Source organism: Oncorhynchus masou, chromosome 13 (assembly GCF_036934945.1).
Source record: "Oncorhynchus masou masou isolate Uvic2021 chromosome 13, UVic_Omas_1.1, whole genome shotgun sequence".
Lineage (NCBI taxonomy): Eukaryota > Metazoa > Chordata > Actinopteri > Salmoniformes > Salmonidae > Oncorhynchus > Oncorhynchus masou.
Genome location: NC_088224.1, coordinates 46,045,804 through 46,189,982, shown reverse-complemented (window position 1 = coordinate 46,189,982; position 144,179 = coordinate 46,045,804). Strand labels below are relative to the sequence as shown.

At 43.8% G+C, this 144,179-nt stretch overlaps 2 protein-coding genes across 2 annotated transcripts; one reads left to right on the top strand and one right to left on the bottom strand.

Moving 5' to 3' along the window:
* Window positions 1-580: 580 nt before the first annotated feature.
* On the bottom strand, window positions 581-2,180 carry LOC135551455 (uncharacterized). The gene is made up of 2 exons (XM_064982668.1): window positions 1,852-2,180; window positions 581-1,749 (listed from the first exon to the last, which is right to left on the bottom strand). The coding sequence occupies exon 2, from the start codon at window positions 1,385-1,387 to the stop codon at window positions 638-640; it is 750 nt and encodes a 249-aa protein (XP_064838740.1). The 5' UTR covers window positions 1,388-1,749; window positions 1,852-2,180; the 3' UTR covers window positions 581-637.
* A 23,150-nt stretch (window positions 2,181-25,330) lies between these two features.
* LOC135552430 (ephrin-A3-like) lies at window positions 25,331-125,884 on the top strand. Its single transcript, XM_064984030.1, has 5 exons — window positions 25,331-26,139; window positions 117,621-117,931; window positions 118,536-118,601; window positions 120,824-120,898; window positions 123,206-125,884. The coding sequence occupies exons 1-5, from the start codon at window positions 26,030-26,032 to the stop codon at window positions 123,322-123,324; spliced, it is 681 nt and encodes a 226-aa protein (XP_064840102.1). The 5' UTR covers window positions 25,331-26,029; the 3' UTR covers window positions 123,325-125,884.
* Window positions 125,885-144,179: the final 18,295 nt, after the last annotated feature.

Below are 144,179 nucleotides of genomic sequence, written 5' to 3'. Positions count from 1 at the left end.
CAATTTTAACCATCTTCCCTGTCCCTGCTGAAGAAAAGCAGGCCCAAACCATGATGCTGCCACCACCATGTTTGACAGTGTGGCTGGTGTGTTCAGAGTGATGAGCTGTGTTGCTTTTACGCCAAACATAACGTTTTGCATTGTTGCCAAAAAGTTCAATTTTGGTTTCATCTGACCAGAGCACCTTCTTCCACATATTTGGTGTGTCTCCCAGGTGGCTTGTGGCAAACTTTAAACAACACTTTTTATGGATATCTTTAAGAAATGGCTTTCTTCTTGCCACTCTTCCATAAAGGCCAGATTTGTGCAATATACGACTGATTGTTGTCCTATGGACAGAGTCTCCCACCTCAGCTGTAGATCTCTGCAGTTCATCCAGAGTGATCATGGGCCTCTTGGCTGCATCTCTGATCAGTCTTCTCCTTGTATGAGCTGAAAGTTTAGAGGGACGGCCAGGTCTTGGTAGATTTGCAGTGGTCTGATACATTTACATTTACATTTAAGTCATTTAGCAGACGCTCTTATCCAGAGCGACTTACAAATTGGTGAATTCACCTTCTGACATCCAGTGGAACAGCCACTTTACAATAGTGCATCTAAATCATTAAGGGGGGGGTGGTGAGAAGGATTACTTATCCTATCCTAGGTATTCCTTGAAGAGGTGGGGTTTCAGGTGTCTCCGGAAGGTGGTGATTGACTCCGCTGTCCTGGCGTCGTGAGGGAGTTTGTTCCACCATTGGGGGGCCAGAGCAGCGAACAGTTTTGACTGGGCTGAGCGGGAACTGTACTTCCTCAATGGTAGGGAGGCGAGCAGGCCAGAGGTGGATGAACGCAGTGCCCTTGCTTGGGTGTAGGGCCTGATCAGAGCCTGGAGGTACCGCGGTGCCGTTCCCCTCACAGCTCCGTAGGCAAGCACCATGGTCTTGTAGCGGATGCGAGCTTCAACTGGAAGCCAGTGGAGAGAGCGGAGGAGCGGGGTGACGTGAGAGAACTTGGGAAGGTTGAACACCAGACGGGCTGCGGCGTTCTGGATGAGTTGTAGGGGTTTAATGGCACAGGCAGGGAGCCCAGCCAACAGCGAGTTGCAGTAATCCAGACGGGAGATGACAAGTGCCTGGATTAGGACCTGCGCCGCTTCCTGTGTGAGGCAGGGTCGTACTCTGCGGATGTTGTAGAGCATGAACCTACAGGAACGGGCCACCGCCATGATGTTGGTTGAGAACGACAGGGTGTTGTCCAGGATCACGCCAAGGTTCTTAGCGCTCTGGGAGGAGGACACAATGGAGTTGTCAACCGTGATGGCGAGATCATGGAACGGGCAGTCCTTCCCCGGGAGGAAGAGCAGCTCCGTCTTGCCGAGGTTCAGCTTGAGGTGGTGATCCGTCATCCACACTGATATGTCTGCCAGACATGCAGAGATGCGATTCGCCACCTGGTCATCAGAAGGGGGAAAGGAGAAGATTAATTGTGTGTCGTCTGCATAGCAATGATAGGAGAGACCATGTGAGGTTATGACAGAGCCAAGTGACTTGGTGTATAGCGAGAATAGGAGAGGGCCTAGAACAGAGCCCTGGGGGACACCAGTGGTGAGAGCGCGTGGCGAGGAGACAGATTCTCGCCACGCCACCTGGTAGGAGCGACCTGTCAGGTAGGACGCAATCCAAGCGTGGGCCGCGCCGGAGATGCCCAACTCGGAGAGGGTGGAGAGGAGGATCTGATGGTTCACAGTATCGAAGGCAGCCGATAGGTCTAGAAGGATGAGAGCAGAGGAGAGAGAGTTAGCTTTAGCAGTGCGGAGCGCCTCCGTGATGCAGAGAAGAGCAGTCTCAGTTGAATGACTAGTCTTGTAACCTGACTGATTTGGATCAAGAAGGTCATTCTGAGAGAGATAGCGGGAGAGCTGGCCAAGGACGACACGTTCAAGAGTTTTGGAGAGAAAAGAAAGAAGGGATACTGGTCTGTAGTTGTTGACATCGGAGGGATCGAGTGTAGGTTTTTTCAGAAGGGGTGCAACTCTCGCTCTCTTGAAGACGGAAGGGACGTAGCCAGCGGTCAGGGATGAGTTGATGAGCGAGGTGAGGTAAGGGAGAAGGTCCCCGGAAATGGTCTGGAGAAGAGAGGAGGGGATAGGGTCAAGCGGGCAGGTTGTTGGGCGGCCGGCCGTCACAAGAAGCGAGATTTCATCTGGAGAGAGAGGGAGAAAGAGGTCAGAGCACAGGGTAGGGCAGTGTGAGCAGAACCAGCGGTGTCGTTTGACTTAGCAAACGAGGATCGGATGTCGTCGACCTTCTTTTCAAAATGGTTGACGAAGTCATCTGCAGAGAGGGAGGAGGGGGGAGGGGGAGGAGGATTCAGGAGGGAGGAGAAGGTGGCAAAGAGCTTCCTAGGGTTAGAGGCAGATGCTTGGAATTTAGAGTGGTAGAAAGTGGCTTTAGCAGCAGAGACAGAGGAGGAAAATGTAGAGAGGAAGGAGTGAAAGGATGCCAGGTCCGCAGGGAGGCGAGTTTTCCTCCATTTCCGCTCGGCTGCCCGGAGCTCTGTTCTGTGAGCTCGCAATGAGTCATCGAGCCACGGAGCGGGAGGGGAGGACCGAGCCGGCTTGGAGGATAGGGGACATAGAGAGTCAAAGGATGCAGAAAGGGAAGAGAGGAGGGTTGAGGAGGCAGAATCAGGAGAAAGGTTGGAGAAGGTATGAGCAGAGGGAAGAGATGATAGGATGGAAGAGGAGAGAGTAGCGGGGGAGAGAGAGCGAAGGTTGGGACGGCGCGATACCATCCGAGTAGGGGCAGTGTGGGAAGTGTTGGATGAGAGCGAGAGGGAAAAGGATACAAGGTAGTGGTCGGAGACTTGGAGGGGAGTTGCAGTGAGGTTAGTGGAAGAACAGCATCTAGTAAAGATGAGGTCGAGCGTATTGCCTGCCTTGTGAGTAGGGGGGAAGGTGAGAGGGTGAGGTCAAAAGAGGAGAGGAGTGGAAAGAAGGAGGCAGAGAGGAATGAGTCAAAGGTAGACGTGGGGAGGTTAAAGTCGCCCAGGACTGTGAGAGGTGTAGCCGTCCTCAGGAAAGGAGCTTATCAAGGCATCAAGCTCATTGATGAACTCTCCGAGGGAACCTGGAGGGCGATAAATGATAAGAATGTTAAGCTTGAAAGGGCTGGTAACTGTGACAGCATGGAATTCAAAGGAGGCGATAGATAGATGGGTAAGGGGAGAGAGAGAATGACCACTTGGGAGAGATGAGGATCCCGGTGCCACCACCCCGCTGACCAGAAGCTCTCGGGGTGTGCAAGAACACGTGGGCGGACGAAGAGAGAGCAGTAGGAGTAGCAGTGTTATCTGTGGTGATCCATGTTTCCGTCAGTGCCAGGAAGTCGAGGGACTGGAGGGAGGCATAGGCTGAGATGAACTCTGCCTTGTTGGCCGCAGATCGGCAGTTCCAGAGGCTACCGGAGACCAGGAACTCCACGTGGGTCGTGCGCGCTGGGACCACCAGATTAGGGTGGCCGCGGCCACGCGGTGTGGAGCGTTTGTATGGTCTGTGCAGAGAGGAGAGAACAGGGATAGATAGACACATAGTTGACAGGGTACAGAAGAGGCTACGCTAATGCAAAGGAGATTGGAATGACAAGTGGACTACACGTCTCGAATGTTCAGAAAGTTAAGCTTACGTAGCAAGAATCTTATTGACTAAAAATGATTGAAATGATACAGTACTGCTGGAGTAGGCTAGCTGATACTCCTTCCATTTCAATATTATCGCTTGCACAGTGCTCCTTGGGATGTTTAAAGCTTGGGAAATCTTTTTGTATCCAAATCCGGCTTTAAACTTCTTCACAACAGTATCTCGGACCTGCCTGGTGTGTTCCTTGTTCTTCATGATGCTCTCTGCGCTTTTAACGGACCTCTGAGACTATCACAGTGCAGGTGCATTTATACGGAGACTTGATTACACACAGGTGGATTGTATTTATCATCATTAGTCATTGAGGTCAACATTGGATCATTCAGAGATCCTCACTGAACTTCTGGAGAGAGTTTGCTGCACTGAAAGTAAAAGGGGCTGAATAATTTTGCACGCCCAATTTTTCAGTTTTTGATTTGTTAAAAAAGTTTGAAATATCCAATAAATGTCATTCCACTTCATGATTGTGTCCCACTTGTTGTTGATTCATCACAAAAAAATACAGTTTTATATCTTTATGTTTGAAGCCTGAAATGTGGCAAAAGGTCGCAAAGTTCAAGGGGGCCGAATACTTTCGCAAGGCACTGTATATCAATTGTCATTTTAGACACTCCCATTCTGGACAAGCTCACGGAGACACAGTGACTGGCACACAGACATTGTTGAGCCAAGAGATAATTGGTTTCCCCTCAATCATCCATTCACATGGTTTAAAATATATGTTTACATATGAAGACAATCTTGACCTCTCCCCTCTCTGCGGCCCAAGTAACTGAACCCTGACAGAGAACAGATAACTGCAACCGGACAACAGTATTATCCAAAAATAGACATTCTAATGACATATCTCACATAAGCATGCAATAAAAATAAAACATCTTATCTATGTTACCCAACTATTCTGATTAATCCCCAACACCTGCTCCACTACTGCCCAGTCCATGAGAATGCTAGCATGCGCGACCCTCCTTTTCCTGTAATCCACAATCATCTCCTCCTCTTGATTACCTTGAGGGAGAGTTTGTTGTCCTGGCACCACACGGTCAGGTCTCTGACCTCCTCCCTATATCCTGTCTCGTCATTGTTGGTGATCAGGACTACCACTGTTGGGTCATCTGCAAACTTAATGACAGTGTTGGAGTCATGTCTGGCCGTGCAGTCATGAGTGAACAGGTAATACAGGAGGGGACTGAGCATGCACCCCTGAGGATCAGCATGAAGGATGTGTTGTTACCTACCCTTATCACCTGGGGGCGGCCCGTCAGGAAGTCCAGGATCCAGTTGCAGAGGGAGGAGTTTGTCCCAGTGTCCTTAGGATAGTGATGAGCTTTGATGGCATATGTTGTTGAACGCTGAGCTGTAGTCAATGAATAGCATTCTCACATATGTGTTCCTTTTGTCCAGGTGTGAAAGTGCAGCGTTGAGTGCAATAGAGCTTGCGTCATCTGTGGATCTGTTGGGGCGGCATGCAAATTCGAGTGAGTCTAGGGTTTGTCAGTGAAGACACTTGCCAGTTGGTCCGCGCATGCGTGGAGTACACGTCCTGGTAATCTGTCTTGCCATAAATTTTGACCTGTTTAAAGTTCTTACTCACATCGGCTGTGGAGAGAATTATCACACAGTCGTCCGGAACAGCTGATGCTCTCATGCATGTTTCAGTGTCAGTGTTACTTGCCTCGAAGCAAGCATTGAAGTAAATTTGCTCGTCTGGTAGGCTTGTGTCACTGGGCAGCTATTGGCTGTTTCCCTTTGAAGTCTGTAATAGCTTGCAAGCCCTGCCACATCCGACGAGCATCGGAGCCAGTATAGTACGTTTCGATCTTCGTCCTGTATTGATGCTTTGCCTGTTTGATGATTCGTCGGCGGGCATAGCGGGATTTCTTATAAGCTTCCGGGTTAGAGTCCCACTCCTTGAAAGCGGTAGTTCTACCCTTTAGCTCAGTGTGGATTGCCTGTAATCTTAGCTCAGTGTGGATTGCCTGTAATCCATGGCTTCTGGTTGGGGAATGTACAGTATGTACAGTCACTGTGGGGACAACTTCATTGATGCACTTATTGATGAAGCCAGTGACTGATTTGGTGTTACTCCTCAATGCCACCGAAAGAATACCGGTTACATATTCCAGTCTGTGCTAGAAAAACCATCCTGTAGTTTAGCATTTGCATCATCTGACCAGTTTTTCATTGAACGAGTCACTGTTGCTTCCTGCCTAAATTTTTAGCTTGAAACCAGGAATCAGAAGGATATAATTATGGTCAGATTTGCCAAATGGAGGGCGAGGGAGAGCTTTGCACGCATCTCTGTGTGTGGAGTAAAGGTTGTCGAGAGTTTTTTCCCCCTGGTTGCACATTTAACATGCTGGTAGAAATGAGGTAAAACGGATATGTTTCCCCGGCCACTAGGAGCGCCACCTCTGGATGAACATTTTCCTGTTTGCTTATGGAGGTATACAGCTCATTGAGTACGGTCTTAATGCCAGTATCGGTCTGTGGTGGTATGTAGACAGCTATGAAAAATACAGATGAAAACTCTTTAGATAGATAGTGATGTCTTCACCTTATCATGAGATGATCTACCTCAGGCGAGCAAAACCTCAAGACTTCCTAAGATATTGTGCACCAGCTGTTGTTTACAAATATAAACTCAGCAAAAAAAGAAATGTCCTCTCACTGTCAACTGCATTTATTTTCAGCAAACTTAACATGTGTAAATATTTTTATAAACATAACAAGATTCAACAACTGAGACATAAACTGAACAAGTTCCACAGACATGTGACTAACATAAATGGAATAATGTATCCCTGAACAAAAGGGGGGGGTCAAAATCAAAGTGTGGCCACCAGCTGCACTAACCTTCCTGGCGCAGGCGTTCCACTAGCGACCCACCTCGACAACATCCAGTGAAATTGCAGAGCGCAAAATTAAAATGACAGAAATAGAAATATTTAACATTCATGAAAATACAAGTGTAATACATCAGAATAAAGCTTAACTTCTTGTTAATCCAGCCGCTGTGTCAGATTTCAAAAGGTTTTACGGCGAAAGCACACCATGCAATTAGCGATATAATAAATGCCTTACCTTTGAAGATCTTCTTCTGTTGGCACTCCAAAAGGTCACAGCTACATCACAAATGGTCCTTCTGTTAGATAAAGTCCTTGTTTATTTCCCCCAAAACTCAGTTTAGCTGGCGCACTTCATTAAATAATCCACCGGTTTCCCTCCTTCAAAATGCATACAAAATTAATCCCAAACGTTACCAAGAAACTTCTACAAACAAGTCAAACAACTTTTATAATCAAACCTCAGGTACCCTAATATGTAAATAAACGATAAAATTACATTTTGTCTTTACCGGAGATAAACAACAAAGAACGCGCTCTCATCTACGCGCATGAAAACACTACAGCCTGAAACTCTTTCTAAAGACTGTTGACATCTAGTGGAAGCCCTAGGAACTGCAATCTGGGAGGATTTCGCCTCATAATAAACATGACAGCCATTGGAAGCAGTGTTAGGCTGAAAATAGTTTTTTTTTAATGGTTTGTCCTCGGGGTTTCGCCTGCCATATCAGGTCTGTTATAATCACAGACATTATTTTAACAGTTTTAGAAGCTTTAGAGTGTTTTATATCGAAATCTACCAATTATATGCATATCCTAGCTTCTGGGCAGTTTACTTTGGTCACACTTTTCATCCGGGCGTCAAAATACTGCCCCATAGCCCAAAGAGTTTTAAGTACTGCAGTGCATCTCCTCAGGGACTGCACAGGATTTGCCAGTTATTGCTGTGAGATGTTACCCAACTCTTCCACCAAGGCACCTGCAAGTTCCCAGACATTTCTGTGAGGAATGGCCCTAGCCCTCACCCTCCAATCCAACAGGTCCCAGATGTGCTCAATGGGATTGAGATCCGGTCTCTTCGCTGGCCATGGCAGAACACTGACATTCCTGTCTTGTAGGAAATCATGCACAGAACGAGCAGAATGGCTGGTGGCATTGTCATGCTGGAGGGTCATGTCATGATGAGCCTGCAGGAAGGGTACCACATGAGGGAGGAAGATGTCTTCCCTGTAACGCACAGCGTTGAGATTGCCTGCAATGAAAACAAGCTCAGTCCATGGTCTGGGGCTGTGACACACGCCCCAGACCATGACGGACCCTCCACCTCCAAATCGATCCCGCTCCAGAGTACAGGCCTCGGTGTAACGCTCATTCCTTCGATGATAAACGTGAATCCGACCATCACCCCTGGTGAGACAAAACCGCGACTCATCAGTGGAGAGCACTTTTTCTCAGTCTTGTGGTCTAGCGACGGTGGGTTTGTGCCCATAGGCAATGTCGTCTGGTGAGGACCTGCCTCACAACAGGCCTACAAGACCTCAGTCCAGCATCTCTCAGGCTACTGCTGACAGTCTGAACACTGATGGAGGGATTGTGCGTTCCTGGTGTAACTCGGGCAGTTGTTGCCATCTTGTACCTGTCCCGCAGGTATGATGTTTGGATGCACCGATCCTGTGCAGAGTGGTGTTACATGTGGTCTGCCACTGCGAGGACGATCAGCTGTCCATCCTGTCTCCCTGTAGCGCTGTCTTAAGCGTCTCACAGTACGGACATTGCAATTTATTGCCCTGGCCACATCTGCAGTCCACATGTTTTATTTTTTATTTTATTTTTTTAACCTTTATTTAACTAAGCAAGTTAGTTCAATCATGGCCTAGGAACAGTGAGTTAACTGCCTTGTTCACGGGCAGAACGACAGATTTTTACCTTGTCAGATCGGGGATTCGATCTTGCAACCTTTCAGTTACAAGTCCAATTCTCTCACCACTAGGCTACCTGCCTCCTTGCAGCATGCTTAAGGCACGTTCACACAGATGAGCAGGGACCCTGGGCATCTTTCTTTTAGTGTTTTTCAGAGTCAGTAGAAAGTCCTCTTTTAGTGGCCTAAGTTTTCATATATTTGACCTTAATTGCCTACCGTCTGTAAGCTGTTAGTGTCTTTTAACAACCGTTCCACAGGTGCATGTTCATTAATTGTTTATGGTTCATTGAACAAGCATAGAAAACAGTGTTTAAACCCTTGGTAATGAAGATCTTTGAAGTTATTTGGATTTTTACGAATTATCTTTGAAAGACTGGGTCTTGAAAAAAGGATGAAAAAAGGATGTTTCTTTTTTACACAGACCAGCATCCCTTACCAGAGGCTTCTGTTCTATCCTGCCGATACAGTGTTTAACCAGGCAGCTGTATGTTATTCATTTCATCATTCAGCCACAACTTTTTTAAGGGCCCATAAAACGGCAGCCATCCCTTCTGACGCTATCTCAACATCTTTCCTACTCGTAGGGTTGCGATATTGCCATAGGAGGGGAGTCAGACCATAATTAAACAGAATTCAGAGTTTCATGGCTGTATCTCATGCTATAGACAGGCCTTTGCAATAGAGATAGAGAGGCTCTCTTTTGACTTCAAACCTCAAGTAAAATGTCACCGTGATTTGCTACCTAGTGCCTAGTACAGCAGGACAGATTTTGGGCAACATACTAAACACTCCTTCTGTTGCTTAGTCTCTCTCTCTCGCTCTCTTTCTGTCAGTCTCTCACTCCAAGCCATATTGGCATGGCAGAAAAGGCTCGGCTGAAGCCAAAGCTAGTTAGATGATACAGAACAAGACAGTGGGATGCGTTGCCGTGACATCGATGACACGATGTGTGTCATTCCTCTGCTGTCTTACTGCCATTTAGCGGCATGTCTCTCGCTCGCTGTGTGGGGCCTAGCTCCGTTCCTTCTGGGGACTTAACTTCACGGAGACGCAGCAATATATAAGAATTCACTTGGTGGCAATCCTAATATGATTTGTGTGCCGACTCATAAAACCATGCCAAGCGTAACTTTTAAGAATTAAATGGAAATCTATGGTGTTGATACCCTTGTCGCATTGCAGGGCTTGATAATGTATTCAGCATGGTTATGATGACAGTGACTACAATTTTGATATGGATGGATATGTGGCAATGGTACAATTTCTTCATAGTATTGGTTGCTGTGGTAGTGAGTATATATATTTTTTGCAATGCTAAATTCTAATCTGGTTCATTTCTCCAGTCGGAGTCTGTGTGCCATGTCATTAGAGACCAGCATGGAGTTTCATTATCCCTAATTCCCCTCCCTATATCTACAAAAAATAAATAATAAACACATTTAATTAAAACGAAAATGCTCCACATTTTTGTGTTAATCCTAATTTTTGCGCCTTAATTGAGCCTCTATTTGCTTTGCCAAAGGCTGGCTGGCAGAAGTGTTAATAAATAAACCATTGTGTAGACGCCATGATCCATTTAACTGAGCAATACCTAACGTACTACTTCACCTGCCTCATCAAACTCTACAATGTCATGCAATAACTTCTGCCTGCTCTTCACACATGTCCACACAAGAGACACTCTCCACACACACTGTATCACTGCATAATTAGATCCTTTTCATATCAAAGCACTCACTATTACATTCTTCGTAAACAGTATAATGTAATCATATGAAACTGTGCTAGTGTACAGCATAATGTGTTTTGATAATATTTCTTAACTACTCATTTATCTTTTTTACACACCAAACAGGCTGTTGGTCCATCTATTTTTCTCGGTGTTCCTCTGTTCTCTAGCTTTGCTCATTAGTGTCATTTGATAAAAGGATATCTCTCTGATGATTCGCTTTCTTCCTCCCTCTCCCTCCCCTTCATTCTCTTATGCTAAATGAGGAAAATATATATTTCTCTAATGGGCTCTTTGAATAATCTGGCTGTATGTTAGGGAATTTAATTGCACATTAACATTTTCCCACTGTTTTCCAGCCTCAACCAATCCTCTGCAAACAACTGTGGATCCATAAATGTTACATTTGAGTCATTTAGCAGACATTCTTATGGAGAGCAACTTACAGGAGAAATTAGGCTTGAGTATCTTGCTCAATGGCACATTGACAGATTTTTCATCAAGTCAGCGATTCAAACTAGCGACCTTGCATTTACTGGCCTAACGCTGTTATCTGATAGGTTACCTGCCTCTCAGAACTGAGATCTAATGTTAACCCTATTTGGTCTTTTTTCTCTCTCCCCATTACTCTGTCAGTTTCTGTTTTTCCCTCTCCCCTGCAATGATACCTTTTATATTTTCTGTATGTATACAGTACTGCAGATATGGCTGTGCATACATTATAGTGCGCCTCTGTGTGCACTTTACTTTCTTTTGCTGTCTCTCTCTCCCCCTCTGTCTCCCTCCCTCCCTCCAGAGTCCTGTTGGGAAATGAGGAATCCGTTTGGGAGAGTGGGGGATTCAGAGAGCGTGAAAGGGAGGTGGAACAAGGGCAACACTCTCTTCCATCCCCCCCCCCCCCCACCCAAGTATAGTGCACAAACATATGAAAGCATAATGGAGTATCTGGTTGCTGTCGAAGTCTTGATGGCCAAAATGTGTCCATTGTGACTACTGATGATACATCTAATCGTGAGTGCACTGCTGGATGTTTTTTTTTTTCATGCAAGTACCATGTCTTTCTGGTGGTATAGTCAATATATAGTGGTGTATAATGTCTCTGGCGTCATGGGCCTTCTCCATTTGGCCTGAGGCGAAGCATCTGTACACATCTGCAATGGTGGAGTATCCCCCATCGCCTCATTATCTGAGCTGGAGCAGCTTAGTGATTTATTTACCTGCTCGTCGTTTGACGCTCAGGCAAAAGGACAAAGAGATGGAGAAAACTGAGGGAGAGAGCGACAGAGAGGGGGGGGACAGGGAGAGCGAGGTCAGTAGAGGGCGATGGAGGGAGAGAGAAAGGGACTTTGAGAGTGAGGTGAGAAGAGGGTTATGAGAGAGAAGAGAGGTGTCCAAGCGAAAATAACGTGCTGGTAATGAGTGTAATAGATGGAAACATTATGTTCAGATTTACAGATCGAAACAGAAGCAAAGAGGGAGGGGAAATGAATGTCAACCAAGAGTGAATGTGCTCATTCACATTTGTGTGTTGAGCCTAGTTAGAATCGAGACAAGATTTAATCATACAGTGTAAGGAAAATCACTCTCGAGACAAAAGAATTACAGTCCACATTATTCTGACTCACTCCATCCATACACAACAAAGCTTACAACAAAACACTTCTTAGCAACCAGAAAATGTGACTATTCCATATCTATAACATCTTTAAAACAAGTTGACAGGGTGACTGCCAGCAGGAGTTTGTCAAGGTCAACCCAGGGGTACTTAGAGATATCAGAGCCTCGGAGCCATCGCTTTTATCCTCAGCCAGTGCAATGCGGGTCCCAGGGGCGGTCCCTCATTCCCCAAACCACCCCGTATGTCCCTCTGGATCTCCAGGCTTAGCTAACTCATCCGTGTAAGCACATCTCTCCCGACTGTTGGAACCTGCCTCCGTGGGGTCCCCGAGTCGGCTTTGCCACACAGCGCACAACGAGCGAGGAGGCATGCACCGCCGATTTCACTGGAAGGGAGACAAGCGCTTAGAGAGACATCCCCCCCAGCATCACAACCACTACTACCCTCCATGCGCCTCTCTCTCTACCCTCGCGGTTCGGTGCCAGTCAGCTGGGTCACAGCCAAGTCCTGCTGCAGTCTGGAGGCATATGATGGTTGCATCCCAAATGGCACCCTCTAGTTGCTTCCCAAATGGCACCCTATTCACTACATAGTACACTACTTTTGTTTGACCAGATCCCTATGGGCCCTAGTGAGCCCTGTTGGCCCTGGTCAAAAGTTGTGCACTATATAGGGAATAGGGGGACATTTGGGATGCAGATTCTCTCTCTAACACATTTCCACTGTTGGCTGTGTATGAATCCATGAGGTTTCAGTGTAAAGGCCCTTGTTCAGAGCGATCAGTGTTTTCCAGTTGAAGTGCTAAATGACCCTTTTAATGTCACCAGCGAGAAGAACGAGCCATCTCTCAATTTGGCGGGAGCCCTTCCGTGGCAGCCGGGCAGAGTTTGATAGAGTCTGGAGGTTCTAACCAGCAGGAAACCTGGTGACCTTTCCCTGTTTTTGACGCGCTGACTCGCTTGCCCTTTCGAAAATGCTAATATCTAATAGTTTGCCATAAAACGGGCCCTCCTAGAGGCCCTCGGCAACTAAAAAAAAGGGCTCTAGAGTATAATTTTCCAGAAGTCAAGTTTGGGGTCATGGCTCTAACTGATACTGAACAAAGTGTGTTCAATGTCCTAAACAGTGTCGCATATAGCATCCTATTCCCTATATAGTATACTACTTTTGACCAGGGCCCATATGGCACCATAGGGTGATACTCAGATTAGTTTCTGAGTTTAAAATATGTAACCTTTATTTAACTACGCAAGTCAGTTAATTAAGAACAAATTCTTATTTACAATAACGTCCTACCCCGGCCAAACACAGATTACGTTAGAACAATTGTGTGTCGCCCTATGGGACTCCCAATCACAGCCGAATGTGATGCAGCCTGGATTCAAACCAGGGACTGCAGTGATGCCTCTTGCTCTGAGATGCAATGCCTTAGAGCGCTGTGCCACTCAGGGGCCCTAATTTTTTGGGGCAAGTTACAAAATCTATCTATTACAATCTAGTAAACCCTGAGCTAGGCACGTAGTTGCTTAACTTCATGAGCTGTCTCAGCAACAACAACAAAAATGACCTAATTATCTGTAATTTTATTCATTCAAACGACCACAAAGGTGTGCAGAATGTGATAGAGAGTGTAATTGTCTTAATGAAAGACTGCGATGTGGCCTAGTTAACACAAGCACCTCTTCACAGCCAAATCAATAGAAGACAGCTGATCTGCCCAGGGCTCAGAAGTAGATCACCTTCAACTCAACTATCATCAAGGGCTGATGATGGTAATAAGCTGCTTCAGTGTGATTTACAACACCTTGAATAATGAGAAACCTTCAATCAGAGAAAAAGACAAACGACAACCTTTATCTTTCAGAAACGATTGACAGTAAAGACGCTAAACAAGTATATCTCCTAGAATATCTTTCCATCTGTTATGAACTTGAGTGAAGACCCAAAAGCGGTTTTAACAGAAAACAGAGTTCTTTAATGAAAATACAGGAATGGCATAAATCCTCTTCCAACGTTGTCAGCGGAACAAAAAGAACGTTAGTATAGTGCAGGATGCTCCTGCCAGGCAGACTCCGACAGGACAGGACAAGGTGGAAGCAAACGAGACGACAGCTTGCTTCTGGCATCAAAAAACACAAACAAGAATCAGACACTGAAAGTAGCAGGAACAGAGAGAGAAATAGAGACCTAATCAGAGGGGGAAGAGAGAACAGGTGGGGAAGAGTGAAAGAGCTAGTTAGGGCAGATGTAGAACAGCTGAGGAATGAGAGACAGAGAAGGTAACCTAAAAAGACCAGCAGAGAGAGAGAATGAAGAGAAAGGACAGGAACAGACATAACAAGACATGACACCATCCTACATCTTACCCTCTTTATTAATCTATCTCTTTTCCCATCCTCCTCCCTCTTTCACCTTCCCCTCTTTCAAAACCTTAATTAGCATTAGCAAACTCATCACATTATTCGCGACTCAATTTGACACAACAATAAAGTGAAAAAGAACAATAAAATCTGAAGGGCTTTACGGTAATGAAGTGGTGCTCTTGCAGATATTAGTTATTTAGAGGAGAAGCCATGCTCACCCAAGATGTCTGTTATTGTTTTAAGTATTCTGCATCCCAAATGGCACCCTATTCCCTTTATAATGCTCTGGTCAAAAGTAGTGCACTACATAGCAAAAAGGGTGCCATTTGGGATGTATCCTATTTTTCTATCTAGCCCTGCAGATGTTTCAATACTACTGAAGTCATTGGCAATGGTGTGCCTGATAGGGCATACCAGCTGTGTCACTGGTGAACACATAACCCCTCTGTTAGCCTCATTGCAATACACCACTGGGCTACTGCCTAATAATGCTCCTCCGTGGCATTGGACTTGGCCCTTTTACAAGTGCTTACAATTGAGAGGTCCCTGTCCCCTGCCGAAAATAGCTCTCCGGGCATCGGCTCGGCTATCCTCCCTGCCGTTCACCCTGACCGGCACAATAGAACAGCATGGGGAAGTGGTTCTGGAAGTGGTAGATGAAAGGAGTTTAAATAGAGGCAGATATTGCACTGTGGCTTTCAGCCGTCTGGCCCACAGACAGTCAATAGGGTCAATATCTCCTGTCGGAGAGGAGAGGAGGAGAGGATAGGAGAGGCTGAGAGGCCATCTATCCATCAGACAGGGACCATACAGACCAGGCAGCACAAAATACACGAGACATCATTACAGTGGACCAGTGTCCGTCCGCCTTCGCCGCTCATCGACCAGTCGGCTGAGCAATGAGCAAAACTGATAGGGGAGGGCTGCAAACTCCTCATATCAGTCAGGCCATCGACCACCCATCCTTGGCTGACACACCACCCGCACCCAGCCCCCACCCCGTTCGACCGACCTCACGCCAGCCTGTCTGCAATTATTCAGACAGTTAATTAGGTCAGTCAGCTCCTCCAGCAACACAGGAGGAATGATGTGCAAGATGTCCGAGACTGACCTACTGACTCTCCTCTGGTGGAGTGTCTGAACATCGCAGGCTATGATCGGTCCAACTCTAAGGGATGGTAGACCTAACTGTCAGTAGAATTCATGATTAAACTGCTGATCCTCCACTGTACTGTAGACCTGCCAGCCCCCGCCAGTCCACCCTGTGATGTTCCCAGGCATATGATGTGGTACGATCATGGGTCATGTGAAGGATTGGATTGTGTTTCATTTTTCTAGATAGCATGCAGACATCTGATTGAGGGGAATGGATTGATCTAGAGCAGGGTTTTAAAGGCCATGGATTCCACAGGCTTTTGTGATAGATATTCACAGCAACCTTACCTAACCACTAATATGTAGATAGTAACTTACTATAAGCTACATATTTTACATACTGAGTATAACTGTATTATACCTTGCATATCAAACCTGATTAGCAGCTCTGACAAGGTTAATGCATTAAGCCGTGATGGAGATGAAAGTGAACTGCTGCCCTACAAGACATGTCTCTTCAAATCATGATTTAGAGGTTGGATCTAAAAACCTGCTGTGTCATGTTCTTGTATAATCAGGCCCTCTTTCTCTCTTACTGAAGCCCAATGAGCTGTTACTTTTCCTAATGTGAGGACATAATTCCGGCAGCATTCTCCTTCCAAAAGCACACAGGGAAAGGTTGATGTCCATGCCAAGCCCCCAGTCTGATAGTGATTGTGACATTTCCTCTCCTCCCTGAGGGCCTCACTTTGCCTCACCCCCTCCGACATCCAAAATGCTCCAATTCCTAAGGAGCAATATCTCTTCCTCACAGAGAAAAAGGTCACATGCTCCATTATGTCAAACTGAACTTTTGACCTAACATTTACAGAGAGAGGAGGCGAAAAATAGCCCTCGATGTGACACTGGAGTTCGGTCGGCATGTTGTTGTTAGAATGGATGCTACAGGAATATCATTATTTGATATTAGGGGTAGAAATGGGTAGAAACTGTTTAAGTTCCATGTAGAACACAGAGGGTTCTACATGAAACCCAAAAGAGTTCTACCTGGAACAAAAGTTTTTTTTACCTGGAACCAAAAAGGGTTCCCCTATGGGGACAGCCATAGAACCCTTTTGGATCCCTTTTCTCTAAGAGTGCAGGTTGCGAATGGATGACAAAAATATCTCAAATTATTACCAGAGAGTAATCTACATTTAGGAAACGACTTCTATTCTGTTTCTATTCTTGTTTGATGCTGTCCTATCTTTATACATCAGCGTGCAAGGGAGTTAGACAAGGTTGCAGTCGGGCCCTAAGGCTGTGATGCCGAAGACTAACATTGCCTTTGACTCTGATTCACTCTGCGAGTGAGTTCACTCTGCCAGCTTAGTTTTCTGCTCATAGATTCTCATTAGTGTTGGGTGGTAAAACAATGTGAGAGGACGTAGAGTGCAACTCAGCCAATGCAAAATGTACTGTATCAACCATCAACCCCTCAGGACAATGAGAAGCACACCAAATTCACTGACGATTCTCACTATCAGGCTATTAGAGTACATTTATACACAACAGTTATCGATTGACGTAAAGCGAGAATTTAAAAGAGAAAGAGAGAGAGAGAGAGAAATGGGGAAGATACAGCGATAGGAAGAAAGAGTGAGATAGGAGGTGAAAAAGAAAGAGAAATATCTATGGATTCATTGAGAACCTTACTTAATTGCTTCCGCAATCGATTGTCGTCCCGTGGCATGGGATGCATCCCAAATGGCACCCTTACACTTTATAGTGCACTACTTTTGAACAGGGCCCTTCGGGCTCAGTAGTGCACTATGAAGGGAGTAGGGTGCCATTTGCTACGCAGACTTGGTCATTTGAGACTGCTGATTTGGGAGGAGCTGGATATCGACCCTGTTGTTGATTGTGCATTTTGCTTTGTCTTACAAAACCAATCCTTGGAGGCTTAATAAAATAAATACTTGCTCGGCTCCACCAAATACTTGATGTAAGGTGCCGTCAACTATCATCTCTTAAGTTGTTTTGATTACCCTACAGTTTTGCCAAGTAAAAATGATGGCTTCCAGGCTACAGCCTGTCATCATGTTTGTCAACATTTGTTCTTGTACCTGTCCAGTGTTGTTATACATACCTTATGTAAGCATCGTCATATTTTGAAGGTAGTGCTCCATTACGTTTCCATGTTGCAATGAGATGTTATATTACTTTGGTTGATTTATAGTCAATGGGGAGACAGCGCAAAGACTTTCCCCAACACCCTCAAACATCCCCCCTCTTATCTCCCTCCTTTCTCTTCCCTCCTTTCTCCTTTAATACTCCATGCGTCACTCATGCTAATAACCACACTCCTCATTTTGTCTTCTCATCAGACACATGCTGCTCTCCCATCTCTTGTTTTCTCTTCTCCTCTCTTCAATATTTCATGCCAATGAAAGTGCATCTATTCTCAGCGTTTCCCCATGTCCTACCACCTCCTGACTGTCAAAACATAATTTTCTATCATTCGACATCCCTCTCCCTGACTCTTCCTACCCCCTTGCTTCTCAATCATCTCCGTTGGGACCATCATGTATTGGTGATGATGACCCTCGGTGCAGTGATTGCCTTCCTTTATTTAATTTCTCCTCATGTTTGTATGCCATTGTTCCATTATTGTCGCTACCCCAATTTTGCAAACACACTACACCCATTTTGCACACACACACACACAACACACACACACACACACACACAAAAGTAAATCACCTATTGTCAGGGTTGGGTAGGTTACTTTCTAAAAGTAATCCATTACAGAAACAAATGACCTATCCAAAATTGTAATCAATAACGTAACTTTTAGATTACCTAAACTCAGTAACATAATCTGATTACCTTCAGTTACTTTTAGATTACTTTCCCCTTTAAGAGGCATTAGAAAAATTGAACGACATCTATTGCAGGATAAATCAATGTTAAGGTTTACATATAGCTGGCCGTATACGACTGTTAAATGTAACTTTGTGGGTTGGTTATGTAGTCTTCTTCTAGCCCATCACTTTCTACTACATATAATAATAAGATTAAAATATATCTTTACATTAAAAACCTAAAAAGTCTATCAGAATTCCAGTCATTCCAATAAATGTTATACACCTTGATCTTCAAGAATAGGACTTGGAAATATGGAAGTATAGATTAGCCAAATTGTTTTACCTGAGCATAACCCCAAAACTAAGGACTTATTAGCCAGTCCTACCCTGTTGTTTATGATTTTGTTGTCATGGAGGACAGATTTGTCTCATTGATTCGAGTTGAAAAATAAATGCTGCCCTCATGGAATGGCATGCTTTGAGAGATACTGAGAAGTGCTATTTACATGTGAAAACTTAATTTCATATGCTACGTTTGCTATAGGCCTATTGTTTACCTTTTTGTTGGTGACACTTTGATATTTTGATAATATGCAGCTGTATAAAGAGCAAATCCACAGTTGAAACAATAACAACAAAACAAACAAAAAAACGCTGAGGGATGGGAGTATTGTAACTACTCTCAGATGAATAGACAGAGCTATGGATACAAGGACTGACCAGTCATGATATCAAACATATTGTTGTAACCATGTTATGAGGCTATACGGTGTTTGTTTACATATACAATGTTTACAAACATTTTTGGGTTCTCATGGAGTGAGACAGTTGAACTACGCTCATGAGGCATTTATAAGTTATATTCTTCAAAAATCAATGGATATACACTACCGGTCAAATTTTTGGGAAAACCTACTCATTCAACCAAAAAAAGTGTTAAACAAATCAAAACATATTTTATATTTGAGATTCTTCAAATAGCTATCCTTTGCCTTGATGACAGCTTTGAACACTCTTGGAATTCTCTCAACCAGCTTCATGAGGTAGTCGCCTGGAATTAATTTCAATTAACAGGTGTGCCTTCTTAAAAGTTTATTTGTGGAATTTCTTTCCTTCTTAATGTGTTTGAGCCAATCAGTTGTGTTGTGACAAGATAGGGGGGTAAACAGAAGAAAGCCCTATTTAGTAAAAGACCAAGTCCATATTATGGCAAGAACACATCAAATAATCAAAGAGAAATGACAGTCCATCATTACTTTACGACATGAAGGTCAGTTAATATGGAATGTTTCAAGAACTTTCTTCAAGTTCAGTCGCAAAAACCATCAAGCGCTATGATGAAACTGGCTTTCATTGAGGACCGCCACAGAGGATAAATTCATTAGAGTTTCCAGCCTCAGAAATTTCACACCAAATAAATGCTTCACAGAGTTCAAGTAACAATAAATGTTCAGCGGAGAATCAGGCCTTTATGGTCGAATTGCTGCAAAGAAACCACTACTAAAGGACACCAATACTAAGAAGACACTTGCGTGGGCCAACAAACACGAGCAATGGACATTAGACCAGTGTAAATTTGTCCTTTGCTCTGGAGTGCAAATTCGAGATTTTTGGTTCCAGCCGCCGTGTCTTTGTGTTACATGGTGTGGGTGAACAGATGATCTCTGAATCTGTATATCCCACCGTAAAGCATGGAGGAAGAAGTGTGATGGTGTGGGGGTGCTTTGCTGGTGACACTGTCAGTGATTTATTTAGAATTCAAGGCACACTTAACCAGCATGGCTACCACAGCATTCTGCAGCGATACGCAGCGATCTGGTTTGGGCTTAGTGGGACTATCATTTGTTTTTTAACAGGACAATGACCCAACACACCTCCAGGCTGTGTAAGAGCTATTTGACCAAGAATGAGAGTGATGGAGTGCTGCATCAGATGACCTGGCCTCTGCAATCCCCCAACCTCATCCAAATTGAGATGGTCTGGGATGAGTCAGACTGCAGAGTGAAGGAAAAGCAGCCAACAAGTGCTCAGCATATGTGTGAACTCCTCCAAGACTGTTAGAACAACATTCCAGGTGAAGCTGGTTGAGAGAATGCCAATACTGTGCAAAGCTGTCATCAAGGCAAAGGGTGGCTATTTGAAGAATCTCCAATATAAAGTATATTTTGATTTGTTTAACACTTTTTTGGTTACTACATGATTCCTTATGTGTTTCATAGTTTCAATGTCTTCACTATTGTTCCCAGATGTAGAAAATAGTAAAAATAAAGAAAAACCCTTGAATGAGTAGGTGTTCTCAAACTTTTGACTGTTACTGTATATATATATATTTACAAATCCAAAAATGATGTAGCAACTACAGATTGCTCCTTTAAGTTTATCAAAAGTGTATGAGTTTGATCATGTCTCCATTATGCCTATGGATTTTTTTTTTATCAGCATGAATTAGATTGAGCAGTAAAAGTCTCACTTTTATTCCATAGGCTGGAATCCATGCTATGCAGCTATTGCAAGAGTACATTTTTCACTGGCTGTCCACTGGTTTAAAAAACAATGATTGATAGGCACCTTAAACTTCTTGAATTTAACCTTCATTGGTTTCAAATACATATTTATATTTGTGAACAGCCATCCACAACAACCACAATCCGTAAGGTGAAAATAGCAAAATGAGAGAGCAGCAGTGTGATTCACATCAATGACCTATGTACTGTAGATATCAATAATAAGTGATATCTGTATTTCCGTAGACCACACCACTGCTGTCATCCTCCAAGCGTTTGTTCAAGTTGGATAATCTTTGGAATGCCGACAGCAGTCGCACCATTGGAAGGCATTCAGTGAGCACCATAATTCATTGGACAGTGATAATTTTTTGTTATTTTGGTTCTGTACTATAGCACTTTGAGTTTGAAAGGATACAATGACAATGAGGGTGAAGTGCAGACTGTCAGCTTTAATTTGAGGGTATTTTCATACATATCTGATGAACCGTTTAGAAATGACAGCACCTTTTGTACATGGGTCCCCCCATTTTAAGGTACTAGAAGTATTGGTTGAATTGACTTCACAGATGTGTGTCGTTAGGCAGGTGTATTCATTTGTGTTTTTAGTGAATGCAGGAGAGCTGTTGATGAATAGAATTGATTCTAGACTTTGCTATTGCCTTTGGAGGTTGTTGTTTGGGTGTGACAACATGAGGAAGACAGCAGTGTCGGTGCAAATGAAGCTGGCCTTCATAAGGCTCAGAAATGAAAATCAATCAATCAGGAACATTGCAAAAACCCTGGGCATGCCCAAGTCAGCAGTTTGGTTCATCATTAACAAGAAAAAAACCTGACAACAGCCCAACAGATCGAAAACACTCTCCTGGATGCAGGTGTAGTTGTGTCAAAGTCTACCATTCGTAGAAGACTACACCAGCAGGACTACAGAGGAAACACTACAAGATGCAAACCACTGATAAGCCTGAGGAACAGAAAGGCCAGATTACAGTTTGCTAAAAAGCACCTAAAAGAGCCCCAAGAGTTCTGGAAAAAAAGTATTGTGGACAGATGAGACAAAGATGAACATGTACCAGAGTGATGGAAATAGGAAAGTGTGAAGAGAAAAAAAGACATGCCCATGATCCAAAGCATACCACCTCATCCGTGAAACATGATGGTGGTGGTGGGGGGGGGGGGGTGTTATGGCTTGGGCCTGTATGGCTGCCAGTGGAACAGGCTCACTTGTCTTCATCGATGATGTGACAGCAGACAGAAGTAGAACAATTAAATATTTTATCTGCTCAGATAAAACCAAATGCCTCCAAACTCATTGGACGGCACTTCATCATGCAACAAGAAAATGATCCTCAACATACTGCTAGAGCAACGAATGGGTTTTTGATGGCCAAAAAGTGGAAAATCCTTGACTGGCCGCGTCAATCACCGGATCTGAATCCAATTGAACATGCATTTTACATGCTGAAGAGGAGACTGAAGGCAATAAATCCCTGAAACAAGCAGGAACTGAAGATGGCTGCAGTACAGGCCTGGCAGAGCATCACCAGGGAAGATATCCAGCGTCTGGTGATGTCCATGCATCGCAGACTTCAAGCAGTCATTGCATGCAAAGGATATGCGACCAAATATTAACAATGATTACTTTATTCTACATTATGTTAAACTGTCCAATGTTTTTTGATACCCGAAAATGGAGAGGACTATGTACAAAAGCTTCTATAATTTCTAAACGGTTAATCCGATATGTATGAAAATACCCTCAAATTAAAGCTGACAGTCTGCACTTCACATTTATTGTCATTGTATCCTTTCAAACTCAAAGTGCTAGAGAACAGGGCCAAAAATAACAAAAAAATGTTAACTGTCCAATGAATTATGGTGCTCACTATAGCTTGGACTGTAGCCTACAAAAGCTTATTCCTGCTCTTTTCCCGCGATCCATCAAACACATTTGATGTGTCTTCATAGTGGTCTCTGACTTATGGTCAGACTCACCCACGTTGAACAAATTTAAACTTGTGCCTGTTTTCAATGCTGATTGGAATGTCATTGAGAAAACAGAGAAGTGTTACATGCAATCCGTTACACCCCAACCCTGCCTACTGTACATGTGTCTCACATCTGTTATGATGTCTGTCATCACTCTTCATACATATAGCACGCCCCCATCTCCCTTCTCCCCTCTTTTTCATTCGCCACGATCATTTACCAGTACCCAGCTCATTCCCCGAAGTTTCACCTCTTATCCACTCGTTAACTTTCTCTCTCACTTTTCATCATGTCCTGACATTGCAGAACATTGTTCTTGATTGCTTGGCAGATGCCATTATCCCGGGCCTATATCTTCCCAATCTCATTAGCCATTTGTACAGCTGGGTACTTGCTGGAGCGAATCAGGTTAAGTACCACGCTCAAGGGTACACACATCAGTAAGGCCCACCTGGAGTTCATACCTGCCATCCTCCTGATCGCCAATAACCATAACAGACACGCTATGGTGTCCTTCGTCTTTATCTCTCCCCCTCCCTAAACTTTCTCTCTTTTCAATTTCTCTCTCTCTCTCTTCCTTTCTCACCATAGTCTCCTAGGCTCTCACTTGGTCTCTCTCGCCATCTCACTTGTTTTTGGCACAGTGGGGTTAGGTAAACAGAGGAATTGAAAATTCATGTCGGGCAGTAGGGGTGAGAAAGGGAGAGGACAGGGAAGACTTGGGAGGTGGGTGTGATGGTCATGCCATTGTGGTTTACTAACACAACGCTGAACATGGGGAGAGGGACGGGGACATAGATGGCAAGATTTGAAACTGTACACATCATTGTTAGGTGTTTCTTCGTGACCAAATATTGTTGTTTTTCTTATTATTTAATAATGGTTGGTTACACTCACTAAATGTTTTTATTTGGGATCATTCTCATACCCAGAATTCTCTGAACACTTCATTCAAAGTAGGTCTTTGGTGTTTGAATTTAAAATGTGATTATTATTAAGTGAGAAAAGAAGAGTGATAAAAAGAAACAGGAGAAAATGTATGATGCAGAAGAGAAATAGAGCAGAACATTTATAAAAAATATTTCTCTGTTAATGAATTTTGTTAGTAAATCATTATCAGGAAAGCAAGGATATATGAAGACAAGGAGGTCGATTGATGATAATATATGATCTAAATAATCAATATGTCCATACCGGTAACAATCATGGATGAATCACTGTGCGTGTAGAGTAAACAAGGTAACTTCTCTATAGTGTAAGGCTACACATGTTTACCATGCAGTGCCCAACAACGGCAAAAGAACAACATGCACATCCGCAACACGTCCCAAAACATCAAATTAAAACACATTTGATTATTGATGACATGAAGCAATCCACTAGACCATGCTTCCCTCTCATATACTATGTTTGTACAAAGCCCATATTGAGACACTCACAGTCTAACACTCATACATAGGCCAACCATTCCCATACACATGCATAAGGCCTACTACATGGTTCATGTTACTCAAATAGGAATATGTGAATATTAAACATGTCAATCTCAATATTTTCTGATCTTCGTTGACAGTATTTTCAGTATGAGTTGTAGGTTATAAAAAAGAGAGGGTTTGTGAAGTGATGGCTGGGATATGCCATGGAGACGCAATGCATTCCTCTTGAGTGAGAGGTGACAAAGGGATGACAAATGCTAGTAGCAAGTGATCTGGCATAGTAAGAACAGGCAGAGGAAAGGGAGAGTTGGGGGGAAAGTGTTGGTAGGCTACTCTCTCTTTCTCTTTCATCCCCCCTTCCCTGTCACCACGGCAACATGTCTGGAAGGCATTCAAAAGAGGGGTCATCACTGACAAAAACAACAGAGAGGGAGAGTGAGTGAAGGGAATCGAGATCAAAATAGACCGTGTGTGTGTGTGTGTGTGTGTGTGTGTGTGTGTGTGTGTGTGTGTGTGTGTGTGTGTGTGTGTGTGTGTGTGTGTGTGTGTGTGTGTGTGTGTGTGTGTGTGTGTGTGTGTGTGTGTGTGTGTGTGTTAGAGCGTGTGTGCATGAGAGAAGGCGTAGACCTACTGTGGTTTAGGAAGAATATATATAGCATTTCCTCCAATGAATTTGAACTTTACTGAGAACTAATCACAAGATGCAAAACATTTAGTATTCCCAATGACAGATTATAGAAACTCACATTAGGGAGACTTAAATCCCCACTCACATCACCAAAACCACTTGTGAAAATTACACCCAAGATATGATAATAACCGTTATAATAGGCCTATAGAATTTGCATAGTTAATCAAACACAGTAATGCCTAAAACAGTGAAATTAATAGTGTTTAAACCCACCATCGAAATTAGACAAGTTAATTAAAATCTCTCTGAATATTGGAAATTAAACACACGCCCGCATCAAACACATGCCCGCATCTCTCTCTCTCTCACACACACACACACACACACACACACACACACACACACACACACACACACACACACACACACACACACACACACACACACACACACACACACACACACACACACACACACACACCACCCCAGAAACCTGTCCCTCTCTTCCTATTCTTCACACACACACACAGTGGTGGCGGGGTTGGGCAGAGTGAGCGCATCTTGTCCATCAGAGGGCGGGATTGTAGGAAACTGGCGCGCAGTGCGTGGGTGGTTCTGAAGAGGCGGCGGATAGAAACTAGCCACTAAATTCTTCCGCTGCTCTGTCGTTCGCTGCATACTTTACGTATATACTTTCATTGCGGAGATTAAACTAACGTCCGTGGGCGTGGCGTTTGGCTGGAGCAAGGAGTCTGGGTAGCAAGGCAAGGTAGACACCTCAAAGTCTCAACTGACAGTCTGATCTGAGACTCATTTAAAATGACAAAGTAGATGATCGTCAAAACGAAACGGGAACACAATACCAACAGAAGGATAATTTGAACACATTTTGTAAAATTTCAATGCCAGCTGTGCTTGACCAACCAAGACGAAAAGATAGTATTGAGATATGTTGAGGAGAATTGCAGCATCTTCTCGGCTCAATATGGGACTACAGTTGTCAGTTGTGGCAGCCTAATTTGCCTTATCACTTATTCGTATTACACTACTGTTTTCGGTCAGTGGAGAGGAATAGGGAACATAAAAGTAATAGCATACTCAAAGCACGGTGACTTCAACGTGCGCAGCAGGCAAAGTAAGTACAAATAGGGTTGGGGAGAATGCCCAAAAGGGATTCTTCGCACAATGGAATTAGAGTTGAAAAACACGTAAACCAAGCCAAGTACGCATATTTGTCCTTCCCAAAGGTTGCTGGAAACTATTCAACTGCGTTGTTTTTGACCGCCGGGATGTTGTGAGAGACCCACTGTTTGGGACGGCGGAAACTGAGAGCGAAGAAGGTAGCCTAAAAAGAACGAGGAACAGTGGGATTATGGCTCTCGCAACAGTTTCTCTCTGTCTAATAGCGCTCGCCTTTACAAATTTGCACCTGACGCGAGCCAACGACCGACATGCCGTCTATTGGAACAGCTCAAATTTACAGTAAGTAGGCTACAAGTATAATACAGTACACTATTATCTTTGTTTTCTTTGTTGCTATGGACCTAAACCGACGACAGGTGTCAGTATGAGAAATTGATCATCCCCTAACTAAATGTTACTAGTTTAGAGAATACAGGTGAATGTATGCATAAATCATTGTTAAGTGTGTGATGAATGCTGTATTCCCCCATCCCGAAAATGTGCATTGCAGAATTTGCCTATTTCCAATATACACGCACACGCACACGCACACACACGCACACACACACTATAGCAAATACCAGGCAATTGTGTTGCCTTAATGTTCCTTTCCACCATGTAAGCAGGTACCTGGTGTTCTATATGAATATTTAATTAATGTGGATTACTCAGTTGTCACTGTCCATCTCTTACTCCACAATGACTCATATCTGCCATCTATGACCCCTTTCCCTCTCTCACTCTCTCACAAACACTCAATCCTCTCCATCTGGCTGCAATCCATTCTGATGTTGTCTGCTTTCTTTGTCCCCCCCCCCATAGGTGGTGCATCCATAAGGCTAGGGAAAGCTATTTCATATTGAATTAAGTTGCCAAAATGATGTAGCCTAATTATCCTAATGTCTATACATAAATAAATAAAATCATTCAAAATAGGCTACTACACCAGAAAGCATGATTTGGTCACAGAGGATCATTAGTTTTTGAAGAAAAACGCTGTGGGTTGTTTTAAATCACAGCCTACAGTCAAAAGGGCCCGCAATTTGGGCAGCGGGCTCGGCATTTATCAAATAGATGATACTTGAGTTGGAACTGTCAATGAAAAGCAGAGAGACCCAGCCAAGCATTTTGCAATATTTCTAAATACAATCGCAGAATAACATAGTTTGGAAAGTAAATGGCTATTACTATAAATTGAAGACAGTGGAAAGACTCTAATCTGTCTTTAGTTATCAAAATGCTCAACTTATCTTATTGGCACCAGTGGAGAGTATCAGCCATTTCCCCGGTAGTGCTGAGCGATTAGTGCTTTTTGAGGTTGGTTCGTTTTCGGTTAGATTATGAAAAAAATGTCGGTTTCGCAATTTTTTTAGACATTAAATGCACTATGATTTATGTGGGTTGAATGCTGTAACAATTCATACATTGACTAGAAGTCCCATGATGGTAGTGACTGCTCATTACTGCATATCACTTATTTAACTATCATTTATTCACATTACTTACTTTAATAAAATATTTGTTTTATTTGATTGCTTCATTATTTAATTCAAAGTCAGACTGGACTAAGGTAAGTGGGTGCGCAATGGATTATGGTCATTGTAGTTAATTACCATGTTTTCAGTGCTAAAATATGTAGAATATTGGCCTGTTTGAAACTACAACATAACACAGTTCAGGCTTGATCTGATTTATCTCTACAGAAACTGCACATCGAGATCACAGAAAAAAAAATGTACAAAATGGAATTCAAATAATTGAAACTGACGTCTTGTCAAATGGTTGTTTAAAAAATGAAAAATGACCGACTTTTCCGTTAATCGCTTAGCACTAATCCCAGGTGAGTGTGTGTATTCACTGTCTTTATTATTGGGTCAGGGACACTTGAAAATTTATTTTTTTAACAATAATTTACTCCTCCAGGTTAGATGTACGTCATATTGTATTTGCGTCTCTCTTTTTGTTAGGCCTTTTAAATGGTTGAAGAAAACATTGTTTTTATTGATCTGTTTGTCAGTGTCAGCAGAGTAGGCTACCCTGTCATTTTTGTCATATTAAAAAAAGATTCTGCTAATGTCTCCAGTAATATGAAGTGTAGTAGAATTACATGTAATGTGTTTATTAAAGGCCACATTTTGCACCTGCAAAGAAACAAAAGGCTATCTGATATAGCCTATAGTCTAGCCTACTCTACGGCACTACGCGCTGCATTTTTTTTGCGAACAGTGATTGAGTTATATTATTAGCCTAAATTATGACTAGCCAATCTAATCATCACAAATAGGAATAGTAGGCTATCTGACATAAGACCGCAAATGTGAGGATGCATGGAATTCTTTGTGTTAAAGGTGCATTTCTATGGTGAAAATTTGCTTCCCCAAACTTGAAACCTTGAAACAAAACACACACACACACACACACACACACACACACACACACACACACACACACACACACACACACACACACACACACACACACACACACACACACACACACACACACACACACACACACACACACACACACACACACACACACACACACACACACACACACACACACACACACACACACACACACACACACCCCAGAAACCTGCCCCTCTCTTCCTATTCTTCTTCTATCTCTCCTTGGTCTAAGCAATCCTACTACAGTAGGTAACTATACAGTAGGTAAACATCTCCAGACCTCTAACTCAATACCTCTGCAGCAGAGATCGATGGGGTATCTGGTGCCTTTGTCCACTCATTAGTTATCCATCTTTCTCACATTCTTTTATCTTCTCCCCTCACCCCGCTGTTGCTCACTCTCTCTCTCTCTCTCTCTCTCTCTCTCTCTCTCCCTCCCACTCTCTCTCTCTCTCCCTCTCTCTCTATTTTTCTCTTTCTATCTGTTTTCCACCTTTTCGTTTTGTCCATTTATATTCACCTCAGACACTGGCCTATCTCCTGTATCTCCTCTCTCTAGCTCATACTTGGTTATTTACCTCCCTCTTTCCCTTATTTTTCTACTCTCTCATGGCCAGCCTGTCCCCATCAATTTCTTTTTTGTTGTTGTGTGCATCTCATTACCCCCCCCCATCTGCTCTTGTTTCCTCATTCACCTCCAAAACCCAGGTTGAGTCCCAAATTGCATCCTATTACCTAGTGCATTACCTAGTGCACTACAGGGCTCTGGTGAAAAGTACACTATATATAGGGAATAGGGTGCCATTTGGGACATATACTCAGATGGAAAGATAATATCAAAGATAATTACATATGTACAATAGAGTTATTTGACTGCATCTGAATGATAATTCTGAACTATTTAATATAACTCAGTCTGGGTATGTGAGGCTTGAGTTCTGGGCATGTGAGGCTTGAGATACTCAAGGTATCTCAATCACCTCTGGTGTACCGAACCAACAGTGCAAACGAACACCTAGTCAAATTCCTACTAGCCCTGGTTGTGATAGCAATTATGTATGCCAGTTTGAATCTCAATAGAGGAGGCATATTTAAAGAGAATCATTAGCAGTACCAGCACATGTTGAAAGTGTTGTGAGGGTTTTGCAGGTTTGTGCGTGTCACATTCTGTATTAGGATTATCTATCATTGTTAATTATTCATTTGGTGTGTGTTCTATGACTTGCACAGCGTGAGGAGTACGCCCAGGCATTGTACGGGATAATCATTAATTCATTCATAATTCATTCAAGTCTTGGCACATCAGCACCTTAATATAACACTTACATGAATATATTTTCATTTTAATATATTCTAATGATAATACGTGTATCTGTGTGGGGCGATGTGTGTGTTTGTAAAAAAAAAAAAAATCCCCTCCACATTGAGATAAGAATCTGTAAAATAATGCAAAAATTGACCCAGTTTGCAGGTAGCAGACAAATCCACAGAGGCTATGGCAGGAATACTGATAAGCGATCAAGCCTTATAGGCCGTAGGCTTTAGGCCACTTCAGCATCATTGGTTCATCTCAAATGGCACCCTATTCCTTATATAGTACACTACTTGTAAACAAAGCACTATGGACCCTGGTCAAAAGTTGTGCACTATATAGGGAATAAGGTGCTATTTGGGATGCAACCTCTGTCCACATCCTTCTGCAGGCCTCACTTACCCACCTCAGAATTAGATACTACCTCAGGGGGAACAGGGAGGAGCCGAGGCCAGGGCAGAGGGCAAGGGACTAGGGGCTTTCAGGGCTGAACTCTGGGTGATGAGGCCTCGTTGTTGGTTGTACCCTTGAGTGAAGCATTCAGCCCAGATGGCCACAGAAAAAAATCCAGCTGTGAAAAATGGGATCACATGAAAACCAAGCTGTTTGTGCTAAGGCCATGAAAACAGCTTGCTATGGGTTTTATTCGGATGAAAAATTCACATTTACCTCTTATTTGACCAGGTAAGCTGACTGAAAATACATTCTCATTTACAGCGATGACCTGGGGAATAGTTACTGGGGAGAGGAGGGGGGATGAATGAGCCAATTGGAAGCTGGGGATGATTAGGTGGTCATGATGGTCATAATTTAGCAAGGACACGGGTTTACCCCTCTACTCTTACAATAAGTTCCATGGTATCTTTATTGTCAACAAAGAGGCAAGACACCCGTTTAAAGTCCCATCCGAAAGACGGCACCCTACACAGAGCAATGTACCCAATCACTGCCCTGGGGAATTGGGATATATACAGTACCAGTCGAAAGCTTGGACACACCTTCACATTCAAGGGTTTTTCTATATTTTAAACTATTTTCTTCATCGAAGAATAATAGTGAAGACATCAAAACTATGAAATAACACATATTGAATCATGTAGTACACCAAAAAAGTGTTAAACAAATCAAAGTATATCTTATATTTGAGATTCTTCAAAGTAGCCACCCTTTACCTTGATAACAGCTTTGCACACTCTTGGCATTCTCTCAACCAGCTCATCCCAAACTTTCGCAATTGGGTTGAGATCGGGTGATTGTGGAGGCCAGGTCATCTAATGCAGCACTCTATCACTCTCCTTGGTCAAATAGCCCTCATCAGGTGTGTTTTGGGTCATTGTCCTGTTGAAAAACAAATGATAGTCCCACTAAGTGTAAACCAGATGGGATGGCGCATTGCTGCAGAATGCTATGGTTGCCATGCTGGTGAAGTGTGCCATGAATTCTAAATAAATCACTGACAGTGTCACCAGCAAAGCACACAATCACACCTCCTCCATGCTTCACGGTGGGAACCACACATGCAGAGATAATCCGTTCATCTACTTTGTGTCTCACAAAGACAAGGCGGGTGAAACCATAAATCTCAATTTTGGACTCATCATCTAATGTCCAAACTTCCTGAATACTTACAAGGCCCTCCTCCACCTCCTTTCAGCAAATCTGACCATGACTCCATCTAGCTCCTCCCGTCCTATAGGCAGAAACTCAAACAGAAGTTACTCGTGCTTCAAAGTATTCAACGCTGGTCTGCCCAATCGGAATCCAAACTTCAGGATTGTTTTGATCACGTGGACTGGGACCTGTTCTGGGTAGCTTGCGAAAATAATCTAGATGCATACACGGATACAGTGACTGAGTTCATAAGGAAGTGTATAGGAGATGTAGTACCCACTGTGACTATTAAAATCTACCCTGTTAGCAGTTGATGTTACTCTTCAATAACACAGACCCCAAAGCAAATCAGGGGGAGAAAAATAGTTTTATTCAAAGAGGAGCTATTATGCTGAGAGTCAGATGTTCATTCTCCCCTGTCCTCAGTGATTCTCTCCTGTGATTCTTTCCACAGAACAAAGGTATAGGATGTACTTCAAAACCCAGCCCTAGCCTGTGGTTGACCAATTCGTTTTCCTTGCAATAAAACTGGGCCAATGGCCAAATAAGAAGTATCAGATTTCAGGTTCAATGTATAAACAATTTGGACGAATGAGAACTTGCCAGAATGAAATTCCTCCCATGTCTCTGACCCATTGATCATTAATCCCTTATTACAGAAAAAAGAAAAAACACTATTTCCATTGATCATTCCCTATTGACCGTTATGTAACGGCATTCCTCCTCCTCTTCTGAGGAGGAGTAGCGAGAAGGATCGGAGGACCAATGCGCAGCGTGGTAAGTGTTCATAACGTTTATTTTAAGATAAAAACAGAACACTATGAAATACAAAACAATAACCATGAACATGAATGAAAACCGAAACAGTACCGTGTGGTAGCAAACACTCACACGGAAACAAACGCACACAAACCAACCGTGAAACCCAGGCTACCTAAGTATGATTCTCAATCAGAGACAACTAACGACACCTGCCTCTGATTGAGAACCATACTAGGCCGAAACAGAAACCAAACATAGAAAAACAAACATAGACTGCCCACCCCAACTCACGCCCTGAACATACTTAATAAAGACAAAACAAAGGAAATAAAGGTCAGAACGTGACACGTTAGTACACTATTGACTTCTTGTCCTCTGCGTTGTGTTCTTATCTTCAACATATTCTTACAGACCATTTAAAAATAAATATACTTAAATGTATTTTTAGAAAACAATAAAAAGCATGAAAAAATAGAATAAGTATAAAAACATTAGCAGTAAGCATAAAATTATTCACATTAAACACCTTGCATTTCTATAAAACACGAAGGGCATATTTTACTTGCTGTTGCAATAAGAAATAGATTTCAAACAAAGTTATAGAAAATAAGTATTAACAGGTGTAATAATGATGTCCCTTACGATTCCTACCACATCCTGTATTAGGAGGAAACTCACACAAAAAATAATTGTCTACAAGACAACAATATTCAATCGTCCTCTTGGCAAGTTAATCATTCACCAAGTCCTTTGAAAGTGACCAGCTCTTCCACACTGGTATCAGTCCCACATAGATAACTATTTCAAACTATGTTCTGACAGTCTGCCAGTAGTGAGGAATTATTCTTCCGTTCCACTGGTTGATAAGGACTTCTCTAATGACACTTCACTGGTGATCTTATATAATTTCAAGTACAATCCTTGGGTCAAGGAATATAGCTTCTGCTTCAGATGGTAGGTTCGCATAACCTGTAACGAAGGAATAAAAAAATTGAAAGTAACATGTCCTGGTTTCAAGATAAATTAATATTTCACATAGATTTTTTTGTGATTTTCAGGAAAACGTTGGACATTTCACCTAGATATCCCTGCGGTGTACAACATAGAAGTTTATCAGGTTCTGATCATCTTACTATGCTTCTTCACCCGAGATTGACCCCGGATTGCTAACCAATTAGTTCTTTATTCTCCAGGCTCCGCTTTGCCATCAAAATGGACAACCTTGCAATGAGTGACATGTATCCATCGTGATTTTCACTGGACTTTCACTGCTGACCTCATTATGAGCAAAACTTGATAAGGACCTTCCCACTTTGGCCTTAATGTGTCTGTTACATATTTTTTTTTTACCATCACCCACTGTCCTGGAACTACGTCATGTCCCCCCTCGGGAGTTATTCCCCTCGCCTCTTTTACTTGTCTGTCTGCTTCCCCTACTATTGTAGTATTGTAGTAACTGCCCAGCGTGCCTTCCCCACACCCCCCTCCGCAATGCTTGAACCATATGTGTATAGGATAAACTTAGGGTTTTCCAACAGATGAGTCTTAGTAAACCCATCAGAGAGCTGATCCAAAACCAACTCAAAACAGTCATGTTCAAGTAATGTGGTATCTGGAGGAAGCATCAGAGTAGCTGGATTACATGGTATGATGATGTTAGGAGCCTCCAACACTGCTGACCATTTGTTCCAATGAGCAGCTGTGACCTGTGCAGCTCCATTCATTGTCAAAAGAGTATGAGAAGCATGTCGGCAGAATCTTTAATCACTACTGTAGTAGCATCCATAGCTTCCTTGCTAATGGGATATTGTTTTGTAAAAAACATTATTTCCATTGATCATTCCCTACTGATCGTAAATACTCTATTGACTTCTCGTCCTCTGCGTTGTGTATTTCTCTTCAAAATATTCTTACATCCCTAATCAGAAACCGTAGATAGACGGTAGCATTTGTACGAAACTGAAAGCGCGAACCACCGCATTTAACCATGGCAAGGTGACTGGGAACATGGAAGAATATAAACAGTGTAGTTACTCACTCTGCAATGCAATCAAAGAAGCTAAACGGCTCAGACACACAACGTATGTGGCAGGGACTGCAGATAATCACGGACTACAAAAGGAAAACCAGCCACGTCACCGAGACCAACGTCTTGCTTCCGGACAGGCAAAATATATTCTTCGCACACTTTGAGGATAACACAGTGCCACCGATGCGGCCCGCTACCAAGGACTGTGGGCTCTCCTTCTCTGTGGCGGACATGAGTAAAACATTTAAACGTCTTAACCCTCTCAAGGCTGCCAGCCCAGACAGCATCCCTAGCCACAATCCTCAGAGCATGCACAGACCAGCTGCCTGGTGTGTTTACGGGCATATTCAATCTCCCTATCCCAGTCTGCTGTCCCCACATGCTTCAAGATGGCCACCATTGTTCCTGTACCTAAGAAGATTAAGGTAACTGAACTTAATGACTATCACCCGTAGCACTCGCCTCTGTCATCATGAAGTGCTTTGAGAGACTAGTCAAGGCTCATATCACATCTACCTTACCTGCCACCCTACACCCACTTCAATTTAGTTACCACCCCAATAGATCCACAGACGATGCAATCGCCATCACTCTGCATACTGCCCTATCCCATCTAGACAAGAAGAATACCTATGTAAGAATGCTGTTTATTGACTATAGCTCAGCATTCAACACCATAGTACCCTCCAAGCTCATCATTAAGCTTGAAGCCCTGGGTCTGAATCCCACCCTGTGCAACTAGGTCCTGGACTTCCTGACGGACAGACCCCAGCTGGTGAAGGTAGGAATCATTGTGTCCACTCTGCTGATCCCCAACACTGGGGCCCCATAAGGGTGCATGCACAGCCCCCTCCTGTACTCCCTGTTCACCCATGACTGTGTGGCCAAGCACGCCTCCAACTCAATCATCAAGTTTGCAGACCACACAACAGTAGTAGGCTTGATTACCAATGATGATGAGACAGCCTATAGGGAGGAGGTGAGGGCTCTGGGAATGTGATGCCTGGAAAACAACCTCTCACTCAACGTCAACCAAACAAAAAGATGATTGTGGACTTCAGGAACATTAGAGGGTGCACCCCCCTATCTACATCGATGGGACCGCAGCGGAGAAGGTGGAAAGCTTCAGGTTCCTTGGCGTACACATCATTGACAAACTGAAATGGACCACCCACACAGACAGTGTAGCGAAGAAGGCGCAACAGAGCCTCTTCAACCTGAAGAGGCTAAAGAAATTTGGCTTGTCACCTAAAACTCTCACAAACTTGCACAGCACGCAACCACAAGGCTCTGTAGAAGGTGTGCGGTCTGCCCAACGCAATACTGAGAGCATACTACCAGGACACCTACAGCACCCGATGTCACAGGAAGGCCATAGTATAGTCAAGGACATCAACCACCCGAGCCGCTGCCTGTTCACCCCGCTATCATCAAGAAGGCGAGGCCTGTACAGGTACATCAAAGCTGGGACTAAGAGACTGAAAAACAGCTTCTATCTTAAGACCATCTTACTGTTAAACAGCCATCACTAGCACATTAGAGGCTGCTGCCTATAGGCATAGACTAGAAAAAACTTGCCACTTTAAGGAATGGAAGACAAGTCACTTTAATAATGTTTACATATCTTGCAGTACTCAGCTCATATGTATAGTATATACTGTATTCTATACTATTCTACGGTATCTTAGTCACTTAATGTTTACAAATCTGGCATTACTCATCTCATATGTACATACTGTTTTCTATACTATTCTACAGTATCTCATTCACTTAATAATGTTTACATATCTTGCATTACTCATCTCATCTCATATACATATACTGTGTAACTCATCTCATATGTATATACTGTATTCTATACTATTCTACTGTAACTTAGTCCACTCCGCTCTGACATTGCTCGTCCCTATGTATATAGTCTAATTTAATTCCTACTTAGATTCATGTGAAGTGGGTATATTTTATTTAAGTACTTTACATCACTGCGTCTCACGAAGACACAGCGGTTGGAACCAAAAATCAAACATTTTGACTCGTCAGAACAAAGGACATATTTTCACCATTCTAATGTCCATTGTTCATGTTTCTAGGCCCAAGCAAGTATCTCCTTCTTATTGGTGTCCTTTAGTAGTGGTTTCTTTACAGCTATTTGACCATGAAGGCCTGATTCACACAGTCTCCTCTGAACAGTTGATGTTGAAATGTGTCTGTTACTTGAACTCTGTGAAGCATTTATTTGGGCTGCAATCTGAGGTGCAGTTAACTCTAATTAATTTATCCTCTGCAGCAGAGGTAACTCTGTGTCTACCTTTCCTGTGTCGGTCCTCATGAGAGGCAGTTTCATCATAGCGCTTGATGGTTTTTGTGACTGCACTTGAAGGAACTTTCAAAGTTCTTGAAATTTTCCAAATTGACTGACCTTCATGTCTTAAAGTAATGATAGACTGTAGTTTCTCTTTGCTTATTTAATCTGTTCTTTCCATAATATGGAGTTGGTATTTTACCAAATATGGCTATTTTCAGAATACTACCTCTACCTTGTCAAAACACAACTGGTTCAAATGCATTAAGAAGGAAAGAAATTCCACAAATTAACTTTTGACAAGGCAGAGGTAACTCTGTGTCTTCCTTTCCTATGCCAGTCCTCATGAGAGCCAGTTTCATCATAGCGCTTGATGGTTTTTGTGACTGCTCTTGAAGAAACTTGAAAGTTCTAGAAATTAGGGCTATTTTCAGTATACCACCCCAACCTTGTCACAACACAACTGATTGGCTCAAACGCATTAAGAAGGCACACCTGTTAATTGAAATGCATTCCAGGTGACTACCTCATGAAGCTGGTTAAGAGAATGCCAAGAGTGTGCAAAGCTGTCATCAAGGCAAAGGATGGCTACTTTGAAGATTCTCAAATTGAAATATGTTTTGATTTGTATAACACTTTTCTGGTTACTACATGATTCCATATGTGTTATTTCATATTTTTGTACCTCGAAGAAGAAGTACCATGATTACAACCGTCGGAGTTGCAGCACCGTTAGCTACCTGCTTCCATCTCCATTAGTAAGAGTTGCTCTAAGCTTTCACTCGCAGCGGCGTACCCAAGCCAACATGCTACAGATGTCCCTGCTAATGGCTGACTGAGGCAGAAAAAATCACACGCAGGCCATTAAATCATCTTGCATCTGAGGCCACCTGCCAATTAGAGAGGGGAGATGTGGAACATCTTGAGGAGTGCATGGGACCAGTGGGGGAAATGCCGCGAAGAAGTCGCTTCTCCTCTGGCGGCCCGCACTCCTGTCTTTTTCTATCAGGTATTGGCCTTGCCACTGACACAGATTAAGTCCTAAATGGCAGCCTATTCCCTGTGGACTCTTGACAAAAGTAGTCCACTATGTAGGGGATAGGGTGCCATTTGGGAAGCTGCCACAGACCGTAGCCTCTTAATTGGATGTTCTGTGTCAACATGATCAAAACAATAGTGTGGCTTTCACTCACTCCCAGTGTAGCTGCTAAGGATCTTAACTTAGCAGGAGATCAGGGAACAAAAGCTGCCAGTCCTTTGTACAGGCGTAGGAGGGAATAGCAAGGAACCTGTGGTGAAAATGTGGCAACCTTACTGTAAAATCGGCCCCCTTAAAAAGTTGAAAGGTATTTCTTCACCGGTGGAACCTCAGTGAGTTATTGCTATGTGTGTTCATAGTACCAGATGTTGTGACCCCGATTTAAGACCTGAAATTGAGTCTGTTAGGACCTGAACCAAATTAAGACAAAAAAACACTTTCAGCGCATCCCTTCCTGCCTGGTTGGCTCACCATAAATGGTGTTACAAAATAAATTATCACCTTGACAAATAGCTTCCCTGAGAGTAAGAGGCGGGGGGCTCCTCATGATCAATGTGGAACGGAGATGCTGTCTTACTCAACCGGCTCATTAACCACTGAGGCTGTGTGGGTGGAGGACCAGCAATTTAGAGGTGGCGCTGTGTGGTGGTGGAGAGGGGAGCCCCAACACCCCTGCTGTTGAGGTTTCTGATGTTTTCAGTGAGATATATACGGGAAAACGACTGGGGGAGATGGGGAGAGGGAGAGAGAGAGAGAAACACACAGAGAGAGACAAATAGAGATGGAAGAAGATGGAGGAGAGGCAAAGTGAGGAAACAGTATTGAGAGAAAGGGGTGGTGAGTAGTGATGGAGAACAGGGGGTGCCAGTGGAATGATGGAAAGTGTGCCAAGAAGGTAGAGAGAGGGAGATTGTTTTTTTAGATGGAGAGATTGATTGAGAGACCTAGTAGGGAGAAAGAGGTGGTGAGCTTTTGCGGAAGTGAAAGTTATTTGCCGAATATGCTTCGGCTGCTGTTTCTTCAGAGATGATACTTATGGGATGTGACCCGTGCTAATGTGGACACACGCAGGGTTATTCATGTGGACCAGTGCTCAGAGACAATAGCAGCGGCCTGGCCCTACGCATCATTGTGCAGTGCAGTGCGTGAGACACAAGCGGATTTGCTAGATGATTACATGCATGGCTGTCTGCCTGGCTCGCTCTCTGAACAGTCTCGCCAATTTTACATACAAATGCATCTTACTCACTGGCATTCAATTTGTTCTTTTCCACACTCGTCATGCCACTGTGCAACGCAACCGTCTCAAACAGCATAAGATATTTTTCAAGTATTTCTTTCTTTCCTGACTTGTAGTTGATGCCTGTATTGCTGAATGGGAATCTGTGAGCAACGCTGACTCATTCAGTGTACTGAATGACCTTCAATACTGAATGAAATTCTATGGAATTATTTCTGAATTAATGTAGCATGATTATGCTAATTCAAAACAGTTATCATCTTGTATTCACATTCTATTGACTTTCCAAAGCCGTTAGAGACCCACAGAACTGTTAGCTTAGTGATTCGTATTTGTCTCATTTTCTCTTTGTGCAATAGGTTGGCACAGGTGTCAAAAATACACATATAAACGACAGTCTTCGGATTGGAAAGCTGTTTTCTTCAGTATTGTTGGCTGGTATGAGTCCTGCAAAATGCGTGGAGAAAAGCAACCTGAAAGGATATTTAAAGTCCCAAACTACACCCTATTCCTTATAAAGCACTTTAAAAAATATAGATTTTTTATTTCACCTTTATTTAACCAGGTAGGCTAGTTGAGAACAAATACTCATTTACAACTGCGACCAGACCAAGATAAAGCATAGCAGTGTGAACAGACAACACAGAGTTACACATGGAGTAAACAATTAACAAGTCAATAACACAGTAGAAAAAAAAAAAAAAAGAGAGTCTATATACATTGTGTGCAAAAGGCATGAGGAGGAAGGCGAATAATTACAATTTTGCAGATTAACACTGGAGTGATAAATGATCAGATGGTCATGTACAGGTAGAGATACTGGTGTGCAAAAGAGCAGAAAAGTAAATAAATATAAACAGTATGGGGATGAGGTAGGTAAATTGGGTGGGCTATTTACCGATAGACTATGTACAGCTGCAGCGATCGGTTAGCTGCTCAGATAGCTGTCACGCCCTGGTCGATGTATTTTGTGTTTGTCTTCATTTATTTGGTCAGGCCAGGGTGTGGCATGGGTTTTTGTATGTGGTGTGTTTTGTATTGGGATTGTAGCTTAGTGGGGTGTTCTAGATAAGTCTATGGCTGTCTGAAGTGGTTCTCAATCAGAGGCAGGTGTTTATCGTTGTCTCTGATTGGGAACCATATTTAGGCAGCCATATTCTTTGAGTGTTTCGTGGGTGATTGCCCTGTTCCCCCTGTTCCCCCTGTTCTGTGTTTATTTACACCAGTATAGGCTGTTTCGGTTTTCGTTACGTTCATTGTGTTTGTTGTTTTGTAATTGATTCGTGTTCACGTTTATTTATTAAACATGGATCGTAATCTACACGCCGCATTTTGGTCCGACTCTCCTTCGCATACAGAAAACCGTAACAATAGCAGATGTTTGAAGTTGGTGAGGGAGATAAAAGTCTCCAACTTCAGCGATTTTTGCAGTTCGTTCCAGTCACAGGCAGCAGAGAACTGGAACGAAAGGCGGCCAAATGAGGTGTTGGCTTTAGGGATGATCAGTGAGATACACCTGCTGGAGCGCGTGCTACGGGTGTGTGTTGCCATCGTGACCAGTTATAAAGCACCACAATGGAAACAAGTCTTCTGACTTTTTTGTGTGTAGTATCTTCTGCAATTTTTGGTATATGTATATGTTGCTTACTGTAACATAAAAAAAGAAAACACTTGTTTTCAAATAAAATAAAATGTAATTTATTGGTCACATGCTTCGTAAACAACAGGTGTGGACTAACAATGAAATGCTTAATTATGGGCCCTTCCCAACAATGCAGAGAGAAAGAATATAGAGAAATAATAGAAAAGTTAAACACGTAATAATAAAAGTAATAATAGATACACAGTTAGTAATGATAACTTGGCTATATACAAGGGGTACCAATACCGAGTCAATGTGCAGGGGTACAGGTCATTGAGGTAGATACCTGTACATATAACTAACTAGGAATAAGATGACTCAAAGAACTTTGTGCAAAAAGGGTCAATGCAGATAGTTAAATAATTAACCAAATTGCTACCTGGACTAACTCTTTAGCAGTCTTATGGCTTGGGGTAGAAACTGTTCAGGGTCTTGCTGGTTCCAAACTTGGTGCATTGGTACCGCATGCCGTGCGGTAGCAGAGAGAACAGTCTATGACTTGAATGACTGTAGTCTTTGACAATTAGTACCTTCTTCTGATACCACCTGGTATTGAGGTCCTGGGTGGCGGGGGCCCGGCCCCAGTCATGTACTGGGCTGTCCTCACTACCCTCTGTAGCTACTTCAAATCAAATGTATTTATATAGCCCTTCGTACATCAGCTGATATCTCAAAGTGCTGTACAGAAACCCAGCCTAAAACCCCAAACAGCAAGCAATGCAGGTGTAGAAGCACGGTGGTTAGGAAAAACTCCCTAGAAAGGCCAAAACCTAGGAAGAAACCTAGAGAGGTACCAGGCTATGTGGGGTGGCCAGTCCTCTTCTGGCTGTGCCGGGTAGAGATTATAACAGAACATGGCCAAGATGTTCAAATGTTCATAAATGACCAGCATGGTCGAATAATAATAAGGTAGAACAGTTGAAACTGGAGCAGCAGCACGGCCAGGTGGACTGGGGACAGCAGGTAGTCATCATGTCAGGTAGTCCTGGGGCATGGTCCTAGGGCTCAGGTCCTCCAAGAGAGAGAAGGAGAGAATTAGAGAACGCACACTTAGATTCACACAGGACACCGAATTGGACAGGAGAAGTACTCCAGATATAACAAACTGACCCCAGCCCCTTGACACATAAACTACTGCAGCATAAATACTGGAGGCTGAGACAGGAGGGGTCAGGAGACATTGTGGCCCCATCCGAGGACACCGCCGGACAGGGCCAAAAAGGAAGGATATAACCCCACCCACTTTGCCAAAGCACAGCCCCCACACCACTAGAGGGATATCTTCAACCACCAACCTACCGTCCTGAGACAAAGCTGAGTATAGCCCGCAAAGATCTCCGCCATGGCACAAACCAAGGGGGGGTGCCAACCCAGACAGGATGACCACATCAGTGAATCAACCCACTCAGGTGACGCACCCCCTCCAGGGACGGCATGAGAGAGCCCCAGTAAGCCAGTGACTCAGCCCCTGTAATAGGGTAGAGGCAGAGAATCCCAGTGGATTTGGCGTTGGATTCCAAGCAGTTGCAGACAGTGTCACAACCAAAGCACCCCCACACCATCACACCTCCTCCTCTATGCTTCACGGTGGGAAAAAATACATACACCTACTCTAAGTCTCACTGGTGGTGGAAAAAGTACCCAATTGTCAGTAAAAGTAAACATACCTTAAAAGAAAATAACTAAAGTAAAAGTGAAAATCACCCAGTAAAATACTTTTGTTTTAAATATACTTAAGTATCAAAAGTAAATGTAATTGATAAAATATACTTAAGTATCAAAAGTTAAAGTACAAATTGTTTCAAATTCCTTACATTAAGCAGATCTTTTTAATTTACAGATAGCCAGGGCACACTCCAACACTCAGACATAATTTACAAATGACGCATTTGTGTTTCTTGAGTCTGTGAGCCCCCCAGATCAGAGGCAGTAGGGATTACCAGGGATGTTCTCTTAATTAGTGCGTGAATTGGACCATTTTCCTGTTCTGCTAAGCATAAAAAAATGTAAGGGAAAAGTAAAAAAGTACATCATTTTCTTTAGGAATGTAGTGCAGTAAAAGTAAAAGTTGTCAAAAATAGTAAAGTAAAGTACAGATACCCCCCAAAAATATTTAAGTAGTGCTTTAAAGTATTTTTACTTAAGTACTTTACACCACTGCGTCTCACAAAGACACGGCGGTTGGAACCAAAAATCTCAATTTTGGACTCATCAGACAAAACGACAGTTTTCCACCAGTCTAATGTCCATTGCTCATGTTTCTTGGTCCAAGCAAGTCTCTTCTTATTATTGGTGTCCTTTAGTAGTTGTTTCTTTGCAGCGGTTCAACCATGAAGGCCTGATTTATGCAGTCTCCTCTGAACAGTTGATGTTGAGATGTGTCTCTTACTTGAATTCCGAGAAGCATTTATTTGGGCTTCATTGCCTTGAGGCTGAAAATGATAATAAACGTATCCTCTGCAGCAGAGGTAACTCTGTTTCTTCCTTTCCAATGCTGGTCCTCATGAGAGCCAGTTTCATCATAGCACTTGATGGTTTTTGCGACTTCACTTGAGGAAACTTGAAAGTTCTCGAAATTAGGGCTATTTTCAGTATACCACCCCAACCTTGTCACAACACAACTGATTGGCTCAAACACATTAAGAAGGCACACCTGTTAATTGAAAGGAATTCCAGGTTACTACCTCATGAAGCTGGTTAAGAGAATGCCAAGAGTGTGCAAAGCTGTCATCAAGGCAAAGGGTGGCTACTTTGAAGAATCTCAAATATGAAATATATTTTGATTTGATTAACACTTTTTTGGTAATTACATGATTCCATGTGTGTCATTTCATCGTATTGATGTTGGCACGACATACTGTTTATGGCTAATGATCCGGCAGGGAATGGATGTCAGGTCCGGGCTTATGAAGAGGAGAGATAATGATCAGGACCAGGTGTGCAGATAGCAGATGGGATACAGGTGCGGGTAATCAGAACTCCCAACTGGCTACATTGCCCGGCAACCAGACAGGGTGCATTCCAGGACGCCGGAAAAAAACACTCCAGAACAGAACACAGGCAAAAAACAGACTCAGGAAACGGGATTCGTGACAGTACCCCCCCTCCGACAAACGCCACCGGGTGGACTACCCGGAGCGCCAGGGTGGAGGAGGTAAAAGTCACGAAGCAGGTCATCGTCAAGGATCTGACGCCGAGGAATCCAACTCCTCTCCTCAGGACCATATCCTTCCCAATCCACTAAATACTGGAACCATCGACCCCGCCGTCTGGAGTCCATGATGCGGCGCACCGTGTAGACAGGACCACCTCCGATCATCCGAGGAGGAGGAGGAGGAGGACGAGGAGGAGGGGGCAACAGAGGACTTGTTGAGAACCGGCTTGAGGCAGGAGACATGAATGGTGGGATGTACTCTTAGTGTAGCAGGCAACTTGAGTCGTACCACAACAGGATTAATGATCTTCTCCACTACAAACGGACCAATGAACTTCGGTGACAGTTTCCTCGACTCAGTCCGTAGAGGAAGATCCCGTGTAGCCAACCAAACCCTATCTCCGACGGTATAAGCGGGGGCAGGAATACGGCGACGATTCGCCTGGATCTGATACCGGTCAGAAACCTTAAGGAGGGCCTTCCTGGCCCGATGCCAGGTGCGGTGGCAACGACGAATGTGGGTCTGGACAGAAGGAACCGAGAGATCCCGCTCCTGAGAAGGAAACAAGGGAGGTTGGTAACCGTACAGGCACTGGAAGGGAGACATCCCAGTGGCAGATGAAGGGAGAGTATTATGAGCATACTCGACCCAGGGTAATTGAGAGGACCAAGAGGTGGGATCAGAGGAAACAAGACAGTGCAGCGTGGACTCCATCTTCTGGTTGGCTCTCTCTGCCTGACCATTAGATTGGGGGTGAAATCCAGATGTGAGACTGACTGTAGCTCCAATGGCCAAACAGAAGGATTTCCAGACAGCAGAGGTAAACTGAGGACCACGGTCAGAAACAATGTCACAGGGCAACCCGTGGACCCTGAACACCTCCCTAACCAGGATCTCGGACGTCTCAGTGGCAGAAGGCAGCTTGGAGAGGGGAACAAAGTGGGCAAACTTGCTGAATCTATCCACAATGGTCAGAATAACCCTGTTACCAACAGAAGAGGGCAACCCCGTGACAAAATCCAGGGCCAGATGAGACCACAGTCGCCGGGGAATAGGTAGGGGGTGAAGAAGCCCAGAGCTGGCCCGATTGGTACTCTTATTCTGCGCTCAAACAGGACAAGCGGCAACAAACCTCCGGGTATCTTCTTCCATGGCAGGCCACCAAAATCGTCTGCGCAGTAGCGCCATAGTCCGAGCAACACCAGGGTGACAAGCTATTTTGCTGGCGTGGGACCACTGAAGGACAGCAGACCGAACCGACTCAGGCACGAACAACCGACCGGGTGGACCGTTTACCGGGCCCGGGCTGTGTCCGAAGAGCCGCCATCACCTCCTCCTCAATCCTCCATGTAACGGCTCCCACGACAACGTTCTGGGGAAGAATCGTCTCAGTCTTGGCCCCACTCTCCTCCGTCTTGGAGAACATCCGGGACAGGGCGTCCGCCTTCCCGTTCTTCGACCCAGGTCGGAACGTCAGGGAAAAATTGAAGCGTCCAAAAAACAAAGCCCACCGGGCCTGACGGGAGTTGAGACGTTTAGCCGATTGCACGTAAGCCAGATTCTTGTGGTCAGTCCAGACCACAAACGGTTGCTCCGCTCCCTCCAACCAGTGACGCCACTCCTCCAAGGCAAGCTTCACAGCGAGAAGCTCCCGGTTACCCACATCGTAGTTTCTTTCAGCTGGAGAAAGACGATAAGAGTAGAAGGCGCAGGGATGGAGTTTACCGTCAGTGGAGCTACGCTGGGACAGGATGGCGCCCACCCCCACATCAGACGCATCCACCTCCACAACGAACTGACGGGAAGTGTCAGGTTGAGAGTGAATCGGGGCGTTGGTGAATCGGCTCTTCAAATCTAGAAATGCTCGGTCTGCCTCAGGAGACCAATAGAACTTTCTGGTGCAAGACGTCAGTACAGTTAAAGGGGCGGCCACCCGGCTGTAATCACGGATAAACCTCTGATAAAAATTTGCAAACCCCAGGAATCTCTGGAGCTGCAATCTCGTACCGGGCTGGACCCAATCCCGAACCGCCCGAACCTTCTCTTGGTCCATCTTGATCTCTCCCCTGGAGTTGATGTACCCGAGGAAGGACGTCGTGTGGGCGTGAAAATCACACTTCTCAGCCTTCACGAACAGACGGTTCTCCAATAACCGCTGCAGGACCTGCTTGACATGCTGAACGTGGCTAGAAAGCTCCTTCGAGAAGATGAGGATATCATCCAGGTAAACGAACACAAAAATACCAATCATGTCTCTCAGAACGTCATTCGCCATACTTTGGAACACAGCAGGAGCGTTGGTCAGTCCAAATGGCATCACCTGGCACTCGAAATGTCCCATCGGAGTATTGAACCCAGTCAACCACTCACCCCCCTCTTTGATCCGAACCAAATGATAAGCATTACGTAAATCAAGCTTCGTAAAAACCATAGCACCCTGTAAAGAATCGAAAGCCGAGCTCATCAAGGGCAGGGGATACTTGTTCTTGACCGTAATATCATTCAAACCCCGATAATCAATACACGGTCAAAGAGAGCCATCCTTCTTGCTCACAAAAAAACATCCTGCTCCCAGAGGTGATGACGAGGGCCGAATGAGACCTGCAGCTAGAGACTCCTTGATGTAGGTCTCCAAGGCCTCACGTTCAGGTCGAGAGATACTGTATAACCGTCCCTTGGAAAAGGCAGCTCCAGGAAACAGATTAATCGCACAGTCATAAGGTCGGTGGGGAGGAAGGGACAGAGCCTTCTGTTTACTGAATACTTCACCCAACTTGTGATATGTTTCAGGAACCAGGGACAAATCAGGAGGAGCAGAGTCACTGACCTGACTGGAAACGGCAGGAGAACAGGTAGTCCTAAGGCAGTTAGCATGACAATCAATGCTCCAACTAGTTACCTTACCCGTCACCCAATCAAACGAGGGATTGTGTTCCTTCAGCCAGGGGTAACCAAGAACCAGAGGAACATGGGGCGAGGACAGAATGAAGAAGGAGATAAACTCTGAATGATTCCCCGACAACAACATCTTAACCGGTTCAGTCCTCATAGTGATCCGTGACAGGCTACTGCCGTTCAGAGTGGTTGCTTCAATGGCTTCCGGCAATTGCTCCTTGGAAAGCCCCAGCTGTTCCACCAAGTTTGGCATCAATAAAGCTGCCATCGGCACCTGAATCGATAAAAGTGTTCATCTCTATGCTCTGATCCTTATTCATAAGGGTCACAGGAATACGGGGTCTGACAGGATCTTTGAGAGGTTGAAACTGGCTCGCTAAAATTCCTCCCAAAACTAGCGAGCCGGGCAGTTTAACGGGCGCTGTGGACAAGCGGAGATGTAATGTCCCGAGCTACCACAGTAGAGACAGCTGTTGGTCTCACGTCTACGTTGGCGCTCCTCCTTAGTTAGCCCGTGTCGCCCCACTTGCATTGGTTCAGGATCTGGTGGCAAGACCCCTCCACTAATCCCGTGTGCGGAATAACGATCAATACGTTCTGGTTCACTTCCTGAACCGAATGGTAACCGAGTTGCTGATTGATTGGATGGGCCCCACTGCTTCTCCCTCCTTCTCTCTCGGACTCTATTATCTACCCGAATAGATAAAGTGACCAAGCTGTCTAGGTCACTAGGCTCTGGATAGGATATCAGCTCGTCCTTGAGTTGCTCCGACAACCCCTGGTAAAAAGCCGCTTGTAGTGACTCCTCATTACATTTACATTACATTTAAGTCATTTAGCAGACGCTCTTATCCAGAACGACTTACAAATTGGTGAATTCACCTTCTGACATCCAGTGGAACAGCCACTTTACAATAGTGCATCTAAATCATTTAAGGGGGGGGGTGAGAAGGATTACTTATCCTATCCTAGGTATTCCTTGAAGAGGTGGGGTTTCAGGTGTCTCCGGAAGGTGGTGATTGACTCCGCTGTCCTGGCGTCGTGAGGGAGTTTGTTCCACCATTGGGGGCCAGAGCAGCGAACAGTTTTGACTGGGCTGAGCGGGAACTGTACTTCCTCAGTGGTAGGGAGGCGAGCAGGCCAGAGGTGGATGAACGCAGTGCCCTTGTTTGGGTGTAGGGCCTGATCAGAGCCTGGAGGTACTGCGGTGCCGTTCCCCTCACAGCTCCGTAGGCAAGCACCATGGTCTTGTAGCGGATGCGAGCTTCAACTGGAAGCCAGTGGAGAGAGCGGAGGAGCGGGGTGACGTGAGAGAACTTGGGAAGGTTGAACACCAGACGGGCTGCGGCGTTCTGGATGAGTTGTAGGGGTTTAATGGCACAGGCAGGGAGCCCAGCCAACAGCGAGTTGCAGTAATCCAGACGGGAGATGACAAGTGCCTGGATTAGGACCTGCGCCTCTTCCTGTGTGAGGCAGGGTCGTACTCTGCGGATGTTGTAGAGCATGAACCTACAGGAACGGGCCACCGCCATGATGTTGGTTGAGAACGACAGGGTGTTGTCCAGGATCACGCCAAGGTTCTTAGCGCTCTGGGAGGAGGACACAATGGAGTTGTCAACCGTGATGGCGAGATCATGGAACGGCCAGTCCTTCCCCGGGAGGAAGAGCAGCTCCGTCTTGCCGAGGTTCAGCCTGAGGTGGTGATCCGTCATCCACACTGATATGTCTGCCAGACATGCAGAGATGCGATTCGCCACCTGGTCATCAGAAGGGGGAAAGGAGAAGATTAATTGTGTGTCGTCTGCATAGCAATGATAGGAGAGACCATGTGAGGTTATGACAGAGCCAAGTGACTTGGTGTATAGCGAGAATAGGAGAGGGCCTAGAACAGAGCCCTGGGGGACACCAGTGGTGAGAGCGCGTGGCGAGGAGACAGATTCTCGCCACGCCACCTGGTAGGAGCGACCTGTCAGGTAGGACGCAATCCAAGCGTGGGCCGCACCGGAGATGCCCAACTCGGAGAGGGTGGAGAGGAGGATCTGATGGTTCACAGTATCGAAGGCAGCCGATAGGTCTAGAAGGATGAGAGCAGAGGAGAGAGAGTTAGCTTTAGCAGTGCGGAGCGCCTCCGTGATACAGAGAAGAGCAGTCTCAGTTGAATGACTAGTCTTGAAACCTGACTGATTTGGATCAAGAAGGTCATTCTGAGAGAGATAGCGGGAGAGCTGGCCAAGGACGGCACATTCAAGAGTTTTGGAGAGAAAAGAAAGAAGGGATACTGGTCTGTAGTTGTTGACATCGGAGGGATCGAGTGTAGGTTTTTTCAGAAGGGGTGCAACTCTCGCTCTCTTGAAGACGGAAGGGACGTAGCCAGCGGTCAGGGATGAGTTGATGAGCGAGGTGAGGTAAGGGAGAAGGTCTCCGGAAATGGTCTGGAGAAGAGAGGAGGGGATAGGGTCAAGCGGGCAGGTTGTTGGGCAGCCGGCCGTCACTCCAACCACTCTCCACAGACAATGTCCTGAACTCGATCATAAAGTCTGCCACACTGCGAGCTCCTTGGCGAAGAGTGAACAAACGTTTAGCTGCGTCCTTACCTCGGACTGGATGGTCAAAAAGCTTTCTCATCTCTCCCGTGAACTCTTGGTATGAAGCCATGCAGGTCTCCTGTCGTTCCCAAACGGCTGAAGCCCATTCCAGAGCTCTTCCACGCAGCAGTTCAATAACAAAGGCTATCCTAGCCTTGTCAGTGGCGTAAGAATGGGGCTGCAGATCAAACACTAACCCACATTGCATAAGAAACGAACGGCATCTTCCCAAATCCCCTTCATATTTATCAGGCGTCGGTACCTTGGGTTCACGGAAGGAAACCGCACCAGACACGGCAGGTGAGATGGGTGAAACAGGTGGTGAATGAATCGCCAGCAAACTGAGCTGATCCTGGATTTGTGTCAAGCTAGCAGATAAGTTCTGGATTGAACCCGCTATCTCCTGTAGCGCCGTCTTGTGTTGTCCCAATATCTTCCCCTGCTGGGTAATGGCATGGCAAACGGAGTCCAGGTCCGCTGGGTTCATCCTTGTCCGGATCGTTCTGTCACGTTATTTCAAAATCAAACCCAGAAGCAGACCAGGACAAGGAGAGTAGGAAGAAGGTGAGTATTTATTTACAAGTGAATGTGAATGGGTAAATATATCCAGGTGGCGTAGCGGGCAGCGGTGGTGAGTTGATGGGAGTAAATAGGTGGATCCAATGGGGTAGCGGAATTCTCCGACGACCAGGCGGGAATGGGGTAAATGATCCGGGTGAGAAACTGAAGACAGAACAAACGGAGGTAAGTTTAACCTCTTGAAACTCTGGGGGCGCTATTTCATTTTTGGATGAAAAACGTTCCCGTTTTAAACAAGATATTTTGTCACAAAAAGATGCTCGACTATGCATATAATTGATATCTTTGGAAAGAAAACACTCTGACGTTTCCAGAACTGCAAAGATATTGTCTGTGAGTGCCCCAGAACTGATGCTACAGGCGAAACCAAGATGAAACTTCAAACAGGAAATGAGCAGGATTTTTGAGGCTCTGTTTTTCATTGTCTCCTTATATGGCTGTGAATGCGGAAGGAATGAGCCTGCCCAATCTATCGTTTCCCCAAGGTGTCTGCAGCATTGTGACGTATTTGTAGGCATATCATTGGAAGATTGTCCATAAGAGACTACATTTGCCAGGTGTCCGCCCGGTGTCCTCCGTCGAAATTGGTGCGTCATCTTCAACTGCACGTCTTTTTCCAAGCGATTCACAGGAGCAAGTAGACATCCACGAACGATATATCAATGAAGAGATATGTGAAAAACACCTTGAGGATTGATTCTAAACAGCGTTTGCCGTGTTTCAGTCGATATTATGGAGTTAATTTGGAAAACAGTTTGCCGTTTTGATGACTGAATTTTTTATTTTTTTTGGTACCCAAACGTGATGTACAAAACGGAGCAATTTCTACTACACAAAGAATCTTTCAGGAAAAACTGAACATTTGCTATGTAACTGAGTCTCCTCATTGAAAACATCCAAAGTTCTTCAAAGGTAAATGATTTTATTTGAATCCTTTTCTGTTTTTTGTGCAAATGTTGCCCGCTAAATGCTACACTAAATGCTACGCTAGCTATCAATACTCTTACATAAATGCTTGTTTTGCTATGGTTTAAAGCATATTTTGAAAATCTGAGATGACAGTGTTGTTAAGAAAAGGCTAAGCTTGAGAGCTAGCACATTCATTTAATTTCATTTGCGATTTTCATAAATAGTTAACGTTACGTTATGCTAATGAGCTTGAGGCTATAACTGGATACAGGTTTATTTCATAGCCAAACGTGAACAAAACGGAGCGATTTGTCCTACACAAATAATATTTTTTGAAAAACTGAACATTTGCTATCTAACTGAGAGTCTCCTCATTGAAAACATCTGAAGTTCTTCAAAGGTAAATTATTTTATTTGAATGATTTTCTTGTTTTTGTGAAAATGTTGCTGGCTGAATTCTAGGCTTATAGCTATGCTAGCTATCAATACTCTTACACAAATGCTTGTTTAGCTATGGTTGAAAAGCATATTTTGAAAATCTGAGATGACAGTGTTGTTAACAAAAGTCTAAGCTTGAGAGCAAATATATTTATTTCATTTCATTTGCGATTTTCATGAATAGTTAACGTTGCGTTATGCTAATGAGCTTGAGGCTATAAATAGGATCCCGGATCCGGGATTGCTCGACACAAGAAGTTAAAGTGGCTAGTGATATATTTTACATCATTTCCCATCAATTCCCATTATTAAAGTGGCTGGAGTTGAGTCAGTGTGTTGGCAGCAGCCACTCAATGTTAGTGGTTGCTGTTTAACAGTCTGATGGCCTTGAGATAGAAGCTGTTTTTCAGTCTCTTCAGTTTTTCAGTTGTGCAGACCTCACTACCCTCTGGAGAGCCTTACGGTTGTGGGCGGAGCAGTTGTCGTACCAGGCGGTGATAGAGCCCGCCAGGATGCTCTCGATTGTGCATCTGTAGAAGTTTGTGAGTGCTTTTGGTGACAAGCCGAATTTCTTCAGCCACCTGAGGTTGAAGAGGCGCTGCTGCGCCTTCTTCACGATGCTGTCTGTGTGGGTGGACCAATTCAGTTTGTCTGTGATGTGTATGCCGAGGAACTTAAAACTTACTACCCTCTCCACTACTGTTCCATCGATGTGGATAGGGGGGTGTTCCCTCTGCTGTTTCCTGAAGTCCACAATCATCTCCTTAGTTTTGTTGACGTTGAGTGTGAGGTTATTTTCCTGACACCACACTCCGAGGGCCCTCACCTCCTCCCTGTAGGCCGTCTCGTCATTGTTGGTAATCAAGCCTACCACTGTTGTGTCGTCCGCAAACTTGATGATTGAGTTGGAGGGGTGCGTGGCCACGCAGTCGTGGGTGAACAGGAAGTACAGGAGAGGGCTCAGAACGCACCCTTGTGGGGCCCCAGTGTTGAGGATCAGCGGGGTGGAGATGTTGTTGCCTACCCTCACCACCTGGGGGCGGCCCGTCAGGAAGTCCAGTACCCAGTTGCACAGGGCGGGGTCGAGACCCAGGGTCTCCAGCTTGATGACGAGCTTGGAGGGTACTATGGTATTAAATGCCGAGCTGTAGTCGATGAACAGCTTTCTCACATAGGTATTCCTCTTGTCCAGATGGGTTAGGGCAGTGTGCAGTGTGGTTGAGATTGCATCATCTGTGGACCTATTTGGGCGGTAAGCAAATTGGAGTGGGTCCAGGGTGTCAGGTAGGGTGGAGGTGATATGGTCCTTGACTAGTCTCTCAAAGCACTTCATGATGACTGAAGTGAGTGCTACGGGGCGGTAGTCGTTTAGCTCAGTTACCTTAGCTTTCTTGGGAACAGGAACGATCGTGGCCCTCTTGAAGCATGTGGGAACAGCAGACTGGTATAGGGATTGATTGAATATGTCCGTAAACACACCAGCCAGCTGGTCTGCGCATGCTCTGAGGGCGCGGCTGGGGATGCCGTCTGGGCCTGCAGCCTTGCGAGGGTTAACACGTTTAAATGTTTTACTCACCTCGGCTGCAGTGAAGGAGAGTCCGCATGTTTTTCATTGCAGGCCGTGTCAGTGGCACTGTATTGTCCTCAAAGCGGTCTGCCTGGGAGCAAGACATCCTGATCCGTGACTGGGCTGGTTTTCTTTTGTAGTCCGTGATTGACTGTAGACCCTGCCACATACCTCTTGTGTCTGAGCCGTTGAATTGAGATTGTACTTTGTCTCTATACTGACGCTTAGCTTGTTTGATAGCCTTGCAGAGGGAATAGCTGCACTGTTTGTATTCGGTCATGTTTCCAGTCACCTTGCCCTGATTAAAAGCAGTGGTTCGCGCTTTCAGTTTCACGCGAATGCTGCCATCAATCCACGGTTTCTGGTTTGGGAATGTTTTAATCGTTGCTATGGGAACGACATCTTCAACGCACGTTCTAATGAACTCGCACACCGAATCAGCGTATTCGTCAATGTTGTTGTCTGACGCAATACGAAACATATCCCAGTCCACGTGATGGAAGCAGTCTTGGAGTGTGGAATCAGCTTGGTCGGACCAGCGTTGGACAGACCTCAGCGTGGGAGCTTCTTGTTTTAGTTTCTGTCTGTAGGCAGGGATCAGCAAAATGGAGTCGTTGTCAACTTTTCCGAAAGGAGGGCGGGGCGGGGCCTAATATGCGTTGCGGAAGTTAGAATAACAATGATCCAAGGTTTTGCCAGCCCTGGTTGCGCAATCGATATGCTGATACAATTTAGGGAGTCTTGTTTTCAGAATAGCCTTGTTAAAATCCCCAGCTACAATGAATGCAGCCTCAGGATGTATGGATTCCAGTTTGCAAAGAGTCAAATAAAGTTTGTTCAGAGCCATCGATGTGTCTGCTTGGGGGGGAATATATACGGCTGTGATTATAATCGAAGAGAATTCTCTTGGTAGATAATGCGGTCGACATTTGATTGTGAGGAATTCTAAATCAGGTGAACAGAAGGATTTGAGTTCCTGTATGTTTCTGTGATCACACCACGTCTCATTAGCCATAAGGCATACGCCCCCGCCCCTCTTCTTACCAGAAAGATGTTTGTTTCTGTCGGCGCGATGCGTGGAGAAACCCGCTGGCTGCACCGACTCCGATAGCGTCTCTCCAGTGAGCCATGTTTCCGTGAAGCAAAGAGCGTTACAGTCTCTGATGTCCCTCTGGAATGCTACCCTTGCTCGGATTTCATCAACCTTGTTGTCAAGAGACTGGACATTGGCGAGAAGAATGCTAGGGAGTGGTGCACGATGTGCCCGTCTCCGGAGTCTGACGAGAAGACCGCCTCGTTTCCCTCTTTTATGGAGTCGTTTTTTGGGGTCGCCGGCTGGGATCCATTCCGTTGTCCTGGGTGAAAGGCAGAACACAGGATCCGTTTCGCAAAAGTCATATTCTTGGTCGTACTGATGGTGAGTTGACGCTGATCTTATATTCAGTAGTTCTTCTTGACTGTATGTAATGAAACCTAAAATGACCTGGGGTACTAATGTAAGAAATAACACGTAAAAAAACAAAAAACTGCATAGTTTCCTAGGAATGCGAAGCGAGGCGGCCATCTCTGTCGGCGCCGGAAGTAATCCCAGTCATGTGAAATCCACCGATTAGGGCCAAATGAATTTATTTCAATTGACTGATTTCAAATTTCATATCAAATTTATTTATAAATCCCTTCTTACATCAGCTGATATCTCAAAGTGCTGTACAGAAACCCAGCCTAAAACCCCAAACAGCAAGCAATGCAGGTGTAGAAGCACGGTGGCTAGGAAAAACTCTCTAGAAAGGCCAGAACCTAGGAAGAAACCTAGAGAGGTACCAGGCTATGAGGGGTGGCCAGTCCTCTACTGGCTGTGCCGGGTGGAGATTATAACAGAACATGGCCAAGATGTTAAAATGTTCATAGATGACCAGCAAGGTCAAATATTAATAATCACAGTGGTTGTAGAGGGTGCAACAGGTTAGCACATCCAGAGTAAATGTCAGTTTCATAGCCGATCATTCAGAGTATCTCTACCTCTCCTGCTGTCTCTAGAGAGTTGAAAACAGCAGGTCTGGGACAGGTAGCACGTCCGGTGAACAGGTCAGGGTTCCATAGCCGCAGGCAGAACAGTTGAAACTGGAGCAGCAGCACGACCAGGTGGACTGGGGACAGCAAGGAGTCATCAGGACAGGTAGTCCTGAGGCATGGTCCTAGGGCTCAGGTCCTACGAGAGAGCAAGAGAGAAAGAAAGAAAGAAAGAAAGAAAGAGAGCATACTTAAATTCACACAAGACACCGAATAAGACAGGAGAAATACTTTGGATATAACAGACTGACCCTAGCCCCCGACACGTAAACTACTGCAGCATAAATACTGGAGGCTGAGACAGGAGGGGTCCGGGGACACTGTGGCCCCATCCGAAAACACCCCCGGACAGGCCCAAACAGGCATGATATAACCCCACCCACTTTGCCAAAGCACAGCCCCCAGGCACCACTAGAGGGATATCTTCAACCACCAACTTACCGTCCTGAGACAAGGCCAAACAGGCATGATATAACCCCACCCACTTTGCCAAAGCACAGCCCCCAGGCACCACTAGAGGGATATCTTCAACCACCAACTTACCGTCCTGAGACAAGGCCAAGTATAGCCCACAAAGATCTCCGCCACGGCACAACCCAAGGGGTGGCGCCAACCCGGACAGGAAGATCACGCCAGTGACTCAACCCACTCAAGTGACGCACCCCTCCTAGGGACAGCATGGAAGAGCACCAGTATGTCAGTGACTCAGCCCCAGTAATAGGGTTAGAGGCAGAGAATCCGAGTGGAGAGGGGGGAACCGGCCAGGCAGAGACATTTAGGGCGGTTCGTTGCTCCAGTGCCTTTCTGATCCCCTTCACACTTCTGTGCCAGACTACACTCAGTTATAGGACCTACTGAAGAGATGAGTCTTCAATAAAGATTGAAAGGTTGAGACCAAGTCTGCGTCTCTCACATGGGTAGGCAGACCATTCCATGAAAATGGAGCTCTATAGGAGAAAGCCCTGCCTCCAGCTGTTTGCTTAGAAATTCTAGGTAAGGAGGCCTGCGTCTTGTGACCGTAGCGTACGTGTAGGTATGTACTTTAGGACCAAATCGGTAGGAGCAGATAGGTAGGAGCAAGCCCATGTAATGCTTTGTAGGTTAGCAGTAAAACCTTGAAATCAGATGCAGAGCCTCGGTCTGATGCCATTAAAACCACCTTCACAAGTGCAGTCTCAATGCTATGATGGGGTTTAAAACCAGACTGACATGTTTTGAGAGGAATGGGAAATTCGATATAGGCCCATAGTTTTTTATATTTTCTGGGTCATGGTTTGTCTTTTTCAAGAGAGGCTTTATTACTGCCTCTTTTAGTGCGTTTGGTACACATCCGGTGGATAGAGAGCCGTTTATTATGTTCAACATAGGAGGGCCAAGCATAGGAAGCAGCTCTTTCAGTAGTTTAGTTGGAATAGGGTCCAGTATCCAGCTTGAAGGTTTAGAGGCCATGATTATTTTCATCATTGTGTCAAGAGATTTAGTACTAAAACACTTAATTGTCTCCCCTGATCCTAGGTCCTGGCAGAGTTGTGCAGACTCAGGATAACTGAGCTTTGGAGGAATACGCAGATTTAAAGAGGAGTCCGTACTTTGCTTTCTAATTATCATGATCTTTTTCTCAAAGAAGTTCATGAATTTATCACTGCTGAAGTGAAAGCCATCCTCTCTTGAGGAATGCTGCTTTTTATTTAGCTTTGTGACAGTATCAAAAATAAATATTGGATTGTTCTTATTTTCCTCATTTAAGTTGGAAAAATAGAATGATCGAGCAGCAGTGAGTGTTATTTGATACTGCAAGGTACTGTCTTTTCAAGCTAGTCAGTGGACTTCCAGTTTGGTGTAGTGCCATTTCCGTTCTAATTTTCTGGAACTTGCTTCAGAGCTAGGGTATTTTCTGTATACCAGGGAGCTAGTTTCTTATGACAAATGTTTTTTGTTTAACTGATTTTTGTACTCTGACGTCCTTGGGTAGACGGAGGGAGTCTGGAAGGGCATCTAGGAATCTTTGGGTTGTCCGAGAATTTATAGCACGAATTTTGATGATCCTTGGTTGGGATCTGAGCAGAATATTGGTTGCGATTGCAAACATAATGAAATGGTGGTCCGATCGTCCAGGATTATGAGGAAAAACATTAAGATCCACAACATTTATTCCACAGGACAAAACTAGGTCCAGATTATGACTGTGGCAGTGAGTAGGTCCAGAGACATGTTGGACAAAACCCATTGAGTCAATGATGGCTCCGAAAGCCTTTGGAGTGGGTCTGTGGACTTTTCCATGTGAATGTTAAAATCACCAAAAATTTGAATATTTTCTGCCATGACTACAAGGTCCGATTGGAATTCAGGGAACTCAGTGAGGAACGCTGTATATAGCCCAGGAGGCTTGTAAACAGTAGCTAAAAAAGTGATTGAGTAGGCTGCATAGATTTCATTGACTAGAAGCTCAAAAGACGAACATAGTTTTTTTTGTTTATTGAAATTTGCTATCATAAATGTTAGCAACACCTCCACCTTTGCAGGATGCACGGGGGATATGGTCACTAGTGTAACCAGGAGGTGAGGCCTCATTTAACACAGTAAATTCATCAGGCTTAAGCCATGTTTCAGTCAGACCAATCACATCACGATTATGATCAGTGATTAGTTCATTGACTATAACTGCCTTGGTAGCCCTATTTCGAGGTGTGAGGTATCACAATCTCTTTCAATAATGACAGGAATGGAGGAGCTCTTTATTCCAGTGAGATTGCTAAGGCGAACACCGCCATGTTTTGTTTTGCCCAACCTAGGTTGAGACACAGACACGATCTCAATTGGGATTGCTGAGCTGACTACAGTGACTGTGCTAGTGGCAGACTCCACTAAGCTGGCAGGCTGGCTAACAGCCTGCTGCCTGGCCTGCACCCTATCTCATTGTGGAGATAGGGGAGTTAGATCCCTGTCAATGTTGGTAGATAAGATGAGAGCACCCCTCCAGCTAGGATAGAGTCCGTCACTCCTCAACAGGCCAGGCTTGGTCCTGTTTATGGGTGATTCCCAGAAAGAGGGCCAATTATCTACAAATTATATATTTTGGGCAGAAAACAGTTTTCAACCAGTGATTGAGTTGTGAGACTCTGCTGTAGAGCTCATCACTCCCTCTAACTGGGAGGGGGCCAGAGACAATTACTCAATGCCGACACATCTTTTTAGCTGATTTACACGCTGAAGCTATGTTGCGCTTGGTGACCTCTGACTGTTTCATCCTAACATCGTTGGTGCCGATGTGGATAACAATATCCCTATACCCTCTACACTCGCCAGTTTTAGCTTTAGCCAGCACCATCTTCAGATTAGCCTTAACATCGATAGCGCTGTCCCCTGGTAAACAGTGTATGATCGCTGGATGATTAATTTTAAGTCTAATACTGTGGGTAATGGAGTCTCCAATGACTAGGGTTTCCAATTTGTCAGAGCTAATGGTGGGAGGCTTCGGCGTCTCAGACCCCGTAATGGGAGGAGTAGAACCCAGAGAAGGCTCGGCCTCTGACTCCGACTCGCTGCTTAAAGGGGAGAACCGGTTGAAAGTTTCTGACGGCTAAATGAGCGACACCGGTTGAGCATTCCTACAGCATTTCCCTCCAGAAGCCATGAGAAAGTTGTCCGGCTGCGGGGACTGTGTGAGGGGATTTATACATCTATCTGTACTTACTGGTTGCACAGACGCTGTTTCATCCTTTCCTTCACTTAAATTACCCTTGCCTAACGCTTGCGTCCGAAGCTGGGCTTGCAGCACTTCTATCCTCGCCGTAAGGCGATCGTTCTCCTCTATATTATGAGTACAGCGACTGCAATTAGAAGGCATTGTGTTAATGTTACTACTTAGCTTCGGCTGGTGGAGGTCCTGACGAACCAGAGTGAAAAAGTTGAATGAAAAAAAGTAAACCGTAAAGTTGTCAGGTAGCAAAGTAAGGTCAGCAACAAAACGCACAGCAGCACGTAAACAAGTCTACAAGTTGTGACCCTGAAATTTCCTTATATGAACTTTAACTCAGTAAAATCGTTGAAATTGTTGCATGTTGCGTTTATATTTTTCTTCAGTATAATTAACCATAAACCAATTGTTTTAAAGCATGTCTTTGAAGCATGTCTTGTTTCAAAGTAGCCTAGCCTAGCCAAAATGCAACTATAGAAAGGTTGAGGCAATTATGTTATAAACACTTAATATTCCATTTACATGTGCAACACCCCCGATGCCTCCTCATCAATTTGCTATGCCCCCACAAGAGAGGTAAACCATCCAAGCTAAAGTTAGGACTAACTAAAACAGGGTAGAAAAACTAATTTCTGAAAAGGAGAGGGAGAGACGACACTGCCAAATAGTAATGACCAACTTAGGGATTTCATTAAAATAGGAGCAACTTGAAACATTTCAAGCCTTTGTGTGAGGGTATGATGTATTAGAGGTCTTGCCAACGGGATTTTGGGAAAAGCAAGGAAGGGTGCATGCGACCTTGTCTTCAGAAGTCTGGAGAGCTGGTTGGGGAAGACAGGGAGTAATGTGTTGGCCTCTGTCCTATACAGCTCCAAAATCATCTGAATCGTTGTGGATGAAGTTCATATGACCTACATATTGTATGTACACAGACCTAGAACTATAGCTCAACGGTATAGAATGGCAACTGCGATGGATAATGTTGGAATGGAAGTTATAGTGAGGAATGATTGTTGGAAAGTGTTGGTATTTGTACAAACGTAATGAGTAAGAAGTGTGTGTTTGCATGAAATGTTTGCATGATAGGCCTTTAAGACAGTAACCTAAACAAAGTGATAGTACTGCATCATAAATAACTGGGTTACAGGCAACATAAGTGCAAAAGAGGCCCTACAGAAAGTACTTTTACTGGATTAAACTATGGGAACCCTACACATTTTCTGATGCAAGAACTACTAGCATAGTAATCAAATGTGCTTCAAAATCTGCATATTGTTACCAATGATGCATTACTCTGAATGAGAATGGGAATTAAGAATCTATAGCCTATTTTTTTAAATCCCAGTCAGCAGTCTAACAGTATCTTTCTGTAGGGTTTCAGTAAGCTTGTAGAACTGCTTTCTTTGGTGAAAGAAAATGTGATTCCTATATACTGTATGGGAACATCATGTTCAAATGCAACATTATTTGAATTACAGAGAGAATAAACATGAGGAGCCATGTTGAGAAGGCATCACGTACTATAGATTATTGCCCAAAGTCGACTGTCTATTTCACCAGGGGCCATCGCCACTCATAGATAGTGTCTTCAAAGTGAAACACAACGTAAAACAAAAAGCTCTAGGTCTTTTAATGGGGTGTCCATTTTGTGTCAGTTCCCAATGCCAACAAATTGTACTGTTGATAAAGGATGTCTTCATAGTGCCAGCATGACCTGTTGACATACAGTTGAAGGCGGAAGTTTACATACACCTTAGTCAAATACATTTTAACTCAGTTTTTCACAAATCCTGACATTTAATCCTAGTAACAATTCCCTGTCAGTTAGGATCACCACTTTATTTTAAGAATGTGAAACGTCAGAATAATAGTAGAGAGAATAATTTAGTTAAGCTTTTATTTCTTTCATCTCATTCCCAATCGGTCAGAAGTTTACATACACTCAATTAGCATTTGGTAGCATTGCCTTTAAATTGTTTAACTTGGGTCAAACTTTTCTGGGAGCCTTCCACAAGTTTCCCACAATAAGTTGGGTGAATTTTGGCCCATTCCTCCCGACAGAGCTGGTGCAACTGAGTCAGGTTTTGTATGCCTCCTTGCTATGTAGGTTTTGAGTCAGGTTTTGTATGCCTCTATGCCTCCTCCTTGTTTTTTCAGTTCTGCCCACAAATCTTCTATAGGATTGAGGTCAGGGCTTTGTGATGACCACTCTAATACCTTGACTTTGTTGTCCTTAAGCTATTTTGCCACAACTTTGGAAGTATGCCTGGGGTCATTGTCCTTTTGGAAGACACATTTCCAACCAAGCTTTAACTTCCTGACAGATGTCTTGAGATGTTGCTTCAACATATCCACATAATGTTCCTTTCTCATGATGCCATCTATTTTGAGAAGTGCACCAGTCCCTCCTGCAGCAAAGCACCCCACAACATGATGCGCCCCGTGCTTCATGGTTGGGATGGTGTTCTTCGGCTTGCAAGCATCCCCCTTTTTCCTCCAAACATAATGATGATCATTATGGCCAGACAGTTCGATTTTTGTTTCATCAGACCAGAGGACATTTCTCCAAAAAGTACAATATTTGTCCCCCTGTGCAGTTGCAAACCGTAGTCTGGCTTTTTTTATGGTGGTTTTGGGGCAGTGGCTTCTTCCTTGCTGAGAGGCCTTTCAAGTTATGTCGATGTAGGACTCATTTTACTGTGGATATAGATACTTTTGAACCTCTTTCCTCCAGCATCATTACAAGGTCCTTTGCTGTTGTTCTGCGATTGATATGCACTTTTCTTACCAAAGTACGTTCATCTCTAGGAGACAGAACGCGTCTCCTTCCTGAGCAGTATGACGGCTGCGTGGTCCCATGGTGTTTATACTTGTGTAGTATTGTTTGTACAGATGAATGTGGTACCTTCAGGCATTTGAAAATTGCTCCCAAGGATGAACCAGACTTGTGGAGGTCTACAATTTTTTGGCTGATTTCTTTGATTTTCCCATGATGCCAAGCAAAGAGGCACTGAGTTTGAAGGTAGGCCTTGAAATACATCCACAGGTACACCGCCAATTGACTCAAATGATGTCAATTAGCCTATCAGAAGCTTCTAAAGCAATGACATCATTTTCTGGAATATACCAAGCTGTTTAAAGGCACAGTCAACTCCAGTGTATGTAAACTTCTGACCGACTGGAATTGTGATACAGTGAATTATAAGTAAAATAATTTGTCTGTAAACAATTTTTGAAAATATTACTTGTGTCATGCACAAAGTAGATGTCCTATAACCGACTTGCCAAAACTATAGTTTGTTAACAAGAACTTTGTGGAGGGACTGGTGCGCTTCACAAAGTAGATGGCATCATGAGAAGGAAAAGTATGTGGATCTATTGAAGAAACATCTCAAATGGGTCTTCCAAATGGACAATGACCCCAAGCATACTTCCATAGTGTAACGGCGTTCTTCGTTTGTCGCAAGAAAGTCGGACCGAAATGCAGCGTGTTGGTTACTCATGTTCTTTAATGGAACAAATGACGATACACGAAATAACTTATAAATACAAAAAACAACAAACGGAACGTGAAAAACCTATACAGCCTGTCTGGTGAACACTAACACAGAGACAGGAACAATCACCCACGAAATACAAAGGGAAACCCTGGCTAACTAAATACGGTTCCCAATCAGAGACAACGAGAATCACCTGATTGAGAACCGCCTCAGGCAGCCAAGCCTATACAACACCCCTACTCAGCCGCAATCCCAAATACTACAAAAAACCCACTATGAAATACAACAACATAAACCCATGTCACACCCTGGCCTGACCAACTAATTAACGAAAACACAAAATACTAAGACCAAGGCGTGACACATAGTTGTGGCAAAATGTTTTAAGAACAACAAAGTCAAGGCATTGGAGTGGCCATCACAAAGCCCTGACCTCAATCCTATAGAACATTTGTGGGCAGAAATGAAAAAGTGTGTGCGAGCAAGGAGGCCTACAAACCTGACGCAGTTTTACACAGGCTCTGTCAGGAGGAATGCGCCAAAATTCACCAACTTATTGTGGGAAGCTTGTGGAAGGCTAACGGAAACGTCTGACCCAAGTTTAAAAATTTAAAGGCAATGCTACCAAATACTAATTGAGTGTATGTAAACTTCTGAACCACTGAGAATGTTATGAAAGAAATAAAAGCTGAAATAAATCATTCTCTCTGCTATTATTCTGACGTTTCACATTCTTAAAATGAAGTGGTGATCCTAACTGGCCTAAAACAGTGAATTTTTACTAGGATTAAATGTCAGGAATTGTGAAATGCTGAGTTTAATTGTATATGGCTGTGCATGTGAACTTCTGACTTCAACTGTGTATATAAGAAAACAAATGTAACATACACAACAACTGAAATATTTGATTAAAGTAAAGTTATGTTAATAAATCATGGTTAATAAGTAATACGTAGTAATGGGTAGTCACTACCATAATTTGACTTGAATTAATTGTTTTATTCTGGGTTGTTCGAGCATTCAACCCACATAATGCGTAGTGCATTTAATTTAAACAAATATTCCTATTATTAGCTAACGTTAGTTGCTACTTACTAGCCACAAGATTGTAACGTTTAACAGTTTGCAGTTGTCTAACATGTTACTCTTTCTAATGTAAAAGGGTCGGTATAACGTTTTGAAAATGGGAAGTCTGAGGACACAGCCCTTTGATTAGCATCACTTCGTGCCCACACATCAAAGCAGCTGACCCAGACTCAAGTTAAGGACATAGATAGGCTGCTGTTAGCAAGGGTCTCTCTAACAGATATTTTCATCTCTGTCACATTAAACCATGCACATGTGCTGTGTGTGTTTAAGAAAAGTGTTTTCCTTCTAATTGCATGTTGGAACATTCGAGCCCTGTGGAAGGAATTGTTTGGTTGTAATTGTAGTGTTGCAATATTTTATAGGTTACCATCATGATAATATCGCATCGTGAGGTCTTGGCAATTCCCAGTCCTACCATTTGGGACCTAGCCTTAATGGTCCATATGGAACCTGATGGTGGGTATGTGAATCAATGGGACAGAAAGGCTGTGCTCCTGGCCCTGGTCTGAAAACATACAAAGGTTGCACTCTGTGTATCGCTCTATCCCCAGGCCATAAGATGATCAATGTTCAAAAGCATTTTTAATTAGATTTCACAGTGTCAGTAAATTTCCATTAAGCTTTCTGAGGTGGATGTGGAATGCTTCAGATCAGGGTATTGACTTATAAAAGCATGCTTGAGAATATATACATCCTAAATGGAACCCTATCCTCTATCTCCAAAAGTTGTGCACTAAATAGGGAATAGGGTGCCATTTGATATGCAAGCTATGTCCACAAGGCTTTGACATATTGTTGTGGCTGAAGGTAAGAGAAAAGCAAACATGTTGCTGGAACCGATGAGAAGCATAGCAAGAATTCAGAGGCAATGCACAAGGTTGAGATTTTCTATGCTTATTATCGAACGCCCTCCTCTCAAGGTCTGCAAAACACGTCAGCTATTTGTCAGCAAGACAATACAGTTCAAAATAGCAAAATTATATCTCCAATGACTGTATTATGCAATTATGGGACTTCTTGAGATGTAATCCATCTTTAGATTGATGAGAAGACTGGTCATGTTGTAGACTGTGTAAAAGAGCCATATCTCTTGTATGGAACGCTCTTTCTCTCAGTGAGGTGCATAAGACCGCAACAGCTTCCCAGCAAAATAACAAGGCACTCAAGAGCTCTCTCTCTCTCATTGTTGACTGGAATTACCATGGTAAGCATCGGGGTGCGTTCCAAATGGCACCCTATTCTCTATATAGTGAACTACTTTTGACCAGTGCCCATTATATTTTTGCTATTTTCTACATTGTAGAATAATAGTGAAGACATCCTAACTACGAAATTACACATATGGAATCATGTAGTAACAAAAAAGTGTTAAACAAATCAAAATATATTTTATATTTGAGTTTCTTCAAAGTAATCACCCTTTGCCTTGATGACAGCTTTGCACATTCTCGGCATTCTTTCAACCAGCTTCATGAGGTAGTCACCTGGAATGCATTTCAATTATGCATTTTAATTAACAGGTGTGCCTTGTTAACAGTTAAGTTGTGGAATTTCTTTATTTCTTAATGCATTTGAGCCAATCAGTTGTGTTGTGACAAGGTATGGGTGGTATACAGAAGATAGCCCTATTTGGTAATATACCAAGTCAATATTTTGGCAAGAACAACTCAAATAAAAAGGAGAAACAACAGTCCATCATTACTTTAAGACATTAACTTCTTTTTGCAAAAACCATGAAGCGCTATGATGAAACTGGCTCTCATGAGGACCGCCACAGGAAAGGAAGACCCAGTTAGCTCTGCTGCAGAGGATAAGTTCATTAGAGTTACCAGCCTCAGAAATTTCAGCCCAAATAAATGCTTCACAGAGTTAAAGTAACAGACAACGGAGACTGCATGAATCAGGCCTTCATGGCTGAATTGCTTCAAAGAAACGACTACTAAAGGACACCAATAAGAAGAAGAGACTTGCTTGAGCTAAGAATCACGAGCAATGGACATTAGACCGGTGTAAATCTGTCCTTTGATCTGATGAGTCCAAATTTGAGATTTTTGAGAAAAAGAAAAATCTCAAATTTGGACTCCCATCTGGTTTGTGCTTAGTGGGAGTATAATTTGTTTTTCTACAGGACCATGACCCAATGATATATCGGTGAACATTTCGAAATCGGCAGATATTAGCTAAAAATGCCAACATCGGTATCGGTCCGATGTCTAGTTTTAATGCCTATGTGCAAAACTGATGTTAAAGCTGACGTGCATACCTGTATAATGTAGGTACATAATGTAATGACGCCACGTAAAATGTTGCTCTACACGTGCAACACAGCACTCCTAACCTAGCCCACAATGTCTGCTGTGTGGATCGAGCAGTCAACAAGTCGAGCAGTAATTTGAAAGAGTAAGAACCTTTCATCGAGACAACTCAAAGGCAAAAATAATGCCAAGATAATGGAATTAATTGCCCTTGACAATCAATCGTTTTCGGTCGTGGATGATGTTGGTTTTCGCGACTGGTTGAGCACCGGTACACACTACCAAGTGCGCTATTTTTCAGATGTTGCTCTACTGGAGTTACACAGTAATAGCGTCACTGCTATTAGCTTTAAACATACTATGGAATGCCGTTTGGGTATTTGTGTTTAAAAAAATACACGTCAAATAACACTATTTGACAATAACACTATTTGACGCTTTAAATAAGCTTTTAATTTGACACGTCAAATAGCATAGTTCTGTTATAGAATGTTGTTGTTCTGAATTTGCATGTGCAAGCCAAGTGCCACCACTACTATCAGTAGCATTGTCAAACCTGTACAAAAAGTCTGCAAACAAGCAAACACCGAACACGAACGATGTGTTTACAATACAGCGTTGGTAATAAAGCATTATTTGTTCGACCACAACTTCTGGGGTAGCTAACTACCTTTAACCTGGTACCTAGCTAGCACCAATACAACCAGCCTGAAAACAATGACCATTAGAAAATGCAGTCATTTTCATTATTCTTAGCAATGATGTAGGATTCCTTGTGAGTAAGTATTAGCTAGGTAGCCTTCAGTTCATTAAATAAATTGCTACTTAACCCTGTTGCCCAAAGCTAACATTATAAGCAGCCAGCTAACTTCATCTGGGCTAGTGAAGCTCGACCGGACCGGGTTATGTGTTGTGAAGCTAGCCATAATATGGATGTCACGTATACTCCCTCTCTGGCCTCTAGGTCATCAGGCTGCTGATTATCCCGCAAACCTGTCACCATCGTCAAGTGCACCAGCGCCTCATGACAATCCATCATCTCCTTGATTATCTTCCCTATATCTGTCACTCCCCTTGGCTCTTTCCTCAGGTGTTATCAAATCAAATCAAATTGTATTTGTCACATACACATGGTTAGCAGATGTTAATGTGAGCGTAGCGAAATGCTTGTGCTTCTAGTTCCGACAATGCAGTAATATCCAATGAGTAATATGACCTAACAATTTCACAACAATTACCTTATACACACAAGTGTAAAGGAAATATATGAATGAGTGATGGTATAGAGCGGCATAGGCAAGATGCAGTGGATGGTATAGAGTACAGTATATACATATGAGATGAGTAATGTAGGATATGTAAACATATTAAAGTGGCATTGTTTAAAGTGGCTAGTGATACATTACATCAAGATGGCAAGATGCAGTAGATGGTATAGAGTACTGTATATACATATGAGATAGGTAATGTAAGGTATGTAAACATTATATGAAGTGGCATTGTTTAAAGTGGCTAGTGATACATTTATTACATCAATTTTTTCATTATTAAAGTGGCTGGAGTTGAGTCAGTATGTTGGCAGCAGCCACTCAATGTTAGTGATGGCTGTTTAACAGTCTGATGGCCTAGAAGCTGTGTTTCAGTCTTTTGGTCCCTGCTTTGATGCACATGTACTGACCTCGCCTTCTGGATGATAGCGGGGTGAACAGGCAGTGGCTCGGGTGGTTGTTGTCTTAGATGATCTTTTTGGCCTTCCTGTGACATCGGGTGGTGTAGGTGTCCTGGAGGGCAGGTAGTTTGCCCCCCGGTGATGCGTTGTGCCGACCTCACTACACTCGTGCAGACCTCACTACCCTCAAATGAAGTTAGTTCAGGGCCATTGATGTGTCTGCTTGGGGGGGGGGGGGGTATATGCGGCTGTGATTATAATCGAAGAGAATTCTCTAGTTAGATAATGCGGTCGGCATTTGATTGTGAGGAATTCTAAGTCAGGAGAACAGAAGGACTTGAGTTCCTGTATGTTGTTATGATCACACCACGTCTCGTTAATCATAAGGTATACACCACTGCCCTTCTTCTTACCAGAAAGATGCTCGTTTGTCGGCGCGATGCGTGAAGAAACCAGCTGGCTGTACCGACTCCGATAGCGTGTCTCGAGTGAGCCATATTTCCGTGAAACAAAGAATGTTACAGTCTTTGATGTCTCTCTGAAAGGCTACCCTTGCACAGATTTTGTCTACCTTATTGTCAAAAGACTGGACATTGGCGAGTAGTATGCTCGGGAGCGGTGCGTGATGTGCCCGTCTACGGAGCCTGACCAGAAGACCGCTCCGTCTGCCCCTTCTACGGCATCATTGTTTTGGGGTCATGTTATTGACTCTGTTTCACGTCAGCGCGGTTTTTTGTGTTTCGTGTTTATTGTTTTGTTTATTTATTAAAACACTCACTCCCTGTACTTGCTTCCCGACTCTCAGCGCACTCGTTACAGAATAACACCCTTGATGAGAGAGGTGAGAGTGCCTGCGACGGCACTGATGTTCCTGTTGAAGCGGAAGTAAAAGTTCTTAGTATCACGTATACTCCCTCTCTGGCCTCTAGGTCATCAGGCTGCTGATTATCCCACACACCTGTCACCACTGTCAAGCGCACCAGTGCCTCATTACAATCAACTGGACTCCATCATCTCCTTGATTATCTTCCCTATATATATGTCACTCCCCTTGGTTCTTTCCTCAGGTGTTATTGACTCTGTTATTGTGTGTCAGCGTTCTGCCTCATGTTAGTGTCGTGTTCTTGTTTTTTTTATGTTTTAAAAATGACTCACCGCCCCATTGTACAAAGGTTTAGGCACAAAGGTTTAGGGTTATTTAACCAAGAAGAAGTGTGACAGGGTGCTGCATCAGATGACCTATCCTCCACAATCACCCAACCTCAACCCAATTGAGATGATGTGGGATGAGTTGAACCGCAGAATTAAGGAAAAGCAGCCAGCAAGCATTCAGCATATGTGGGAAGTCCTTCAAGACTGTTGGAAAAGCAAAGCTGTCATCAAGGCAAATTTTTGGTTCTTTGAATAATCTCAAATATTACACTTGTTTGATTACTACATGATTCTATGTGTTATTTCATAGTTGTGATATATTCACTATTATTCTACAATGTAGAAAATAGTAAAAATAAAGGAAAACTCTTGAATGAGGTACATTTTGGGACGCATCCGTTGTGTAGTTTCTCTCTCTTCATATCGAGAACACTACTGGGGAAGTGTCATGGGACTAATGTGAGAGTAGAGCATGCCTTCTTCAGATGAACGCAGAAAGAAAACACAAGGCCCCTTCACTTGCTATCAAAAGCCATTAGTATTCCAGGCGCTCCAAGGTTATGGAGACTACACTTAGCCAGCTCTGTAAACCCACAGGAGATAGCCCTGATCCAGACAGGTAGAACCAATTTCAGACTTTAATGATTTGAATGTAAATGCTCCTACAGAGGAGGCCTTCCAACTCTCAGCCTGAGCCTCCTCCTCTAAGTTCTACTACAGTGTGTGCATTATGCTAGCAGTGTTGTGAGTGGGGACGGACAGAGACGAGAAATCGGCCCATGCATTTCTAACACACCAGCTCATTTTCTTCCTTGAAGCTCCCTAAACCGGACCATTATTTTCTTCGAGGCCCCCACATCTGCCCATTCTTTCCCCTAAAGGCCCCCATTAATAACCAAATAATGATAATTCTGCACAAAATCACCAATTTAGACACACCGAAATGGGCTAAAGATGGACCAGCCCTTCTGTCGTTTGCCAGAACTGCCCTATGGCCAGTCCGCCACTACAATGCATTATGCTACCAGTGTTGTGATGTTTCTGCCAGGAAATGCATTTATTTTGTGAAGGAAATTGTTAACCCTTGTAGAAAAATATCAAAGCCATTGATATATGGATGGTCACTGGACATAGTGCCTTGTAATGGACCTTGCTGCATGGCCTGGAAAAGTCATTATCGTTTCTCAATAAGAAAAGCTCTAAGGTGTGAGGCTTGAGTTTGTAGTTCTTGTTAGCCAGTACCTCTTCAATAGATAACTATACTTTGTCATTGAACATTTTTGGTAGAAAAAAGCACTTACTCACAAGGATGTGCTCAGTCATATCTTGTCGTCTTAACAACCCCCTACAGGTCTTAAGTCGGCTGTATTTTACAACAATGCAGACAGGCAGTGGAATGGAAGCGTATCGGTGTTCAGTGGATGGGAGTGCTTTTTAGTCTATCTATCAAGAGGTCAATTCTGAATATGGATGTAATAATTAGGTATTCTGTTATAATTGAGAATTTTCCTATTGAAGCTGTAATTATAGGAAGGTCTGAGACCCTTTGGCAGCCGTCGTCTCTCTAATGAGAACATACGAAGAAAATTGAAATCTCTCTCCAGTGCTTTGCACATTGAAAATGACTAAATGTAATCTGACCTCCTTCAACGGCAGGAGGCAGCCACTGCTGCCTCCAGAAGTTGAATGTGTCCGGTTATAATTTTGAGGGGGAATAAATCAGGACAACTTCAAGCGAAAAACACTTCTATTAGAGCTTGAAAGTCAGAAATAAGTGGAATGGACAGGAGGCCACTACCTGAAGGCAAGGAGGGAAGAATAATTATTGTTAGGAAGCCATATAGGCCTGGGGAGCCCTGATGGAAGAAGTCCCACTTTTGCCAAGTCAAAAGACTAGCCTAAAAGCAGTCTGTTTAACAGAAAAGCTAATAGCATTATTTGACATACAAGACACGGCTTCTGTGACTAAATCAGTGTTTTGCATAGATTGCAACTCCCAAACTGCTGGACTAATTCCCCTCTACATTTAGACTCAAAGCCAAAATACAAATCGGTATGAAAATCCGACATTGACACAAGCATATTCCTGCTGTCAGTGTTTCCATCTCTTCAAGCTCATCATTTAATCCAGTCTCGTGTTGGCCTGCATCCAAAAATCTATTTGGAATTCATTTGGCGCCTTGATGTGTAAATTTGATTATGGTTAATACATGAGCTACGGCACATGCATAATCATGTATTTCTCTTCACACACATGCACATGTTTTAATCTCTGTGTTATTCTCATTGATGTGTACAGAGATATTCGTGACTTATCTCTCACCTATAGTCTCCTCTATCAGTGGACGTACTGTCAATGGTTCATTAGTGTGTGTGTGTGTGCAATGTTTCTGTATTCGATAACGAGTGCGGGTATGTCTCAAGCAATGCAGTGAGGATGTGTGTAAAGGTATGTGTATGTTATTTTTCACTGTGTACCTACAGTTGAAGACAGAAGTTTCCATACACCTTAGCCAAAAGCATTTAAACTCAAGTTATCACAATTCCTGACATTTAACTCTGGTAAAAAAATATTTAAAAAAACTGGTAAAATTCCGTGTTTTAGGTCAGTTAGGATCACCATTTATTTTAAGTATGTGAAATGTCAGAATAAAAGTAGAGATAATTATTTATTTCAGCTTTTATTTCTTTCATCACATTCCCAGTGGGTCAGAAGTTTACATACACTCAATTAGTATTTGGTAGCATTGCCTTTAAATTGTTTAACTTGGGTCAAACATTTTGGGTATCCTTCCACAAGCTTCCCACAATAAGTTGGGTGAATTTTGTCCCATTCCTCCTGACAGAGCTGGTGTAACTGAGTCAGGTTTGTAGGCCTTCTTGCTAGCACACGCTTTTTCAGTTCTGCCCACAACTTTTCTGTAGGATTGAGGTCAGGGCTTTGTGATGACCACTCCAATACCTTGACTTTGTTGTCATTAAGCCATTTTGCCATAACTCTGGAAGTATGCTTGAGGTCATTGTCCATTTTGAAGATCCATTTGTGACCAATCTCTAAATGTCTTGAGATGTTGCTTCAATATATCCACATAATTTTCCCACCTCATGATGCCATCTATTTTGTGAAGTGCACCAGTCCCTCTGCAGCAAAGCACCCCCACAACATGATGCTGCCACCCCCGTGCTTCATGGTTGGGATGGTATTCTTCGGCTTGCAAGCCTACCCTTTTTCCTCCAAACATAACGATGGTATTTATGGCCAAACAGTTCTATTTTTGTTTCATCAGACCAGAGGGCATTTCTCCAAAAAGTACAAACTTTGTCCCCATGTGCAGTTGCAAACTGTAGTCTGGCTTTTTTTATGGTGGTTTTGGAGCAGTGGCTTCTTCCTTGCTGAGCTGCCTTTCAGGTTGTGTCGATATAGGACTCGTTTTACTGTGGAAATAGACACTTTTGTATCTGTTTCCTCCAGCATCTTCACAAGGTGCTTTGCTGTTGTTCTGGGATTGATTTGCACTTTTCGCATCAAAGTACCATCTCTAGGAGACAGAACGCATCTCCTTCCTGAGCGGTATGATGGCTGCATGGTCCCATGGTGTTTATACTTGCGTACTATTTTTTTGTACAGATGAACGTGGTAACTTCAGGCTTTTGGAAATTGCTCCCAAGGATGAACCAGACTTGTGGAGGTCTACAATTTTTTTTCTGAGGTCTTGGCTGATTTCTTTTGATTTTCCGATGATGTCAAGCAAAGAGGCACTGAGTTTGAAGGTAGGCCTTGAAATACATCCACAGGTACACCTCTAATTGACTCAAATGATGTCAATTAGCCTATCAGAAGCTTCTAAAGCCATGACATCATTTTCTGGAATGTTCAAAGTAGTTTAAAAGCACAGTGAACTTAGTGTATGTACACTTCTGACCCACTGGCATTGTGGTACATTTAATTATAAGTTAAATAATCCGTATGTAAACAATTGTTGGAAAAATCATGCACAAAGTAGATGTCTTAACCGACTTGCCAAAACTATAGTTTGTTAACAAGACATTTGTGGATTGGTTGAAAAACAAGTTTTAATGACTCCAACCGTAGTGTATGTAAACTTCCGACTTCAACTGTATGTCATTATGTCTGTAATGGCTACTGTAATTGTTACTGTCGTGTATTTTTCAGATTTTGCGCTTAAGGTATAGTTGTGTTATTTATTTTTTTACTCTTATTTTACCAGGGAAGTTGACTGAGAACACTTTCTCATTTACAGAAATGACCCGAGGAATAGTTACAAGGAGAGGAGAATGAATGAGCCAATTGGTAGCTGGAGATGATTAGGTGTCCATGATGGTACAGTATGAAGGCCAGATTGGGAATTTAGCCAGGACACCAGGGTTAACAACCCTACTCTTACAATAAGTGCAATGGTATCTTTAGTGACCACAGAGAGTTAGGACACCCATTTAACGTCCCATCTGAATTACGGCACCCTTACACAGGGCAACGTCCCCAATCATTGCCCTTTGGCAGTGGGATTTTGTATTATTTTTGGGGGACCAGAGGAAAGAATGCCTCCTACTGGCCCTCCAACACCACTTCCAGCAGCATCTGGTCTTTACTTTACTGACTTTATTGTCCCCATGTGGAAATTATGTTGCAGTGTCATGTACACATTTAGAGTGGCCTTTAAATAAATAAAAATATTTGACAATAGAAATTTCATAACAGTTACATACCAATAAAAATAAACTTGCCTAATGATCTTACTGGGTCAATATGAACATTAGCCCAAGATATTTAGGAGGCATATCACATTTGGCACAAATGATTGTCTACAGTAGTTCTGTTTTTCCTGCTGAGGGGTCCCCTATACCTGCACCCAGAGGGGAGTAGTTCAAAATCCGGGTACAGGGAGTGGCTTGGTTCTAAAATTATTTTGTGAGCATTGTGGAGGAACCTGACCTTAAAGATCTCATCCAGGCATGTCTGTTTGACTCCAAGTACCTCGCTTGCTGTGGTGATAATCCTTCTCAGCATATTTCTCTGTCTGACAGTGTCATTGACAAACCAACAAACAATACAAAAAGTTAAAATACTCTCAATGAAACAGAGTCAGTATAGTACAGTCAACATTAAAAGATTCCAGCTTTTTGAGAAAGTACAGTCTCTGTTTATAGATCAGGTCATTTACTACATTTACTCCACTGAAGTGAGTTGTCCAAGAGGAATCTCTATGTTCTGACCTCTGATAGATGTTGCAGAGGTAGGTGGTAGGTGTGTGTGTGTGTGTGTGTGTGTGTGTGTGTGTGTGTGTGTGTGTGTGTGTGTGTGTGTGTGTGTGTGTGTGTGTGCGTGCGTGCGTGCGTGCGTGCGTGCGTGCGTGCGTGCGTGCGTGCGTGCGTGCGTGCGTGTGTGTGTGTGTGTGTGTGTGTGTGTGTGTGGGTGCGTATGCACCCGTGTGTATTAGTGTGTGTCAATTGATTGTGCAGAACAGATCAGTGCAGTATGTAAACTGGGGGACACACAGAAAGATGAGCCCAGATCCTAGATTCCAGATCCTCACCACGTTGTGTGTGGGTGTGCTGAATAACAATCTCCTGCTGCGTTCTCTCTCTCAATGTATTAATGTGTGTGCGTGTGTGTGTGGGGGGGTGGGGTGGGGGTGGGGGGGGGGGGGTATGTGTGTCTGTGATTGGGTGTCAGTGAGTCTAGGTTTGTGTGTGTCCAGTATGTAAGTGTGGGTGGATATCTAACCTATCTGTGGGTTTGTCTGAGAGTGACTGTCTGGAAGTGCAGAATACTGATTCAACCTGATTTTTTTTTTCTCTCTCTCTCTCTCTCTCTCTCTCTCTCTCTCTCTCTCTCTCTCTCTCTCTCTCTCTCTCTCTCTCTCTCTCCCTCTCCCCCCTCCCGATAATGTGAGTGTTTCTCTCTGAGTACACAGCAGACCATGGCTGCTGCTATGTGTGGATGTTCCTGCGTGGAGAGTAGCCCTTCTTTTCTCTGTCTTCACTCTTTGTGGTGTATTTGAAGTGGTTCTGCCTAGCCTTCTGTTCCCTCTCTCTTCTCACCTTGTGTAGAGTCAATGGGAAGTCCCAGAAGACCACGCTCAACCGCATTGCTGTGCGTGGGAGGAGAGCTGACGCTGCCGCACATTACCTCCCTTTCATTTACCGTGCTACTGTGTGCGTGTGTGTGTGTGTGTGTGTGTGTGTGTGCGTGCGCGCGCGCGTGCGTGTGTGTGTGTGTGTGTGCGTGCATGTGTGCGTGCGTGTTTGTGTGTGTGTGTGTGTCAGCTAGAATCTATTTGTGCTAGCTGCAGGCTGTGTGCATGTGTGTTTTGTGCAGTTCTGTTAGTAAATGTAGGAGATAGATGGTTATGATAAATAGATTTGATTTTACAGCAGTTAAAGGATTCTGTGCCACTTCCCTCGAGAGGGAGAATAACAGAAAGAGGTAGAAAAAGACAAGGCAGAAATAACCAAAAACTAGCTAAAGAAAGATAGGAGGAAAGTGAGATTGGGAGAGAGGTAGAGGAACTAGATACAGTATTACCCAAGGCAGAGATGTAAAAGGAGATAGAAGACGGATGGAGAGGGGAGGTAGAGCTGGCATAGAAAATATGAATGTTGTGTCAGGGAGTGGAGTTTCTTCACAGACCAGCATATCTATCGATCTTTCTATCTTTCTATCTTTCTCTCTCTGTCTCTCTCTCTCTCTCTCTCTCTCTCTCTCTCTCTCTCTCTCTCTCTCTCTCTCTCTCTCTTTCTTTTTCACACACACACAGAGCACATTACTCGGTTAATCGGATCAGACTAATTCATCAGACACTAACAATTCACATTGACAATTCTTCCAGAAACACAATGATCATCCACAGGTAGCAAAATGTTTAAAACACAACGCTTGTCGGAGTAATTTTCACATACTGTAGCCCTCCAGACAAAACTAACATGCGAACACCTAATTATTCAACTCATTATGTATTCTTAATCTAATTGAGATGTGACCATCTTCTATCTGTCTATCTGGGCTAAAGCTTTGGCCTTGAACACCTGCTCAGTTGGCCGACTTCAAGACAGCAAACATTGACTCCTTCCCACACACACAACACTCTTTGAGTTACCGCTGTGTCAGGACTTGGAAATCCCTGCCAGCACCTGTCACTGGCTGGATCTACAATAAGTCCCTGGAAGATAGGGAGCTGCAAGTGAGAGAGTGAGAGAGACAGTGAGAGAGAGAGAGAGAGAGAGAGAGAGAGAGAGAGAGTTAGTTAGTTAGTTAGTTAGTTAGTTAGTTAGTTAGTTAGTTAGTTAAAGTGTGAAAGGGAGAGAGATGATGCTCATTCATGATGTGAACAGGGGAGGTGATGTGAACAGGGGAGGTGATGTGGAACAGGGGAGGTGATGTGAGGGAGAGACACCCTATCATTCACTGCAGACGGTGTCATGGGTGACAGCCAAATGACAGGGCCAAGCACACTGCAGTCTAGAAAGGGATAGAGGGAGATGGAGAAGGAGAAGGTGAAAATAGAATGAATGGTGGGAGAGAGTATGTACTGTATACTGTCGATGGGGTGAATATTCTGTTAAATGATGACTGGAAAAAATAACATGGTGGTTAGGGTGGTTGTTCGGGATGGAGAAGCAACTAAAGCATACTAAAGCAATGGTTTTCCTGAAAAATGGTTAAGCCTGATATATAGGCACCAAGCTCTTTCTAACTAGAATCACAGAGTAGGCTAGAATTAGCAACAATGAGGTCCATGGCTGAGCAAAAAGAGGAAATTGCACAAAACGTATGTACATGATTGTCTTTGTTTGATGTCAAATTTAGTGGATTGGAACACAAGTCCCACTTCACAGTCAAGTCTTTATCAAAATATAGCTGAAAACCCCTGGCAACATTGTGAAGAGCTGCTAATATCCATAAATTGCTCTTGAAGCTATATCTGCCAGTATAGGACACTTCTGATGCAAGGTATCATAAAAATGCTAAAATACTGTTAAATGTTGCAATCTTCGATGTTTATCCCAATAACACAGATGCATTTCCAGTCAACATGAATTAGAATCAGTAGTTACATTACGGTTGAATTCCAACAGTCATTTCTGTGCATGTGATGTGCCATATGATGCTTAAATACTGGTACAATTGCTATTTCGCTCTACTTTTTGATGTTGTGTCTTTTGTTTGGTCGTTATCTAACTAAACCTACACATTTTCATTCAACATGAATTAGTTATTTAGTTACATATTTCTAACTGTTTTGTAATTCTAGCAGTTGTTTCTATGCACGTTTAATAGGTTAGAGCCGGGACGAAAGTAACACAGAATCTAGAATGATGCAGTGTAGTCAGCATGTTCCTAATGTGGAGGACGACTGATTGTTTGAAAATTATATATGACATCATTACAATTATGCTTTAATCAATTGACTTGATGGTATCAGCTTTCACATAATATTTATCAACAGGTCAGTAGTTAACGGGGGTCACTTAGTGGGGTTGAATTACCTTGTGTCAAGCCAATTGTGATAAGCATGATGAGTTTGCCATTTGTGAAGAGAATAAAGAAGTTTATTCTATCAAGACACGAGGAGAGAGCATGACAAGGACAGTTGGAGCACACCTGATTGGTAGGGCTAGGCATGTCATTGACAATGGTGATAAACATCTCCTACTACATTCCCATTGAAGTGAGATGAGAAAATGATGGTTAATATAGGTTTTATATATTTAGTCTATTTTAGTTTGATTAATATTGTAAGGCAACATACAATATTGTTGTTGCTCAACATTGGTTCATTTTCATAAATGTCGAAACCTATAGCACGAATTATTCAAATCGACACAAATATGAAATTATGGCGGATAGTACATTTGTTGAAAGTAACGAGTATTACAAACCAGAAACATGGAGATATTGTGCACTTCTCGCCAGTGTTGTTGCCGCCCCCGCTCTATCGATCTCTGAGTAAAACAATTAAAAGTGGTTACTTTCATCCCAGTTCTCCCCTACCATATTATGCCATTAGGGATGTTAACGGTTAGCCGCTGAGATATTTGACAGGTAATTTTAACTTTACTTAACTAAGCAAGTCCGTTAAGAACAAATTCTTACTTTCAATGACAGCCTAGGAACAGTGGGTTAACTGCCTGTTCAGGGGCAGAATGACAGATTTGTACCTTGTCAGCTCGGGGATTTGAACTTGCAACCTTCTGGTTACTAGTCCAACGCTCTAACCACTAGGCTACGCTACCGCCCTGGTAATGCTTATTGGTCTATAGGTTCATTTCCATAATTTGGTGGAATTAAATGGCTGTGTGTGTTTTTTGGGATATATCTTATTTATCATACGTGTACAACATACAGGGCCAAGTTTGAGGAGCGGAATGGCCTATCACCTGTCAGACACTTCAAAAAGCCGGCAAAAAGCCGGCAAAAAGCCGCCACTGGAGTGCGCAACAGATAATCATTCTAAATGCAATACTATTTGTATTTCTCAATCTAAACTTGTAACTAAAGCCTCCTATTCGCCATTCGAGGGCATAGGCTATAGTCAACGATAGGCAGGTCATCAGCGCATCACCCACCCCTTTACAATGTGAGCTTGAGGCAGTATACTTGTTTAAAACCTGAACGTTTTTACTTTACTTCAAATAATGAGGTATGCCTTACCTTGCTTCAAAGTGGCCTAGCCAAAATCCAACCATAGAAATGTGAAGGCAATTATTTTATATTAACCAGCATTTCTCTCCTATAAACTTAAGTTCATTGTTCAGAAGCCCAAGTCACAATCCCAGTCATATTAGCAACCCATCCTAGTTGTTGCATCTTTAGTTTCCCCTCTTCCTACGTTTTTAACTGAGATTTTCATCACATATGGAACCGCTCGATTTAGGCGGTTCCAGGAACAGTGTTTTCCCGCGAACTGTATTTTGGCAACTGTAACGTTTTATTAGCTGCTTAATTACAGCAGTTGTATGTTCAACAATAGCCTATATAGCCTTTTGACTGTAAGACGATAGGCTAGCTATTGTTTCATTTTTTAATTAAGCTCTTAATGAACAATGTCCATTCCTTGTATGCATGCATAGTATTTTCTGATGATCACATCATTTTGCTGTTTGAATTTTTTTTAACCATTTGTTCACCGGTTAATGAGGGCAGGTTAGTCGGCAGCAAAATTGACCAAAATTTGCATCCCTATATGCCATTATGTGCAGTGCAGCTAGTTCTCAGTAGAAAAAAAAACATTTCTGATACATGACACAGGGAAGATGAGTCTCATTATAAAATGCCAACACCATTAGCATTTCTGCTTTGTGCTGTGCGTGCAAGGTTTCAGGTTTTAAATCTATCGAAAAAATGAAATTGCAGTTCGTCAGCAACAAGCCCCCACCCCTACCTCATTAGACAGCTCATCAGCAATCTTTCAGCATATGTATTATTCATGAGCAGAACCCGGTTCTTTTTAAACACTCCTTATTTAGTTTTCAGTACATTTGAGCCTTAGTGTCAGCCTATTATGTAGGAGTGCTTGGAGCCTAAGGAAATTATTATTTTTTACTTCATAATGAAGGCCTCATTCCCACTACTGCTCAGAGCCGGTTGGTTCGCTGTCAGCAGCTCAATAGCCTCGTATGAACATTTACATTTTTCAATCAGCATTGTGTTCATTCTCAAGCACTCGATACCTCAGCCTGCTGCTTGATAATTTACCCAGGGTTCCTTTGACCCCCCCCCCAAGGTGACCTCATGGAATCACACCTTTAATCAATCAACTCAACAGAGGCCCACGTTAGCTAGCCACTACTATTTGGATCATTTTTCCAGTATGTCTAGGTTTTCTTCGGTCAACAACTGGATTTCTAAAAACTGAACACAGTGGACCTGGGCTTATATGTAGACACACAAAACAAAGTAGCTAGCATGGAGCATCACAATTGGACTTCTGTTCTGATTCCTTTTGCTGAAAGCTCGAATCAGATTTGTCAGTCTAACCCCCTGATCTCCACCCAACCGCAACTGGAGCAATTTAGTGGGACTCACACCAAGAAATGTCAAGCTGTTTACCCCATGACTAGACCACACTCCAAGATGCCAGCTACCTCTGATTCCATGTAGTGCACTATAAAGGCAATAGGGTGTCATTTGGGATATATACGAATATACCAGTTACCTCTGATTCCATGTAGTGCACTATAAAGGCAATAGGGTGTCATTTGGGATACAGACGAATACACCAGTTACCTCTGATTCCAATAATCCAGTACCTCCAGTATTCCCAGCACCAACCTGCAGGTGTGGTCCTCACTTCCAGAGCAACTGACTATAAGCACCGGCTATCATTGGTATTCATTTCTTGCTCTTAATTCCCCAGTAGTATTTTTTTCTCTTTTGCTTGACAGAGGACTGTGGATTAAACGCCGGTGGGAGTGCTCCATCACGACTATATTTGATCCAATTAAATACAGATTTAATCAGGCCGACAGTCGGGATGTGAATACGGAATGCAATCCGCCTGGTAACTGGAGGCTCGTTAGCGTGGGCCGGGTTGCTGTGGGTTTCCAGCCCGGTAACAGAGGATTGGCCTTGTGGGTGAGCCAGAGGGAGGCTCTGATTCTATCTGACCTGTCAATTTGGCCGGAGTCCATTATAATATTCCTAGACAGTTTTCTTCTTCTTCTATTTCTGTTTTTAATGAGCTATTACCTCTCACTCGTTTTCTGATTTCTTATTTTCTTCTCCCTTTCTGTGTAAAGACGGTAAAGCCCCTTCGAACATCCTCCAACCCGCTGATTTAGTATGTTAAGTTGGCGAGGAGGCTTGAGACACAAGGACATTCCTTTGGGAGAGCGGCGGGATTCGCTGTTGATGTAAACACTTGATTAATTAATGATTTAGTGATTGGATTACATGTGCAGCAGGGCTGAAATGATCTGGAGGAGTTTCATCTTGAATTTACTGGCAGGCGACACAAGCCTCTCTCTGCTTTAAGACGTAGAATAAACAGAAAACCTTTCTGTGCCAGAGAGAGACCCGTCTGTAATGGTTGTGGCTGATTGTGAAAGCATCATCCAACATGGAGAAGCACGTCTGTGATATGAAATACAGCTCCCCAGTGGCCCATCAAAGTCTACTGAAAGTGCTGTGTCACCTTCAGAGTTTCTGGGGAGAATTGCTCCAGCTATATGCTGCTAGGCCTATTAATGAGTGGTCATTGGAGATGCTGGATTTCAACATTTAAAAGGATAGCATTGATTACAAATGCTGCAATTTTATATAGCTTAGAAGACTATGTGTGTGTGTGTGATTGTTGTGAAAATGGCAATATGACAGTTTCTCGTCTACTGTTGTATACCATATCACCTTGATTACACACATAAGCTTTGTTTACGTGTGGGTTTGATTGTTTTGAAACTGGGAATATGGCAGTTTCCCGACTTTTGTAGTCAGTAAATATCACCTTGACTACCCACAACCCACACAATGTAAACACTCGGCAGTATTAAGTGCACAGTTTAGTCGCTGAATCAAATCCAAGCTGGCAGCCCGCTGCCTGTAATTTTTCAACAAGCTGTTGGTTTGTGTCCCATCCAACACGTCAGTCACTTACAGTATCTTAATGTAAACAAGTTTTGCCTCAACAGTCTCTTTCATGTTGGCTGTGATGGATTCTGTTTTGCTATCAGAACGTGCCCCTGTGACATTTCTCCCTATTTCACTATTGTGATTCAGGGCATAGCTGAGCCTTTGAATAAAAGAAACACAAACGAGAGAGTTGCATTTGATGGTGTATCGTTATTCAGTGTGGCTTGTGTGAAAACTCACAAATAGCAAAATACATATTTCGTGTAGAAGTTATAAAAACAACAAAACGCAACAGAGTGTAATTCAATAATTACTCTCTGAAAAGTCTACTTTAAAAGCAACTCCAATGGGCATTTTTTTCAATCAACGTTGTTTCCAAGTCATTTCATCACACAAAAAATCAATGTGAAGACTTTGAATCAATGTGGAAAACTAATTGGATTTGCAAAAAGTCATCAACATAAGGGAATTTCATGTTTTTCACCTAACATTTATTAACCTAAATCCAATAACATGGTGTTTTTGTTGATTTCATGTTGAATTCATATTAGTTGACAACTCAACCAAATGTAAATCAAGACTAGACCTTGAACTGACGTCTGTTCCCAGTGGGAGGCCTCCACCTCCTACCCTTGGGATAGCCTCACCCACTGCCTTCCACCTCAAATCGTTAGACATATAATTGGATTCTGTGTTTGGAGGAAGAGTCACCTCACCTGTTATTTCCAGGTGTAAATGAGTTGAAGACAGAAAGGTTACTCTGAACCTCACAGGACTCTGTGGTCCTCCAGGAGGACCGCTGCTCACCTCCTGCCCCAGCCTGATATCTCAAACAGGGCTGTTTTTTAAGTGCTCGGTTGGGTGCCTACGTTCTGCACTCGGCGAGAGCTGTGGCATCGGCTGGCAGCCCCCTGTAAGTTTCTTCTTGTTACCATTTGCATATCGAACAAATAGGAAATTGTGTTCATTTGTATGCAAATGTGTTTGTCCCCAAGGCTGGGATTTTGAATTAAAAGTTTTACCGTCCCATTAATTCCAAATTACACACAGGCACTGACATGGCCCTCTCTTCCTGGCAGGGGAGGTCCTTCCTACCACCCGAACGCAGCCCTGTCAGTTTAGGCTGTTTAGTTTGCCATCTGCGAACAGAGTCGAAATTTGGATTGAATCTGGTCTGCTGATTTGCAGATTGATCGTCTGCACCATGTTGCAATCTTCTCTTAATTATCATGCAAAAATATGCAAAGATTTAGGCTGATTGATATTCCGGGATACTACGGGAGACAGACGCGAGAAGGCCTTGGAGTTGTTGACTGACAGGTCGTGAGAAAAATGTTAAATGAGGGAGAGAGTGGTGAAGGCCATCCTCTGTGCAGATGCAGCACCACCTCGTCAGCCTCTCTCATTAAAATACATGTATCACTTATGAAAAACGCATGACCCCTCAATGATGGCTGGCATGTATAGACTGAAACTACCAATCAGCAAATGCATACGTAACGTGTGTTATCCATTATGGTGAATAGAGAGATAGACAGAGGATGTTTTGGTCTTGTTTCTACTGTTTCAAATCAAATTTCAGCATACGGTCTACTACCCCCATGTACAGCAAGTCTGAATTTCATATTGGATTTTGTGAAAGTTTTTTTTAAATAATAGTGTATACTAGTGCATTTCTCAATGATAGGTAAGCCATACTACTAAACTAAGAATAGCCCATGCTTCAAACCAACCAGCCTGGAATGAATCCAGCATATGGAAAAATACATGAAACGAGAGAATAAAAGAAAAGATTCTTTAACGAGCGAAATGGCCCGATCAATAGATATTTTCAGCAAATTACAGCCCTGCCATCCTTCCAAGCTGCACAGATGTGAAGTTGGAGAAAATGTGCTTCATGTCAGAGGAATCGAGGCTGAAACCATCTCCCCTATAGTCCTACATTATCCAGTGATGATGGGACACTGAAAAAGGGGCACCATAATGGAGGACTATTAAAAATCACACTAAGCTGCTATCAGAGTGTGCGTCCAAAATGGCACCCTATTCCCTACATAGTGGCACTACTTTGACCAGAGCCCATAGGGTGCCATTTGGGCCCCGACCCCAATATGGAGGGGGGGCAGATACCGCCGCTGTCACTGTACATTACTGTCCCCTAGGCCAGTCTCTCTCTCTAATAACAGAGGCGATCATCACAGTGAAATATGAAGCATGGCACCGGGCTACAGCCAGGCCTACAGGAGAGTAACCACTGATATCACTCACATGTGACTGTGCTGTAGTCCATCACAACCGAGGAGGATAGAGAGATCTGAAAGGAGAACTGTCTGGGTGGAAGGGGATGAAGTGAATGAGTGATGGATTTAGGGAGGTTTAGGGAGGATGAAAGCGAGTGAAAGAGAAGTAATGAGATGGGGAGAAAAGCTAAAGGATCGAAAAGGTAAGGTAAGACAAACAGGTGTTATCCAAAGAGAATGGTGGAAAGGAGGAAGAGGCAAGAACATAGGGAGCTAACAGGTTGGAAAGTGCAGAAGGAAGAAAAACATGATATTATTGGGTTCATCATACATATGGTGTGGATACAGTTGAAAACCCCAGGTCATACATAGTTTCATTATACAGATTGAAATTCCTTGTTTGAATATTGTGTGATCTAGACAAGTTGGTTTTAGAAAAAGCATAATTAGTTTGACATACCGGCTTTTAAAATGTTTGCGTGTACAGTTAGGCGTATCAGAGATTCACCAGTCAAAGAGGCCAGAGTCAAAGACTAGACTGGGTCACACACAGGAACAGAGCTGAGGAAAGAAAATTGGCTGGCTTTTTGACTGCAAAGAGAGATGGGCAACTTTCTTTCAAATGTTCTAAGAGAGACTTGTGGTTTAAGATTCCACATTAAAAGCACTAGACTTCTGTTGTACTTATTCAGTTGCCTGACTCAGACAAAACCACATCCTACCCCTTATTACTTAATGAAACCTGTATGATAGCACAGGTGTTCAGTGGCATTTATTAATGGATGCCAAGCAAAGCCAGGCTTCCCGAAAACATGTACCTAGAAGAAAAGTAAAATATATAAAATAATGTATCTTTCATCTCCCTGTGTTTCATAATTTTTCTTCAATTAGCAAGCTGCTGAATGTATCTCACCGGAGACAGCATCTGTGCGAAGAAACAGCGCCTCTCTGTATGTGTAGGCCGTCTATCTTAGGCTGTATGGTCCATTGTTGCCACCCGTAGCATTGAATGCAAGGGAAGCCAGCAAGAATTTGGCCTCCCTTAATAAAAAATAAATCAAATAATAGCCAATCACCATTGAGCTAAACCGAGTGAGCTGTGAATGGTCCTGGCGCCCCAAAAAAGAGAAGCCAGTTTGGATTTGGCTTCACTACAATCACATTGCATAAAGAGCTAACTTTATTCACAGAAACTCGCTGTACATCTCATTGTGTTGTTGTCCTCTGGTTGCTAGCTAGCTTGCTAAAATTGGTCCTTTTGGCCTGAGTGGATGGAAGTTCAATTTGTAGCTAGATGTAGAAGGCTAATGTTAACTAGCTAACGTTGCCCATGACAGAAAGCAAGGCTAGCAAGCAAGCAGTTTAGTCAGGTAGCCTAGGACAACAAAATCTAAAAGCTTGTAATGAATGACAGAGTGATAGACCATTCAGGCAACATGAATGAAGAGGATGGCATTGGCATTTCTCTACAAGAAGGGTGAGTCAACATGTTTTTTGTTCTTGCAAGAACCCACCACCACACACACGCACAGAAATCAAAACCATGGGCAGCAACATCATATTTAGCTTACGTTGATTGTAGTAAATTGTTGACTTCACCAGACAGAGGTTGCGCTTCGGTTTTCTGATGAAACAAAGGTGGGGTTGAATTTATTTATTCTACCACTGTATCTTCTTATTGTCTTGGCCTTAGGCCTATATATATATATATATATATATATATATATATATATATATATATATAGGCATATGAACTAACGGGTTACAGAGCAAACAACGCAATTATCACAACACATAGGTTGTAATATGGCTTTTTTTCTGGCTTGGTATCCCCGGTGATTTTACCCACACACCGGTACTGCAGGTGTTTTAAATTATGCGATGGCATGGCAGAATTGGCAGAGGTTCTTAAAATCTCCTTTCCATCTCCCGTCTGGGTGACGAGGGCCAATTGTGCCTGTTAAGAAAGTCTGTGAGGAAAGGCGATGCGTGGGAGGCCAGAGGACGGAGAGAGGAGGGAAAGAGGACGAAAGGTTAAAGCAGGTGGCAAGAGAAATGTGCCACAGTTTGAGCTAAGGCCATTATCACGTCCCTTAATCCCACACACACACACACACACACATCTCGGAAGGTGTTGGAGGTAATTTCGGGGCCCAGGGCAAATTCACAATGGCAGGTAGTCTCTATTTACAAGTAATTGCATTTCTCTCCTCCTCTCAGAACTGTCAGAATTCTGTGCCTCAGGAAGTAGAAAGTAGAAGGAACACTAAAGAGTTGCAGACGTCCAGTGAAGTTCCACCACACATGTTGAGCTGGAAACCTTCATATGAATGCAGATTCAGAATGGTAGGTTATTACTGTAAACCTGGGGTGCCTGGCCATTCCCGTCTCTGCCTGGTTGTTGAATGTACGTAGTCAGCCAGCTCCCACTGCTTTTTCTTCAAAAGGCATAACTGATTCGGCCATTCGAGCCCCAGTGAGTCAACTCTGTCAAATCATTGACTTTAAATTGATCAATTAACTCCGAGGGGCAAAACGGAAATTGGTTGGCTACTGTACTCTACTGTGGCCCTGTAGGATTGACTAAAGAGACGCTATAGACAGTCAAAATGAACTAATAACTACCGATATGTATTGACTCAAATTATGATAAATTGTCATGATAACTGGCTAATTTTTCAAGGATGAGGGAGAAAAAAAAGTTGTCCGTAGTACCTCAGAATCCTTAAGGGAGTAGGCCGACCCAAACATTACTCAAAGAGACAATAGAGAGAGGAAGGGCGGCAACTGTGAAATACATCCTTTTTGAGTGCCTCTCAACTGATCAAAAGGATGCTAGTGACATCGTTGGAGGGCTGAATGTCTAAATATCTAGATGCACGCTCACGCAGGGAATAAGGAAACGAGCCGGGAAGAGAATGATCAGTAGAGTACTACCATAAAGGAGTGCCTCACTTAATCCATACGGCTAAACTGCAGACACACACAGATGCCATGTGCACAAAAATCTATTGACCAAAACTATTTATTTAATGAAATACCACATCCAAACTCTACATGACAAATACCAAAGCAATTGTCTACAAACCATTCTTCTTTTTGCTTGTTTGCTTTTTTCCTTTCCTAAGCCTATATAAAGATCTGTGCCTTGTTAGCATTAAGTGACTAGCCGACAATGTTGTTATGTAGAAAATAACTGTCTATTACTAGTTTGTGAAACAGCTTGCAATATAGCATATTTCTCAAAATGTCCTTCAGCTACGCTCTTCGTGTCTGTGTTTCTTGCTTGTTTCAGCATTATGCTCAAATCGTCTTCCCTTTATGTTATAGTTCCAGTTTCCTTATTTCCCCCATAATCACAATATCCACAGAGACTCTGTGTGTCTGTGTGTGTCTGTGTTTGTCTGTGGATCTGTGTTTATGCGAGTTGTGTGAAGGTGGTGTGCCATTGCCATATACGTGGCTGTAGAGTGGGTGTTATTTATTTGTCCCTATCTACCAGCCGCACAAAGAGGATGATTTGCCCCTCGCCGAGAACACTGGCTGTGCTCAAACTGCGAATAAGTGGAACATGAATTTAGTGATAATTTCTGAGCCCTCTGGAGAGGGGATACAGAGGTGTGCTGGAATGGCAGCTGAGCACGCAGCCACCTGTCACGACCCGAAAAAACAGCAGGTACCACAAAAACAACCGACCTGTCGGGGCCTTTTTTCAACTCTAATTGTCATATACCTCATTCATTGGATTACAGCTTTAATTGGGCCTCATAATTACCACTTATTGTTCTCACTTATTGTTTTCGAGCTCAATTTGTTTGTTTCTGTTCACGCTTTGGCAACACAAAATGTTCCTTTGTCATGCCAATGAAGCAATCTGTGTTCAATGCAATTGAATGTTATTGAATTTAAGGAGAGCAGAAGAAGAGAAATCAGGAGAGCAAGAAGAAAAATGGGATTGAGCATGAAAAAGGCACCTGCGGACATAGGAAATGAAAACGGGAGGGTTTTGAAATTAAATTACTCGATCTCTGTTTGAAAAGGCTGTTAGTTTCAACTGACAGACAAAACCTGTGAAGAGAATCATGGATTATTAACCAAAAATAATACATATATTATCATCCCTAAACTAAATCAATTTTAATTTAATAATGTATCAGTCCATTTGTAGGAGTCCAAACTAGAGAAGTATACTGTTAACAGAAGTATACTGTTTGTTGGTGATGATGGTGGTGGTGAATGTTGAAGGTCTGTAAGCATACAGAATTAATATTCCCCCAGGCGCCAGTGAGTAAAGAGATTATCTTCAGAGCCCTAGGTCACCTCCATATCATCATATTGAGATGAATGTGGCCGGGGTCCAATAATCCTAGATAGGATCTGAGATTCATTACAATTGCCTTAACCTTGGATTATCCAACACTTGATAATCAGAGATTGAGGGAACACACACATTGCTGTGTGTCTCCACACAAACACTTGCTAATGCAAAAAGGTAAACTCAACAGGGATTGATTGAATTCATTGGAAGGCATGGAATGAATTGGTCCCGGTAATCCCCATGACAATGACCTATATCACTAGCCAACGCAATATTGTGATATTACCTACCAAGTGGTAAAAGAAAAACTGCTACCAGTCATTAAATATTACATTTCACAAATACAGTATTTGCTACATATACATATCACTTACAAAATATATTTTACAAAGCATGTCCAACTCCTATTCGGTCCAGATATCCGTGGTCCCCCTGTATAGGCATTGTCTAACAGGTAGCTACTCAACTGTTGCCCAGGCAGCCGAAGCCTGATCGAACTGGTTTTACACTGGGGGTGTCCGAGGGCTCTAAACTTCCACAGAAATCAATACCGGATTTAACTGTGTCCAACCGGCTGGAACTGGCTGCAATTTCCCCCTGAATCAGAGCCCTGTTCCCCTTAGTCATCAGCAATGACTGGCCAGTAAACACTACAGTACACATAGCGACCAACAGTACCCACACATCCCTCCATCTCTGGACCAGCCAGGCCTGATTTTGTGAGTTTCCCAAATGACACCCTATTCCTTACTCAAGTTTCCAAGTTTATTCAACACGTGCACAGGATAGACAGGTGTAAAACCGTACAGCGGAATTCTTACCTTGAGACCTCTTTTCCAACAATACAGTGATAATGATAATGATAGAAAATATATATATTTTTAGAAACACACACAAGAACTAAGATGTGAGTGAAAGAAACACGAGAATGCAACTCTATACAGGTCAGTGACAGTACCTTCTTGAATGTGCAGGGGTACTGGAGTGGTTGAGGTGGGTTTATACATGAAAAGTGACTGGTAGTAGGATGTTACATGTGAACAGGGCTGGAAAGTAACTGGTAGCAGGAATATATACATGGTATTATACTAATGGTAATATATACATGTAAACAGGATTAATAGTGACCAATAAAAGGTTAAATAGATACAGTGCCTTTAGAAAGCATGTACAGTATTCCCAATCACTTATTACACTTATTCTCACCCATCTACACACAATACCCCATAATGACAAAGTGAAAACATGTTTTTAACATTTTTGCAAATTAACTGAAAATAAAATACTGAAATATCTCATTTGCATAAGTATTCACACGTCTGAGTCAATACATGTCAGAATCACCTTTGGCGGCGATTACAGCTGTGAGTCTTTCTGGGTCTATAAGAGCTTCCCACACCCGGATTGTACAATATTTGCTCATTATTCTTTCACAAATTCTTCAAGCTCTGTCAGGTTGGTTGTTGATCATTGCTTGACAGCAATTTTCAAGTCTTGCCATAGATTTGCAAGCCAATTTAAGTCACAACTGTAACTAGGCCACTCGGGAACGTTCAGTGTCATCTTGGTAAGCAACTCCAGTGTATATTTGGCCTTGTGTTTTAGGTTATTGACCTGCTGAAAGGTGAATTTGTCTTCCAGGGTTTGTTGGAAAGCAGACTGAACCAGGTTTTCCTCCAGGATGTTTTATATGCCTAACTAGACTTAGTCAAATACCTCCCTGCATGTTCTCACTGCAAAAAAATCTTCAGATTAGGAGCAGCGAGCAGAGTTGTGTGTGTGTGTATGTACAGTGGTTCCTCAATTAAACGTTTTGAGTTTATGCCACGACATGTTGTGGTAGATGGTGGCAGATTGTGGTAAATTGCGTCATTCTCTCATTGCGACACACTATTGCAAAGGGGAGTTAGAACGCTGATTATGCTTTTGGTTTTGCTTTTGGTTTCTCTCCCTCAAAAAAAATAAAAAATAATTCTAAATAACAAACTGGCTTTATTTACCACAGTGTGGACTCTCTATATAAAGTGAGTTTCTGAAACACGGAATCATTCTTTGCTGATGTGATGAAGAAACGACATGAAAAAGAGTCCAACGAGGATACAGAGGGGGAAAAGTTTGGCATATTTTCAAGACCAGAGTTATTTAATTTACTTGTTTTATTTATGAAATATACTAGTTTACTTAGGCAATTTATTATTAGTTTAGGCTTGGCCTATTTTGGAGCATGAAGCTATATTTCTCAGAATAAAGCGGAGGGATTCACTCAATTCGTGGCTTTGGATGAAAATAAATAAATAAAAACATTGTTTCTGATCGTCTTTAATAATGTTTTGACCAAGATAATCGGCTCATGTTGTGTGAGTTTGTGTGTGTGTATGTGTTCTATTATTTGTGATATTGTGGTTACAATAAAGAATATTGTCACACCCTGATCTGTTTCACCTGTCTTTGTGATTATCTCCACCCCCCTGCAGGTGTCGCCCATCTTTCCCATTATCCCCTGTGTATTTATACCTGTGTTCTCTGTGTGTCTGTTGCTAGTTTGTCTTGTTTGTTCAAGTTAACCAGCGTTTTGTGTCTCAGTGCCTGCTTTTTCCAGCGTTTCTTTTCTCGCCTTCCTGGTTTTGACCCTTGCCTGTCCTAACTTCGAGCTCACCTGCCTGACCACTCTGCCGGACCCTGAGCCTGCCTACCGACCTGTACCTTTTGCCCTCCTCTGGTTTACTGACCCCTGCTTGCCTTGACCTGAATATTGCCTGCCCCTGTTGGAATATTAAACTCTTCTTTATTCAACGTGGTCTGCAACTGGATCTTACCTTCATACCTGATGAATGTAAACAAAATAAATCCTATTCATAATGAATAATCAGATGCGTGTTGCGAGCTTATCATTTTATCTTTTTTTGTACCGTTTTTTTTGACAAACATCAACTACATCAGACATGCCACACCCTCATTTCAGCGCCACATCACTCTCCGCCACATGGCATCAAACTGCACCATTTTGTTTCTTTCCATCACCCACGCACAACACTTTTTTTATAAAGCATTTAAAAGCTGATTGGTTGATTTCCAGTTTTTAAGTATACGTTTTTTTCAAGATGATTGACGAGAAAAGTATCGTCCAACCCACCCTTATATGCCATGTCTTGCAATATGCAAACAGATGGATTACATGGACATTTCCATTTCTAATACTTCTGACAGCAACTTTATAACTCCGTCCATAACTTTTGGACTTCACAACATTCCCAGAAGGCATGGATTATTATAACTTAATGAACAATGAACCTGGTAATCTAATTTCATTTACTGCAGACCGAAGACCTATGGGTTTAACCTTCTGAATGAGTGATTATATTGAAGATAGAAGCCGCCTCTTAATGAGTTCCGAGAGCTGATCCAATCCGTTAGCCAACAAAATAACATCAGTTTATTTTGCCTGGTTGTTTTTATGACTACAGACAGCAGACTATTCTTCTTCTTTTCCTGCATGAATTCATTTGCCTGCATGTCTATTCAACATTTAGCTAAAAAGAAACCACGCCATGAATTCAGAACAATAATTATTTTTTTATCTACAATGCAATGCAGCACATTGACAACTCACATCACTTTAAAGAGCCTTATAATATTAGGCAACAAATAAATATACTAAAACAATAACTTCAAAAACAGTCTGTTCATCTCTGGATTTCTTCAAATTGCTGTGCAGGAAAAAGATGCCATCCACCGTGCTGTGTCGCAGGCTTGCAGCTGGGTTCTCTTTGAAACCACAACTCCATCTGTAGGTGACGCTTTCATCCTTTGGAACCACACAATTACCAACCTGGTGAACAGTAGGCTGTTTGCTGGTTAGGTGTGAAAAATCCCCCAATTTGTGTCACAGTTTAGACTACCGATAGATGCTGCGGTCAGAGTTGAGTCCTATTGTAAAGTGTAACCTGATGGTCAAAAAAGGTAAATTTGCATTATATTTGAGTCTTAAGTCCTCTAAAGTTTTATATTTTTAACTAACGAAAAAATGCATCAACCCCTACAAATATGTCCATTTATTATGATCCACGTAATAATTCGAATGAAGTTAGCTGTAGCGAGAGGAGAGAGACTGCGTATCCTAAAGACGGTCATAAAGAATGTGTCTTTAACCCTGGCTTTTGTGTGTGTGTCTGCCTGTGTCCTCAACTTGCAGGGGCCACCAACTTTGTTGTCACTCAGTCTGATGCGCTTATTAGTTATTATGCACATTGATAGCTTGATAGCAGACGTTCTCGCCATGTGATTGCAACAGCAATCTAAATGATCAGACCGAAAACATGCGAGGAAAAGTGATCGGGTGAAATTATGGAGCAAGTAGAAGGTGAAATACAGCTTCTCTCCATCCAATCAGAGCAGCAGGATCAACGTACAGCCCACCCTCCTCTTTACAGACAAGCAAACTGGCCAGTTGACTTATTTAGACCACGTAGAACCTTGCATATGACTGACATGAGAAAGATGCGTGCTGACACCCGAAAATTACTTACATGGATAATTACAAAAAATACTTTGATCATAATCGCATCCAGAAAATTGCCCATATCCGTTATGATACTCATTTTGTCTGACTACTCGGCACACCCCTAAAGAGTACCACTCTTTACATTTGCAAGCATGGTGGTGGTTTCATCATGTTATGCATGTCATCGGCAAGGATTAGGGAGTTTTTTAGGATAAAACTAAAGGGAATAGAGCGAAGCACAAAACAGTTTTTCAGTTTTTTCCAATCATGAGTATCATCCAATCCAATCTGACTATCAACTGTCAATTTACAGACATGATTACAAGTATGCCATGTTGGTACACACCTAGTACTCATTGATGTGTTTAGTTGGATTTGTATGAAACACAACGCTTTGAAAGGACATAAAGTAAATTTCTTTGCCACATTATTTGCAGTTTGACTTTAGTGCCTTATTGCAAACAGGATGCATGTTTTGGAATATTTGTATTTTGTACAGGCCTTCCTTCTCTTCACTCTGTCATTTAGGTTAGTATGTGGAGTAACTACAATGGTGTTGATACATCCTAATTTTTCTCCTTTCACAGCCGTTAAACTCTGTAATAAGTCACCACTTATTATTATTATGTGACTTGTTAAGCACATTTTTACTCCTGATCTTATTTAGGATTGCCATTAACAAGGGGTTGAATACTTATTGACTCAAAACATTTCAGCTTTTCATTTTTTATTAATTTGTCAAATGTTCTAAAAACATAATTCCACTTTGAAATTATGGGATAATGTGTGTAGGGCAGTGATGCAAAACCTCAATCGAATCCCTTTTAAATTCAGGCTGTAAAACAACATGCACTGTAACTAATAATGGTAATGGACATCAATAATCAATGGACAGCAGCGTAATGGAGTAATACATCTAATCTATAATCATTTTAGCTGAAGTGTAGGTTGTGGCTTTGTGAGTAGAAACCAATGGACGGGCATAGAGTCTAAGCATAGAGTGTGACTAGTCTGTGGGAGAGGAAGAGTAGTAGGTGTTAGCCATTTCTCAGTGTTCTGGCCAGGGAATAGATGTCACGTTCTGACCTTAGTTAGTTTGTTATGTCTTTGTTTTAGGTTAGCCAGGGCGTGAGTCTGGGTGGGTTGTCTATGTTCATTTTTCTATGTTGTGTTTTGCGTTTGGCCTGGTATGGTTCTCAATCAGAAGCAGGTGTCGTTAGTTGTTTCTGATTGAGAATCATACTTAGGTAGCCTTTTCCCACCTGTGTTTCGTGGGTGATTGTATTCTGTCTTTGTGTATGTCACCAGACAGGACCGTTTCGTTTCGTGTCATTCCCTTTGTTATTTTTGTTTTAAGGTTCTGTGTTTAATAAATTCACCATGAACACGTACCTGTAACGGCTTTCGTCTGGTGGAAGAGAAGCGGACCAAAATGCAGCGTGGTATATTTGAGACATGTTTAATGACGAATGAAAAAATGAACAATACAAAACAACAAACGGAACGTGAAAACCTATACAGCCTATCTGGTGACAACAAACACAGAGACAGGAACAATCACCCACAAAATACTCAAAGAATATGGCTGCCTAAATATGGTTCCCAATCAGAGACAACGATAATCACCTGACTCTGATTGAGAACCGCCTCAGGCAGCCATGGACTATGCTATACACCCCCAAGACAAAACACACCACAAAAAACCCATGTCACACCCTGGCCTGACCAAATAAATGCAGACAAACACAATATACTTCGACCAGGGCGTGACAGAACCCCCCCCTAAGGTGCGGACTCCCGGACGCCCCTCAAAACAATAGGGAAGGGTCCGGGTGGGCGTCTGTCCATGGTGGTGGCTCCGGCGCGGGACGTGGACCCCACTCTATCAATGTCTTAGTCCCTCCTCCTCGCGTCCTAAGACAGTCCACCCTCGCCGCCGACCATGGCCTAGTAGTCCTCACCCAGAAACCCACTGGACTGAGGGGCAGCTCGGGACTGAGGGGCAGCTCGGGACTGAGGCAGCTCGGGACTGAGGGGTAGCTCGGGACTGAGGGGAAGCTCGGGACTGAGGGGAAGCTCGGGACTGAGGGGAAGCTCGGGACTGAGGGGAAGCTCAGCACTGAGGGGAAGCTCAGCACTGAGAGGAAGCCCAGCACTGAGAGGAAGCCCAGCACTGAGAGGAAGTCCAGCACTGAGAGGAAGCTCAGCACTGAGAGGAAGCTCAGGCAGGTAGTTGGATCCGGCAGATCCTGGCTGGCTAGCGGTTCTGGCAGATCCTGGCTGACTGGCGGATCTGGAAGAGTCTGGTTGACTGGCAGATCTGGAAGAGTCTGGTTGACTGGCAGATCTGGAAGAGTCTGGCTGACTGGCAGATCTGGAAGAGTCTGGCTGACTGGCGGATCCTGGCAGACTGACGGATCTGGCTGCTCCATGCTGACTGGCGGCTCTGGCTGCTCCATGCTGACTGGCAGCTCTGGCTGCTCCATGCAGACTGACAGCTCTGGCGGCTTCTTGCAGACTGGCAGCTTTGGCAGCTCCCTGCAGACTGGCAGCTCCTTGCAGACTGGCAGCTCTTTGCAGACTGGCAGCTCCTTGCAGACTGACAGCTCTGGATGCTCCTTGCAGACTGGCACCTCTGGCTGCTCCATGCAGACTGACAGCTCTGGCTGCTCCATGCAGACTGGCAGCTCTGGCTGCTCCATGCAGACTGACAGCTCAGGCTGCTCCATGCAGGCTGACAGCTCTGGCTGCTCCATGAAGGCTGGCAGCTCTGGCTGCGCTGAACAGGCAGGAGACTCCAGCAGCGCTGTAGAGGAGGAAGGCTCTGGCAGCGCTGAACAGGCGGGAGACTCCGGCAGCGCAGGAGAGGAGGAAGGCTCTGGCTGCGCTAAACAGGCGGGAGACTCCAGCAGCGCTGTAGAGGAGAAAGGCTCTGGCAGCGCTAAACAGGCGAGGCGCACTGTAGGCCTGATACGTGGTGCTGGCACTGGTGGTACTGGGCCGAGAACACGCACAGGAAGCCTGGTGCGGGGAGCTGCCACCGGAGGACTGGTGTGTGGAGGTGGCACTGGATAGACCGGACCGTGCAGGCGCACTGGAGCTCTTGAGCACCGAGCCTGCCCAACCTTACCTGGCTCGATGCCCACTCTAGCCCGGCCAATACGAGGAGCTGGTATGTACCACACAGGGCTATGCACCCGCACTGGAGACACCGTGCGCTCCACAGCACAACACGGTGCCTGCCCGGTCTCTTTAGCCCCCCGGTAAGCACAGGAAGTTTGCGCAGGTCTCCTACCTGGCGTAGCCATACTCCCTGTGAGTCCCCCCCCCCAATAAATTTTTGGTGCTGACTCTCGGGCTTCCTTGCCAACCGTGTTCCCTCGTATCGCTGGCTCCTCTCTCCGGCTGCCTCTGCTCTCCTAAGTGCCTCCACCTGTTCCCATGGGAGGCGACCTCTTCCAGCCAGTATCTCCTCCCAAGTGTAACAACCCTTGCCATCCAAAACGTCTTCCCATGTCCATTCCTCCTTTTGCTGCTCCTTTCGCTGCCGCTGCCTGTCACCTCGCCGCTTGGTCCCGTTGTGGTGGGTGATTCTGTAATGGCTTTCATCTGGTGGAAGAGAAGCAGACCAAAATGCAGCGTGGTATCTTTGAGACATGTTTAATGACGAATGAAAAAATGAACAATACAAAACAACAAACGGAACGTGAAAACCTATACAGCCTATCTGGTGACAACAAACACAGAGACAGGAACAATCACTCACAAAATACTCAAAGAATATGGCTGCCTAAATATGGTTCCCAATCAGAGACAACGATAATCACCTGACTCTGATTGAGAACCGCCTCAGGCAGCCATGGACTATGCTATACACCCCCAAGACAAAACACACCACAAAAAACCCATGTCACACCCTGGCCTGACCAAATAAATGCAGACAAACACAATATACTTCGACCAAGGCGTGACAGTACCACGCTGCGCATTGGTCCTCTGATCCTTCATACTCCTCAGACGAGGACGACGAACGTTACAATAGAAGCTGTTTAGGAGTCTGTTGGTCATAGCCTTTTTGCAACGGTACCGCCTGCCAGACAGGCCCATGGAGAACTAAACTCAGCAAAAAATAAACCCCTTTTTCAAGGCCCTGTCTTTCAAAGATAATTGGTGAAAATCCAAATAACTTCACAGATCTTCATTGTAAAGGATTTAAACACTGTTTCCCATGCGTGTTCAATGAACCATAAACAATTAATAAACATGCACCCGTGGAACGGTCGTTAAGACACTAACAGCTTACAGACGGTAGGCAATTAAGGTCACAGTTATGAAAACGTAGGACACTAAAGAGGTCTTTCTACTGACTCTGAAAAAAAACAAAAAGAAAGATGCCCAGGGTCCCTGCTCATCCTCATGAATGTGCCTTCGGCGCGCTGCACGGATGCATGGGGAATGCAGATGTGGCCAGGGCAATAAATTGCAATGTCCTTACTGTGAGACGCCTAAGACAGCACTACAGGGAGACAGGATGAACAGCTGATCGTCCTCGCAGTTGGAGACCACGCGTAACAACAAGTACACAGGATCGGTATATCCGAACATCACATCTGCGGGACAGCAACAACAACTGCCCGAGTTACACCAGGAATGCAAAATCCCTCCATCAGTCCTCAGACTGTCTGCAATAGGTTGAGAGAAGCTGGACTGAGAGCTTGTAGGCTTGTTGTAAAGCAGGTCCTCACCAGACATCACCTGCAACAACGTCGCCTATGGGCACAAACCCACCGTCGCTGGACCAGACAGGACTGGAAAAAAGTGTTCCTCACTGACGAGTCGCGGTTTTGTCTCACCAGGCGTGATGGTCGGATTTGCGTTTATCGTTGAAGGAATGAGCGTTACACCGAGGCCTGTACTCTGGAACTGGATTGATTTGAAGGTGGTGGGTCCGTCATGGTCTGGGGTGGTGTGTCATAGCATCATTGGACTGAGCTTGTTGTCATTGCAGGCAATCTCAACGCAGTGCATTAAGAGAAGACATCCTCCTCCCTCATGTGTTACCCTTCCTGCATGCTTATACTGACATGACCTTCCAGCATGAATTTTTGTTTCATCAGACCAGCGGACATTTCTCCCAAAAGTACGATCTTTGTCCCCATGTGCAGTTGCAAACCATAGTCTGCTATTTTATGGCGGTTTTGGAACAGTGGCTTCTTCCTTGCTGAGCGGCCTTTCAGGTTATGTCGATATAGGACTTGTTTTGCTGTGAATATAGATACTTTGTACCTGTTTCCTCCAGCATCTTCACAAGGTCCATTGCTGTTGTTCTGCGATTGAGTTGCACTTTTCGCACCAAAGTACATTCATCTCTAGGAGACAGAATGCGTCTCCTTCCTGAGCGGTATGAAGGCTGTGTGGTCCCATGGTGTTTATACGTGCGTACCATTGTTTGTACAGATGAACGTGGTGCATGCGGGCATTTGGAAATTGCTGCCAAGGATGAACCAGACTTGTGGAGGTCTACAATAATTTTCCTGAGGTCTTGGCTGATTTCTTTGATTTTCCCATGATGTCAAGCGAGGCACTGAGTTTAAAGGTAGGCCTTGAAATACATCCACAGGTACACCTCAAATGATGTCAATTAGCCTATCAGAAGCTTCTAAAGCCATGACATAATTTTCTGGAATTTTCCAAGATGGTTAAAGGCACAGTCAATTTAGTGTATGTAAACTTCTGACTCACTGGAATTGTGATACAGTGAATTATAAGTGAAGTAATCCTTCTGTAGACAGTTGTTGGAAAAAATTACTTGCGTCATGCACAAAGTAGATGTCCTAACCGACTTTCCAAAACTATAGTTGGCTAACAAGAAATATGTGGAGTGGTTGAAAAACGAGTTTACATGAGTCCAACCTTAGTGTATGTAAACTTCCGACTTCAACTGTATTCATCCTACTATTTTTTAAATCAGTGCTCTGTGGAACCTGGTCAAAAGTAGTGCACTATATTTTTTTGAAAGCAATAACTTAGTAACCAAAATAATATGTTGAATAATAATAATACTTTTTTATATAAACAACATAATAAAGTTGTTTTACAACTACTAATAGGCCTACAGCTGTCACGATCGTTATAAGGAGTGGACCAAGATGCAGCGTGGTATGTTTCCATCCTCTTTATTAGGAAAAGAAACACAAAGAAAAAAAACAAATAAAGCTTTAAACGAAACCTGAATCTCAATGAAGTGCTCGCAGGCAACTATACCTAGACAAGATCCCACAAAGCACAATGGGGAAATGGCTGCCTAAATATGATCCCCAATCAGAGACAACGATAAACAGCTGCCTCTGATTGGGACCATACCAGGCCAACATAGATCAGTAATCACCTAGATAACCCACCCGAGTCACTGTCACTGTCACGGCCCAACCAACACAGAGAATAAACAACTCTCTATGGTCAGGACGTGACAACAGCTAATATAAACTGCTGCTACAACTACTAATAAACTAATAAAACTAAGTACCCATCATACATACATACATACATACATACATACATACATACATACATACATACATACATACATACATACATACATACATACATACATACATACTGTATTTACAAATACAGTATATTCACATGGTGATGTTTCTATTAATCAAAAACATACACAATTTGTTCTTAACATTTGAAAAAGGGCTTTCTTAGATTCACTGTGTGATTTTAATGCCCTGATTTTTATAGGTCAATTATTCCAGTGAGTTTGGCCTTTGTATCTGAGAGATCATACTCAAACCTCATGGTGTGTACCCCTATAACTGCATCCAAGAATGAATCTGCAAAGATTGTTGTAAGTGACATCTAATTTGCTTAGTAAGGTCTTGGTTGTGTTTAGGAATAGGGTGCCATTTTTTTAGGAATAGGGTGCCATTTGGGATGGAACCTTAGCACTCAGACCGAAAAACTCCCTAGCCTGGTCAGGCCTGATTTGAATGTGTCCCAAATGGGAGCAAATTCCCTATATAGTGCACTACATTTGACCATGGCCCATAGGGTTCTGTTCAAAAGTAGTGCACTATGTAGTGAGCTGGGTGCCATTTGCGACGCACACGATGGATGACTCATGTTGTTTGTGATCATTAAATACATTAATATTGCATTATTACAGGTTGCTTGTTGTAATTAACGCTGATGATGATGTGTTACTAACTCCAATATGCCAGAGTGCAAATTGGCGAGAGGGCGTTTGTGATGACTAGCCCGTCGTCACAAATAATTACATGTAATAATGCAGTCCCTAACGCTTCGCCGAATGGTTGTGCCACGGTAAACTTGAAGTGATTATTTCCCCTGAATACATTCAAGCATGCATTCAACATGTCAATCAAAATCAAAATGCATTGCCACATAAAGTAAGTAGCATGTCGAAATCAGAGAACCAGAGACAGAAAAAAAACAAGTTGGGGGTATGCTAGAGTCCTCCACATCCATTTATTTTCTCCAGTCTAACTTCCAGTCTCCAGCCATCCTTGTTGTTCTGGTCGGCTGCCCTCTCCCCTCCATCTCCCTGGTTCTTTATTGACTGTGGAGTTTAAGGCGGTGTTAAACCAGCATCGATGTAATAGTGGGCATTAGCCCTTTGAACTGCCCTTAATCTGACTTTAATAAACTCGCCCTTGTACTTCTGATAAGGTGACTGCATTCTCTCGCGGGCACACACGCACGCACGCACACAAACACACAAACAAACACTATTGGGTGGAGAGACACTTATTCTGGGGGCATTTGTGTGTGCCTGCCAGCGTGCATGCGTGTATGTGCGTACATTCATGTGTATGTATGAGTGTGTGCAGTAGCCCATTATTATGGGCGTAGTAGCATGCCCATACAAAGACCGTCAAAAGCCCTTCTGCCGACACGGTGTACTAGAGCTGTGCTTGAGACGCTACTTTAATTGGAATGTAATAGGAGAAGCACCATTGATCATAAATCGCATTCAGGTCCCTCTCCTCCCTCAGCGCAGCTAGCACTCTTCTGTTTCCTATGCTTCCCTCCCTCCATCTCTTCTTCCCAATCCCTCGTTCCTTCTCATCCTCCCCCCTCCCTTATGAAGTACGTCAGTCATGTGCAGTGGAGCGACGCAGAGGAACAAGGCCCCCTACTGGGTCCACAGCGCTAGGGTCAATCTGCGTCTGGGGCACAAACCACTGTAAATGGATAGGGGGAGAGAAAGAGGGGAAGAGAGAAAGAGGGGAAGATGGGGATTAGGAGGAAAGACAGAAAAGGAGAGAAAGATAGAAAGAAAGAAAGACAGAAATTGAAATTATCCTCTGGTCCTATTGTGCAATTTCTTCCAGCGTTTAGTTAAGTGAGATTTGTTTTGGGTGTTTTGTTGTTTTTGAATGCTTCAGAGAAGTCAATTTATCGCCTCATTTGTCAACCGCTGAAGTGCGTCAGCAGCATCTAAATGGTATCAAAGAGTCGAGAAATGCTTTCTTATTTAGTCTGAGTCTACCTGTGAATCAGGGTTGAGGAGGTTGGCTTTGCACTGTTTTAAATACGGGCTCTACCACAATGAAATCTAAGGGCACCACTGGAGAGCTCGTGTCACAAATTGATTCTGAAGTGGAAGAGGAAGATACAAGAGAAAGAGAAAGAAGTCAGAGAAGCTTGTGGGGAAAGAGACTGCCAGGGTATTTTATGAGACTGAAAAGTATATAGCAGAATGATCAACCAATAGGAATGTGGAGAAAGAGAATGAGAGGATGGGTATATGTAAAGATGGGAAATAAGGGACAAAGACTAAAATTCGGAGTGATTTTGGGGTACAGCACAGCAGTAGAGAGAGACACCATGAAAGGAGGATGAGAAAGCATTGCTAATAAAAAAATTATAATAAGTGGATAAGTGGATAAATGTATGAGACAAAAAAGAGAAAGTCAGGTGGGAGGGAGGGAGGAGGAGAGGGAGAGAGAGAGAGAGAGAGAGAGAGAGAGAGAGAGAGAGAGAGAGAGACGGAGGCTGTTGTTTTAAGATCAGTACGGATGAGTGCGTTTCCCCTCTCTGGGGAGGGGGCCTGTTGGCTCTCTCTGTCTGTCATTCCACTCGTTTATGCCTCGCTCCAAGGGAGAGGTAAAGGGCACTGTGTTTGTCTGAGGGGTTGACAAGAGGGGGAGAAGGGGGGTGCAGTAATGCTCTTTTCAACATTGAATGCACCCTTTTTCCACCCACTCTCTCATTTTTCCTTCATCTTTGTACTCTCCGTCTCGTTTTTCTGCCTCTCTCCTTCCCTCCCTCTTTTCTTCCACTTCTACTACATTTCTGCTCCATATCCGCTCGGGCATGTGGCTTACAGCAGGTCTTTGGTCTTTTCACGTAACCAAGCATGGTTATTGGTCTCCATTACAGGGTACCCCTCAGTTGTTTATCAAAGTGTTGCGAATAGTAGAGGAAGTCATTTACTATCAACCCCAGGCTTTTGGATCTCCTGAGTGGCACAGCGGTCTAAGGCACTGCATCTCAGTGCTAGTAGGCGTCACTACAGACCCTGGTTCAATTCCAGGCTGTATCACAACTAGCCATCATTGGGCGCACAATTGGCCCAGCGTCGTTAGGGGTAGGCCGTCATTGTAAATAAGAATTTATTTTTAACTGACTCGCCTAGTTAAATAAAGGTAAAAAAAAAATATTGAGCCCTTGAAGGTAAACAGTACAAGATTACATTATCTGATATGGGCATTTTTTGTGTTTTAAACTGTTTAAACAACACATCCTCTATCCATCCATAGCCACTGAAATGTGACTGATGTGTAGCTAAAATTGCAGATAATGATGTCCATGTATCAGCTATAACCACATAAGGGGGATGTTTTCCGGACTGTTTCTTGGTAGTCTTAAACAAATCTACTTTGATACAAAAATATACACCTCACACATGGTTATGGTGAAATTACACATATGGAATCATGTAGTAACCAAACAAGTGTTAAACAAATCAAAATATATGTTATATTTTTTGTTCTTCAAATTAGTCAACCTTTGCCTTGATGAGAGCTTGGCATTCTCTCAACCAGCTTCACGGGGAATGTCTTGAAAGAATTCCCACATATGTTGAGCACTTGTTGGCTGCTTTACCTTCAATCTACGGTCCAACTCATCCCAAACCATCTCAATTGGGTTGAAGTCGGGTGATTGTGGAGGCCAAGTCATCTGATGTAGCACTCCATCACTCTCCTTCTTGATCAAATAGCCCTTACACAGCCTGGAGGTGTGTTGGGTCATTGTCCTGTTGAAAAACATATGATAGTCCCACTAAGCACAAACAAGACGGAATGGCATATTGCTGCAGAATGCTGTGGTAGCCATGCTGGTTTAGTGTGCCTTGAATTCTAAATAAATCACTGACAGCGTCACTAGCAAAGCACCCCCACACCATCACACCTCCTCCTCTATGCTTTACTATTGGAACCACACATGCAGAGATCATCCATTCACCTACTCTACGTCTCACGAATACACGGCTGTTAGAATCAAAAATCTCAAATTTGCTCTCATTAGACCAAAGGACAGATTTCCACCGGTCCAATGTCCATTGCTTGTGTTTCTTGGCCCAAGCAAGTCTAAAGGACACTATTAGTAGTGGTTTCTTTGCAAAAATTTGATCATGAAGGCCTGATTCACACAGTCTCCTCTGAACAGTTGATGTTGAGAGGTGTCTGTTACTTGAATTCTGAAGAATTTATATGGGCTGAAATCTGAGGTGCAGTTAACTCTAATGAACTTATCCTCTGCAAGCAGAGATAACTCTGGGACTTACTTTCCTGTAGTGGTCCACATGATAGCCAGTTTCATCGTATCAGTTGATGTTTTTTGCGACTGCACTTGAATAAACTTTCAAAGTTCTTGAAATGTTCCGCATTGACTGACCTTCATGTCTTGAAGTAATGATGGACTGTGGTTTCTATTTGCTTATTTGAGCTGTTCTTGCCATAATATGGACTTGGTCTTTTACCAATTAGGGCTATCTTCTGTGTACCACCTCTACCTTGTCACAACACAACTAATTGACTCAAACGCATTAAGAAGGAAAGAAATTCCACAAATTAACCCAAAGCTGAATCCATTGAAATGCATTCCAGGTGACTACCTCATGAAGCTAGTTGAGAAAATGCCAAGAGTGTGCAAAGCTGTCACCAATGAAAAGGGTGGCTACTTTGAAGAATCTCAAATGTAATATATTTTTTTTGTTACTATATGATTCCATATGTATTGTTTCATAGTTTTGATGTCTTCACTATTATTCTACAATGTAGAAAATATTAAAAATAAAGAAAAATGAGTAGGTGTGTCCAAACTATTGACTGGTACTGTACATCACAGAAGACTGAAATATAACATAACATAATTTGCACAGAAACACCGGATTTCCGTCGTAAAAAACAACAACATCTTTATTAATGATGAAAAAGATGAATAACATTCCACCGATGAGGCCAAATAAGGCGCTTTTGGTCATTGTGTAACGAGTGCGTGTCGGGAAGAAAGTTCAGGGAGTAGCGTTTTAATAAATGAAATAAATGTGAAACACAAACAATGCACCAACATGAAAAGAGAGTCAATAACACCTAAGGAAAGAACCAAGGGGAGTGACACATATAGGGAAGATAATCAAGGAGGTTATGGAGTCCAGGTGAGTGTTATGAGGGGCAGGTGCTCGAGACGATGGTGACAGGTGTGCGAGATAATCAGCAGTCTGATGACCTAGAGGCCGGAGAGGGAGGAAACGTGACACATTGACTGCAAGCAAAGGCAGACGTCCAGGATGAGGCTTAATCTGTGTCCGCAAAATCACTGTGGAGTAACTGTGGAGTAATGGTAGTTTAGTTTAGTTTATATCACCAGTTACTCCCCTCAGAAACTACCATCACTGTTTTTGGGAACCATATACTGTACTGCACATGGAAAGGTTATCAAGGTAGTTAAACTACAATAGATGTGATTGGGAGGCAGGCTCCCCGCAGGTTAAGCATGCAATCTAAATAAAGTGCTTATTTTTACATGTGCGTGTGAGTGCGCGTGAATCTCTGTCTGTGCAAGTGTGTGTGTGCCTCTCCCACAGCGGGTGCAGCCAAAGTGTGTTACACTAATGTAATTCTGTGGCCGTCCTCCAGCTAAAAACCTGGAGCAGTCTCCTCTACACTTCCCTCAATGTCACCTTTCCCTCTCTCTTCCACTTTCCTCTCCCAGCCCCCTCTCTCAGTTTGTCATTTTTCATCATCTGTCTGTGTTTCCTAATCTCTGTCCTTTCTCCTGTCTGCGTCTCAATTCATCATCTCAACTTGGGTCTTGTGCTGAAGGTTACTGAGTCACTGATAGAGAGAACAGGAGGAATAGATGATCACAGACACTGACAGAGGGGAGGGGGGGTCTTTCTCTCTCTCTCTCTTTCTCTTTCTGCTGTGTTTCTTCTTCCCTTATCTTCGTTCTGGCTCTCCCTTTCACTCCTACCCTGACATCTCTCCCTCTCTCCTTCTCTCCTCCTCCTCCTGGTGCTCTGTCATTTGACAGCTGTCAATCACACACATACACGTGCACACAGGCACACACACACTGCCAAGGTAGCAAAAGCAGGGAGTTGTTGTGACCTGTGTGTATGTGTGTCTGTATGTATCTGCCAGCTGCTACCTCACGTAAGTGCCCTGTATAAACATTAGCCCACCAGAGCACAAAGGATGTTGGCTAGCAGATCGCACAAATGTGAAATACTTAACCCTCACTAGTGCTGCTTGGAGGCACTAGTGAGGGTGGCCTATAGGGTGGCCTATGTATCATGCTCCAGCTGCACATATGAAATGCACGCCCTCCATTCGTATGCTCGCTCAAAGAGAAACACATTAGTTGACGTTGTATGCTGTCTGTACGCACATAAGGTCACATTCAGAGGTCCTGCATGCTCCACTAAACAAACTTGCTGCATTAGGGCCTTGCATAATAGCCTGACCAGCCTGAGTACATGCAGACTGTCTGAAATTCTAATCACCAAACACAGGCATTACTATTCTAACTATGCTTCCGACTATTCCTGCTAGGCTTTCTACACAGTTTTGGTCAAACCGTGAAGGCCAAAGCCATTTCTTAAATGAAAAACCCATTTGTATTATATTTGGATAAACACAATCTCTTTCTTACTTTTCAACACTCTTCCTCCACCTCTCTCTATCTCGTTCTCTTTGGCTGACTTTCTCCGTTTCGCTCGAAGTTAAATGATCAGTTTTTGCTCACCCTCACACATTCCTCTCCCTATCCCTTCCCTTTGTCATGATTTATTTATACATTACCCATCTTTTCTTGATAATCTCTCCCTCTTATCTTTCAATTTTCCCCCTTTGCCTCCCTCCGTCTCAGCCTCCCTTTGTTCTCCTCCTTGTAAAGCACATCACCTCTCTATCTCCATTTCTGTGCTGCCGTTCGTTTCTCATTCCATCCCTCACTGCCGCCTCCCCCTCTCCCCTTATCTCTTCCTCCCTATATCCCTTCATCTCTACTTCTTTTTCTCCCCTCTTCTCTATCTCTCCGCCTGGCTCGCTCTGCATTCCTCACTCGCTCCCGCCCTCCGTGCTGTCCCCCTGCCCCTGACTGAAATTAAAACCTGACTGCGTTGGCTTGGCGTGTCCACCTCTCCCGCCAAGGCCCGGCCATATGGGCCTAAGAAATAGACCTTGAAGAATAAGATAAAGTACATGAAAACTGCCACGGACTCGCGGCTCTGTGGGCACTGTATATTTTTAGATAACCATTTAACATTTTTACAAGCTGTTTCTGTGCCTCTCTTTCTCCACCCTCCTCTCTCTTACTCTCTCTCTCTCCCTCTCCTCTCACTCTCTCTTTCTGTCTCTCCCATCCCCCTCCCTCTCTTTCTCTTTCTCTCCCTCTCCCATCTCTCCCTCTCCTCTTACACTCTCTTTCTCTCTGTCTCTCTCTCCCATCCCTCTCCCCTATCTCTCACCCCCTCTCTCTCTTCTCTCTCTCTCTCTCTGGTCTCAATCTGACAGTGAAGCAAGAGTCTGCAGTGATTAACACTGATTAAAGTAGTTACAGGGATCTCTCATTCTCTCTCTCTCCCTCTCTCTCTCTCTCTCTGTGTGTGTGTGTGTGTGTGTGTGTGTGTGTGTGTGTGTGTGTGTGTGTGTGTGTGTGTGTGTGTGTGTGTGTGTGTGTGTGTGTGTGTGTGTGTGTGTGTGTGTGTGTGTGTGTGTGTGCGCGTGTGTGCGTGTGTGTGTGTGTGTTAGACTGAATCTGTCACTCATCTGGTCAGGGTGAGCGGCACAGCCGTAGGATCCTGGCAGTTCAGATGGTTCAGTGTTTGTGTGTTTGTTGTATATACACGTGGGTGTGCACGTGCGTTCTCCCCTTTGTCTCATTCTCACCTTGTCTTGTTTTGACAACGACCACATTCACAGATGAACACAACCACAGTTTTAACCCAGAAGTGTAATATCAACAATCTGCAGTCTGTAAAATGACCTCATCCATCTTTTTCTACTATGCTATTAGTCCCTCGAAATACAACTGGTCCCATATTAGGTTACATTGAAGTGTTTGTTCTGCCCATTGAAGGTGTAGATGTCTTACTGGCTGTGTCTCAAATGGCACCAAAAGGGGCCTGGTCAAACATATTACACTATATAGGGAATAGGGTGCCCGGGAGAGAGGTGCGGGAAGAGAGAGAGGGGGAGAGAGAGAGAGAGAGAGAGTAAGGGGGATGAGAGAGAGAGGGAGAAAGAGAAGGGTAGAGAGAGTAAGGGGGGATGAGAGAGAGAGGGAAGAAAGAGAAGGGGAGAGGGAGAGAGAAAAAGAAGGGGAGAGGGAGAGAGAAAGAGAAGGGGAGAGGGAGAGAGAAAGAGAAGGGGAGAGAGAGAGAAAGAGAAGGGGAGAAGGGAGAAAGAGAAGGGGGAGAGAGAGAAAGAGAAGGGGAGAGGGAGAGAGAAAGAGAAGGGGAGAGAGAGAGAGAAAGAGAAGGCGAGATAGAAAGAGAAGGGGAGAGAGAGAAAGAGAAGGGGGGAGAGAGAGAAAGATAAGGGGATAGAGAGAGAGAGAGAGAGAGAGAGAGAGAGAGAGAGAGAGAGAGAGAGCGAGAGTGGGAGGAGAAAGAGAGGCGAGGAAGGGAGAGGTACAGACATAGAGGGGGGGAGGAAATGAGAAAGAGAGAGGAGAGAGTGCGAGGGAGGAAGGAAGAGAGAGAGAGAGATATCTCAGTGATGTGTCCTCCCAGGTTTAGCCATATGGCTAGCCTATCTAAAGTGTTAGTGTTGTCTGGGCTACAGTACTACAGCCCAGGCCAGGCCAAATCAGATCAGGCCCCACAGCAAAGAAAGACAACACAGCCGAGGCTTCGTTCCAATCTTCTTCAAAAACTCCCCGATGTGGATGTGTGACAGCGTGACAGGCAGGGATCCGCTGCCCACGAGGAGGGGGGTGGGGGGCGAGAGAGACAGAGAGAGAGACAGAGAGAGAGAGAGAGAGAGAGAGAGAGAGAGAGAGAGAGAGAGAGAGAGAGAGAGAGAGAGAGAGAGAGAGAGAGAGAGAGAGAGAGAGAGAGAGATTTTTACACCAATTATCTAATGTGTGATCTTGGGGGTTGTCCTCATGACTGCCTGTCATCTCTGCTGGGCTCTAGTCGTGGTCTATCATTTTTAATCTTCTCTGTTATCTCCTGCTTCTCAGCTGGTGTCTGAAATTAAATGGCACCCTGGTCCCTTTATAGTGAATAAAGCCCCATAGGGCTCTAGTCAAAAGTGGTGCACTATATAGGGTATAGGGTGCCATGTGGGACGTAGACACTGTGCTGTAGTTTGGGGGCCGGGCATTTCCATGATGAGATGGCAAAGCATACGCATTCATTCATTAATATGATCACCATAGCCACCTGCTACACACTACAAAATTGACTTTATAAATTAGATTTTAGGATAATACAAGATTATACATTGTGACCATATGACCAATTCTGGAGTGGGATTTCAATGATGGGGGGTTTTGTGAATTTGGAAAGTATGAGATTATTGTTGGGTATTATTATGCTGCACTTGGTTTAGCACATACTTATCCCTCCCTCTGCCATGTAATTCCAGCTAACGCCTGTCTTTGTCTTCTCGATATGGTTGGACATCCTTGACCAGCCAGCCACTCAACTGTTTATTGATTGATTGATGGATTGGTTTCATTTATTGTCATTGACTTTATTGTGTCAAAATACATATACAGAGTACATAAAAAAAATAGACTTTTCAGGGATGACACAAAGCCAATGACTTCCATTGTGGTCAGTTATTTCCATTCATAAGAACCTTGAATCTATATTAGAAAAATACAAAATAAAGTTTCAATCAGCCTACCGCATAACTACACATGCAGACCGTCTTTACCTGGGTATTGCATAGACACAGAGCCAGAATAAAGAACTTGCCTTGGAGGAAACCTTGACATACTGTAGGGTTCACCCACTTTAATGCTTTATCACAGAGAATACCTTGGGAATACATGAACGTATATATTCTCGCCTGTTATGTATGGTCTTTATGTCATGGCCCTGGGAAAGAGTGAAAGAGAGAGAGAGAATGAACTAGGGAGAACGAGGTAGAACGAGAGAGAGCAAGTACGAGAGAGAGCGAGAGAGAAAGAGAAAGGGAGAAAGAATATAGAGAGAGAAGAGAGAGAGCAAGAGAGAGGGAGAAGGAATATGTAATATATATATATATATAGAGAGAGAGAGGGAGAGAGAGAGAGAGAGAGAGAGAGAGAGAGAGAGAGAGAGAGAGAGAGCAAAACCAGGTGTTCTAGTGCCAGTCAATTATTCAGGAAGCGAAATATGGTCTATCTTCCACCGCTCTGGCTGCTCTAAACCTGTATGGCCTGAACTCAACTCATACCAGGATACAGATTTAGTCGCTACCTGAGTAGTTCTCCTCAGCACTGCTGCTGTGTGCTGTAGCATGTGGCGTTTAGCATTATCGGTGCCCTCCTGTGTAACGTGTAAATAAGTACCCTGGGCGTTTTCGCTTGGCTGTGGCTGTAGGTTGTTTGCGCAAACATATATTTTAAAGGGACAGGTTATTTTAAGAAGGGATGAAATATTCATGGAGGCAGAGAGAGGCTTGCCCTGAAGCATACATACTGTGTGTTTTTCTCCTATTTCTGTGTGAATATGTTGGAATCCTTTTCACACAGTGTGCTTTATGGGATATGTATGGGTAACTGTATATGGACAGTGTCTGTAAAAGGATAAGCAACGTATGTGTGTTGATATGCTCACGAGCACAGCTTTGCATACCGTGTGTGTGTGTGTGTGTGTGTGTGTGTGTGTGTGTGTGTGTGTGTGTGTGTGTGTGTGTGTGTGTGTGTGTGTGTGTGTGTGTGTGTGTGTGTGTGTGTGTGTGTGTGTGTGTGTGTGTGTGTGTGCACGTTTGCGTAAATCTCTGCGGTTGTTCTGGCTCAGACATAAAAGGCCACGTTACTCTATTGGGTATCCTGAGGTTGGCACTGTGATGAAGGCCCAGACTAAATATGGGTAGCACTCCTTTTCTCTCTCTCTCTCTCTCTCTCTCTCTCTCTCTCTCTCTCTCTCTCTCTCTCTCTCTCTCTCTCTCTCTCCCTATCTATCCCTCTCTCTCATGATCAATCTTGCTCCCCTCTCTCCCTCTTCCTTTCCCTCTCTCTCTTCCTATCTATCCCTCTCTCTTCCTATCTATCCCTCTCTCTCATTATTTGTCTTGTTCCCGCCCTCCCTCTCTACCTCTTCCTTCCTTCCTTCCTTCCTTCCTTCCTTCCTTCCTTCCTTCCTTCCTTCCTTCCTTCCTTCCTTCCTTCCTTCCTTCCTTCCTTCCTTCCTTCCTTCCTTCCTTCCTTCCTCCCTCTCTCTCTCTCTCTCTCTCTCTCTCTCTCTCTCTCTCTCTCTCTCTCTCTCTCAGTGCCAACCCAGCGGAAAGGCTTAAAGAGTTCTGTTTAAGAAAGCTAACACCCCACTGTGGTAGTCTTCCAATGAGAGCTGCATAGGCTCTCACACCCCACACTTCAAAGCTCATACGTTGCTTTTTGAAACATTGGAAGTAGGTATGGTTCTGTTGTCTGATGGCTTCAGTGTGTTTCTTTCTGAGTTTACTTTTCTGTAAGTATAGTGCTTATTTTGTCTGTTTATTTCTCAGGCTGTTTGCTGGCATTCTTTGTTCTTCGGCCCACGTGTTTGTCTACACAAGTGGAATGGAGTCTGTTGCACATGTTGTTAATGGCTGCTGTTCATACAAAGACCTGTACATAGCTAGACATGACCCGCCTTGTCGACCTGACAGCTACTGAGGTGAGGGGCTGGTTTGATGTTGATGATAATGTGTTTTCTTGTATACCAAAAATGACAGATTGTGGTGGGGAGGCCAGAGGGAGGTGTTCATTCATACAAGGACATCAGTCAATTGAAATAAATTCATTGATCTATGGATTTCACATGACTGGGAATACACATATGTATCTGTTGGTCACAGATACCCTAAAAAAAATGGGCCTCACAATGGGCCTCAGGATCTCGCCACGGTAGTTCTGTACATTCAAATTGTGCATTCAAATGCAATTGTGTTTGTTGTCCGTAGCTTATTCCTGCCCATACCATCCCCCTACTGCCACCATGGGGCACTCTGTACACAACGTTGACATCAGCAAATTGCTGTCCCAAACAACAACATACATGTGGTCTGCGGTTGAGAGGGAAGATAGACGTACTGCCAAATTCTCTAAAACTTCGTTGGAGTGAGGCATCACTACAGCCTCGGGTTCGATCCCAGGCTGTGTCACATCCAGCCGTTACTGGGAGACCCATGAGGCAGCGCACAATTTGCACAGCGTCGTCCGGGTTAGGGGAGGGTTTGGCCTGCAGCTCCTTGTCTCAGTGACTCCTTGTGTTGGTCCGGGCGCCTGCAAGCTGACTTCAGTTGTCAGTTGTTTCCTCTGACACATTGGTGCGGCGTTTCCGGGTTAAACAAGCAATGTGCCAAGAAGCAGTGCGGCTTGGCAGAGTCGTGTTTCGGAGGATGCATGGCTCTCGACCTTTGCCTCTCCCGAGTCAATAGCGCGGTTGCACCGATGAGACAAGACTGTATGTACCAATTGGGGAGACAAAGGAGATAAAAGTAAAAAAGATGAATAAATAGACATTGGTGGCATTGTGTTGTGTTACAAAACTGCGCATTTTAGTGGCCTTTTATTGTCCACAGCACAAGGTGCACCTGTGTCATGAGCATGCTGTTTAATCAGCTTCTTGATGTGCCACACCTGTCAGGTGTGGTTTATCAGAAATGCTCACCAACAGGGATATAAACAAATTTGTGCACAAAATGCGAGCGAAATAAGCTTTTTGTGCGTATGGAAAATTTTATTTCAGCTCACGAAACATTTTACATGTTGCGTTTATATACGTTCAGTGTACATAGGCTGACAGTGCGTGGCCTTCAGATTGCAGATCTGCATTAGACAAATAGCGAGATACTGCTCCGTGTCAGCGTTCATGGCCAGCCTTGCTATGTGGAGAAGAAGGTGCCATCTGTAGTGTCCAGATGTCTGCGTCCTTTGAAATGTTTGAATCCTTCTTGACTGTAATGTGATTTGTGGATTCAAATGAAATATTTGAAATGTGTGTTCGAATGCATAAGTGCTGCTGTCGTGCATGCATCTGTGTGTCCTAGTGTGCGCACATGTCTGTGCGAGTATGAGTGTCCACATACTTCCTCCAAGAGTTCTCTTACCCCTTGGCTCTTCTACACCGTTGTCTCATCAATGTGGCCTGTGGCCTGAGAGGAGACACGTCTACAGGATGAGCACTGTGCTCTCGTACGCCTCTGCCGCAACACATGTGCCTGACATTCCCACTGAGGTGGGCACTGTGGAGAATTCACTGTGATGAGAGCCTCCATTCTCTGACACAAACCATTTAGAGTGCGTTCTCAGAAAGCGAGCGGAGCGAACCTTTTGTATTGGTATCAACACAGCTCTTCTGAGAGAACGAGGGAATGGATAAAGAAAGAGAGAGAATGAGATCTGCTTTTCATCAGGAGGCACTTGGAGAATAAATAGAGGTGAGCCAGTGGCCTCTAAAATCTGCGCATAATTAGAGACTCACCTTCAGAGATAAGGGTTGTGTCCCAAATGGCATTCCATTCCTTATATAGTGCACTACTTTTGACCAGAGCCCTTATGGCTCTGTGTCCGGTTTCCCAAAGGCATCTTAAGGTTCTAACATTGATGCTTTTGGAAAACCTGGCCCTGGTCAGAGGTAGTGCACAATATAGGGAATAAGATGCGGTCATACACGCCTCTCATACCTCTGTTGATAGAAAATAAATGATTATAGGCTAGTAGTTCTGTACTTCTAAAGTACCCTGTGAAGAAAGTCAAAGCCTGGTATTTATTTGTTGTGGTGTGACATCACCTAGTGGTCTTATACTATCAGCTCTCCACCAATCAAAGAGCGGCCTTCGTTTCCATCTGCCCCCTCTATTAGTTGTTTTGCCTGAGAGAGACTCTGCCATATACTGGCATCACTACAGTCATTGCACGGTATTCATAGAGTAGCTCCAATCTGCAGCCAAACCTGGCTCCACTAGCTATGGGGACCTGTTTCCCTAATGTGTGCAGTCAGACAGAAATACACAGACTAGTGCTGTGTGTGTGTGTGTGTGTGTGTGTGTGTGTGTGTGTGTGTGTGTGTGTGTGTGTGTGTGTGTGTGTGTGTGTGTGTGTGTGTGTGTGTGTGTGTGTGTGTGTGTGTGTGTGTGTGTGTGTGTAAAGTGTAAAGTGTAAAGTGTAAAGTGTAAAGTGTAGAGCAGCATCCACCACCACCACCCTGAGTCATCTCTGAATCATCACTATTCCTCCAGTCAGATCTAGGGGTAATCCCAGGCCTGAAAGGCTGCAGCGTCTAGCTCTTTTTTTCCCCACGCCTCAGCACTTGTTTTCAGCCTCCATTTTAGATCGAAACACAGTAAACTGCGCGCTAATTGCAAGGCTAACCCAATCAGCAGAGGGAGGGGGATTGGCTGGAGACAGTGTGTACTTTTACTTGGAGACGATGAAATTACTTTTGTTGCTGAGGTACGAGGAAAAGCAACAGAAGCTGTCCCTGTCTCGCTAGCAGAGGAATAAATTGTTTCTGCATCACTATGTTACTGGTGCATTTAGTACACGGGTTTAACCTGTAAATCCATCATGGTGACCTTGAGGGAGATCATTGATGATGTCTTGATGGTTTCCTTGTGATTGAATGAAGGTTGTTTGATGGTCAGACTAAGAAACCAACCTGAATGTGAGCGGCATACAGATACATTACCGACAGTCAATGTTACAGCATTGACATGAAATTAACGATAATGAACCATGTAATATATATATTTTTACTTAACCTTTAACTAGTCAAGTCAGTTAAGAACAAATTATTATTTACAATGACGGCCTACCAGGGATGAGTGTGTTAAACTGCCTTGTTCAGGGGCAGAATGACCAATTTTTTAGCTTGTCAGCTCAAGGATTCAATCCAGCAACCTTTCGGTTACTGGCCCAACGCTCTAACCACTAGCCTACCACTAGGCTATTACCACTAGGCTATAGTGGTAATGAATCATGTCACGGTGTTGACCATTTTGTGTATGCGTATCAAATATTGAAAGGTTTGGTTGGATATGTTGGTAAGACATTGCCTGGCTACCCAGACTCCTTGCTCCAGCCAAACGCTACGCCACGCCCACGGACGTTAGTTTCATCTCCAAAATGATTCTGGATTTGAGTACCTCCCTGACACATTCGGGTCCGTCTGATTGGTCCAGAAAACGATGGGTTGGGCAAGAGCCAGAACACACGTGGGTAAAGCTGCGGTTTGAAAATGAGTTTTGATGCTCTGATGGGAGACTATATAATCACTGATTACTTTGTTTTATGTAATGCCCCTCGTGCCCCTGGTCACCATAAACAACTTCAATGATGGCAGTCTCGGACTAAAGTATGTTGCGAATGTCAGAGCAGTGGAAGAATTTAGTGTGAGTCGTCAGGCTAGTGATCTACTGATACTAACAGTCAATGCTGTTACTGTGACGGTACTGACAGTGACGTAACAGTAATGGCCATTTTGTTTATGCTCATTCACAATGGAGGTTGGTTTAGTTGGAAATGGGATTTTAATTTAGATCTTCCACTGCAGAAGCAGACCCTTAGTTTCTGTCCACTGTTGTCTGTTTGCAGTTTCTTTGTCATTCATTGAAAGCGGCTGTATTCTCAAAATACATTTTAGTGGAGACAGTGGTGGAAGGTACAGTAGTGCTCTCTTTGTCTTTGTCTCTCGTCTCTCCCCCTCGCTCCCCTCTCTCTAGGCTGTCTTCCCCAGCTTGTGTCGGCTGTACTAACGAGGAGTGCTTTCCCACGCATAGGAAGAGGATGATGATACAGCAGAAACGACACAGAGACAAGGCACAGCGGGGATGGAAAGGGAGAGGAAGAGAAAGAGCGGCACCATCACTCTTTTTTCCCCGTGCACTTTACTACATATATGTGTATCCCTGGGGTGCACTACATCTCTGTCTCTCCCTCTGCCTCCCTTTCTCTCCATTTTGTTTTCACTTGTTTGTCTTCTTTGCTGTATCTCTTTCTCCTGTTTAGATTCCCCCACTAGCGCTCCCCATCTTCCTTTCATCCTCTATTTGTTGTTACATCTTCTGCCCTCCTCCCCTCTTTGCCTCACCACCTCACGTGTCACCAAGTGGACTGCTTATATACGTCTATGACTCCACACACCTATTGAACATCCTTGTCCATCTCCCTCCTCCTCCCTCCTCCTCCTCCCACTTCCCACTTCACACCTCTGACTCTGTCGGTGACCTTTGTGATGGAACTGGGATCTAATTCTTATGTTATGTTATGCCTAGAGTGCGCTGCTAAAGCAGGGTTCAACACTCACACACGTACAAATATGCTCACACACACCCACATGTACACACACACACACACACTTGCAAATGCACACCCTATCTCCTTTCTTTCCCCCTACTCTCTCAATGACAGAAGCTCCTTTCCCTATGCATTTCTATCTCATTTGCGTCCATGATTCCCCGTAATCACATTCTCCATCTTTCCTCTTCCTTTCCTTCTGACAGGTCTCTTACTCTATTTTCCTTCCTCTCACCTCTTCCCCTCAATCTCTCTCTTTCTCTCTCTCTCTCTCCATCTCATCCCCCCTCTCTCTCTTTCCCCTCTCGTTTTCCTTCCTCACCCCCTCTCTCATTTTTTAAATCTTCCAATCTCTCTCCCATCTCTCCCTCTCTCTCTAAATATAGTCCCTTTGAAGCATGCCTGTGTTGGTTATTTTTTGCAACACTGTGAGACAAATATCTGTCATCCAACATCTGAGAGAGGAGTGGGGTACGAGAGACGAGATATTGTAAGATTTATGGCAGGGAAAGAACAGTGGTTAAGGGATACGATGTTGCTCTGTCTTAGCATGTGTGTAATGGCAAACGAGGGGACAAGGGGAAAGATGAAGAGAGATGGAGCGAGGCTGAAGTCGGAAAAGACACAGAAAAGGAGTTACTCTACTATGCTATAATGAGAGAGAGAGAGGGGGTTGTGACATTTCTGATCCTCATTTTTTAATTGAATAATAATCTCTCTTGAGAACTGACCTAGTATTGTGTGTGTGAGTGGGTGTGTGCGCTTGTGTGCGTTGGCGCGCGCACGTGTGTGAGGTTTCGCTCGTGTGCGTGTGCGTTTGCTCATTTTGTGTGTACGTGAGAGAGGAGAGTGAGATTGTAAGAGAAAAGAGAGAGAAAAAACCCTAGGGCTGAGTGCAACTCAATACTGCCTCCTACTGTTACATAATAGTCAATACAGCTCCAGTTGTTTCAGATTTCCCCTGCCATTTATCCTGACACAGATTCCCACCCACAGCTAAGGATTCCTCACATCTCATCAATTGTCCTCTCTATCCCTTCAGGATAGGTGTAATGAGTTTGTATAATAATACTTTGTACAATTACGATAATGAATATACATAGTATGATAAACAGCCATCCCACTGGGCACAGACGGTAGATCAACGTCTTGTTTTGATTTACATTTGGTTGAAGTGTCAACTAACTTGAATTCAACATAAAATCAGCAACATGCCATTGGATTTAGGTTAAAAGTTGGGTGAAAAAAATTAAAACGTTGATGACTTTTTGCGAATCAAATCAGTTGTCCATGTTGATTCAACATCGTCACATTGAATTTATTGGTTGAAATTATGTGGAAACAACGTTGATTCAAACCAGTTTTTGCCCAGCGGGATGTCAAGCCATGTCATGGTGGCAGGATGTTACATTATGTCACAATCATCTTCTCCCCTAAGGCTACAGGAACACGAGTATTTCGATACACCCACAATAACATCAGCTGAACATGTTTAAGAGACTTAGCATGTGTGTAATAAATAAAATATAATAAAATATGATTTGATTTACAGTGATGTCTGTATACACACATGCATGGATGCACGCACACACGTGCACACTTCACATGTCCCAACCCAAGATTGATCTTCGGTACCTGCTAACACACTGGTACAGTGTGTTCGGTCAGCGCAGGCACATGGATCCTAGCCCCTTCACGTCAGTGAATCCCTCCTCCCTGTGGTAGAAGAGCCACAATTACCTGATCTTCTTCCGCTTCACTCCAGACTATGTCATGAGAATGGCAGGGACTCAAAACATGAAAAGTAGCACACCTAAACTGATATCTGGTGTTTGAAAGGTTTTCAATGTTAACCCACTGAAAGTGATGACACACGGAACTTGCTTCAAAACAGAATAGAAGTATCTTATTTGGAGAGATTTGAAACAGGAGGAGACAGAGTAGTGAATGTGGAATAGGCGGATGCGGGAATTGAACCCCCAACTTCTGTGGAATTTCATTGTAATTTTAGACAACTCAACCATACAGCCACACTGTAAAACAAAATCTGGGATGAATTGAAATTGGAAAAAATAAGAACAATCAACATATTTTATACTTAATCAAAATAAATATAATTTCAATAATTTGATAATTTAATTTTACCCAAAAATGTAATACTAAATCCAACTTAATGTTGCTCAAAATGTAAGCATCGTTTATGAAGATAACCAAATATAGAGAACATTTTGTGATTTAACTCATTGGAAGTCTGGTTTTAATCTCCTTGCACTTCCTATCTTGCCACATGACTCTAGCCAACATTTTTAGACTAGGATTCTTATACACAATGTTGTATGTTCGAAGAAAGAAAAGTAATTCTAGATTAGTATTAATCAGCCTGTTGTGCCATGGGGAGACAGGGTAGCCTAGTGGTTAGAGCGTTGGTTCAGGTTGCAAGTTCAAATCCTCGAGCTGACAAGGTACAAATCTGTTGTTCTGCCCCTGAACAGGCAGTTAACCCACTGTTCCTAGGCTGTCATTGAAAATAAGAATTAGCTCTTAACTGATTTGACTAGTTAAATAAAGGTAAATAAATCCTGCAACACCTGCTGTAGTTTCTGCTGGTGCATTGAGCACTGTGCTCAATAATGCTGAACAAAATATAGACTAAAAACTAGACTAAACTATATAGATATAGAAATCAACATTAAACATTAAAATAGTCTAGAAGTAGTGATCTAATTCTGCACTAGACAGGATTTGAAACACCATGATAGTGTTGAGAAGCTATAGAGAGAGGAATAGACACCAAAAGAGAAGGTGTTTATTCCTGCCTTAAACAGAACTAATCACCAAAACTGTGTTTTCAACCATTGCTGGTAGTGCTCCCAGTCCCTGGCAAGGTGGTGTTACAACACACCATGTAATGATTCAAAACATCTCAGGATGATGCTTCAATAGTCCAGCAAAGTTGTTTTCATCTCCCTCGTGTTAGTGGCAGCTCAGTTGCCACTAGTTTTGTTGTTAAAAGCACTTCATTGTAACAGGGTGAGTTTTATAGTATGCTGTTACTCATCCATGTATTTATTCTCTCTCATCTCTCTCTCCTATTTTTCTGACTTTATTTCATCTTCCTCTTCCTCTCTCTCCTCTCTCACTCTCTCCTTCTCTCTCCTTCTCTCCTCTCTCTTCCTCTCTCTGTCCCTCCTGCTCTCATTTCCCCCCTTCCTCTCTCTCCCTCTCTCATTCTCCCCACTCTCCAGTCTACGAAGGGAGGGCTACACAGTGCAGGTGGCAGTGAACGACTACCTGGACATCTACTGCCCGCATTACAACACTACTGCCACTAGCCAGCGGGGGACGCTGGAGCGCACAGTGGCTGAGCAGTACGTCCTCTACATGGTCAGCTACCGCGGCTACCGCACCTGCGACCCCCAGATGGGCTTCAAGCGCTGGGAGTGCAACCGGCCGCACGCGCCCCACGCACCCATCAAGTTCTCTGAGAAGTTCCAGCGCTACAGTGCCTTCTCCCTGGGCTACGAGTTCAACGTGGGTCACGAGTACTACTACATATGTGAGTGGAATATTGCTATACTAAGTCTCTATAAGAGTATAATATTTATGTAATGATGATTGTACTACTACATCTGTAAGTGGTGGAGCTGAGGTACTCTTCTCTCTCTATATATATATTGTTGTAGTCGAGTAATGGAAATGGATTGCATGGACTATCTATATAGCGCTTTCCCAAGTGTACCAAGTGCAGGTACTTTACATTGTAAGTGGGAACTCAGTTCAGCCATTACCAATGTGTAGCACCCACCCACATACCTTAGTAAATTAGAGTTGGACTATTACAGCATATCTTTGTGAGTCATTGAACTACATTAGTTCATTTAACTCTTACACCACAATCCTAAATATACTTCCTTCCTTGTGAATAAACATACCAGTAATAGCTGTGTTAAACTGCTGCAATAATTGTATTTGTTCCAAATGGCACCCTATTCCCTGTTTAGTGCACTATTTTTGACCAGGGCCTATAGGCTCTGGTCAAAAGTAGTCTACTATGTAGGGAATAGGGTGTCATTTGGAACACAACCATAGACTCTGAGTGTTAGTTCATAGGCTGGCCTATAGATGGCACATGGCTGACGTGTATCTGTATTCTGTTGAAGCCACGCCCACCCATCACCACGGCCACAGCTGCCTGAGACTGAGAGTCTACGTCTGCTGCTCCACGGGTGGGTCTCTCTCTCTGTTTCTTTCTTACTCCCTCTTCCTCGTATACATACACACACACAGTCACACACTCTCACGCAGGCACTCACACACCCCAGCTGTGTTTTCGTGACATTTTCACCATGCAAAATCGTATTTTCCCTAACCCCAAAAACCCTAACCCTAACCCCAAAACCCTAAACCTAAACATTTAACATCTAACCCCTAAACCTAACCCTACACCCAAAACCCTAAACCTGACCCTAGCCCCAAAACCCTAAATCTAACCCCAAAACTCTAAACCTACCCCTAACCCTTAACCCCAACCCCCAAAACCCTAAACCTAACCCTAACCCCAAAACCCTAAACCTAACACTAACCCCAAAAACCCTAAGCCTAACCCTAACCCCAAAAACCCTAAACCTAACCCTAACCCCAAAACCCTAAACCTAACCCTAACCCCAAAACCCTAACCCTAACTCTAACCCCAAAACCCTAAACCTAACCCCAAAACCCTAACCCCAAAACCCTAAACTTAACTCTAACCGCCCTTACCTAACCCTAACCCTAACCTCAAAACCCTAAAGCTTAAAATAGCATTTGAACAAATGCAGGATCTGGAAAAAAATCCTACCTTTTCAGGACATTAAGGTGAAGTGTTACGACATTGGGGTCCTGATAATGTAGAAAAACACACGCACACACACACACACACACACACACACACACACACACACACACACACACACACACACACAGGAGACCTGAGGCTACAGCTTCTGACAGTGCTTTCCCAGTGTTCTTATAGTGAGGTTATTTCTACCTCACTCTGTTCCAGGGTTGTATGATGTTCTATGTTATCCTATGTTTCCAGGGCTTTGATAGTGATGTTCAGTGTTATTCTGGGTCTCAGTGCTCTCAGTGCTCTCTATCTGATGCTTTCCCTCTCTCTCCCCTATTCCTCTTTATCTCTCCCCTCTCTCTGTTTCTCTCTCTCTCTCCCCCACTCAACTCTCTCTGTGTTTCTGTGTTTCTGTCTCACACTCTCTCTCTCTCGCTTCTCAACATCTCCCCCTCTCGCTCATCTCTCTGATAGTTGATGCTCTCTCTGATAGTGACGTTCTGTGTTATTTTTACTCCAGTAGCCTCTCTCTCTCCTGCAGGCCTTTGATCAAAGCCCTGTGCTGAAAGCTCCCCCTACTTCTCTAACCTTGTCACCATTAATACATCCCACACTCAGGCCAGTGTCAGCTTCTGTGTACACATCACCTTAACCCCCTCTCTGAGTGTCAGGGCTAATCTATTGAAGTGTCCACTCGGATTGTGTGTGTGTATGTGTGTGTGTGCGTGCGTACGTGCGTGTTTTTGTAGAAAGTGTGTGTGTGTGTGTGTGTGCTTGCGTGTGTGTTTTTGTAGAAAGTGTGTGTGTGTGTGTGTGTGTGTGTGTGTGTGTGTGTGTGTGTGTGTGTGTGTGTGTGTGTTTGTACGTGTGCGTCCGTGCGTTCGTGATTGCATGTGTGTGGTAGTGTTTACTTTATAAACTACAACCTTCACTCTGAACGGTCTGCTTAATAGCCATCATTTGAACCCAAGTGTTCTCTGCTATTCTCATTCCACTGTATCTCTGCCCTATATCGTTTGTTTCGAGAGCATTCTTCTCTACAAATGCACACACTTACAATATGCCTCATATCTAACAGATTAACACACCGTACAGTAGCTCCCTATCAATGTGCTACATCCCTCTTTGCAGTGCAATATTATATGAGTAAGCAATGTGCATTCTCATTTAGAAATTCACTGAGCTGATGTTAATGTAATACCAAGTCAAGGCTATCAGTGTGTGTAATACTTTCCCTCTCAGTGAATATGCCTCCATCTTCTGCCCGATAGCTTCACCTCATAGGATATCTTCATGTACTGGACTGGAGTGTCCTGGCATTCACACAATGTGCGTCCAGAATGGCACCATATTCCCTTTGTAGTGCAATACTTTTGACCAGGGACCATAGAGTGCAGTATATAGCACTATTTAAGTAGTGCAATGTATAAGGAATAGGGTGCCATTTGACGGGCAATATAGGGAATATGGTGCCATTTGAGACCTGGCCTAATGTAGTGCACTATGTAGGGAAAAGGGTACCATTTGGGATGCACTAACAGTGCAGTGGCCGCTCAGTTAGTGTGTAAAATAAGTAGTGTGGGCATTTTAATGACATTGTGTATTTGTGTTCCTCTCTCTAAGTCTCCCACGATGATGATTCCAGTCAGACCCCTCCTGACTACACATTCAGGCCCAATATCAAAATACACAACATCGGTGAGTACTCTCCCTGATGCTCTCTCGATCTCTTTCTGCATCTCACATTCTCTTTCTTTCTCTCTGTCACTCTTTCTCTCTCAAACACACACATACGCACACACACAGTTGACCTTCATCAATTGTATCCTAGGTCTTCTAATGAATGGAAGATTCCTGTTTACCAAAGACTTGGAGGTGAAGGTGAATGAGTCGATGGTGCAATTGAGTGGTTATATAAACACCCTTGTCCTCTCTCTCTCTCTCTCTCTCTCTCTCTCTCTCTCTCCTCTCTCTCTCTCTCTCTCTCTCTCTCTCCCTCTCTCCCTCTCCCTCTCTTCCTCTCCCTCTCTCCCTCTCTCTCTCACAAAAGCCTTTCTTGCTGAGAACCATTTAGCTTTGACTGCTTCTGGGAGCTTGTGGCCAGACGAGACGGGGCTAAAAGAGTGTGACCCGCATGAGATGGACACTCAAACCAGGGCACAGGGGGGGAAGAGCCCCTGAGCTATAAGACTAGTCTGAGAGAAAGGCTCAATGGTGCCTGGATGGCTCCACAGAGCATCGTAACTCATGACCGAGCTTAGGGAGAAAAAAAATGAAAGTAAACGCACATAGTCCAAACAATCCAGAATGCCTTGGGGAATCCTAATCCATCCTTCTGTACTTTGTGCATTAGTGACATCAACAGAAAGAGGACACAGTAGCAGTCATGACTCATGACCCATAAACACTTGCGTAACCCTGAAGGCCTTGCGAGCCACACAGACCGCCCACTTGCTCACCCACTGTACCTGTCTTGGCCTTGGATTAGCTTTACCCCACCATCTCTCTATTCTGATTGGTGTTTTTACTTCCTCTTCTGTCATATTTACAGTATGTTTCCTATTGGATGGGTCTCCATTTACCTGTATGTGAGTCAAAGGACACCCTAGAGCAGTGCTCCAGTTTACAACCCTGAGAACACCTACTGTAACAGCTCCAGTTTAGCTAGCACTACCTTACACAACCAGGAACACTATTCTATGGTACAAACTCACTCAACGCCCCTCCCGTACTGAGATAACATACTGATAAATACCTTGTCAACTAATCTCATAGAGTTAGATAAAGGACTCATCCTTGTATTTGTACAATTTTTGCATCTGTGACAGCATGGGCAGCGCCATTGAGGCTATCTCTATGGTAAAGTAGTCAATGTTATTTTCTTTTGTGTTTGAAAACAGCATAAAGCTAATATTGGTGATTTACCTCCACCTGCAGTGCTTAGAGACCTGAATCAAATCTTTTGTGCCATTCATTTATTGTGGCCACTAGATGGCGGTGAAAAGGCTTAAAGCCATTTAGTAACCATAGGCCATCCAATTTGAAGAAGAAGACAATGCTCTGATCATTGGCTGATTGCTCCACACCCATAAGAATCCCCACCCAGTTGACTACTTTAAAATGGTGGAAGCCCTCAATGGCAATGTCCATGCTAAAAGGGGTTATATCCTATCTCTATCTAACTCTAAGGGTAAATCTACCTTTCAGCTGGAACAGTCTGTTTACCACAGGCACTCAGGCCCTATCACTTTACCATATGACTTGTCACTGGTGTGGATGTCAGGGCTATGTGTCAGCGTCTTAGCCGACAGACATGTTTCGATGAATGGCTTTGACGTGGCAGAAGCACAGTCAAACCAGTCGAGTTGGATGCTGTTCCTTCTCTTGAGTCAACGAAAACAAAATTCCAGACATTTCCACAAAAAGTGGAATGAGACAGGTGCCAAGTGTCATTCTTCTGTGTCTATAATCGGATTCTCGCTGTATCAGTGTCACACCTTGTATGTGTTTCTCTAATCATGTTAACTCTTCACTGTCTGTCCCCATAGGGGCCTATAGGGAGGCTCAGGATTCTTCTGACATCCCAGGCTTACATTGAGAATGAGATGTATTTTTCCCTGTTCTCTCTCTTTCTCTTACCCTCCAGCGAATGTACGCTTCTGCCTAATCACTAGGTTTGTTCTATAGCAATTTCATTTAATTGCAAATCCTGCTAGATGAAGCTAAATCGGTAGAATAAAAAGATTCATACACTTAGAAAATAAACAACAAAGTGTGTTTATACCTCCTCCCAAGAGGGAATAGGGCATCATAGGTAGCAGCGCTGATGATAATTGGTGATTTGTATTAAATTGCTCTGTTTGTTCTCTGTATTATTTGTATGCATTGCACAAAATCGGCTGTAGATTGATTGAGTTAATGTGTAATTTTGATGGTCTCGCTCTCTCTCTCTCTCTCTCTCTCTCTCTCTCTCTCTCTCTCTCTCTCTCCCCCCCCCCCACCCAGATGAATTTAACCCTGAAATTCCCAAACTGGAGAAGAGCGTCAGTGGCAGCAGCCCATCACGCGATCGCCTTCTGCTCACCGTGGCAACATTGCTCATCTCCGCCCTTCTGGTGTCCTAACAACTGTCTCCCCGAGTGACATCACATGGATACCTGGACCGCTTGGCCTGAAGGGCTCTGTATTCACTAACCCTGGGTTCAATTAGAAAGTGGGAGTAAACCAAGGAAATGACACATAATTCAACCAAAAAAAAATCCAGAATTACAATCAATTCGACACAACCATAAAAAACAGTACTTACTCTCGGATCGTACTCACTTAAGGAGAGGCCTTTAAAATCTGTCGTTTTGCCCTTGAGCAAGGCAGTTAATCCCCTAAAACAACTGCTCCCCAGGTACCGATGACATAGATTAAGGCAGCCCCCTGCACCTCTCTGAGTCAGGGTTGGGGTTAAATGCGAAGACACAATTCAGTTGTGCAACTGACTAGGTATCCCCTTTCACTTTCCTTTCCCTTTTTCAAGTCTATCTCAACTCACCTCTAATCACCGTTGGTACACAGTTTGTGCGACATGATGTCTTCGGGTTCATGCGTTGTCAGACATACACTATGTGCATATGTGCCACCGCATTTCATGCATTTGGTATGCCACCACAAGGACCAATAGGAGAAAATTGCATTCAGACTTATAGACATGATACTTCCATCATACCTAGGCTGCCTCTGGCTACACATATGCAGTTAAAGTAGGACATGTGCAGTGGGATTTGTAATGGGATGTACACAACCATACAGGAGTATGGCTGCCTATCCATCTGCTAAGGAACTCACATGACATTGCCTTCAGCTAGTCCCAATATGGAGAACCTTTGAGCTCTGTGGAGTAGGATGGACTGGGCTCCACTGAGCATGACCAATAGACTGGGGACTGTAGGCCTCCAATGGGCTTTGAGGACTGGACTCAGCTGGACTTGGCTGTGCTGCAGTACTGTGGAACATGCTGGACTCTGCCCGAGATTCGCTGTTCTGTGCTATGCCATATACTTGCAGCCATTTCTCTATACTGCTGCCATTCTACCGGATGTTAACCCATCTTTTACTGTCATTGGTGGTGTTGACTGGAAATATTTTGAGAAAATCTCTATAAGGCTTTCGAGTACCGTTATCCATCTCCTCCAGATATTCTCTGGCCTTGGCTTTGTGGTGCATAGAAAGGTCCAAAGGCCAAAATAGACGGTGCCCTCCAAGAACTGGTCCTAGATCTGTCCTAGATCTGAGACTTTGCTTTTAGAGCTTTTCCAGAAGCACACATCTGTGTTTTTGCTATATACATTTACCCATTTACCCAACACTTTGAATGGGTTCCAGGTACCAACATTTTATCAATAGTCAACAGAGTGGTTTCTAATGCCACAAATTACAATATGAAACATTTCACAACAACAAATTCCCTATAAATCCAGACCAGATTTATAAAATAAAAAAATCTCATCACTTTTAAAGGTTCCTGAATCAGGGCTGGTCATTATTTCAATCCCAGCCACCGTGGTAACGACCCAATACAGTCGCCAGAGTGCCACAGGTGCCTGACTGTGATTTGTGTCACAGATTACTTTAGCCGCCATTTTGTAAACATGTGTGAATGTGCAAACAGACAGCAGTCCTCTGATGTACTGTTTTATACTATAAAGTCAGACAATATCAGGATTGCATTATCGATGACAATGCTGTATGGTTTATTAACATTTTCATTTTTTAAGCACGTTACTTATTGATTTGCTTGTTTATTTATGTACATTTTCAAGTATTTTTTTCATTAAGCTACTGTGCCAAACTCTAATTTTGTTTTGCTAAAGCATTTGCTTCTGTTAAGTCCAGTACATGGATATGTGCCGGTTAAGACTATTGAGGAGAGATGTAAAACTCTTCTTCTCACTTGTTAAAAAGCATCACATTTAACCGTAAAATGTATGGCAACAGCACGGTACAGGTGGTACCGGATAAAAGACATCACCCCTTAAGTGCTGAAGTTAAACATTTTGACACAAGAAATGAGGATAGTGCATTGTAATGTGACTTTATATGCATACAGGTAGGGACAGAATGTATGTGTGTGTGTGTGTGCATGTGTGTGTGTGTGTGTGTGTGTGTGTGTGTGTGTGTGTGTGTGTGTGTGTGTGTGTGTGTGTGTGTGTGTGTGTGTGTGTGTGTGTGTGCGTGTGCTAGAGAGAGAGAGAGAGAGAGAGAGAGAGAGAGAGAAAATGCATATCCTTGCACTTTTGTGTGAGTTATGTATGTATTAGGAGTGTGATTGTCCGCGCTTTTGAGTATGTGTGCATTTTAGACTTTTGGTATTCGTTGAAGGACTTGTTTGTAGGATCTGAATATGCAAGCGTGTATGAGAGAGAGAGAGAGAGAGAGAGAGAGAGAGAGAGAGAGAGAGAGAGAGAGAGAGAGAGAGAGAGAAAGTGAGAGTGAGTGTGTGCTTCAGTAATGTTAGTTTATGTTAGGATTTTAAAAAAGCATTTACTAATGTTGGAGACAACAAGAATTGTGTTTACCTTTGACAAGAATAGAATAAAAAAAACATGTCAACTGAACAAAGAATGATGATTGTTAAAATAATGACAATAAAAATCTTACTTTTAGCAAAAGTCTTCATACATGTATATCCTAAATGAATTTGTTCAGTTGCTACGTTGTTTCGTCAGGAACATTCTGTATAAGAATGTTCTCCACTTATATTTATTATCCTTCTTTGCTCTTCTTCTATCACACCGGCACCTACCCTTGCCCTTCACTTTCTCTTTCAGTTTGCATTTATATGTTCACCTTCCCTTTCTGTTTGGTCCTTGTCTGTTCCTGTTAAGATCTTGCTCCCCCTGTCCCTCACACTATATTATACTAATTTAAAGTATCCTACATATTAGGGCTGCACAATTATTTATTTATTTTTTATTATTGCGAAATTGACGTGCAACTTCTTCATATACACTGAGCAAAAATATAAACACAACATGTAAAGTGTTGGTCCCATGTTTCATGAGCTGAAGTAAAAGATCCCAGAAATGTTCCATAAGCACAAAAAGCTTATTTCTCACAAATGATGTGCACAAATCTGTTTACAAACCTGTTAGTGAGCATTTTATCATTTGCCAAGATAATCCATCCACCTGATAGGTATGGCATATCAAGAAGCTGATTAAACAGCATGATCATTACATAGGTGCACCTTGTGTTGGTGACCACTCTAAAACGTGCCGTTTTGTAACACAACACAATGCCACAGATGTCTACATTTTTGAGGGAGCGTGCAATTGGCATGCTGACTGCAGGAATGTTCACCAGAGCTGTTTCCAGAGAAAATAATGTTAATTTCTCTACCATAAGCCGCCTCCCACGTCATTTTAGAGAACCGGCCTTACAGGCCACGTGTATGGCATTGTGTGGACGAGCGGTTTGCCCCATGGTTGCGGTGGAGTTATGGTATGGGCAGGCATAAGCTACAACAAACACAATTGCATTTTATCGATGGCAGGTTCCAGTTCCAGGCAATATCCAGCAACTTCACACAGCCATTGAAGAGGAATGGGACAACGTTCCACAGGAAACAATCAATAATCAACAGCCTGATCAACTCTATGAGGCAAATGGTGGTCACACCAGATACTGACTGGTTTTCTGATCCATGCCCCTTATTTTTTTTAAAGATATCTGTGACCATCAGCTGCATATCTCTATTCCCAGTTAGGTGAAATCCATAGATTAGAACCTAATGGATTTATTATTCAATTTTTTTTCTCAGATCCTGCAGCCGTACTGCATACAGACATGCACCACCATCATCTTTTGTTACTTACCCTTTCAGCTTCAACATGATCACCTTCATCACATATACAGTGATATATCTACTTGAGGGCTCAAACCCAGCACCCATAAATCATAATGACAGCGTGGGGAAAAACAACCTACTGCTCCATCTCTCTATCTCTCTCCCCATTCGCTCGTTCTGCTCTCCACCAAACACCTGCAAGCTATTCATGTCTCCACACATCAATCTCCCTCAGTCTCTCGCTCTCTCTGTCCCTCCACCACTCTGTCCCTCGCTCCATGTGCCCTTATCAGTTTCTCTCTAATCTTTGTACGCAAACCAGAGAGAAGTCGACAAAAGGGATTGACACATCTTTCAGATGCAGTAATATCCATCACGTCAGAGAGTAAAGGGGGCAGATTAGATCTCTCTTTCATGTTTTATGTCAGTGTTTCCCAATCCTGGAACTGGGGAATCAAAATGTAGACATTTCTGTTTTTGCCCTATCACTACTGTACTGCAATACACCTGATTCAGGCTCAATGATGAGCGTATTAGTTAAATCAGGTGTGTTAGTTAGTGCTAGAGCAACTAAAAAAAATCAGGTCACACTTTATTTGCATAGTCCATCTGTAGATGTTCTACAGACTATCTATAGACTATAACAGTAACATTTCAACCAACTATCTACTAACCCTAACCTTAACCCCCATCCTTACCCTTAACCTTAACCCTCTTCGTCTGTTTGTGACAAAAAAATTACTCCTTTAAGAAAGTATTTGTTGTCATTCAACTAGAGACAAATCGTTTTCATGCACATTTTTTCACTTGAGAAATACCGTACCAAACATCTTAGTTAGATTTTGCACGAGTAAAATTGCACGACTAAGATCTCCTCTACAAAAACATAAACACTTATTACGGAGTTATCTTAGATCAATTAACTATTTTGAGGCATCTCAAGATGGACAAACAGTACTATTGAGGCATTTTCTTGTTAATCAATCAAAGGTATTTTAAGGGAGTATGCAAACAGGCGCCAGCTGACGCCTTTTTCTAAACCTGGTCTCCCGAGGCACTGCATCTCAGTGCTAGAGGAGTCACTACAGCTACCCTGTTTCAAATCCTAGCTGTATCACAACCGGCCGTGATTGGGAGTCCCATAGTGTGGCGCACAATTGGCCCAGCGTTGTCCGGGTTTGGCTGGTGTAGGCAGTCATTGTAAATAAGAATTGGTTCTTAACTGACTTGCCTGGTTCAATAAATAAAACATTTAGATAAATTACCCTAACCCTGAAGCATCTATCCACAGAATTACTTTCCCGACTGTCCAAATCAAGTGTGACCAAATTGCATCCCTTTGGGTCCCAAGCACCAGGACTGGAAAACACTGTTTTAATCATCATACCAAAAATTACAAGCAGGAGAAAAGGGGAGAATTCTGATTTTGGCTTACTCTCTCTCTCTCTCTCCTTCTCACTTTCACTCCCATTAGCTGGAGGTTAAAGAGGTTCAGAGAAGCATACACTGGAGTCTCATTGCAATTAAACATATTCAAATCTGACATGAAGTTCCTGATTTATATCTGACATTCATGGGTTTCATTTACGGGAATCCAGTGAAAGCTATGATCCTTTATTTATGTCACTTGTTACATCCACCAATCAGAGTCGATGAAGGGGAGGAGACAGCTTAAAGACGAATATTTAAGTCTTGAAACAATTGCGACATGGATTGTGCATTGTGTGTCGTTCAGAGGGTGAATGGGTAAGAAAAAAATATGTAAGTGCCTTTGAAAGGGGTATGGTAGTAAGTGCCAGGCGCACCAGTTTGTGTCAAAGACTGCAATGCTGCTGGGTTTTTTCACATTGAACAGTTTCCCGTGTGTATCAAAAATGGTCCACCCCTCAAAGGCTCTCCAGGCACAACTGTGGGACTGTGGCACAACTGTGGGAAGCATTGGAGTCAAAATGGGCCAGCATCCCTGTGTAACGCTTCTGACACATTGTAGAGTCTACGCCCTGACAAGTTTAGGCTGTTCTGAGGACAAAGGGGGGGAGGGGGGGGGGGGGGGTATACTCAGTGTATATAGTTGTCATCTTGGCTCAATGCATGTATTAGGTCCTAGTCAGTCTCCTTCAGACTTGTACATTCATTTAATACTTACATTTTTATGATTTATATCAGTTTTTTGGGGTTATGAGTAGGATGAAGCTATTTGGACTAAACTGATTATAAGATAAGTCATCACTTTAAGAATAAATACCTAATTTTGGCAGGTGTGGTATGGCGGGGTGAGTGACATGATTGCTTGTGTGTGCCACCTTCATTGTCATAGAAGCTCTTGCTTGACATTAGCATCCCTGGAGAATGTTTGGAAATTATGCTTAATCTTAGTTTGATTTTCAAAAGGAAGTCAAAAAACTCCACCAGTAGCCTACGAAGGGATCTATAATTTAATACATTGACATCCTCCTGAATCGTTCTCCTTTTTTCCAAAAAGTATTTAACAATTTCTTCATTGGGTCATTCTAAGAACATGGTGGCTTTCCTGTTCCCCGCCTTAACTACGAGGAAAAACACTTTAAAAGATATATAAGACAGCTATTTTGCAAACAATTTTTATATATATCGTAGAAAATGGTCAGTACCATGAAAATAGCTATTCCCTCGGGTCAGGAGTCGTGGTTAAGTGACATATTTTGAGTTAAACCAAATGTATTTTTTTCTCCCATACATAGGAAAGTATTATACTGTTGTTATTAAGTGGATTACTTAAATTAAAATTTCAACTAAATATTATAAATCATTTACAGGGATTTCATGTCACTGGTTATAAAAAACACCATTTCAAAAATATGCAACATCCTTGCCAACCTCTTACTGGGTCAAAGGTTCATTGCAGGTGGGCGGTTTTGAAAAGCATGTGGTGAGTCTGAACCCTGTTTTCATATGTTAACAATTTTATGATTAATTTGGTCATTTCATGTGAAGCCTTAAGATGTCTCACTAGTGTTATATAGTTGTAAGGGGAGAATTATTTTTTTGAAAAAATAATTGATCAAATCACATGATTAAGTGATTTATTTACCATTTAATCAAATCAAAATAAAAGTGAATTGGTTGCTTACACATATTGGCAGATGTTATGCAGGTGCAGCTAAATGCTTGTGGTTCTAGCTCCAACCATACAGTAATAATACCTAGAAAACAATACAAAACAACATGCACATAATCCGGAAAAAAAAGGGAAAAAAAGGACGAAATATCAGAACGAGCAATGTCTGAGTCCGGAATATGGTGTGTGGTAAAGACAGTATTTGATTGAGATTTGAGATTGGTGTAGAAGAACTTGACTGGACTGCACAGAGCACTGACCTCAACCCCATCAAACACCTTTGCGATGAATTGGAACGCCTTCTGTGAGCCAAGCTTAATCGCCCAACATCAGTGCCCGACCATACGAATGCTTTTGTGGCTGAATGGAAGCAAGTGCACGCAGCAATGTTCTAACATCTAGTGGAAAGCCTTCCAAGAAGAGTGAAGGCTGTTATAGCGGCAAAGGGGGGACCAACTCCATGTTAATGTCCATGATTTTTGAATGAGATGTGTGTCCACAGACTTTTGGTGTCCACATACTTTTGGACATGTAGTGTATCTCCCTGGACTCACACAATAGCAGGGAGATTTCTGAAGTCCGGATTGGATGCATGTAGAAACTGTCCCATTATGGAGAATATCCTAGCTCCGTATATGAAATGAAGGACATGCTTATCTGGAGCATGTCTACTCCTTATATTTAATAAAATGTCAGATATCTAGAAATACAGTTGAAGTCGTAAATGTACATACACCTTAGCCAAATACATTTAAATTCAGTTTTTCACAATTCCCTGTCTTAGGCCAGTTAGGATCACCACTTTATTTTAAGAATGTGAAATGTCAGAATAATAGTAGAGAGAATTATTTATTTCAGCTTGTATTTCTTTCATCACATTCCCAGTGGGTCAGAAGCTTACATACACTCAATTAGTATTTGGTAGCATTGCCTTTGAATTGTTTATAACTCATACATTTCACGTTGCCTTCCACAAGCTTCCCACAATAAGTTGGGTGAATTTTGGCCCATTTCTCCTGACAGAGCTGGTGTAACTGAGTCAGGTTTGTAGGACTCCTTGCTCTCACACGCTTTTTCAGTTCTGCCCACAAATCTTCTATAGGATTGAGGTCAGGGCTTTGTAATGGCAACTCCAATACCTTGACTTTGTTGTCATTAAGCTATTTTGCCACAACTTTGGAAGTAGTCCATTTGGAAGACTCATTTGCGACCAAGCTTTAACTTCCTGACTGATGTCTTTAGATGTTGCTTCAACATATCTACATAATGTTCCTTTCTCATGATGCCATCTATTTTGTGAAGTGCACCAATCACTCCTGCAGCAAATGCTGATTTATTTTGATTTTCCCATGATGTCAAGCAAAGAGGCACTGCTGTTGAAAGTAGGCCTTGAAATACATCCACAGGTACACCTCCAATTGACTCAAATGATGTCACTTAGCCTAACAGAAGCTTCTAAACCCATAATGACAATGTAGATAATATTTGACAGCTTGATGTATTTTGATATTTGTGCTACATTTTAAACAAAAAAAATATTGTTGCCTATTTGACACTGGGGTTAGCTATATTTTCATGACAATTCAGACTTTCCATAATGTAACTTGACTATTTAATTTGCATATATAATCAAAGACAGAAAAGGTGAATGATGATATTATGAAATATTCTTTATTAGTACAAATGTTTTTTTTGACAGTAACACCAGTGTCCAGTGGGACTAATAGCAAGATAAAACATGTAGAACATACGGGGTCTGTAAAATGTATATATGATCAGAACTTTTGTGAAATAGCACAGTTACAAATAGAATCAATCAAATCAAACTGGATAGACATCAGAAATAGAGAAAGGACTAAAAAAAAACTTTAAAAACTATTGTGAAATAGACTGAATGTAAAATGTGTATAAATTGAAGGTAAACCCTGAAGTGTTTATTAGTTTACTCCAATTGGAGGATTGGTTGTAGGGTTTGAGGGGAATACTAATAGAATACTAATAGAGGTATTTACAGTATGTCTATATAGGTATGTGTATGTATATATGTGTATATGTATGCATGTGTGTATGGATATATATATTTACCCCAAAAATATATGGGGGATTGGAAATGATGCAGACAATTACATTGATGGAACCAATATTCTTTCCGCAATATTTACCTGATCCAACCCCTTAAAAAAAACACCCGTGTCCAGTAACACCAACGACAAATCTTTAGAATATTCAATTAAAACCAGCAGGAACAGTAACACCATTGATGGCAAAACCAGTGACAAATCTGCAGAAAATAGAGAATATCTAAGATGGCGGTAACACAGTAGGTCTAACCAATCAGAATCTATGCTTCCAGATTGTTTTTGAAACAGACCAGTTATGACCTCTGTAAAGCAATCAAAGAGGCAAAACGATAGTACAAGGACAAAGTGGAGTTGGAATTCAACGGCTCAGACACGAGCCATATGTGGCATTCTTAAGGGAAAGCCAGCCACATCACGGACACTGACCCCTCGCTCCCATATACGCTAAACACCTTCTTATCCTGCTTTGAGGAAAACAACGTCGAGCCACAGCCCCCCGCTCATGAGGACTGTGTGCTCTTGTTCTCTGTGGCCAATGTGAGTAAGTCATTTAGAGTGTTAACACTTGCAAGGCTGCCGGACCAGATGGCATCCCAAGCCATGTCCTCACACTGGGCGAAAAGGGTCAATATCAGGGGACATCGTTATCTAAGTTGGAAGTGTACATACACTTAGGTTGGAGTCATTAAAACTCGCTGTTCAACTACACCACAAGTTTCTTGTTAACAAACTATAGTTTTGGGAAGTTGGTTAGGACATCTACTTTGTGCATGACACAGGTAATTTTTCCAACAATTGTTTACAGACAGATTATTTCACTTGTAATTCACTGTATCACAATTCCAGTGGGTCAGAAGTTTACATACACTAAGTTGACTGTGCCTTTAACTATTATCTGAGTTTGTTAAAAAATATTTTTTCAAATTGGCTTGTCAAAAAGCCACCAATTTCGTAGAACAATGCAGTAAGGAAGATATTCCATTTGTAAAGCGAGATGACCTTTAGGTGATTTGGACACATTTATCATTTTCTGAGTCATTTACTGTGTGATAAACCATCTGTAGCCTAGCCTACGTGGGTGCCAGGTAGAATTCCCCAGACAACCTGTGCCGTCTGGTCCTGACAATGAAACAGATGCCAACTCTAGTTCCACTGAGAACTTGTAAGTATGACATCAATGAACAATCTCGCTTCAAAATGTGGATGGTTGGATGAAAGACTGGTTCCAGCTGTAGGTAGGCCTGTTGTTTATTTGGCAACCACTCAAATAGATTTTTTTATAACAGGAATAAGTTGCAAAATATTCAGAGGAAGGCTAACCAAATAGGCCTAGGCCTAGAATGCTTATGTGATATGTGACCGACCAGCTCGATTCGCTCGTATAGCAAAATTAGTAATTGTGTTTTTTACATTGGATAAAAGTAGACTCAGAACCAGAAAATGTAAAAAGTAAGTACTTCTGCTTTGAAAGTTGATAAACTTGTAACCCCGCTTTTGAGAATATGGCCCCTGAATGTTTTGGTACACCTCCTGGAGAGCTATTCTTTGTCTACACCCATTCAGAATCTTTCACACCCTCTTAAGCCTTAGCCCCACCCATCTCTTTAAGGATTCACATGTGAGGCCATGTGCTAAACAGAGTGAGTATGGTAGTGTACTAAACAACCAAAGGTTTCAAGACTTAAGGCTGGTATATACTATGTAGACATGTCTGTAGACAGTTGTCGCAGTGACATCATTAACATTGTTTTGATGTCTGATATCAAACTTGTTGCTGTCCTTATGAATAAGTATAAACACAAAAACATGGTGGTCCAAAATAGCATAACTGGTGGATTTTAACACCAAAATGAAAATGAATTTAGTAAATGTCAATCTTGTAATCCAGGCAACTGAAAGCAACTTTGTAAACAATGTTTTGGTTCATTTCTAGCTTGTTAGTTAAGTTAGCTGGCTAGCCAGTTCAAATAATGACCATGTCATATAGCTGACTAGCTAGCTAAACAATTAACCATAATATCAACTCATAATGTTACTACCCTACATGAATCTGTCACGTTCGTCATAATGAGGAGACCAGAGCGCAGCGTGATAAGAATACATACTTCTTTTAATGAAGAATAAACACTGAACAAACTATACAAAACAACAAAACGAACATGAAGCTATGAGACACGAGTACTGACAGGCAACTACACAGACAATAACCCACAAAATACCCAAGGAATATGGCTACCTAAATATGGTCCCCAATCAGAGACAACGATAAACAGCTGCCTCTGATTGGGAACCAATCTAGGCAACCATAGACATAGACCTAGATATACACCAACCCCTAGACATACAAAAACTCCTAGACAATACAAAAACCACCCTGACCTAACCAAAATAAAGAAAACAAAGATAACTAAGGTCAGGGCGTGACAGTAGGGCGCCTCTGGTTCTGGATGCCGCCCCCCTTCTTTACACTGAGTCCTTGCCGTAGGCCCCGGGCTGGGGACCCTCGCTGTGTGGATCATCACCGGATGTTCTGGACTGGGGACCGTCGCTGGAGACCCCGGACTGGGGACCGTTGCTGGAGACCCCGGACTGGGGATCGTTGCTGGAGACCCCGGACTGGGGAACGTCGCCGGAGACCACGAATTGGAGAACGTCGCTGGAGGTTTCGGACTGTGGCCCGCCGTTGGAGGATCCGGTCTGTGAACTGTCGCCAGACACTCTGGTCTGGGTACTGTCGCCGGACACTCTGCACTGGGTACTGTCGCCGGACGCTCTGGACTGGGTACTGTCGTCGGATGCTCTGGACTGCCAAGGCGCACTATAGGCCTGGTGCGTGGTGCCGGTACTGGTGGTACCGGGCCGGTGACACGCGTCTCAGGGTGAGTGCGGGGAAGAGGAACAGGGCATACTGGACCCTGGAGGCACACTGGAGACCTGGTGCGTGGTGCCGGAACTGGTGGTACCGGGCTGGTGACACGCACCTCAGGGCGAGTGCGGGGAGGAGGAACAGGGCGTACTGAACCCTGGAGGCGCACTGGACCTGGTGCGTGGTGCCAGAACTGGTGGTACTGGGCTGGGGACACGCACCTCAGGGCGAGTGCGAGGAGCAGGAACAGGGTGTACTGGACTGTCGACACGCACTATAGGCCTGGTGCGTGGTGCCGGCACTGGTGGTATCGGGCTGGGGACACGCACCTCAGGGCGAGTGCGAGGAGCAGGAACAGGGCGTACTGGACTGCCGAGGTGCACTATAGACCTGGTGCGTGGTGCCGGCACTGGTGGTACCGGGCTGGGGACACGCACCTCAGGGCGAGTGCGAGGTGGAGGAACAGGGCGTACTAGACCCTGGAGGCGCACTGTAGGCCTGGTGACTGGTGCCGGTACTGGTGGTACCGGGCCGGTGACACGCACCTCGGGGCGAGTGCGGGGAGGAGGAACAGGGCGTGCTGGGCTTTGGTGGTGCACAGGAAGCCTGGTACGTGGTGTTGGCACTGGTGGTACTGGGCTGGTCACACGCACCTCAGGGCGAGTGCGGAGAGGAGGCACAGAATACACTGGACCGTGGAGACACATTGGAGATCCAGAACATAGAGCTGGCTCAATACGTCCTGGCTGGATACCCATTCTAGCCCGGCAAATGCGGGGAGCTGGAATAGAGCGCACCAGGCTAGAATAGCGCACCGCATAACACGGTGCCTGACCAGTAACATGCTCTCCACGGTAAGCACAAGGAGTTGGCTCAGGTCTCCTACCTGACTCAGCCAATCTCCTTGTGTGCCACCCCCGGCTGCCTCTCGGGTTTCCGTGCTAGCCGTGTACCTTCATATCATCGCAGTTCCTCTATTCTCCGGTATTTTTCCTCGAGTATCGCCGTTCCGCTTTCTAACTCCTCCTTAGGAAGGCAATACTCCCCCCGGCTGTGTCCAGGGTCCTACTCCATCTATTATCTCCTCCCAGGTTCATCTCCCCATTAACCTCTAGCGTCAAGTAATCCCGTATCCGGGAGCGTAATCATAGCCTCAAGCTCATTAGCATAACGCAACGTTAACCATTCATGAAAATCGCAAATGAAATGAAATAAATATATTGGCTCACAAGCTTAGCCTTTTGTTAACAACACTGTCATGTCAGATTTTCAAAATATGATTTTCAACCATCGCTACACAACCATTTGTGTAAGAGTATTGATAGCTAGCATAGCATTAAGCCTAGCATTCAGCAGGCAACATTTTCACAAAAACAAGAAAAGCATCCAGAACATAGAGCTGGCTCAATACGTCCTGGCTGGATACCCATTCTAGCCCGGCAAATGCGGGGAGCTGGAATAGAGCGCACCAGGCTAGAATAGCGCACCGCATAACACGGTGCCTGACCAGTAACATGCTCTCCACGGTAAGCACAAGGAGTTGGCTCAGGTCTCCTACCTGACTCAGCCAATCTCCTTGTGTGCCACCCCCGGCTGCCTCTCGGGTTTCCGTGCTAGCCGTGTACCTTCATATCATCGCAGTTCCTCTATTCTCCGGTATTTTTCCTCGAGTATCGCCGTTCCGCTTTCTAACTCCTCCTTAGGAAGGCAATACTCCCCCCGGCTGTGTCCAGGGTCCTGCTCCATCTAATATCTCCTCCCAGGTTCATCTCCCCATTAACCTCTAGCGTCAAGTAATCCCGTATCCGGGAGCGTAATCATAGCCTCAAGCTCATTAGCATAACGCAACGTTAACCATTCATGAAAATCGCAAATGAAATGAAATAAATATATTGGCTCACAAGCTTAGCCTTTTGTTAACAACACTGTCATGTCAGATTTTCAAAATATGATTTTCAACCATCGCTACACAACCATTTGTGTAAGAGTATTGATAGCTAGCATAGAATTAAGCCTAGCATTCAGCAGGCAACATTTTCACAAAAACAAGAAAAGCATTCAAATAATATAATTTACCTTTGAAGAACTTCGGATGTTTTCAATGAGGAGACTCTCAGTTAGATAGCAAATGTTCAGTTTTTCCAAAAAGATTATTTGTGTAGGAGAAATCGCTCCGTTTTGTTCATCATGTTTGGCTAAGAAAAAAAAGAAAAAATCAGTCATTACAACGCCAAACTTTTTTCAAATTAACTCCATAATATCGACAGAAACATGGCAAACGTTGTTTAGAACCAATCCTCACGGTGATTTTCACATATCTATTCGATGATAAATCATTCGTGGCAGTTGCCTTTCTCCTCTGAACCAAATGGAAAAAATGCAGCTGGAGATTGTGCAATAATTTCGACGTGACCAAGCGGACACCTGGTAAATGTAGTCTCTCATGGTCAATCTTCCAATGATATGCCTACAAATACGTTTTAGTTGCTGCAGACACCTTGGGGAAACGTCAGAAAGTGTAGGCTCATTCCTGGCGCATTCACAGCCATATAAGGAGACATTGGAACACAGAGCATTCAAAATCTGGGGCACTTCCTGTATGAAACTTCATCTTGGTTTCACCTGTCGCCTGTAGCATTAGTTCTGTGGCACTCACAGATAATATCTTTGCAGTTTTGGAAATGTCAGAGTGTTTTCTTTCCAAAGCTGTCAGTTATATGCATAGTCGAGCATCTTTTCGTGACAAAATATTTTGTTTAAAACGGGAACGTTTTTCATCCAAAAATTAAATACTGCCCCCAGAGGTTCAAGACGTTAAGTTCAAATAATGCCAGTTCAAATAATGACCACATCATATAGCTGACAATGTCTTAACTTTTTATGGCTTCAGGGGCAGTATTGAGTAGCTTGGATGAAAAGGTGCCCATTGTAAACGGCCAGCTCCTCAGTCTAAGTTGCTAATATATGCATATTATTATTAGTATTGGATAGAAAACACTCTGAAGTTTCTAAAACTGTTTGAATTATGTCTGTGAGTAACATAACTCATATTGCAGGCAAAAACCTGAGAAATTCCACTTCCTGTTTGGATTTTTTCTGGGGGTGGCAGATTTTCAACCAAGCTGTCATTGAAATTACAGCGAGATATGGATGAGTTTTCACTTCCTGTGCCTTCCACTAGATGTCAACAGTCAATAGAACTTTGTCTGATGACTCTAATGTGAAGGGGGGTCGAATGAGACAGGAAATAGTCTCACCACTGCCACGAGTTGACCATGCTTTCACTATGCGCGTTCACAGGGGAAGGACCTCCATTCCACCGGTCATCTGAAATCATTCTAATTCTCCGGTTGGAATGTTATTCAAGATATATGTAAACAACATTCTAAAGATTGATTCAGCACATCGTTTGACATGTTTCTACTGACTGTTACAGAACTTTTGGACATTTCGTCACGTTATAGTGAACATGCTAACCAAAGTAACTAATTGGACAGAAATAACGGACATTTTCGAACAAATCAAGCATTTATTGTGGATCTGGGATTCCTAGGACTGCATTCTGATGACGTTCATCAAAGGTAAAGAAACATTTATCATGTATTTTCTGGTTTCTGCTAATTTGGCTAATGTTCTGAGCTCCGTCTCAGATTATTGCATAGCGGTTGCATTATGTCAGGATTTGGCCAGGGTTGTTCCGGGTTTTGGTCAGTAGATGTCCCCATTGTGCTTTTTGTCCCTATGTTTTTCCCTTGATCCCCATTATTATTTGCACCTGTGTCTCGTTTCCCTGATTGTATTTAAACCCTTTGTTTCCCTCAGTTCTGTGCTCTGTGTTTGTATGTTAGCACCCTGCCCTAGTGTTCTGTGTGCTCTTGTCGATTCCGGGTGAAGTTCTTGTGGTAGTCTGTTTTTTGTTTTTGTTTATTTTTTGGTGAGTTTCTTTTGAGGTCTTTTTGTGTTTTTCCTACCACCTTTTGGATTTGCCATTTTTTGCATTTTAGGATTTTTTCTTTATTAAATACACCGTCTTAAGTACTGCTGTGTCTGCCTCATCTTCTGGGTTCTGCTGTCTATTCGTGGCTCAGTTGGTTAAGTGACTGTTTCTCACTCCGGAGACCCAGGTTCAAAACCGGGTCCTGACAGAAACACAGAGCCAAAAATGAACCCAGAGGCAGCCAGTTCCCAGGACCTTTTTGCCACGCTGTCCCACCACCAGGAGACTGTCCAACGCCACGAAGCCGCCCTGGTTCAGCAAGAGGCCTTAATGGCTAGACATTCTCATCTTCTGTCGGAGATGCTGACTTCCATTAAGCAAATATCTGATCGACTTACCCCGGCAACAGTTTCCGTCCCAGTACCTCAGGTTCACGTACCCATGGCAGTTAACCCCCTGGCTGAACCTCGTCTTCCACCTCCCCAACGGTTCTCAGGTGATCCAAGTGCTTGTAAAGGCTTTCTCACTCAATGTTCTCTCTCCTTTGAGCTGCAACCCTCGTCGTTTCCCACCGACCGGTCTAAGATCGCAAATATCATCACCCTGCTGTCGGAAAAAGCCCTGGCCTGGGCTACTGCTGTGTGGGATGCCCATAGTTCCTGCTGTGCCAGCTACTCTGCCTTTGCTGAGGAATTCAAACGAGTGTTTCAAGGCCCAAGCAGTGGTTCTGACTCAGCCAAACAGCTCCTGACTCTCCATCAAGGTTGGCGCAGCGTGACGGACTATGCCATCCAGTTCCGCACGGTGGCAGCAGCGAGTGGCTGGAACAACGAGGCGCTCACGGTGTGCTTTCTGAAAGGCCTTTCCGACACTATCCAAGATGAACTGGCCACTCGGGAACCACCGGACAATCTCGAGTCCCTGATCAAGTTGGCCTCACGCATTGACCAGCGTCTGAGAGAGAGAGAACTCAACCGTAGACCTCTAGCCCCTATCAGTCCCAGCTCCGAGTCCCCACCTTTATCATCGCTGGCTCCACCGGAACCCATGCAGATTGGACGCATCTCCCAGGCTGAGAGAGACCGCCGGATGAGGGAGCGACGCTGTGTATATTGCGGCAAACCGGGCCATTTCCGTTCCACGTGTCCCGGGCTCCAGGGAAACGCTCTGTCACGTACAGACCGGGGGGAACTGTAACGGGAAACATAACCTCCTCCCATCCGTCCAACTCCCGTCTGCTCATTCCAGTCACCCTCTCCTGGGACAACCACAAGCTTCACCTTCAAGCCTTGGTAGACTCTGGAGCCGCAGGTAACTTCATGGATGGTGTCTGGGCGAAGGAGAATGGCGTTCCCTCTGAACCTCTAAGTGACCCCATGAGGGTTACTACATTGGATGGAAGCCCTTTGGGATCTGGACTTGTCACTCATGTCACTACCTCCTTGAGACTTTCAGTTTCACAACACCAGGAATTGATGAACTTTCATTTGATCTCCTGTTCCGAGTTCCCTCTCGTCCTTGGATACCCCTGGCTTCACAGCCATAACCCTCACATCGACTGGTCTGTGGGCACTATCAAGCAGTGGGGTCCTACGTGCCAAGCTACTTGTATTTTCCAGAATTCCCGAGTTCTACTCCCGAGTCTTTAGAATCCATCGACCTGACCCGAGTTCCCGAGTGTTACCATGACCTCAAACTGGTGTTTAGCAAACAGAGGGCCACCATGCTACCACCCCATAGATCTTACGATTGCCCCATCGACCTGTTTCCGGGCACTTGCCCCCCCAGGGGTCGGATCTTTTCCCTATCTCCACCCGAACGAGCTGCTATGGATACCTACATCAAGGACTCTCTGGAAGCAGGCCTCATGCGTCCATCAACCTCCCCGGCGGGAGCAGGGTTTTTCTTTGTGGCCAAGAAAGATGGTGGATTACGTCCTTGCATCGACTACCGGGGACTCAATGACATAACCGTCCGTAACCGTTACCCGCTACCCCTTATGGCCACAGCCTTCAGGCTGCTCCAGGAAGCAGTTGTTTTCACTAAGCTTGACCTGCGGAACGCATACCATCTTGTGCGGATCAGACCTGGTGACGAGTGGAAGACCGCTTTCAACACGCCTACTGGTCACTATGAATACTTGGTGATGCCCTTCGGCCTGACCAACGCCCCAGCGGTGTTCCAAGCGCTCATAAACGATGTGCTTAGGGATATGCTTAACATATTTGTGTTCGTTTACTTGGATGACATCCTCATCTTTTCGAGCTCCCTTCAAGAACACACTAAGCATGTCAGACAAGTACTCAAACGCCTCCTGGACAGCCATCTGTACGTTAAGCCGGAAAAATGTGAATTCCATTCATCCCGAGTACAATTCCTGGGATTTGTAGTGGAACCCGGTCGAGTCCAAATGGATCCTAGGAAGGTAGGGGCGGTAGCGGATTGGCCCACCCCCAAATCCGTTAAGGATGTTCAGCGTTTCCTGGGCTTCACAAACTTTTACCGCAAGTTCATCAAGAACTTCAGTTTGGTGGCAGCTCCTCTCTCAGCTTTAACCAAAGGTGGCAATGCAAGGTTTTTGTGGGGAAGAGAAGCTGAGACGGCCTTCCAAGGACTCAAGCAGCGCGTCCTCTCTGCTCCCATCCTGATACTACCGACTACGGATGAACCATTTGTGGTGGAGGTAGACGCATCAGAGGTTGGTGTTGGAGCTGTCCTGTCTCAGAGGGGTGAAGACAAGAAGCTTCATCCGTGCGCTTTCTTCTCACACCGGCTTACCCCGACTGAGAGGAACTACGATGTGGGGATCGTGAACTCCTAGCGGTTAAGATGGCATTGAAGGAATGGAGACACTGGCTCGAGGGGGCTTCTCACCCGTTTCAAGTGCTTACGGACCACAAAAATCTGGAGTATATCCAGCAGGCGAAGCGATTGAACTCTAGACAAGCTAGATGGTCTCTTTTCTTCAATCGATTCCAGTTTATCCTCACCTATCGGCCCGGGTCGAAGAATCTCAAACCGGATGCCCTGTCCCGAGTCTACGCTCCTGCCATTCGAGATGACACGGACATGCCTGTCCTTCCTGCTGCTAAGATTGTGGCTCCGATCTCGTGGCAAGTTGAGGATACCGTGAGACGTGCTCAAGCTAGCGAACCGGACCCTAAAGGAGGCCCTGCCAATCGGTTGTTTGTCCCCAAGGCAGTGAGGACTCAGGTCCTTCTGTGGGGGCACTCCTCTCGCCTCACCTGTCATCCGGGCGTAGGTCGCACCTTGGAGTTCATCCAGCGTAAGTTCTGGTGGCCTACCATAAGAGAAGACGTTGCCACTTTCGTCAATGCCTGCCCCGTGTGCTGCCAGGGCAAATCTTCTCACCTCCGCCCTCAAGGACTCCTTCACCCTTTACCTGTTCCCCACAGACCCTGGTCCCATATCTCATTGGACTTTATTACTGGACTTCCTCCATCCCATGGCAATACTACTATCCTAGTCATAATCGACAGGTTTTCAAAGGCGGCCAGGTTCGTCCCTCTGACTAAGTTACCTTCTGCCAAGGAAACGGCTGAGTTGGTAATTAATCATGTGTTCCGAGTCTTCGGCATTCCTCAAGATGTGGTTTCTGACAGAGGTCCCCAGTTCGCCTCAAGGTTTTGGAAGGCCTTCTGCCAACTCATGGGGGCTTCTGCCAGTCTATCTTCAGGGTACCATCCGGAGTCCAACGGCCAAACAGAGAGGATGAATCAAGAGCTGGAAACCACCCTCCGATGTATGACTCGTGACAACCCGTCCACATGGTCATCCTTTATTGTTTGGGCCGAATACGCGCACAACACCTTGCGCTCCTCCTCCACTGGTATGTCCCCGCACGAGTGTCAGTTTGGCTATGCTCCTCCATTGTTCCCGGACCAGGAGGCAGAAGTCAGAGTGCCTTCAGCCTTGAGGTTCGTCAGACGCTGTCGGCTTATGTGGAGGAAGACCCGTCTTAATCTGATGCGTTCCTCACAGAGGTATCAACAACAAGCCAACAGACGTCGCCGTCCCGGGCCTACCCTGCGCCCCGGCCAGAGAGTCTGGCTTTCCACAAGAGACTTACCTCTACGGGTGGAGTCTCGCAAGCTGTCCCAAAAATACATCGGTCCCTTCAAGGTTGCCAGGAGAGTTAACCCAGTTTCTTATCGCCTACACTTACCCAGATCCCTTAAGATTAATCCCACATTTCATGTGTCATTGTTAAAACCTGTTGTTTTTCTCCCCTTGTCCCGGCAGACAGACCTCCCCCTCCGCCTCGTGTCATTGGAGGCCAGCCGGCTTATACCGTCCACCGGATACTGGATTCCCGCCGGGTGCAGCGGTCCTGGCAGTATCTGGTGGACTGGGAAGGCTACGGTCCTGAGGAGCGCTCCTGGGTTCCTGCCAAAGACATCCTGGACCCTGACCTCATTCGTCAGTTCAGGGTCCTCCACCCTGAGAGAGCTGGTAGGAACGTCAGGAGCCGTTCCTAGGGGGATTCTGTCAGGATTTGGCCAGGGTTGTTCCGGGTTTTGGTCAGTAGATGTCCCCATTGTGCTTTTTGTCCCTATGTTTTTCCCTTGATCCCCATTATTATTTGCACCTGTGTCTCGTTTTCCCTGATTGTATTTAAACCCTTTGTTTCCCTCAGTTCTGTGCTCTGTGTTTGTATGTTAGCACCCTGCCCTAGTGTTCTGTGTGCTCTTGTCGATTCCGGGTGAAGTTCTTGTGGTAGTCTGTTTTTTTTTTTGTTTTTTTTTTGGTGAGTTTCTTTTGAGGTCTTTTTGTGTTTTTCCTACCACCTTTTGGATTTGCCATTTTTTGCATTTTAGGATTTTTTCTTTATTAAATACACCGTCTTAAGTACTGCTGTGTCTGCCTCATCTTCTGGGTTCTGCTGTCTATTCGTGGCTCAGTTGGTTAAGTGACTGTTTCTCACTCCGGAGACCCAGGTTCGAAACCGGGTCCTGACACATTAAGGAGAGGAATATCTATAATTCCATGTGTATAACGTGTATTATCATCTACATTTATGATGAGTATTTCTGTTGAAACGATGTGGCTATGCAAAATCACTTGATGTTTTTGGAACTAGTGAATCTAATACGCCAATGTAAATTCTGATTTTTTTTATATGAACTTTATCATACAAAAC

What these genes read in the sequence shown, in the direction of transcription:
- LOC135551455 (XM_064982668.1), bottom strand. Translation starts at nt 1,387, where the DNA reads ATGACGGATCACCACCTCAAGCTGAACCTCGGCAAGACGGAGCTGCTC.
- LOC135552430 (XM_064984030.1), top strand. Translation starts at nt 26,030, where the DNA reads ATGGCTCTCGCAACAGTTTCTCTCTGTCTAATAGCGCTCGCCTTTACA. An exon ending in TGGAACAGCTCAAATTTACA is followed by an intron (nt 26,140 to 117,620) that starts GTAAGTAGGCTA and finishes CCCACTCTCCAG; the next exon opens with TCTACGAAGGGAGGGCTACA. An exon ending in CTACGTCTGCTGCTCCACGG is followed by an intron (nt 118,602 to 120,823) that starts GTGGGTCTCTCT and finishes CCTCTCTCTAAG; the next exon opens with TCTCCCACGATGATGATTCC.